General features: G+C 38.0%; 9 protein-coding genes and 1 long non-coding RNA gene across 13 annotated transcripts; 3 read left to right on the top strand and 7 right to left on the bottom strand.

The window, feature by feature from the left end:
• Positions 1 to 750: 750 nt before the first annotated feature.
• LOC126611277 (nudix hydrolase 3-like) lies at positions 751 to 12,385 on the bottom strand. The gene is made up of 22 exons (XM_050279489.1): positions 12,099 to 12,385; positions 11,590 to 11,769; positions 11,299 to 11,376; positions 10,079 to 10,175; positions 9,737 to 9,870; positions 9,135 to 9,216; positions 8,265 to 8,351; positions 7,749 to 7,855; positions 7,095 to 7,266; positions 6,764 to 7,017; positions 6,046 to 6,127; positions 5,180 to 5,245; positions 4,837 to 4,914; positions 4,630 to 4,725; positions 4,135 to 4,241; positions 3,865 to 4,033; positions 2,740 to 2,823; positions 2,226 to 2,320; positions 2,016 to 2,106; positions 1,776 to 1,922; positions 1,335 to 1,401; positions 751 to 1,163 (listed from the first exon to the last, which is right to left on the bottom strand). The coding sequence occupies exons 1-21, from the start codon at positions 12,188 to 12,190 to the stop codon at positions 1,339 to 1,341; spliced, it is 2,361 nt and encodes a 786-aa protein (XP_050135446.1). The 5' UTR covers positions 12,191 to 12,385; the 3' UTR covers positions 751 to 1,163; positions 1,335 to 1,338.
• Positions 4,399 to 67,409, top strand: LOC126611283 (uncharacterized). The gene is made up of 2 exons (XM_050279497.1): positions 4,399 to 4,517; positions 66,495 to 67,409. Exons 1-2 carry the CDS (start codon positions 4,446 to 4,448, stop codon positions 67,377 to 67,379), a joined length of 957 nt encoding a protein of 318 aa, XP_050135454.1. The 5' UTR covers positions 4,399 to 4,445; the 3' UTR covers positions 67,380 to 67,409.
• LOC126611276 (nudix hydrolase 3-like) lies at positions 24,866 to 35,618 on the bottom strand. The gene is made up of 23 exons (XM_050279488.1): positions 35,392 to 35,618; positions 34,890 to 35,069; positions 34,599 to 34,676; positions 34,097 to 34,193; positions 33,754 to 33,887; positions 33,536 to 33,617; positions 32,657 to 32,743; positions 32,142 to 32,248; positions 31,506 to 31,677; positions 31,175 to 31,428; positions 30,419 to 30,500; positions 29,562 to 29,627; positions 29,217 to 29,294; positions 28,992 to 29,087; positions 28,528 to 28,634; positions 28,258 to 28,426; positions 27,382 to 27,465; positions 26,707 to 26,801; positions 26,497 to 26,587; positions 26,257 to 26,403; positions 25,785 to 25,851; positions 25,463 to 25,612; positions 24,866 to 25,168 (listed from the first exon to the last, which is right to left on the bottom strand). The coding sequence occupies exons 1-22, from the start codon at positions 35,481 to 35,483 to the stop codon at positions 25,494 to 25,496; spliced, it is 2,484 nt and encodes an 827-aa protein (XP_050135445.1). The 5' UTR covers positions 35,484 to 35,618; the 3' UTR covers positions 24,866 to 25,168; positions 25,463 to 25,493.
• Positions 36,580 to 38,057, bottom strand: LOC126611281 (F-box protein At3g07870-like). The gene has a single exon (XM_050279494.1). It carries the CDS (start codon positions 37,991 to 37,993, stop codon positions 36,881 to 36,883), a length of 1,113 nt encoding a protein of 370 aa, XP_050135451.1. The 5' UTR covers positions 37,994 to 38,057; the 3' UTR covers positions 36,580 to 36,880.
• Positions 56,800 to 57,612, bottom strand: LOC126611286 (uncharacterized). Its single transcript, XR_007618758.1, has 2 exons — positions 57,435 to 57,612; positions 56,800 to 57,248 (listed from the first exon to the last, which is right to left on the bottom strand). It is a non-coding gene; the product is annotated as an uncharacterized LOC126611286 (long non-coding RNA).
• On the top strand, positions 60,550 to 64,334 carry LOC126611278 (pentatricopeptide repeat-containing protein At3g04130, mitochondrial). Of its 3 annotated transcripts, none has more exons than XM_050279491.1 (2): positions 60,550 to 60,673; positions 62,188 to 64,334. In XM_050279491.1, the coding sequence occupies exon 2, from the start codon at positions 62,230 to 62,232 to the stop codon at positions 63,748 to 63,750; it is 1,521 nt and encodes a 506-aa protein (XP_050135448.1). In that variant the 5' UTR covers positions 60,550 to 60,673; positions 62,188 to 62,229; the 3' UTR covers positions 63,751 to 64,334. The 3 variants fall into 3 exon arrangements, with proteins under 3 accessions (XP_050135448.1, XP_050135447.1, XP_050135449.1); XM_050279490.1 differs by having other exon boundaries at positions 60,553 to 60,718; XM_050279492.1 differs by lacking the exon at positions 60,550 to 60,673 and adding an exon at positions 60,740 to 61,668.
• On the bottom strand, positions 64,562 to 74,071 carry LOC126611284 (uncharacterized). Of its 2 annotated transcripts, none has more exons than XM_050279499.1 (6): positions 73,826 to 74,071; positions 73,387 to 73,622; positions 72,659 to 72,794; positions 66,283 to 66,374; positions 65,109 to 65,232; positions 64,562 to 64,985 (listed from the first exon to the last, which is right to left on the bottom strand). In XM_050279499.1, exons 2-6 carry the CDS (start codon positions 73,515 to 73,517, stop codon positions 64,905 to 64,907), a joined length of 564 nt encoding a protein of 187 aa, XP_050135456.1. In that variant the 5' UTR covers positions 73,518 to 73,622; positions 73,826 to 74,071; the 3' UTR covers positions 64,562 to 64,904. The 2 variants fall into 2 exon arrangements, with proteins under 2 accessions (XP_050135456.1, XP_050135455.1); XM_050279498.1 differs by having other exon boundaries at positions 73,387 to 73,627; positions 73,826 to 74,070.
• Positions 74,072 to 75,974: 1,903 nt separating this feature from the next.
• LOC126611285 (uncharacterized) lies at positions 75,975 to 78,044 on the bottom strand. The gene is made up of 2 exons (XM_050279500.1): positions 77,809 to 78,044; positions 75,975 to 76,431 (listed from the first exon to the last, which is right to left on the bottom strand). The coding sequence occupies exon 2, from the start codon at positions 76,397 to 76,399 to the stop codon at positions 76,115 to 76,117; it is 285 nt and encodes a 94-aa protein (XP_050135457.1). The 5' UTR covers positions 76,400 to 76,431; positions 77,809 to 78,044; the 3' UTR covers positions 75,975 to 76,114.
• Positions 78,045 to 83,612: 5,568 nt separating this feature from the next.
• Positions 83,613 to 87,241, top strand: LOC126611280 (uncharacterized). The gene is made up of 7 exons (XM_050279493.1): positions 83,613 to 83,763; positions 84,165 to 84,394; positions 84,713 to 84,952; positions 85,200 to 85,311; positions 85,406 to 85,580; positions 86,275 to 86,515; positions 86,743 to 87,241. The coding sequence occupies exons 2-7, from the start codon at positions 84,211 to 84,213 to the stop codon at positions 87,030 to 87,032; spliced, it is 1,242 nt and encodes a 413-aa protein (XP_050135450.1). The 5' UTR covers positions 83,613 to 83,763; positions 84,165 to 84,210; the 3' UTR covers positions 87,033 to 87,241.
• A 656-nt stretch (positions 87,242 to 87,897) lies between these two features.
• On the bottom strand, positions 87,898 to 93,708 carry LOC126611282 (ubiquitin receptor RAD23b-like). The gene is made up of 12 exons (XM_050279495.1): positions 93,514 to 93,708; positions 92,933 to 93,094; positions 91,112 to 91,150; positions 90,941 to 91,017; positions 90,820 to 90,858; positions 89,837 to 90,014; positions 89,650 to 89,769; positions 89,511 to 89,576; positions 88,868 to 88,915; positions 88,670 to 88,779; positions 88,348 to 88,435; positions 87,898 to 88,268 (listed from the first exon to the last, which is right to left on the bottom strand). Exons 1-12 carry the CDS (start codon positions 93,577 to 93,579, stop codon positions 88,152 to 88,154), a joined length of 1,110 nt encoding a protein of 369 aa, XP_050135452.1. The 5' UTR covers positions 93,580 to 93,708; the 3' UTR covers positions 87,898 to 88,151.
• Between the last annotated feature and the right edge of the window lie 11,183 nt (positions 93,709 to 104,891).

A 104,891-nucleotide genomic window follows, 5' to 3' on the forward strand; every position in this document is an offset into this window, starting at 1 on the left:
ACCATCGTGAATCTCTCCAGATGATAGCTCTTCTTCCCCACTCCGGCGTCATCTGCAAACCGAAAACCGATCCAAACCAACCAGCCAACATAATCAGTTTTAGACTCAGCTTGATCGGTTTCGATTTGCAATTTTGGCTCAACCGACCCCAACACAACCGCGCCCACCCCTAAAATAAAGAGTACTTTTTTTAAACAACCATATACTTTGAGAGTAGAGGGAATAAATTAATATCAAACCCATTATCAACCAAATTCGAACTTAAGAGCTCTTATACGAGCCCCTATTTATTAGAACAAAAGTATATACCTATTGACTTCAGTTTATTAGGACAATCCAAGAAGATATTATTAATTTTATTTTTGCCGCTAGAATTGGAAAGCAAAATGGAGTTCTTTGCAGCTAAAGAACAAAATCAATTAAGCTACGTATTAGGGAGAAAATAAGTACAAGTATTATAGTCAATTCCTAGTTTTAATTTGGACTTTTCAAAATATTATTTTTGGTTGGAGTCATATGTACGTAAGTTTCACTGTCACAAGACATCCCCTATCCAATAGTATGCATTGCTACGAATTTTTTTACACGCAACAATGTATTATTGGACTTGGATGCCACGTGCGTCGGTAAACACACACGTCAAAGGCATAACCAGCCACGTGTGGCGTTACTCGACATGTTAAGAAAAATGAACAAGGACCAACACCCTCTCATTTTTCCCCATTCCTTTTTACATTATTTTCCTTCATATCCAGTCGTCTGAATTCATTAAAATCAAACAAAATAAACATGAGTCCAAGACTGAACATCTCAATTAGTCACCCATAACTAGACGAGACTCAAAGGATAATATGGAAAAGCAAGATTAATCCTGCGATCAATCAATCATGCTTCACAGTTTTATGTCAGCTTAGGACACTATTATTCAGACGAGGAAGATGACTTGAGTCGCTCGACTTTATTGCATACCAGACTCGACTCAATCTTCCATTTGGTGCGACACACGACTTGTCATCTATTTAACCATCTTACATCCATAATGTACCACAAGTAACCAAACTCAGAGGAGATCACAGACAGAGCAGAGCAATGAGAATTATCGCACCACCCAACCAGATTACTGCGAGATAAAAAAGTCATCGAAGCCACGTCTGTCTCATGATCTGCAAGCACACAGTACAAGAATTAAGAGATTGGTTGAGACTCGATATATTCAACAGGTAGAGGAAGAATTTATAAGATGGGATCAAGACATCAAATATTGCATTCTGTCATTAGCTCAGGAATTATGTTGTCATCTACTAGCATCCTTGAAGGATGGCAATGAGACTCACCCATTTATTGTCTTTGCTCCAATAATTTATCAATTACCGGGAATGTGGGAACTATATCCACGGGGACCTATGCAAATAAGAAAACGTTAGTAACTGCATGACGTCGCCATATGATTCACAGAAACTTAAAGCATCTTTTTGGATTACAGATTTCAGTTTTAGATTTTCCATTATATGGGATTTCCAAACATTTAAAAAGAACACAAGGGAGCCAAAAACAAACTACATAATGCAAATCACCGAATATTTCTCAATGCGAAAATGCAGCTTAATAAATACAATCACAAAATGTCAACTAGATCAAATGAAAACTGGGAAAATGTCTTCTAGAAATTTCTGTCTAATAATGCCAGTGATTTGCAAATATCAGCTTAATAATATGCATACAAGTGCCATAATTCTTCATATTTGGATCAAGCTTATCGAAGTAGCCTTCCATACCTGAATTTTCTCTAATTTCTGCAGAGCAACTTTTATTGGGTTCGTCATTATGCCGTATTTCTGAAGCAGTACATTTGCAGCCTCCTTGTCACCTTTTGCTTGTATGGTGAGTATCGCCCTACTCAGGTTCTCAACTGCACCTTCAACCTTTTACCAAAACAAAGGAGTAGTTATATATATGGCCTTGATGTGTCATCTCAGGGGGCATAAGGAGGAAATTTAGAACTTGAGAAGTAATACCTTGGTAAAGTCAACAGAAAATGTTTCATCAGCATTCAAAATAAAGGCTCCTTCCTCATACAACCAGTTAAATTGCAACGCTTGTCCTTTTCTGCAAATATAAAATATAAGATACTTTGGTGGCCAAACATGCTAGATGCTTACTATAGTATAATTTGCTTGCTGACAAGTGACAAAAGTGGACTAGAGGAGGGTGAGTTACTAGCTTACCCATGAGCTTCTTCAAGACCAAACCGTACGGAGCGGAAGCATCCAGCAAGAAAAGAAACATACATAGACTTCAATAAACTCTTTGGGAGCATGTCCTGGAACCAGCAAGACAGAGACAATTGGAACTTCAACTAGCATAAGCACTAGAACACAGCTTGTATGCCACCACACTATGAAGTTATGAGTACCAGTGAAAATAACACAACTTCTTATGAGAAAGAAAATTTTCATTAATAATTACTAAAATGAAAGGTAAAAAGACTCAATCAACAAGAGGTCCAGCATCATCTTGATGATAACATAATTTTTTTTGTCAAGCAATAAATTTGTTAGATTAGAGAGCCGACGGGGTTCGAACCCACACCGTCATGCAAGGGCAACACTCCTCTCCACCACTGTGGTAGAGGGCCACTTGCCTTGATGATAACATAATTAAAAAAATTGTAAACCAAACTATCCCACTAATGAGATAAAGTGAAGTGAAGCAATCTCAACCAAATTAATCGCCACTCACCTTGTGGATTAGGAACTTCAATGCCCAAAGGCCAACTATATCAGCTTTTGCTTCTTCCAGAGCTGAGTGGAGTTCTTGCAGTTCCTTTATCAAGAGATGAAAGGGACACAGGGAAAATCAGATTTGGCTTTAAGAAAACAGTGCACACTTGATGTACTTAACCTTCTGAAATTTCCTTCTTTTTTAATTGATTTTTCTTAAACGGTTTAATGTGACATTAGAAACATAATAAGAAGCACAAGAACTTTGAATATAATCGTCAAAAATTGGTAAAAATTATGAGAATTTTTTTTTTTAACATAAATAATACAACTGATCTAAAAAATGCTTCACAACTAACAAACTCCTCCATCAGTTGAAGAAATTCATTGACATCTAAAACCCCAAATCAAAAAAAAAAAAAAAAAAGCAACTGGGTTCCTGGGGTCATATAAAAAAATTGACCAATAGTCATCTATAGGGACTTTCTATACTAACAATGTCAAGAATCACTGATTGGGATCCATTTTCACAAAAACTCGAAACAAAACTTCTAATTTTGATGCAAGATGTTCCATTTGAAGAAGGCTAGAAATATTATTGCCCACTTTAACAACTAGGCATCACACACATAAATACATGATGACATAAAGTGCCTTAACACCTCAACAACATAGCCATCCCATGCCTCGACAATATGAAGACACCACGTGTTTTTACGAAAAGTCAACTAAGGTGGGCATCACCTGCTCCGCCACCACGGTTGACTGTAAAAAGCAAACTAAACTTAAGCAACCGAATAGGGTTTTGCAAGGAAACAAGATTTCAAGGGTTTTGCAAGGAAACTGGACTTTAACAAAGTGTTCTTGCTGCAACACTTTAATTCTCAACTATGTTTCGATGTCTCTCTGTCGTAACATAGGTAGAGCTAGGAAATCAACCTCAGGTCTTAATGTGCATTGACCAGCAACAATTACTATAAAATTGACAATAAAAGTTTATTAAACTATCTGTTCTGCTAGATATACTGAACCTTATTTTGAAGAATTGTTTGGTTTACTATTAGCAGCAATGCAATTCACAAAGGTTGTCAAACCAAATTATAGTGAACAAGTAAATTAGATAATTTATAGTGATGTCACTCACCAATCTCACTGTTGACTTTCTACCATCTGGAAGTGTTATGCTATGAGGTCCAATCCCATGGCAGCACTCATGGCAAATTGTGTGAGTGAAGAAAGATTCAAAATCTACAAGTTCCTGTTGTTCCTTTGTAATACAAACATCGGCTATAGGCAGAAGAATGTGCTTGAACCTGATTTAGCATGGGTAGTTCTGACATTACCATTCCAACACAACAGATCAAAATTTGGAAAATCAATAATGGATACTCATCTGAGGGAAGGAAATTTTTACTTGGCCTCTGAGATATTCTTAAGCATGACCATTGATGTTCCTCGATCTTTTACAATACGCTCATCATTTGGTAGATTAAAAGCAACAGTTTGAGGACCCTTGACATCCTGGGGTAAATTTTGAAGTTGTCAATGTCACTTCACCAACCAGATCAATTTGCATATATATAATATATTATTAAACACAGGTCAAGAAGACTCTAACCTCCATGGACTGACTTTACAACTAAGAAGAAAACTATTTTATTAAAACCCGAGCCACTACTAACTTTACTTGTGATTGGTAGATTTATGTGAAACTCAAAACTAAATATGACACGTATATATTTTCATTTTCTACCCTCCAAACACTTTTTCATTGACTATTTGGCTCAACAGTATAGGGTTAGAAGCAGGGAAAACCATAATCCCAGTCATTGTGCCTCTGTGATGAAAAACTTGCATGTTGCCATAGATCAGAACATCTTGAAAGATTTACCAGAGTTCCAAAACTTACTCCCGCATTGTAAATAAGATCGATGACTCGAATAGGAGCAGATATCACATCTTTGGACTTGTAGACACTGTCCAGTGGCAGATTTTGTTCCAAAACCTTATAAAAATAGTAATAATGGATGGTTAGAAGGAATAACAAAGTTGTCAGGTTCTTTATTATTTTGGTAAGATATTGCATCTCTGGTAGAAAATGTTAGTACAACAGTACCTGCAAATTGTCACCAAAAAGCTTTACTTGAGCAGTTGCTTTGTCATCCCGAACTCCAATAAATGCCTCAAAAGTAGCCTGAAATAAAAGGCAGTTCAATAACATCTAAAGGTCGACAATTACTACCATGCTACATCACTTAAATTCCCAAATATGCCCTTTTAGAAAATAAATGCCCAATTGCAAGAAAATGAATAGTATAAAAAACTATATGGAAAAAAAAAAAATAGAAATCTGAGATCAATATCATTGTAATTGCAGTATGTCAGTTTGCTCACATTTAAAAATACAAAGTGATAAATGCAGAAGCTCAAAACACAAGGGTGCTCCACATAAAAAATACCTTGTATCCAAAAAGAGCATCTTCATATGTTTCATATGGACCAATAGTAACATCCAGCTTAGAGTCCTACAACAGAACAGTAGACAAAAACAAAGGCTGGTTCAACAGTTTATGCTCTTAAGAATTTACAGACAATAAGCAAATAACAAGAGGAAAACAAGAAAGCTTCCATGCTTTCACTGTCTCATCTTCTTGAGACTATGGTACAGGTTGTTCCGAGAAACATGGTTGAGTTTGGTGACGTCACAGTTCACCCACTCTTGTGTATAACTATTTAGTTAGAAACACTCTGCTTATCGTGGTGGGAAGTTTTGTAAAGTTGTAGTCTGTTGGCAATTTTTTGGGTCATTTAAGCGGGGAAGAATGGTCAAATATTTGAAGGCAAGTGCGGGGTCAAAATGTATTTCTAGTGGATAAAGCCAAGATATGCTGTGAGTACCTCCACTGGGCCGCTGGTTTTGAATTTATTTTATTGCTGTTAGGTTATACATTAAGAAGGAAAGTCGTGATCATTACTGAAAAAATGGTTGTCAGCAGGCAACATAATAGGGGATTCCTTATTACAAGATATAACCCCATTGTTCAGCACAGGAATAGGCACGGGTTGGGCCAGGAAATGCAACTTTAGAAAACTAGATATTCTTGTTAAATTAAATAGAAAACAATTAACAATAAGCAATTATATGACCGTCTTCATGTACGCTATAAGACCAATAATAAGACCATATAAACTGCGCTCTAGCAACGTCGACATATTAATAAAGTAGCTCATGGAAAAATTGTTTATAGGAAGGAACGAATAACCAACACCATATAACTGAATTATAATTCATGACTGTAAATCGTATATTAAATACTCTACTAACCAACTCCATCCAAGCTATGTCCGAGTCATAGTAGTCATTTGAAAGGAAAGCATCGGCCTTGCTGTGAAAAAATCTCTTCAAACTTCAGAGCGAACAAAAGATTAAGTTAATATTTGTACAAAGGTAATATTTAACACGACCACTGTCAAGTTTTGAAGTTGTAATTTTTTCTAACATCAGTATTTAGCATACTCTCATTTCCCCTCGCGTGTGGACCTCCTCCCATCACTGGAGAGGCCAACATGCAGAATTCACTATAAATTGGGAGATTGCAATTGCAAAGAATCAAACTTAATCTCTCCCACTCTAACTCACTCTAATTTAACGTTAAGAACTTATGGATGATGAGTTAATGTGTTTAAATACAGAGGTTTCACTGATAAAAAGAAAAAGAAAGAACTGTGCTTTACATATAGAGGGCAAGTTTTTGTCCCATGATATTTCATTGTGATATACCGCTGGATACCAGTCATAAAAGAAGCCATACATACAGCCAAATATTAAGGGATAGCTGACATCAAGGGACATAAAAGCCATATATCACAGTAAAATATCAAGGGATTTTTGTTGGACTCTTGTCTGATTTACTTATACATTGTAAAGCTTGAAACCTCTGTAAATTAAACCCACACTGAACCAGTGAAAATTTCATAAACAATTCTTAACCGAAGAATCAGTAATGAAACAACTTAAGAAAAGAAAGTCTTCAAACTCATACCTAGGGGAACTGGCCAATTCACCAGCTTTATGCAATAACTCAGCTGCTTGTGTGAGGAAAGCATTATACTCTTGGGAGAAGGGAACACTATATAGATCATGAGTGGATGTCACTGAATGACTTGTGCTTTCATCTGTACTGCCATACAAAGATGAATCCAGACTTAATTCGCTTTGTCTTTTAATAACTGTGAAAAAGCTTGTTGCGGCTTGTTTTTGGTCCTCTGTTAGACTTTTCTTCCACAATTCAAATTCCTACACCGAAAGAAACTCTTTTGTCTTCACAAACGTAAAAAATCTTTCTTATAATACAATGAGCTCATTCAATATACCACTTTGTCCATGTCTGGCGGATACAAGTTTGCACCAGGAGGTTTCAGCATAGGAAACGCTGCTTTGTATTCAAGTCCCTTCCACCCAGTAACCTGCTTTGTTGCATCAGGAAGCAACTTTATAGCCGAATCTGCAGTTGTCAAAAATGCCTCATTTTCATCAAGGGATGACCTGTTCATAGAAAATGAACTTAATATTTTTATTTTCATTGTTAAAAGGAAACAGGGATTTTACAGAGGGAGAAGCAAAGAAAAAAGGGGGTGAACAAGAAGTCCATCCATTCAAAACAAAGAAAACTAAACAAGCAAGCCACATTCAGTACACAACTTCGTTTCTGCCAAGATGAATCACATCACACTAAAGGAGAAATTTCAAAATTTAGTTTTAACAAGCAAGCCACATTCAGTACAAAATGAAAGTAAAGCAACCCAATTTTTCACATAACCAGAAAATTTAACCCTGGAGAATTTTTCCACTGAATCAATTGTACCAAAGCCCAAAGCCCATTTGTGGACATTTACTCAAGTAGTAACTTCCCAAATTAGAATTACACAAGCATACCCACACCAAAGACACACACAACATGGTATATATGTACGTAAAAATGGCCTGTGCATACACCTGAAAGAGCACTGAGTTAAAAAAATACATACCATGGACTCTTATCAATAACATAGTACATCCATTTCAACTTGTCTAACTGTGATGCATCCGCATGCTTCTTCAACCAATCCCTTAGAACTGGATTACAGCACCAAACCTAAAGGTAAATTTAGAAAAATGGAGTGGAAAAAATCAGAAATGGTCAGTTCAACATTGTTTAAGGACTAAAAAAATAGGAAACGAAAAAAATGTGTGTGACAAACTAGCTGCAACACATGAAAATTACAAGATATTTCATACAGCCTGGCTCATTTAGTGCATTTTTACTTTCGTGTGAAAATAGCAAATTATAGTGCAAAATATGTTCCAACATATGAGTGTGCAGATGCACACGACTGATGATAGTCAGATGTACCATGAAACTGCATCACACATCATGGTTTTCATGCATATCAATGATCATTATGCATCAGAGATTCAGAATAGCCTAAAAGCACAAATACACAGATTGGAGTGTCTGCTTAGTTATTTAACAATGCATGTATTTCTGTACGAGTCTATACAACCTGAAGGTAAAAGATTTGATCTATAATTGCTGCAGCCTTAATTAGTAACACCAGGGCCTCCCTGTCTACCTCTGTAAGACCTGTTAACTGCAACAAAGCAACAAAATACGCTGAACTTAACTTCAAGGACCCAACCAACTAAAAGAAGACGGAAGGACACCAACAAATTACAAAATATGGGAAAGTGGGGGAAAGGAACTTCAACATCAAAAGTGTATAATATCCTATATTCTGGACACAAAGTTTAAATAGAAATACAACAAAACAAATTACACCATTTGCTTAAATATCTGTAATAATACTGTTCAGTGTTCACCTTTTAGACAAGAAAGCTTCTTGTACTTTTACTCAACTTTAAAATTGGTTTGCACAGTTTGCATGTACTGGTTGTACAAATTACAGAAAGTGGAAAGAATAGTATGCAGCCTATAAATACTCGCCAAGAAATCATTTGTATCCCCAGAATATTGGATGGAATGAACAAATTCAACAACCATAAGGTTTACGAAAGGAGCTCAATGCCTTTGAAAGCCCTTGCATGCCTTTTCTGCAGTATGCACATGAAATAATACCTATAGAATTCATATTTCACATCACCCAGACACGGTGCAACCAAAAAAGTCAAATGCAGATTTTGGCGTAAGCAAATTAATCCCAATCACTAAAACAAAAGATGAAGCTTCTTGGAAACTCAGGATGAAGCAAAAACTTATGATCATTTTGCCTTTCCAACTCCAGACAAAAACTTATAATCATTGCACCATGACAGAATAGTCTAAATCAAATGAAATAGAGAAGAAAAAGAAATAAACTAAAGAAATAATTTACAAAACGAATAATAGATGCAAGAATTGACTAAAGGGAACTAACCTCCGCACTGAGGGAAACAGGAGCATAACGTTGGAGTTGCTTTTGTAGTGTTAAACTTCGACCTATAGTGTTCTCCTTGTACCTTTATTAAATTTAATATGAAATAACAGACATAAGAAAGTAGTGAATATCCAAGAAATTTGAACTTGATGGGGAGATATGGCATGTCTTTCTGATTTCACATTTATGAACATACTGATCTACTATTAAGATTTTTCCTGCCAACCAAAGCATAGAATAAAATTGTATTGCCATGGCAGCACAAAAACATTCATTTATGAAGCTGGTGAGGAACAATAAAAAGAAAAAAAATCAATATAAATTATTTGCATCCTTTTTGTCCAAAGAAAAAGCTAGATCTTGACTTTCAAATTTTTAAAGTAAAAAAATAAATAAAAAAATAAAAAAAAAGTTCAAAAATGAAAATTTATTGGAGATGCAACTAATCCAGCCTTACATGCATCAAGACTCGCTACACACAAGTAAATTTGTTCCTTGACCGGCTTAATTCTTAAAGGAAGAACCTTTATATAGGCTAGCCATTGGATGGATCATTCCATCTCACTGATAAGAAATCAATAAAAAAAAATTTAACAGCATACCTCCGTGCAATTATGTCAAAAAGCTGACCATATTGCCCATTTATGTCATAGGGGACGCAATCAGGGTCTTCTTTATCAAGTAAGTTTCTATAGTCCTCATAAAAAATATATTTAACAGCAGAGACTTCCGTTTCCTGTCATTAAACGGAAATGCAAATTGTTCAGATACTCGTGAAAATTTCTATGGCTACATAGGCACATAGCAACAAATATCAAAACATCATCATCATAGTTTACTACTTTTCACCCGTAGTCTTTGAACTATTTCTAAGAATGATCAATAATTCTTATGGCCATACTTCCTGACTTAAAGAGAATGTAACTGACAGATCTTCTTCTCACCTGAAGAGTAAATGCTTCGAGAGGGATTGGATTCACAGTTGTTACCAAATATACATCATCGAATTCATTGTTAATGAATTTTCCATCATTTGTCACACTGCATTCAAAATGTAACACAACGTAAGTTAACATACTAATATACAATGTCTTCTATCAATTTGATTTCCATATATACTTTTGTGACACTTCTGGCTCCTGTCAATTTTGTCCGGCTTCTCTTATTTATACCTTTACTTTAATATGTCTTTTTTAGATATAAATTTATGAGTAAATTGTAGCAATGATCCTCAACTTTAATCAAATTAGAGCAAAAGTCCCTCAACTAAAAATCCATTACCATTGGTCCCTCAACTTATCAAAATGTGTAGCTATAGTCATTTTCATCAATTTCATCAAAATTTTGTCAACATAAATATGTTGGAATGACCATTTATACAATTAGGGTCCCTCAACTCATCGAAGTGTGTAATTGTGGTCCTTTTCGTCAACTACGTCAAAAATTTTGTCAAAACGAGTTATGTTGGAATGACCATTGCTATAATTAGGTTAAAGTTAAGGGACCATTTCTCCAGTTGAATTAAAGTTGAGGGACCGATGGTAATGGATTTTTAGTTGAGGGACCATAGCTGCACGTTTTGATGAGTTAAGGGACCAATGGTAATGAATTTTTAGTTGAGGGATCATTGCTCCAATTGAGTTAAAGTTAAGGGACCATAACTATAATTTACTCTAAATTTATATATGCATCTAGTGGCCTATGTTGTGTATGCCCAACCACCTAAGCCTGCTTCATGGATCTAACCACTCAGTCCACATTTTGTTGTAAATAGATTGATTTTCATATCTGCTTTTCTATCATCCACCTTTAAACACTCAAAACAGTTGGCCTATGGTCCTATGGACAGAGATATTCACTGATTCTGGCTGGAACAAAACTGGAATCCTACGAGATACATTAAACTGCTTGAGACCTCCACAACTCCAACAACTTCACAAGTATAACACGTCACCTTCCAGAACTAATTCTTGATTACAATAACAATGAAGGTGTCTAGCTACGCACATCAGATTCCAACTTAAAACAAAATGGAAAAAATTAAACGTGCAGACCTAGTAACAAGTAAAAGCAATATTCTAAAGAAAAACTAGTTTATGATAAAATATGTTAGATAAAGAAATATATATATCCAACAACAGAATAAAGGAATTGACCTACTAACCACTCTCCAAGATAAACGAATAGCATTTCAAATGCATCCTTTGGAAGTACTATACCCAGCTCTTCTTGAAGCTCCCTCCTGAAACATACATTATTGTGTTTTAGTGTTTTAGTGACCACCATTCAGAAATCTCCAAGTTTTAACCCAAAAAAAAACAACTAAAAAAAACTATTCGGTTGTACATGCACCTTTAATAATGCAAATATATTATCAAACAAAAGTTCATAGATAGCAACGGGTGTAAGTACAAGCCATAACTATGTTACAGGTAGGGGCAATGAAACTTTGTACCGAGCTGTTATAAGTGACGAATCACCAGCGGATATGTGTCCAGCACTTGAGATATCCCACCGTCCCGCCCACGAATCCTTGCAGTCGGAACGCTTTTGGATAAGCAGCTCTTGTGTACTCTCAGCAAAAATCCACACATGAACAGCTCGATGGTAATCCCCGTCTCGATGAACATCTCCCCTACATGAGCATCAATAACATTCATTATACCACAAAACATATACATACAGTTGAATCTAAAGATTCAGAACTAATGGGTTATCAGCACAAATTTCTTAAAAATCAGAAACACAACATTGACATACATACACATTAATAAAACAGAAAAGTATTGGGTTGGAGTTTATCGAAATTGGTCAATTGAGTAGCTCAATTTACTTGATAATTGTAATTGATTCACTTACTTTGCTTAATCCATTTCATTTCCTTCCACAATATATTCCGTTTTTTTTTCCAGAAATTAAAAGAAAATAATTAAATCAATTAAAAAAAATACTAGCTCTGCTTGCCTGGGCTTGGAAATGCCGGTCTTCTGACCGGTTTTGGTGAGGACGTCAAAGTACTCTTCTTGTCTATGAACATCACCTTCTGTCACCGCCATTGCGCTAATCGCAACTGTCTGTCAGTCGATTCGCCGCCGCCCCAGAGATTATTCGGTTCTGATTTCTCAATTGATTGGTCTCCACTGTCTGCAAAGGGTGGAGTATGCGTGCTTCCGCAGCACTTCAAGCACCTCGAGTATTCCACTTGGAACAAAGAGTGTCATGGTTCCATTATTCTCGTTAAATGGGAATTGAGGTTCGGTACATTTTTTACCTTTAGTACAAATTATATCGTTTGTTCAACTAAAAAACAAAGTAGTAATAATTTAGCGGTGTTAACTGCACCGTATATCGGACATCAATTTTTTTCCAAATTCATATGTAAAATATCTAAAACCCCATTCAAGCCCACAACATGTACTTAATTTAAAATTGTTACAATCAATCTGTGACGTATGAGCACATAGAAGGAAAAATAAAACACTATGTTTGGACCAAATTCTGTTTAAACATTTGAAAAAAAAAATACTACCAAAAAAAATAGGTTGGTAGAGAAGGGACGGATGGGTTTTTTTTGGGTATAATGGTCCTCACCTCTTGAGAAAAGGGTAAATGTCTTTCACGTAACCATTACATAAAAACTAATCTCAAATAACCTTTCTCTATTTAAATACATAAAAAATCAACTTTTACGTTTACCCATTGCAGTTTTTGCCAATATGTATATGTGATTTGTAACATTGTCTACATACGTATTACTGATTGATCAATCAATCACCAATTTTGTATGTAAACTCAATGAGGCAAAAAAAAATTATATATATATATATATATATATATATTTTGGACAGGCTAAAATTCATTACCACAACTAGGGGTGGGCACTTGGAACCGAAAACCGAAACCGAAACACGAATCGAATCAAACCGCATCGAACGGTTTGGTTTTGCGGTTTTGAAACGGGTTCGGTTTCGAAACCGAACCGTGGCAAAGAAAACGGTTTGGTTTCGGTTTTGGGTTTTCAAAACCGCACCGAAACCGAAACCGCACCATATAATAAAATTAATAAATAAATGTTATATTTTAAATTTTTAATTAGTTCAACTAGGTTACTAGACTATCATTATCATCTAGTTTTGCACTTCGACTCTTGAAGGTTGAAACACATCTCCTTAACTCATCTTCTTAAAACTCCTTTTTGGTGCAGTTTTGTTGCAATTTTTTGCTCCAGTTTTGGTGCAGATTTTCTGCAGTTTTGATGCAGTTTTTTGCTGCATGTTTGGTGCAGATTTGGTGCAGCTTTGCTGAGTTTTTTGTTGCAGTTTTGGTGCTGTTTTTCTGTTGTTTTACTGCGTTTTTATGCAGTTTTGGTGCTGTTTTTTGCTGCATTTTTTTTGCAGTTTTGTCACTGTTTTTTACTGCATTGTTGCTGTTTTTGTTGCAATTTTGCTGCATATTCATTAATTAATATATAAGGAAAATAAGATCTTCTTATGCATAAATATGTGTATATTTTAAATTGTACGTTTTTTCCTCAAAAACCAAACCGAAACCGTTTGAAACCACACCGAACCGAACCAAACGGTTTGGTTTCATTTCGGTTTTGGCTTCAAAACCGCACCACACCGCACCGCAAAAAGTTTCGATTTCGGTTGTGGTTTCACTCGAAACCGCACCGAACCGCACCGCGCCCACCCCTAACCACAACCACAAGTACAACAAAAGCCCAAAACAAGTTAAGCACAAACAAAAATGGGCCACAAACACACAAAAGACAAAGCCCCAAGCCCACCCTCAGAGCCCAGCACACACAAACTAAACAAACAGAAAAACCCTAGGAAACTAGTCTTCATGCCGTTGCCAAAGAACCACCAAACAATCTTCACGAACTGCCTCCCAACATGTTCATCTAAGATTACAACATCAAGAACCCCAGAATTGGTGAAGCAAGATGCCGCAACATCCTTAAAGAACCAGCAAGAACCGATGCCTTGAGAACAAGGAAGCACGCAGGGAGAACCCACGAGCAACATCACCAACAAGGGTGAACAACAAACAGGACCAATAATGGTAAACAAGGGTGGTGGTGCAAGCATCCGAGTTAAAGCTCTACACACCCTGCCAAAGATGCGCGACAAAGAGCACTAAATGGAGGCGGAAACCGACCGAAATTGAGGATAGAGGTGGCGGAACCAAAAGATGCAGATGGTGGAGGGGTAAAGATCAAAGAGGGGGTATGGGTCAAAGAGGGTGGATGAGTAAAAGATTATGGAAGAAACGGGGGATGGGGTTTTAAGTCTCAAAAAGGTGAAATCAAAGGCAAAAGGAGAGAATAGAGGATGAGATCAGGAAAATTGCAGGGGAGGGGAGGAAAATTTGCAGGCAACAGGAAGAGCAAGAAAGAACTAAAACCAAGCAAACCATTGAAACAAAACACATTATGTAAAGTCGGATCATTATTTTCCTCTTCCAATAGTAGTAAAGCAATTGACAAATCTCAGCACCACATTATGACAAGTCTCAACATATCAAAAATACTCTCATCATGAAATACAAGCCTTGAAATTATGCATTTTCTAGTCTGTAAATAAAAGCATATAACACCCTTGTATCCTACTGAGTATCCCAAGAAAACACACATCACAGATCTAGGTTGAAGCTTGTTTGCAGTATAAAGCCTAAACCATGGATAAAATGCACTGCCAAAAAATTTCAACCCTTGTATGTCAGGATGTTTCTTATACAGCATATAATATGAAGATGTCATACTTAGTGTCTTACAAGGCATTCTATTGATAAGAAAAATTGAATGAGTACATGCAAAGTACCAGAACTCAGATGACAACCCAGCTTGTGTAAGCAAAGTAATTCCAGTCTTTATAACATGTTTGTGTTTCCTCTTAGCAATCCCATTTTGCTGAGGTGTGTAGGGACATGACAACATATGCATTACACATTTTACAGCAAGAAATTCTTTGAACTAATAACTAGTGTACTTTCCTCCTTCATCAGTTTGCAAGCATTTAATAGATACTTCAAACTGATTTAATATAAATGCATAAAATTTCACAAACACAGAGAACAAGTCTGATTTATTAACTAATGGAAATGTCCAAACATATCTTGTATATTCATCAACAAACAGTACATAATATATGTAACCATCTAGAGACTTTACAGGTGAAGGACCCCACACATCACTATGAATTTTTTCAAATGGTGAGGTACATTGCTCAATTCTAGATGGAAAAGGTAATTTTGACATCTTTCCCTGAATACAAGATACACAAATACTATGATTATGATCTATTCTAGTTGGAATCTTAGATTGTTGTAACATAAAAGCCAATATGTCATTGGTATGATGACCCAACCTCTGGTGCCAAAGCTGAGACTTCACTACTTGACCAACCAATTGTGCTTTTGAAAAACTAGAAACCCTTGTGCTTTTGAAAAACTGGAATATGAAACAACTCTATTGGCCTACTCTTTCCTTGGTACAGTGTCTCATTTGTCCTCTTGTCCTGCACATAAAAGTTAGTTTCATCACATATAAACCAAGACTTGTTATCAACACAAAGTTATTTTACAGATATGAGACTTCTAGCAATCTGAGGAACATAAAAAACATGTTTAAGAACAAGAGAGTAAGTATCAGTCTTTATAGTAGTGGTACCAACATTCTGAATAGGCAAATTAGTACCATTACCAATTGTAATCTTCTCAGATCCTTCAAATGGCATAACTTGTGATAACCCAGTCATATCTGTTGTCATATGATGAGAAGCCCCAGAATCACACAATCCAAGAATCTGCAGGTACATATTGAGGTGTCTGTTGAGCATTCATGGCATTAAAAGATGGTGGTGGAGGATTTCCTTGAAAGACATAGTTCCCTCTGTGAAAACACTCAAGAGCCGAGTGACCCATTTTACCACAAATTTGACATTCAACTAGAAATCCAGTTGTAGAATGATTATTATTATTCCTGTGATAGCAATTTGCAGCAGTGTGCCCTTTCTTATTGCAAATTTGACACTCAATGACAACATTAGTTCTTGTATCTGTGTTTCTATACCAGCTAGAGTTACCATTTTGCCTGAAATTCTTGCCCTTATATCCACCATTGTTTTTGTAATTACTCTGCCCTTTTGACCCATTAAAGTTCCTATGACCATACTGAATTGTATTCATTTTAGACTATTGAGAATTAGAACTAGATGATGAAAAACCACCCATGTTACCAGCAAAACCATAACCAACTGGTGATTGATAGAATGGTGCTGGTTGTTGAGGCATAAGATAAAACTGAGGTGATATAAGAAATTATGGTTGGTGTGGAGCCAAGTATGGAACTTGAGTGATAACACATGTTGTTGTAGCTGGAATATGGCTGTGATTATGAGGATTTGAAGTAGAACCACAAACAGATGAACTATACGTTCCAGAATTAGAGCTAGAATCAGAACCATTCATATACAAAGCAGACAGATTCTGAGGCAACAAACTAGTATCTCCTTCAATCTCTTTTTCAGCACCAAGCAATTGAGTACAAAATTCTTTCAGTGAAATGGAAGATTCCCTTGCTAAAATAATTGTTCAAATAATAGCATACTTATTAGGTAAATCAGCTAATCCAGCAATAATAACATCATTATCTGAAATGAATTCCCCTGCGGCATTAAGCTGATCTCTAATGTTTTTCAACCTTAGCAAGAACTTATCAATTGAGTCGACTCCTTTTTTAATAGTATGCAATTTAGTTTTCAGGTTATTCCCTTTACTTAGACACATAGGCAAATTTATCAACCAGATTATTCCAAGCATCAACAGCAGTCTTACAACCAAGCACATATTCCATGGCTTCATCAGATAGAGTATCTAGAAGAGTAAGTAAGGCCATATTAGTTGATTCCCAGTCTATAAAGGCCTGTGTAACTTCCTTAGTCACACCTAAATATGTATGAATGACAAATTTAGGTGGACATACATATGTGCCATCGAAATGACCAAATAGCTTGTAACCCTTAATCACTGACATGAATTGAAAAAAATTGTCATCTTTCAGTTTGATGGTTAGCATACCAAGAAGACTATCAACTTTTGGTGTAGTCATGATTAACAACCTAGTTGCAAATTCACACTTCTTTCTACACAAAATAAAACGTTCTTTCAACAAGAGATTGACACTCCGTAAAAAACTAGCAGCGAGAAAGAAAGACTGATACTTTCTTCTTGATCAAGAAAGACTGATACTTTTTGAATCCACACAGCTGAAAAACCAAGAAAGACTGATACTTTTTTTGTAATCAAGAAAGACTAACACTTTCTTGAAATCACCCAATTTTTACTAAGAAAAACTGATACTTTCTTGAAATCACCCAATTTCTACCAAGAAAGACTGATACTTTTTGGAGCACACAATAAGCAACAATCATATGAACTTAATAGGTATCGAGAACAAAAAATTGCATCTAGTAAGAGAAAACAAAATCCCCAATCTTCAGCACAAACATAATCATCCCAAACATAGCATACTTCGCCAAGAAATTAATCATTCATACATTTATCACATGATTTCACCAGAATTTCAATCGATAAAAACAAATTGGATATCATCTGAAAAACCCAGATGCATCAACAACTCATTGCAGACCTCAGTAGAATAGAACTCAACCCATAAATCGTTTGACGAAGACGCCGATGATTTCACGAATGCAGCGGAAGAATCTTCAGGACCAATTACAGCAACAAGCCAAATTCCGGCAATGATACCATATTAAATCTCTCAGAATAATGAGTAGATAACAGAGATGAAGGCTAATGGAATGAGAGGGAAAGCAGAGAGAGAGAGAGAGAGAGAGAGAGAGAGAAAAAGAAAGAAAGAAAGAAAGAAAGAAAGAAAGAGAGAAAGAAAGAAAGAAAGAAAGAAAGAAAGAATTAATATCTTTCAACTATATTGTTTTTACAAGGGAAAGTAAGTAAGTGCTAAAGCATTACATTTCAGACTATATAGTATTTCAACCTTCTTTATTATTACAAAAATACCCCTTAATTACCTATTCTTCTCACAACACTTCCAACTAATTCAACAACTAACCCATTTACTGAGTACTTGATAAGTGTCAGCTATTAGGTTTTTGCATGGTAATCATCATAAAGGATAAGTAATCCGTTGCACGAGCCCACAATTCAGAAACACTTGATCAAGCTCTGAACTGGAAGCTGTGGCTTTGAGTGTTCTAGGAAGGAGTCATTGTCTAAGAGTAGAGAATAACGCTCAACTGTGGGGTCTTTAGGGCAGTGCCTGAGAAGGATGGAAGGGGTGTTATTGCTGGTTTTGTTTTGGTTAAGGTTGAGGTGTGCGTTAATGAATGATGGAGTTCCAAGATCAGCAGCCGGAGGTGAACTGAATCAAAGGTTTGACGGGAAGCCTAAGAAAAATATGGACAATACTTTCTTTGGGAAGGTATTCTGACATCGTTGTTCAATTTCCTCGAGATATTTGTGCTTCTTAGTCTACGATGCCTAAACTCCCAGACCTCAAATAATTGTTCAATAGCTCCTCAGTCAAAGGTATTTGGTCAGGGCATCATTTTCTTGCCAATTAATAAAAAGCCTATTCAAACTTGGCTGCTGATATTGATGTTTAAAGTCAGTCTACTCTCTAAGTCAAGTTAATCAGAAATTTCCTTGTAATAACCAACACAAGATGACTAAACCGTACCGACGATTTGGTTTGGTTTGGTTTTTTTTTTTCGGTGAGTAAAATGAATTGCACTGACTAAAGTCGGTTTGACGAGCAGTTTATGTAATTCTTGGATATTGGTTAACTAAACCGACCTATGGATTTGCTTGTATTTATTTTAATCAGAATAGAAATCTTAGTGATGATGGTGGTGTTTTATTTGTATGTGTAGGCTGACTTTTATGTTTCCTAGTTTGCATTGACATCACCTTTTCTTTACTTTCTTACATTTTTGGTTGTTTGTTCTTGTAGCCCCATTTTGGGTGTTTAATGGATATCACTTTTTGGCTGTTTGTTCTTGTGGCCTCTTTTCTCTCACTTTCAAACTTAGTTCTCAAACTTAGCACAGTAGCCTCCCATCCACGTCTTCCATTCTTCCTTCCTCCACCACCATCGTGAATCTCTCCAGATGATAGCTCTCTCTCTCATTCTGACCCTCTGACCGGGTCCTCTTCTTCTGATCCTCACTCGTTCGTGCATCATGTAAGAATCCTATGTGGACTCAACTAGTTAGGATAAAGAAGAAGTAATAGGTTGGTAATACAAATCAAATAGAGTTTGAATACGTGTAAAGCTACATCCTATAATTGAGGAATATATTTCCAATGTGCGTTTGAAAATAAGCACTAATCACAACTGCTCCATACACGGTTGGGATTGGGTGCAATGGGTGAATAACCAACCCTCCACGATAGATATAGAAGTTGGCTATCATTGCATCTATATAAAATGAATTCCCTGCTCACAGAGACAAGGTTCTATGTTCAAGGGGTCTATCACCATTAGAATATAAAGGTCTCTAAGTAAGTAGAAGAGTTTTTTTACAACCACGATGGCTTCGACAATTATGCTGCACAAATGCGTTCTCCTGAAACTACTGATATGGTACTACTATGAATGCTTCGACAGGTTTGTCTTCTACCCTTATGTCTGATTGTGGTCTAGGGTTAATGTTAAAATAGGATTTGTTCCAACACATCACGTTCCTCATTAATCTCTGCAGGGCGTGCACGATCGATAACATGAGCATAAGATGTATGTCAATCCCTGAACCGATAGTAGGTTTCGAATACTTGGCTTGAATCCTCTAATCAGCTTATTCGTCTTCTTCTCCTCAGGGAAAGGCTATGAAAAACGATATAATCTAGTAAAGCGAGCCACATACTAAGCAGTAGTATCTGTGCCCTGCTTGATAGTAGCGAACTTTGCCTCGAATTCATCTCGAAAAGACTCACAGAAAGTACTGCTTGTAAAATGCCGTCTAAAAACGCTCCTAAGTAATGGGCCCACCGGTTGCCATTACAGGACGAGTGATCTGCCACCACTCGTACGCCTCGCCCATCAACATATACGCAGCAAGATCTACTTGCTCCTCAGATGAACAACGTAAAACGGTGAAAATCCTGGCTATTTGATTAATCCAAGACTTAGCCGTCCACGAATTAGTAGAACCATCAAATAAAGGTGGCTGGTGAGTGCGAAACTCTTTATACAAAGATTTCTCACTAGCAGAAGTCGCACAAATGTGAGCTTGCATAAGCTGAGCCAAATCCTCAATTGCTCGAAAAACACAATTCGGTCCACCATAGTCGTGGCTAGCCTCCTGATCAGTACCAGGAGTTACGTCATTATTAGGAACATTATCTCCTATCTACTGGGTAGAACCATGTGGAGTCATCATCGTACGTCTGAAGAAAAAAAGAATTTAGTGTAAGCGAATAAATAAGACTCGAGACGAACCCACACTGCTTATGTCAAGGTCTAGTTACCCATAACCTACCCAAGGTTTCCTCACTTTAAGGTAAAGGTATAGGCATCTAATACCTAAGCTCTGATACCACCAAAAGTTGTCACGTCCTGATCCCGACATACGTTTAGAATCGACACGTGACATCACCAAATACCCGTATCTCAAACATACCTCGCCTCCGGGATATGGGCAAAACACAACTCGAGATCCAAATGCGTAATAATTTTTCGTAGACTTTATGGCTGCATCTAACCTCATCATTAGACTGCCTACGTACCCTAAACAGGGATCAAGCCATTCGTTGTTTGTCCTTCACTACCCTCAAACAATTATCACATAAATCACTATGTCTCAACATAATACCACACAATAGGCGTGCAACATCACGAGGAACATTCAACAAAGCGCAACATAATCTCTAGCCACATTGATCAACGAGTCTAATCATAATGACAACAATCACAACCAACATCATTCCACAATCACATCAATCAATAACACATACCATACACCGAAATGTAGGGCTAGAGTGACACAATTCGGCCAAAGCCTACATCTCTAAAGCTAAAATCAAATCCAAGAAATGAATAAGTCAAATGATGCGATTTCAGACCACTCAACGAAATACATCAACATCGGGTTCTGGACCACTTAACGGAACTAAGACATCAAAGGAGATTCTGGACCGCTCAACGAAATCAAAACACCAAAGGGGATTATGGACCACTCAACGAAATCGTGGAGTAGAAGGGATTACAGGCCTCTCAACGGAATCCAAATGGATACGATTCCGGACCACCCAACAGAATCGCAAAGTACAATGCATATCGAACCACTCAATGAAACCCAAGCTGGATACGATTCCGAACCACTTAACAGAATCACGGATCACGAGGGATTCCAGACTTCTCAACGAAATCTAGAAAAAGCAGGGAACCAGACCGCTCAACGGAACCTCAACGGAACCCAGTTCCAGATCACTCAACAGAACCGAGCGGAAGTCCAAGAAATATAGCAACACTCGAAGAAGAAGACATGAAACAAGTTCTCAAAATACAAAAGCTCAACGAAACAAAAAATGGAATAATGATACGATATGTGAACAAGTCTTGAAGCAACAAATCCCATGACAATGGGTTCATGGTCCACTCCTAGCCCTCACATTTTATCACATCAAGCCAAACATACAAATCAACCACACTCCACAACAAGTTCAATACACAAGTCAAATCACATAAAATAAACAAGCATAACACAATGCGATGTCATCAGTACGTAAATCAAGGAAGACACATCACCATGCTGAGCCCAATAAGCTCCATAGAATCTCAACAATACTCTAAGATCAGCAACACGCTAGAAGAACTTGAGCTGGTTAACTAAAAAGCCAATTGTCGATCAAGGTCGAGAGTAAGGTCCACAACCTTAGAAATCTAACCCGGAAGATCCGCCTATCAAATTTCTGATCCGTAACTTCCCAAAGTCCACATTATGCTTCTAGAACAACATACTAAAACTTCATTACGACCCAACCGTTAGATCTCCGCCAATCGCAAATTCAAGTGGCAGTCAACATTTGATTTTACAAACTTAGAAATCCAATTCGATAAGATCCGTACATCGGATTCCAAATCCGTAAGTTCCAATGTTATCAAATATTACATACTATTATGTATTAAATTTTGGTGACGATTTGACGGTGAGATCTTAAATTCACATAATAATCAAGTGACGGCCAACTAGGCAGTCAATTACGAAACTATATTAAAACATCAGGATTTCACTAAACGGATGTCAAGTATGGAATTAGGGCATCAAAACTAGCCTAGGATGGTCAGGTGGGGTATCGGCCCACGCACCGCCGCACGTGGCCGCTGGCCTCCCCTACTAGCTGGAAAAGTCACCTACTCCAAATATTATCAAATTTTACCAGAATGAAGATCTTGATGAGGGGAACAAGTTTTATACATGTGGCCAAGTCCAATTTTTGGTCGAAAAAGGCCCCAAATTAGCTTGCACCCGTCGAAAACCCTAGAAATGGTGAGCTTCGATTCTTCCTCCTCGGTGTTCCGCCGCCCTACAACTAGTTGGGTCTTGTTCCTGGGTCCAAAGGGGTTAGATTGAGGGTGGTGATGGGTGGTGCAACTCGCCGAAATGGCGGGATCGTCATCGAGTACCTCTAGTGCTCCGCTAAAGTTCCTCGCGAATTTTGACCTAAAACCTTTCGATCTTGGGCAGGAATGGTCAAGGGGAGGTTGTGGAAAAGGTTGCAGGTGGTTGATGGGTGAATTTGGCCTGAAAAATGGCAGAAGTGACCGGAAACCACTCCAGGTCGAAACCGGGTTGGCTGCATGTGGATAGGTCGACGGGAATGGGTCATTCTCTCTCCCTTCTCCTGATTGGTTCTTTCCCCCTTTATTGGTCCCTTCCTTTAGTCTGATTGGTCCACAATGACTTATATCTGATTGGGTCTCTTTCCCACAAAGTGGAAGTTTAATTAATTTATAATCTAAAGTTTAGTAAAACGATTCCATGTCCGTAACTTTTTCGTTATAATCCTGATTCGCTAACGGCTTTCGCCTATGCACTCGTGGTTTCGAGATCTATTAGAAAACATTAATTGTGACCTCGAAAGGTCAACGAATTTTAAAGATTAATTGCAAAAATTCAAACCCTTATAACTATTCGATTTAAATTCCTAAAATTTACGGAATTAAAAATTAACTTAAAAAAAATGTAACCCAAAATACGAAATTTAATAAGGAAAATACATAGTCAATAGTGAAATTCCGAGGACGAGATTTCACAATCAGAGGAGATAAAGAGGAAGAGGAGTGAGAGAAAAAACCGAGAGAATGAAAAGAGTAGATTGGAGGAGAAACGAAAAAGGAAAAAAAAATTAAAAATAAAAAAAAGAGAAGGGAGAGAGAAAGAAGAAAAGATAGAGATAGATTTGGAGTGAGAGGGGAGGAGGGAGAGAAAAAAAGGAGTGAGTTTAAGTTTTAAAACTCTAAAAACTCACTTTTTGTGTTTTTAGATAATAGACTATATTTTTGAGCTAGTCTTGAGTTCAGTTTTTGAAAATAGTCCTACCGAACAAGTTTTTAAGGACTAAAACTTGAAAATTGTTTTTGAGTTTAAAAAGTTGGATTCAAGTAGAGTACCAAACATACTCTAAAAAGGTTTAATCATTTTAAAAGAATAAGTTGCAAACCTTCCCAGCACCCATCTTTCCCGACCAACCCCAACCATCTCGACCCTCCATTGTGCAATCCATGAGAAGAAAAATGGTATGCATTGCTATGAAAATTTTTACACACGATAATGTATTATTGGATTGGGATGTCACATGCGACGGTGAACGCACATGTCAAAGGCATAACCAGCCACATGTGGCGGTACTTGGCATGTAAACATGAACAAAGACCAACACCCTCTCATTTTCCCCCATTCCTTTTACATTATTTCCTTCATATTCCAATCGTCTGAATTCATTAAAATCAAACAAAATAAACAAGAGTTCAAGACTGAATATCTCAATTAGGGCTCGTTTGGTTGTGCTTTTGAAATAGTCAAAAGCGCTTCCTAATGAGTAAAAGCGCTTCAGTTTAAAAGAAATGGTCATTTGACAAACATTTTATAAGTACTTTTAGCTAGAAGCCTAGAAGTAGAAGGACTAAGAAACATTTTCTAAAAAGCACCTAGGAGGTGCTTCCTCCTAAAAGTGTTGCACAAAGATAACAAGGGAAACACTTTGCCCCCCTTAATGAATTTTTTTTTCAATTCCAAAATTATCCCTATTTTTTAATTTGCAAAGTCTAAAATGCCATTACACTTTATAAAATCACCAAAACTACCAGCACCAATTTTTTCTAGGGTTGTACGTTGAAAACCCAAAACCAAAAGGTTTTTTATTTTCATATTATTTTGGAGGCTAGGGCAGTCCACTTGGTCTCCATCTCTTCCTCTCCATCTTCCCAAATCTCTCTGCATCTTCATAACCAAAAATTTTTGTGGAGGTATGTATGTTATTTCTTATCTTAAATTTGTATAAAGTGTGAGAATTTTATTGGTTATATATTATTTTTGTTGAAATTGTTGTGAATGGACTCGAAAGCAATAAAATATAGCCTCATAATTGAAACAAAAAGGAGAAAACATAAACTAAACCTTCAGCCTCATGTTGATAGAGAATAAGTGTCCCCTGCATATATGGATCTTTAAAACATCACCCCGTTTAAGAGAAAAGAAAGCCCTCTTCTTATTATCTGTAGCATTATATGGATCTTTAAAATAGTAACATAATACACAAAGCCATTCAAACAAGAAGGTTTCATATCCTTTGAGTCGAACATGCATATAGATTATTATTAGCCCACAGGTCATAACTAATTATTAGTCGAACATGCATATAGATTATTACAGCTTCCATGATAATATGAAGATCCCCATCAGGAATCTTGCCCTTGTTTATATCCATGAGCTTAAATCCCTCATGTATGCCAGCAACTTCCTCCATCGACAAATGCTCAGTATTACCTATTAATTTAAAATCCCAAAAGAACAAAAAAAAAAAACCATTAGTAACCGAGGGCAAGATTAATCCTACGATCAATCAATCATGCTTACACAGTTTTATGTCAGCTTAGGACACACTTATATTCAGACGAGGAAAATGACTTGAGTCGCTCGACTTTATTGCATACCAGACTCGACGCAATCTACCATTTGGTGCGACATGCGACTTGTCATCTATTTAACCATCTTACATCCATAATGTACCACAAGTAACCAACCAAATAAAAAAGTAATCATGTACGCGTCTGTACTCACCCTCATGTTGTGTGTAGGTCAAGTCCGTATATTATCCATGCGTCCCCAAACTCAAGAGGAGTTCATAGAGCAGAGCAATGAGAATTATCGCACCACTCAACCAGATTACTGGGAGATAAAAAGTCATCGAAGCCTTGTCTGTCTCATGATCTGCAAGTTCACAGTACAAAAATTAGGAGATTGGTTGATACTTGATATATTCAATAGGTAGAGGAAGAAAAATAAGATGGGGGATCAAGACAAAAAATATTGCGTTCTGTCATTAGCTCAGGAATTATGTTGCCATTTACAAGCATCCTTGAAAGATGGTAATGAGACTCACCCATTTGTTGTCTTTGCTCCAATATTTTATCTATTACCGGGAATGTGGGAACTATATCCACGGGGACCTATGCAAATAAGAAAACGTTAGTAACTGCACGACGTTGCCATATGATTCACAGAAACTTAAAGCATCTTTTTGGATTACAGATTTCAGTTTTAGATTTTCCATTGTATGGGATTTCCAAACATTTAAAAAGAACACAAGGGAGCCAAAAACAAACTACATAATGCAAATCACCGAATATTTCTCAATGCGAAAATGCAGCTTAATAAATACAATCACAAAATGTCAACTTGATCAAATGAAAACTGGGAAAATGTCAACTTGATCAAATGAAAACTGGGAAAATGTCTTCCAGAAATTTCTGTCTAATAATGCCAGTGATTTGCAAATATCAGCTTAATAATATGCATACAAGTGCCATAATTCTTCATATTTGGATCAAGCTTATCGAAGTAGCCTTCCGTACCTGAATTTTCTCTAATTTCTGCAGAGCAACTTTTATTGGGTTCGTCATTATGCCGTATTTCTGAAGCAGTACATTTGCAGCCTCCTTGTCACCTTTTGCTTGTATGGTGAGTATCGCCCTACTCAGGTTCTCAACTGCACCTTCAACCTTTTACCAAAACAAAGGAGTAGTTATATATATGGCCTTGATGTGTCATCTCAGGGGGCATAAGGAGGAAATTTAGAACTTGAGAAGTAATACCTTGGTAAAGTCAACAGAAAATGTTTCATCAGCATTCAAAATAAAGGCTCCTTCCTCATACAACCAGTTAAATTGCAACGCTTGTCCTTTTCTGCAAATATAAAATATAAGATACTTTGGTGGCCAAACATGCTAGATGCTTACTATAGTATAATTTGCTTGCTGACAAGTGACAAAAGTTGACTAGAGGAGGGTGAGTTACTAGCTTACCCATGAGCTTCTTCAAGACCAAACCGTACGGAGCGGAAGCATCCAGCAAGAAAAGAAACATACATAGACTTCAATAAACTCTTTGGGAGCATGTCCTGGAACCAGCAAGACAGAGACAATTGGAACTTCAACTAGCATAAGCACTAGAACACAGCTTGTATGCCACCACACTATGAAGTTATGAGTACCAGTGAAAATAACACAACTTCTTATGAGAAAGAAAATTTTCATTAATAATTACTAAAATGAAAGGTAAAATGACTCAATCAACCAGAGGTCCAGCGTCATCTTGATGATAACAGAATTTTTTTTGTCAAACGATAGATTTGTTAGATTAGAGAGCCGACGGGGTTCAAACCCACACAGTCATGCAAGGGCAACACTCCTCTGCACCAATGTGGTAGAGGGCCACTTGCCTTGATGATAACATAATTAATACCAATGAAAGATGCACTTGTGTGAACAAAAAAAAAGGGAAGTGTTATTGGCACTCCAAAAATCTCAATCTACACTCCTCACAAGTGTATTTTTCTTTCCTAATATAGAAAGTTTGGAATGTAGAATGAGATTTTTGGAGTGCTAATAACAATTCCCAAAAAAAATTGTAAACCAAACTATCCCACTAATGAGATAAAGTGAAGCGAAGCAATCTCAACCAAATTAATCGCCACTCACCTTGTGGATTAGGAACTTCAATGCCCAAAGGCCAACTATATCAGCTTTTGCTTCTTCCAGAGCTGAGTGGAGTTCTTGCAGTTCCTTTATCAAGAGATGAAAGGGACACAGGGCAAATCAGATTTGGCATTAAGAAAACAGTGCACACTTATGTACTTAACCTTCCGAAATTTACTTCTTTTTTTATTGATTTTTCTTAAACTGTTTAATATGACATTAGAAACATAATAAGAAGCACAAGAACTTTGAAGAAGCACAAGAACTTCCGAAATTTCCTTCTTTTTTTTATTTTTGATGCAAGATGTTCCATTTGAAGAAGGCTAGAAATATCATTGCCCACTTTAACAACTGGGCATCATGCACGTACATAGGTGATGACATAAAGTGCCTTAACACCTCAACAACATAGGCATCACATGCCTCAACAATATGAAGACACCACGTGTTTTTACGAAAAGTCAACTAAGGTGGGCATCACCTGCGCCGCCACCACGATTAACTGTAAAAAGCAAACTAAACTTAAGCAACCAAATAGGGTTTTGCAAGGAAACAAGATTTCAAGGAATTTGCAAGGAAACTGGACTTTAACAAAGTGTTCTTGCTGCAACACTTTAATTCTCAAATATGTTTCGATGTCTCTCTGTAGTAAGATAGGTAGAGCTAGGAAATCAACCTCAAGTTTTAATGTGCATTGACCAGCAACAATTACTATAAAATTGACAATAAAAGTTTATTAAACTCTGTTCTGCTAGATATACTGAACCTTATTTTGAAGAATTGTTTGGTTTACTATTCGCAGCGATGCAATTCACAAAGGTTGTCAAACCAAACTATAGTGAACAAGTAAATTAGATAATTTATAGTGATGTCACTCACCAATCTCACTGTTGACTTTCTACCATCTGGAAGTGTAATGCTATGAGGTCCAATCCCATGGCAGCACTCATGGCACATTATGTGAGTGAAGAAAGATTCAAAATCTACAAGTTCCTGTTGTTCCTTTGTGATACAAACATCGGCTATAGGCAGAAGAATGTGCTTGAACCTGATTTAGCATGGGTAGTTCTGATATTACCATTCCAACACAACAGATCAAAATTTGGAAAAGCAATAATGGATACTCATCTGTGGGAAGGAAATTTTTACTTGGCCTCTGAGATATTCTTAAGCATGACCATTGATGTTCCTCGATCTTTTACAATACGCTCGTCATTTGGTAGATTAAAAGCAACAGTGTGAGGACCCTTGACATCCTGGGGTAAAATTTGAAGTTGTCAATGTCACTTCACCAACCAGATCAATTTGCATATGTATAATATATTATTAAACACAGGTCAAGAAGACTCTGACCTCTATTTTATTAAAACCCAAGCCACTACTAATTTTACTTGTGATTGGTAGATTTTTGTGAAACTCAAACCAAAATATGAGACGTATATATTTTTATTTTCTACCCTCCAAACAGTTTTTCATTGATTATTTGGCTCAACAGTATAGGGTTAGAAGCAGGGAAAACCATAATCCCAGTCATTGTGCCTCTGTGATGAAAAACTTGCATGTTGCCATAGATTAGAACATCTTGAAAGATATATCAGAGTTCCAAAACTTACTCCGGCATTGTAAATAAGATCGATGACTCGAATAGGAGCAGATTTCACATCTTTGGACTTGTAGACACTGTCCAGTGGCAGATTTTGTTCCAAAACCTTATAAAAATAGTAATAATGGATGGTTAGGAGGAATAACAAAGTTGTCAGGATCTTTATTATTTTGGTAAGATATGCACTTTTGGTAAGATATTGCATCTCTGGTAGAAAATGTTTGTACAACAGTACCTGCAAATTGTCACCAAAAAGCTTTACTTGAGCAGTTGCCTTGTCATCCCGAACTCCAATAAATGCCTCAAAAGTAGCCTGAAATAAAAGGCAGTTCAATAACATCTAAAGGTCGAAAATTACTACCATGCTACATCACTTAAATTCCCAAATATGTCCTTTTAGAAAATAAATGCCCAAATGCAAGAAAATGAATAGTATAAAAAACTTTATGAAAAAAAAAAAAGAATTGAAATCTGAGATCAATATCATTGTATTTGCAGTATGTCAGTTTGATCACATTTAAAAATACAAAGTGATAAATGCAGAAGCTCAAAACACAAGGGTGCTCCACATAAAAAATACCTTGTATCCAAAAAGAGCATCTTCATATGTTTCATATGGACCAATAGTAACATCCAGCTTAGAGTTCTACAACAGAACAGTAGACAAAAACAAAGGCTAGTTCAACAGTTTATGCTCTTAAGAATTTACAGACAATAAGGAAATAACAAGAGGAAATCACGAAAGCTTCCATGCTTTCACTGTCTCGTCTTCTTGAGACTATGGTACAGGTTGTTCCGAGAAACATGGTTGAGTATGGTGACTTCATAGTTCACCCAGTCTTGTGTATAACTATTTAGTGAGAAACACTGTGCTTTGTGGTGGGAAAAAGCTTAAGTTTTGTAAAGTTGTAGTCTGTTGGCAATTTTTTGGGTCATTTAAGCGGGATAGAATGGTCAAATATTTGAAGGCAAGTGCGGGGTGAAAATGTATTTCTAGTGGATAAAGTTAAGATATGCTGTTAGTACCTCCACTGGGCCGCTGGTTTCGAATTTATTTTATTGCTGTTAGGTTATACATTAAGAAAGAAAATCGTGATCATTACTGAAAAAATGGTTGTCAGCAGGCAACATAATAGGGGATTCCTTATTACAAGATATAACCCCATTGTTCAGCACAGGAATAAGCAATGCAACTTTAGAAAACTAGATATTCTTGTTAAATTAAATAGAAAATAATTAACAATAAGCAATTATATGACCCTCTTCATTTACGCTATAAAACCAATAATAAGACCATATAAACTGCACGCTAGCAACTTCGACATATTAATAAAGTAGCTCATGGAAAAATTGTTTATAGGAAGGAACGAATAACCAACACCATATAACTGAAATATAATTCATGATTGTAAATTGTAGATTAAATACTCTACTAACCAACTCCATCCAGGCTATATCCGAGTCATAGTAGTCATTTGAAAGGAAAGCATCAGCCTTGCTGTGAAAAAATCTCTTCAAACTTCATAGCAAACAAAAGATTAAGTTAATATTTGTACAAAGATAATATTTAGCACGACCACTGTCAAGTTTTGTAGTTGTAATTTTTTTCCAACATCAGTATTTAGCATACTCTCATTTCCCCTCGCGTGTGGACCTCCTCCCATCACTGGAGAGGCCAACATGCAGAATTCACTATAAATTGGGAGACTGCAATTGCAAAGAATCAAACTTAATGTCTCTCACTCTAACTCACTCTAATTTAACGTTAAGAACTTATGGATGATGAGTTAATGTGTTTAAATACAGAGGTTTCACTGATAAAAAAGAAAAAGAAAGAACCGTGCTTTATGAGGTACAACAACAGATACAAATGACAGATTCCTTTACATATAGAGGGCAAGTTTTTGTCCCATGATATTTCATTGTGATATACCGCTGGATACCAGTCATAAAAGAAGCCATACATACAGCCAAATATTAAGGGATAGCTGACATCAAGGGACATAAAAGCCATATATCACAGTAAAATATCAAGGGATTTTTGTTGGACTCGTCTGATTTACTTATACATTGTAAAGCTTGAAACCCCTGTAAATTAAACCCACACAGAACCAGTGAAAATTTCATAAACAATTATTAACCTCAGATTCAGTAATGAAACAACTTAAAAAAAGATAGTCTTCAAACTCATACCTAGGGGAACTGGCCAATTCACCGGCTTTATGCAATAACTCAGCTGCTTGTGTGAGGAAAGCATTATACTCTTGGGAGAAAGGAACACTATATAGATCATGAGTGGATGTCACTGAATGACTTGTGCTTTCATCTGTACAGCCATACAAGGATGAATCCAGACTTAATTCGCTTTGCCTTTTAGTAACTGTGAAAAAGCTTGTTGCAGCTTGTTTTTGGTCCTCAGTTAGACTTTTCTTCCACAATTCAAATTCCTACACCGAAAGAAACTCTTTTGTCTTCACAAACGTAAAAAATATTTCCTATAATACAATGAGCTCATTCAATATACCACTTTGTCCATGTCTGGCGGATACAAGTTTGCGCCAGGAGGTTTCTGCATAGGAAACGCAGCTTTGTATTCAAGTCCCTTCCACCCAGTAACCCGTTTTGTTGCTTCAGGAAGCAACTTTATAGCCGAATCTGCAGTTGTCAAAAATGCCTCATTTTCATCAAGGGACGACCTGTTCATAGAAAACGAACTTAATATTTTTATTTTCATTGTTAAAAGGAAACAGGGATTTTACAGAGGGAGAAGCTAAGAAAAAAGGGGGTGAACAAGAAGTCCATCCATTCAAAACAAAGAAAACTAAACAAGCAAGCCACATTCAGTACACAACTTTGGTTCTGCCAAGATGAATCACATCACACTAAAGGAGAAATTGCAAAATTTAGTTTTAACAAGCAAGCCACATTCAGTACAAAATTAAAGGAAAGCAACCCAATTTTTCACATAACCAGAAAATTTAACAACCCTGCAGAATTTTTCCACTGAATCAATTGTACCAAAGCCCAAAGCCTTACTCAAGTAGTAACTTCCCAAATTACACAAGCATACCCACACCAAAGACACACACAATATGGTATATATGTACGTAAAAATGGCATGTGCATACACCTGAAAGAGCACTGAGTTAAAAATAAATACCATGGACTCTTATTAATAACGTAGTACATCCATTTCAACTTGTCTAACTGTGATGCATCCGCATGCTTCTTCAACCAATCCCTTAGAACCGGATTACAGCACCAAACCTAAATGTAAATTTAGAAAAATGGAGTGGAAAAAATCAGAAATGGTCAGTTCAACATTGTTTAAGGATTAAAAAAAAACGGAAAAGAAAAAAATGTGCGTAACAAACTAGCTGCAACACATGAAAATTACAAGATATTTCATACAGCCTAGCTCATTTAGTGCATTTTTACTTTCGTGTGAAAATAGCAAATTATAGTGCAAAATATGTTCCAACAAATGAGTGCAGATGCACCCGACTGATGATAGTCAGATGTACCATGAAACAGCATCACACTTCATGGTTTTCATGCATATCAATGATCATTATGCATCAGAGATTCAGAATAGCCTAACAGCACAAATACACAGATCGGAGTGTCTGCTTAGTTATTTAACAATGCATGTATTTCTGTACGAGTCTATACAACCTGAAGGTAAAAGATTTGATCTATAATTGCTGCAGCCTTAATCAGTAACACCAGGGCCTCCCTGTCTGCCTCTGTAAGACCTGTTAACTGCAACAAAGAAACAATATACGCTGAACTTAACTTCAAGGACCCAACCAACTAAAAGAAGACGGAAGGACACCAACAAATTACAAAATATGGGAAAGTGGGGGAAAGGAACTTCAACATCAAAAGTGTATAATATCCTATATTCTGGACATGAAGTTTAAATAGAAATGCGACAAAACAAATTACACCATTTGCTTAAATATCTGTAATAATACTGTTCAGTGTTCACCTTTTAGACAAGAACTTCTTATACTTTTACTCAACTTTAAAATTGGTTTGCACAGTTTGCATGTACTGGTTTTACAAATTACAGAAAGTGGAAAGAATGGTATGCAGCCCATAAATACTAGCCAAGAAATCATTTGTATCCCCAGAATATTGGATGGAATGAACAAATTCAACAACCATAAGGTTTACGAAAGGAGATCAATGCCTTTGAAAGCCCTTGCATGCCTTTTCTGCAGTATGCACATGAAATAATACCTATATAATTCATATTTCACATCACCCAGACCCAGTGCAACCAAAAAAGTCAAATGCAGATTTTGGCATAAGCAAATTAATCCCAATCACTAAAACACAAGATGAAGCTTCTTGGAAACTCAGGATGAAGCAAAAACTTACGATCATTTTGCCTTTCCAACTTCAGACAAAAACTTATAATCATTGCACCATGACAGAATTGTCTAAATCAAATGAAGTGGAGAAGAAAAAGGAATAATAAACCAAAGAAATAATTTACAAAAAGAATAACAGATGTAAGAATTGAGTAATTGACTAAAGGGAACTAACCTCGGCACTGAGGGAAACAGGAGCATAACGTTGGAGTTGCTTTTGTAGTGTTAAACTTCGACCGATAGTGTTCTCCTTGTACCTTTATTAAATTTAATATGAAATAACAGACATAAGGAAGTAGTGAATATCTGAGAAATTTGAACTTGATAGGGAGATATGGCTTGTCTTTCTGTTTTCACATTTATGAACATATTGATCTACTATTAACAGCATACCTCCGTGCAATTATGTCAAAAAGCTGACCATATTGCCCATTTACGTCGTAGGGGACGCAATCAGGGTCTTCTTTAGCAAGTAAGTTTCTGTAGTCCTCATAAGAAATATATTTAACAGCAGAGACTTCCGTTTCCTGTCATTAAACAGAAATGCAAATATGTTCGGATACTCGTGAAAATTTCTATGGCTACATAGGCACATAGCAACAAATATCAAAACATCATCATCATAGTTTACTACTTTTCACCCCTAGTCTTTGAACTATTTCTAAGAATGATCAATAATTCTTATGGCCATACTTCCTGTCTTAAAGAGAATGTAACCGACAGATCTTCTTCTCACCTGAAGAGTAAATGCGTCGAGAGGGATTGGATTCACAGTTGTTACCAAATATACATCATTGAATTCATTGTTAATGAATTTTCCATCATTTGTCACACTGCATTCAAATTGTAACACAACGTAAGTTAACATATTAATATACAATGTCTTCTATCAATTTGATTTCCATATATATTTTTGTGACACTTCTACCTCCTGTCAATTCTGGATGGAACAAAACTGGAATCCTATGAGATACATTAAACTGCTTAAGACCTCCACAACTCCAACAACTTCACAAGTATAACATCTCACCTTCCAGAACTAATTCTTAATTACAATAACAATGAAGATGTCTAGCTACGCACATCAGATTCCAACTTAACACAAAATGGAAAAACTAAACGTGCAGACCTAGTAACAAGTAGTAGCAATATTTTAAAGAAAACTAGTTTATGATAAAATATGTTAGATAAAGAAATATGTATATCCAACAACAGAACAAAGGAATTGACCTACTAACCACTCTTCAAGATAAACGAACAGCATTTCAAATGCGTCCTTTGGAAGTACTATACCCAGCTCTTCTTGAAGCTCCCTCCTGAAACATACATTATTGTGTTTTAGTGTTTTAGTGACCACCGTTCAGAAAGCTCCAAGTTTTAATCCAAAAACAAACAACTAAAAAAAACTATTCGGTTGTACATGTACCTTTAATAATACAAATTTATTATCAAACAAAAGTTCATAGATAGCAACGGGTGTAAGTACAAGCTATAAGTATGTTACAGGTAGGGGCAATGAAACTTTGTACCGAGCTGTTGTAAGTGACGAATCACCAGCGGATATGTGTCCAGCACTTGAGATATCCCACCGTCCCGCCCACAAATCCTTGCAGTCGGAACGCTTTTGGATAAGCAGCTCTTGTGTACTCTCAGCAAAAATCCACACATGAACAGCTCGATGGTAATCCTCGTCTCGATGAACATCTCCCCTACATGAGCATCAATAACATTCATTATACCACAAAACATATACAGTTGAATCTAAACATTCAGAACTAATGGGTTATCAGCACAAATTTCTTAAAAATCAGAAGCACAACATTTACATACATACACATTAATAAAACAGAAAACTATTGGGTTGGAGTTTATCTAAATTGGTCGATTGAGTTTCAATTTACTTGATAATTGTAATTGATTCACTTACTTTGCTTAATCCATATCATTTCCTTCCACAATATACTCCGTTTGTTTTCCAGAAATTACAAGAAAATAATTAAATCAATTAAAAAAAATACTAGCTCTGCTTGCCTGGGCTTGGAAATGCCGGTCTTCTGGCCGGTTTTGGTGAGGACGTCAAAGTACTCTTCTTGTCTATGAACATCACCTTCTGTCACCGCCATTGCGCTAATCGCAACTGTCTGTCAGTCGAATCGCCGCCGCCCCAGAGATTATTCGGTTCTGATTTCTCAATTGATCAGTCTCGACTGTCTTCCTCTGTTTCTCTGCAAAGGGTGGGTATGCGTGCTTCCACAGCACTTAAAGCACCTCGAGTATTCTGCATGCTTCCGCAGCACTTTAAGCACCTCGAGTATTCTGCATGCTTCCGCAGCACTTTAAGCACCTCGAGGATTCTGCATGCTTCCACAGCACTTAAAGCACCTCGAGTATGAAAAGACAAGAAAGATATATACATTTGAAAATAAAGTTGAGTTTTAAGAAAAACTAAAATAAATTAAATCATGCATGCCGCCATCACTGTTACCATTGCCACCACAACATTATCAACTGCCATTGCCCATGCAACCATGGCGACCACCACCTCCACCGTATCTCACCACCGCCGCCACCATCACATCCATCAACCCCATGGCCACCACTTTTTCACCTCCAATGTCTCACCACAACCACAAGCACCTCCGCCACTACCACCACCACCACCACCACCACCACCACTAACATCACCAACTCCACCATACCATGGCCACCACCACCTCCTCCATCGTCTCATCATCTCACCACCATCGCCCCTGCCGCCACCACCAGCACCACCACATTTTCCACTACCATCACCCTCAAAACCATTGTTAACACAACCAACGCCTCTGCCACCATCGCCGCCATCACCAAAGCAAAACAGTGCTAGATTGATGATGGGAGCGATGGTGGCAGCCACAATCATCAATATACACAGAAAGCTTTCCTCTTGCAGAAAGCATCAAGTTTTTCCTTTCTCTCCTTCATATTTCAAAACTAAACGAGAAATTAAACACTCAAGTCATAAACTTCATCAAACAGGTGATTGATTGTAAGAATAAGAATGTTAGCAAGGTTGAAACCAAGGCCGAAATTGCCAAGTTCAAAGCTGATGAGATGGCCAAGGCGAATGAGTTCATAAGCTCCACTTTGTCGTGCAGCCCCCAACAATAATGAAAACACATCATTCAGTATCCGGATTAAAGTCGTATTCGCGTTGACACTCATTACTAATACAACTCATAGAATAAAAATATACTGAATCAATATATATATATATATATATATGTGCTAGCATAGCAAGCACAAACATAACTTTCCCTGTGTTTTTTCCCCTTCTTAAACTCACAGACGAACAGATAGAAACTCTACCAACCATAGTAGAGCAGAAAATCTCATCATCGAGAGACAAGCACATATAGGGATATTCTAATTCAATAAGGATTTTATACAGTACAATATATAACGAAATGAAAACTGAAAACTAAAGCACCTAGCTGCTTTTCAACGATCCTTCGTTTCTTCCTCCTTCATGGAATGTGCATCAACTCGCTCGATCGAGTAAAACTAGGCTCTCCGTGTAATATTCAATACATGAATACCCTGGATCTGTATGAATTCCTAGAAATTCATTTCTGTTGTTCTTAGGATCATGAGAAACCAACTTTCCAGTCTTCTCTCCATGGTCATACATTTCTAACAGAAACTCGCCATTCTTCCTGCACCCCATAATCTGTATAACTAGGAAATTCGGGGTGACATTTCTATCAATAGAGAATTTCTTTGTCCATGAATCCACCACCCCATACTCTCTCATAATCCAAATACTATGTGTATTTTCCTCATAGTGCTTCACAGCAATAGACTTTCCAGCAGCTGAAATATTGTAAAACTGACGTGGTAAATCTTCTGGCAACTGAATCTCTTTAAAAGTCTCACCACTCACATCAAATGACAAAATCACATTGCGGAGTCCATTTTCTTTTCGATGAGACGCAATCCAATGCACGGCTCCTTTGATAAAAACTTGAGACCAAAATGTCTGAGCGATGACATAATTAGGAGCAGTTGCTGAAATGGTTTTCCAAGACCCTGAATTTAGTGAATAAAGCGAAACTTCAGGGCAAGCTTGGCCTTGATCATCTTGGCGGAGATTCACCAGTCTCACTACCTTGTAATCATTTTTCTTCGAATCAAAACCGAACCCATAAACAGGATAATATGGGGAGGTTGGTTCATGAGGCTTTGGAAGTGAGACGAACTTTCTTATTGAGGGGTTCCATAGAATCAAGGTGTTGGTTTCTGCATGGTAATCGTCGGAGAGGAGAAGTAATCCGTTGCACGAGCCCACAATTCGGAAACACTCGATCAAGCTCTGAACTGGAAGCTGTGGCTTTGAGTGTTCTAGGAAGGAGTCATTGTCTAAGTGTAAAGAATAGCGCTCAATTGTGGGGTCCTTGGGGCAGTGCCTGAGAAGGATGGAAGGGGTGTTGTTGCTGGTTTTGTTCTGGCTAAGGTTGAGGTGTGCGTTGATGAAGCTAGTGTGTTTAATGATGGAGTTCCAAGATCTGCAGACGGAGGTGAACTGAATCAAAGGTTTGACGGGAAGCCTAAGAAGAATTTGGACTATAATTTCTTCGGGAAGGTATTCTGACATGGTTGTTCGATTTCCTCGGGATATTTGTGCTTCGGGAAGGTCTACGATGCCTAAACTCCCAGACCTTAAATAATTCTTCAGCAGCACCTCGGTCAAAGATATTTGGTCAGGGCATCATTTTCTTGACAGTTAATAGAAAGCCTATTCAAACCTGGCTGCTGATATTGATGTTTAAAGTCAGTCTACTCTCTAAAGTTAAGTTAATCGGAAATTTCAGTATGATCAGCTCATAATAATATATTATGTGTCATTATATAATAGTAGGGTATGTATGTTAAAAAATTAATAATTTAAAAAATAAAATTTCTCATCATTTACATAAAAATACATGATATAACATGTGTGTTCCTATCACAATCAAAAATTTCTCCCTTGAAATAACCAACACAAGACGACATGTTTATTAATTAATTTTTTTTTTATAAAAAAAACTATAATTTGGGGAGGTGGGAGTTTCAAACGGAATGCATACATAAAAATCCAACAACTTATCCATTAAAATATTGGACTACGTGCATTTATTAACTAAAATTCAAACTTACAAATATTTCATCATGTCATTGGACGCTAGTTTGGTATTATTGTGTTTTGTTTAAAATGTTTTTATTGTAATGTGAGAATAAATAGCTGTAAAATAAAGTTATTGAGTGTTTGGTAAACTTTTTTTTGTCAAAGTACTTTTGACAAAAAAAAAAAGTGTCTGAGTATTTTGTAAACTTTATATAAATTGTTGTAAATATGTTAAATAACTAAAAATGATATGGTATGTCACATCCCGACCCGGGGTCCACCACATCCTAGGCTCGCTCCACCACCGTAGCACGATATTGTCCTTTTTGGGCCCCGACTACGCCCTCATGGTTTTGTTTCTGGAAACTCACACAAGAACTTCCCAATGGGTCACCCATCATGGGAGTGCTCTCGCACGTTACTTGCTTAACTTCGAAGTTATGATGGAACCCGAAGCCAGTGAGATCTCAAAAGGCCTCGTGCTAGGTAGGGATGAGAATATACATATAAGGATCACTCCACTGGACGATATGGGTTCTTATAATCCACCCCTCTTAGGGGCCCGACATCCTTGTCGGCACACCACGGCCAGGGTTAGGCTCTGATACCAAATTGTCACATCCCGGCCCGGGGTCCACCACATCCCAGGCTCGCTCCACCACCGTAGCACGATATTGTCTGCTTTGGGCCCCGACTATGCCCTCACGGTTTTGTTTCTGAAAACTCACACGAGAACTTCCCAGTGGGTCACCCATCATGGAAGTGCTCTCGCACGCTACTCGCTTAACTTCGAAGTTCTGATGTAACCCAAAACCAATGAGCTCCCAAAGGTCCTCGTGCTAGGTGGGGATGAAAATATACATATAAGGATCACTCCCTTGGGCGATGTGGGATCTTACATGGTATTTTTTTTAATACATTGACATTATAACACTAAGGAGAGAGGGAGTTCGGCTAAGCCACATAATGGGCATTCTAATTTGGTATCAAATTAGTCATCCACGATATTCGAACCTAAAACCTCTCACTTCCAAATGAAGAGGAATACCATCAAACTGTAATACTGAGTGACAAAATGATATGGTATTTAATGTGATATAATAATTGTCAAAGAAAATAATGTAAGGACAATGATGGAGGTATACTTGCCATTTGAAAACTTCATTAAATGCACACTAATTACTAGCTTTGAAATAAAAAGCTTTTTTTTTAAGCATTATAAACCCTACTTCTGCTTTTCTATGTTTTTCTACTGTCGTCGACAACAGTTTTCAAAAATATCACTTTTTTTTTTGTTTTACCAACATTTGATGTTCCAGATTTTTTAATAAGCTGTTTTTTTTTTTTTAAAGCATTACAATCCCAAACTAACCCCAAATGACTAGACTCACCCCAGCGAAGCCAAATTATATTGTAGAGCAATCAAAATCATGTTCAGTAAATTACGAAAACTTCCCTTAAAGTAGAATATCGTTTGGGTAAAAAAAAAATATATATATATATGTAACAAATCTTAATGGAAAATGTTAAACAGCTCTTATTGCAAAAAGAAATACAAGCTGCACTAATACTTGATGCATTTTCATGCGGGGAATGCTAGAGAAATCATCTATGTAAACTATATTTTGTAAATCTCATCACGTAGTTGTTGATAATTGAATTATTATCTAAGTGTTGATTAACATGCTTTTTTTTTGTGACACATCACATGGTTTGCGAATTTGGTTGAATAGTCTACCCAGCATTAATAAAGGCAACCCTAAGCCAGCAAGGCTCTGTGCTTTGCGAGGGTCAGGGGAGAGGGGGACGTATATCATACGCAGTTTTACCTTTACATTACAAAAATGTTGTTTCCACGACTCGAACCCGTAACATTTCTATCACAAATGAGCAATATAAGACGAAAAAAGTACAACACGCAGACATTAAATTCCTTTCTTCTGTTGATATTAATAAAAAGACTGTCAAACCAACAATGAAAAGCATCCAAGTCCTAGGCAAATTTTGTATCCACTTTGAGCTTTTAAAGCACGTAGGACTTGCAAATAAATGGAGAGCTTGAGTGATCAAGATAAAAGTGTTGTGTTTATTCTTCTCTCTAGGAGGTAAATATATAGTTGTATAATATCCCACATAACAGGAAATAAGAATCCCAATTATACAAGGAATAAATTATAGGATTACATTCCTAAACTAAATGGTTGACTCACGCCAACACTCCCCATCAAGTTTGTGCATAGATATCTCATAAGCCCAACTTGTCAAGTGAGTCTTGAAACACCCTTACTGAAACCGCATGATTTAACACATCTGCTAATTGTTCTTCAGACCTCACATATGGAATATCAATCAATTTGACATCTAACTTCTCTTTGATAAAGTGTCTATCTACCTCCACATGCTTTGTACGATCATGTTGAACGAGATTATTGGCTATTTCTCTTGCAGCTTGATTGTCGCATTATAATAACATAGATCCCTGAGGCTTGAACCCAACCTCAATGAGAAGAATCCTAAGCCATAACAATTCACAAATTCCACGTGCCATCCCTATGTACTCTACTTCGGTCGTGGATCTAGCCACTACATTTTGCTTATTGCTTCTCCAAGTTACCAGATTTCCTACTATGATTGTGAAGTAGCCTAATGTGGAGCGACGATCAGTAATGTTTCCCACCCAATTAGCATCAGTATACCCATTTACCTTCATATGTCCATGCTTCATGAAGATCAGTCTTCTACTTGGTGCACCTTTTAGATAATTCAGTATACGCATCACTGCTGCCATGTGATCCTCTCTAGGAGCATGCATGAATTGACTTACAACACTAATTGCATGCATACGCAATATTCGAACATGTAAGTGATAGGTAAATCAACCATCCTACCAATCTCTGATATCTTTCTATATCAGTAGGAACTTGATCTTGGTATATTGCCAGGTGATGATTTTGCACAATGGGAGTTTCAACTGGTTTACAAGCCAACATTCCAGTTTCAGAGAAGATCAAGAACATACTTCCGCTGAGACAAGTAAATACCATCACGAGAACGAGCAACTTCAATGCCCAAGAAGTATTTCAAGCCTCCTAGATCTTTCATCTCAAATTCTGATGAAAGATACCTCTGCAGCCCTTTTATCTCTTCTGTGTCATCACCAGTAACTACCATATCATCCACATAGATAACCAACAAAGTAACTTTAATTCCCATGCGTTTGATGAACAGGGTGTGGTCCGCATTTCCTTGTCTATAGCCGTACTTTTTCATTGCTTCAGTGAACCTTCCAAACCATGCTCTGGGTGATTGTTTGAGTCCATAGAGAGCCTTTTAAAGTCTACATACTTTCCCTGCTTCATTCGGTATTTCATATCCTGGTGGAAGATCCATGTATACTTCTTCTTCCAAATCTCTATGTAAGAAAACATTCTTCACATCGAACTGTTTCAAAGGCCAGTCCAAGTTAGCTGTTAAAGATAAAAGGACTCGAATAGTATTCATTTTTGCTACCAAAGCAAACGTTTCTAGGTAGTCAACTCCAAATGTCTGTATGTACCTTTTAGCTCCCAATCTTGCCTTGTATCTATCAATGGATCCATCCGCCTTGTGCTTTATAGTGAACACCCATTTACATCACACTGGCCTCTTCCTTTATGGTAGTGACACTACATTCCACGTTCTGTTTCTTTGTAAGGTTTCTATCTCTACTCCCATGGCTTCTACCCAATGGGGATCAAGTAAAGCCTTTTCCACTTTTGTTGGAATTTTAATCCTAGCCATTTGATTCACCATGGCTTACTTGGGTGATAGTCGATAAGTGGACACATACTGTGCAATTGCATATCTCACTTTTCCTTCTGGAGAAAACATGTCAGGTGGTTTCCCGCGGTTTTACCTAGGAGGTAAAATATAGGAATTTTCAACAATATATGGAGTATGAGAACGTACCTCTTGGATATCCACGGGGACATGAACGTGTACTAGTGGAGGAGAATGAGGGTTATTTTCTGTTTGCACAGTCTCAGTATCACTCGCAAACCCATTACATTCTACCGAATCCATAAATGGTGTAGGCCTATTATTCGACGCTACATGAGCTATCTCTTAGTTAGGGGTTTCACGGTTAAGATCTACTGGGCTTTGGCTTGTTGTGTCATTAGTCACTACCGGGCTCTGAACTGCTATGTCGTGGCCTACTGTTAGGCTTTGAATTGATGTGTCGCGACCCTCTGGTAAGGCATGGTCAGGTGGGTTGCTTATAACACTTAAGTCTTCAGTCTCGGTCTCGCCTGTACCACTAGGACCATGCCAACTGTCTCGTTCATGTGGAACATCAAACCAACTGTAGTCTTCGTCTTTACTATTCAACTCCCCCTGAAGAGTACCATGGGTTTGATCAAAGATGAAAAACATCTCCGTTTCGGAAAACATGACATCCATGGTGACATAGAAATGCTTAGTAGGTGGATGGTAACATTGATTCCCTTTTGTTGGCTATTAAATCCCAGAAACACATAACAAACAGCACACGGATCCAATTTACTTCGTTGATTCTTGTGAAGATGCACATAAGCCACACATCCAAATATGCGAGGTGATAATTGAAGAGAAGATGGTAATGTGACATAATCCGTCAAGACTTCCATGTGAGTTTGGAAGTTGTGAACTCGAGAGGGCATTCGATTAAGAAGATAACGAAATACATAACTGCATCCGCCCAATAGACATGAGGAGCATGAGCCTCAATTAGAAGAGCCCATGTTGTTTCAAGATATGTTTGTTCTTATGTTCTGCTGACACGCCCCGACCCTGATATTCCTCGAATACCAGGATAGACACGTGTTGGCCGACACCCGAGGGTGACGAAAGCCATTAATTGATACAAAAGCTAAGAATAAGAAATAAATAAGGGTTATGAATTTAAAATACAATGAATTAACAATTTAAGAACGTATTCAGAACATACAACTAAACCTAATCACTAAAAATAATTGAGATAAAATTGAATGAATAAAGAAGTGAGTCCTACATTCGAGAGGATCCGAAGATGCTGCTGCGGAAGTGCCTTTACGCCAGGATTAGGTGCCTTGATTCTAAGTCCTGAATGGGGGCGCAAAACAAAGGTAAGTGGACCAAGTTCATATATATAATAATATTAAAAAAGTTATCAATGTACTAACCCCCAAAGTTTAATAATGAAAACTACTAGCATAATAAGTGATGGATTTAAATCAAAATCCTAGCATGCCAAAATATCTCAAAAGCCATATCGCGGAAATCAAAACAGTAAACGCATCATAAATCGTCTCGTAAGCACGGTGTGCTGCTAGTAAGATCACCGAATAAATATAACTCCCGGCCCAATGCCTGCTCCGTGGTCTCTGCGCCCGTAGCCAGAGATTACCAACTCCCGGCCCAATACCTGCTCCATGTCCCTCAGCCCGTAGCTAGGGATTATTTCTCCCGACCTAAATGCCAACACCAGTTCCTCGCCCCATGCGGCATAGTGTCTACTAGGTATGCACAAATATTTACGTCTCTCATAAATAACCACTTCATAGCATAGGTTACCGATCATCGTCTACACTATAAAGAGGGGTTCAAAAACATGTTCTAGCATCCTATCGTCATCTATCAGATAGTCTACCAGTTCATGGTTTTAATAGAAAATACAATATATTAAAATATAGCTCAATATAGGCTAACAAATCATTCCTCACCAAAACACGAGACGATAATCAATATATTAAATCATCAGGCTTCACATAAATCAAATCATAAATTCGTAGGCATGCTAATCATTTATGCAATTAAATTATCAAATCATGTAATTTTAGAAGGGGTCCACTCACAGTACTTAGTTGCCAAAAGCTGCGCCACTAGCGAAGACGAAAACGTCACAATAATTGCCCCTAAGCACATTAAAGAGTCCAATAAATAAAACTATATAATTGAATTTGGGAAAACGGACATTGGAAACAGATTCAGAACGTCGAATTACCCTAAGAAGGGTCCTAGACAAAAACCCAAAAAGTCAACCCTAAAGTCAACGTTGACCGGGGGTCAACGGTCAAACTAGGTCAAACGGGTTTTAGGCTTGAAATCCGGATTAGGGTTTAGGTTAAATAGGATTAGGATCTATTGGGTTTTGGAATTCTAAGGTTTTGGGTCCTAAAGGTTTTGGGTTAAAAGGGTTTAGGGTGAAAAGGGGTGGTTTGGGCTTAAGCCCAAACTCACACACACACACACTCACACACTACACAAACCCTAAAAAAAACACACACACACACAAGGCATGCATGTGCATGCATAAGCGCACACACACACACACGTCTAAACACTTACACACACACATGGTTCACAAAATCATAAAGGCCTTAAGGCCTAAAAAAATATAAAGAAAAACAGGGCTTTAAGCCCCTTTTAAAAGCCACCGGCCCAAGGCCCTTTTGGGTTTTAAAAACAATTAACAAAAAAGAAAAACCAAATGGGCTGGGGTACTGGGTTAGGACAACACGGGCCTAAGGCTCGAGGAGGAAATAGGGAAGGCCGGCTAGCCTTGTTTTGCCGAGAGAGAAGGCCGGAGCTGCTACAACTCCGGTCACTTGAAAATGAGAGCTTCGAGCTCCGATCTAGGTACAAACATGAAGAACAAGAAGAAAGGAAGAAGTTTCTACCTTCCAAACACCGTAACTCAGTCGGAGATGACCGGAAAAGCCCTCAGAGTGCACGGGTTCGCCGGAAAAATGGGTGTGCTCACCCACAACGATTCCGAAGCAAATCCTACGTAAAAAATGGAAGGTTCAAGCTTCTAAATCATAACCAAGCATTATGCTAGGTACGAGAATGAGGGATTCGAGACTTACCCCAACGGAAAAGAAGAAAAGGTTCGCCGGAGTTTTGCTCCGTGTCGTCAAACTCGTAAGGCAGGGGTCCCTGGTTCGTGGCGAGTCTCTCCTGATGGTGCTAAGGTCCAAGTGAGTCCAGGGGGAGAGAGAGAGATGCGAGAGGTTGAGGGAGAGGGATACGGGAGAGTTGAGAGAGCTACGGGAGGGAGAGACGAAGAAGAAGAAGAGAGAGATCAGAAAACATAAAAAAAATAAACAAGGTGGGCCCCACGGGCTCACCAATTAAGGTTTAAAACAATTTTTAAATAAAATGGGGGTTGGGGTGTTTCATCTGCCACACCATTTTGTTGAGGAGTTTAAGGACAAGTAATCTCGTGAAGTATATTGTGCTCTGCGAAAAACTGTGATAGTTCAAAATTAAGATATTCTCCACCATTATCGGATCTCAGGACTTTGATAGGAAGAGAAAATTGATTTCCAATCATCCGATAAAATTGTTGGAAAATTTGCCCAACGTCACTCTTCTGTTTCATGGTATAGAGCCAAGTCATTCTAGTGCAATCATCTACAAAGGTAACAAACCATCGAATACCATGGTGTGTCGCTATTGGTGAGGGACCCCATACATCGAAGTGAATTAACTCAAAGGGCACTGATCTTTTATTGAGACTAAAGTGGTAAGAAGTACGATGACTTTTTGCAAGAAGGCAATCCTGACACTGAAAATCGGAGTTTGAAATGCCATTAAATAAAGACGGAAGTAATTTTCTTAAATAACCAAAAGATACATGTCCTAGTCGACGATGCCATAACCAAATTCTCTTAACCTTGTTGTTGTGACCACTGCTCACTTGGTTGACTTGGCCCGGTACCACATCATCCACATAATATAACCCTCTCCTCTTAGTACCACGCCCAATGATCGTCCGTGTCTGGATATACTGTAGTAGGCAAAAAGTGGGAAATATGAGTACAACACAATCTAATTGTTCTGTAACTTGACCAACAGAAAGTAAATGATTCGACAATGAAGGAACATGAAGAGTGTTATGCAGAGATAGAGAGGAAGTGAGTGCGATGGAACCCGCTCCTATAATTGGAGCAATTTCACCGTTTATTGTGATAACATTCTCTTTGGGTGGCACGGTTAAGTGGTGAAACAGGGATTCATCATATGTCATATGATCCGTAGCCTCGGAATCAATTATCCAACCAGAATCTCGTTTAGTGGATGTTGTGAATGCAATGCCAATTTTACTTGGATCATCAGATTGTTCTTGGGACGAAATCAAATTCAATAATGAAAGTTGCGGGCCTATGCCCAGTCTGCTACCAACGCCACCATTACTGACTGATGAACCCGGGCGCATGCCCAGTCTGCTGCCAATAATGGCATGCGAACCTGCCTCCAGTCCGCTTGGAAGGTGGGCTCCAGGCTCGGCAAGGCCGAAAACACTCACTGTGGATGTTAGCGTTGCAAGCCCAAGGGTTGAACCCAATATTGCATGGCTTTCAACCATTGAAAAAAGAAACGGTGGTGTGGATATGGGTTAGCTTCCTAGGATTAGGTTCAAGGTGATTCTCTTGTTTCGATATCACCTTTGGTTTTACAACAGGTGGTTGTTTTTACAGCCAAAGAGAACTCCAAGTTGGCAACAAGGGTACGGGTTTAGAGACAGGTCGAAACCTGCTCTGATACCAGGATAAAAGTGTTTAGGGTTTGAATTGTGTGTTTATTCTTCTTTCTAGGAGGTAAATATATAGTTGTACAATATCCCACATAACAGGAAATAAGAATCCCAATTATACAAGGAATAAATTATAGGATTACATTCATAAATTAAATGGTTGACTCACGCCAACAGATCATCCATTTGGTTCAGATTAAGACCAAATTCTAGTTGGTAACGGTCACAATTCCATATATATGTTGGATAAATACACAGCGATTAAGTGAGAGGTTTTAGATTCGATTTTCATCAAAGGCGAATTTGAACCACATTATTTATAAGGAAAACTAATGAAAAGGGCTTGAAAACTTTGAGTTTTAATGATAAGGACAAAATAAAGGGTAAAGTGAATAGTACCAGGATTGACTTTTTAGTGTAAAAATGTGATTTTTCGTTAAAGTGAACAGTACCAGGTGCTTTTCGTTAAAGTTCCCTTATTTATAACACATTGTGAGGCTAAACCCATCCCCTCCCCCTTAGTGTAGAATATCGTTTGTTAAAAAAAAAAAAATAATTACACATCGATGAAAGTAAAAGCGACATTACATTTACAATGACCGAGGCTTTATGTCTATTTAATCCAACATGAGATTATTGGTTCATGTTTTAATTATCCAGTTCGTCCGAAGTTGGTTACTCTTCCAGAAACTAGAAATAGTCAAACAGATCTTATGAGCGGGAACTAGCATCTATGTAAGTGATTGTTTCAAACAAAAACGATGTACAACGTGCATGAAGAAAAAAAATTTCCTTTCGCTGATTCATTAGCATTTATGTAGTCACATATTTGTAAACAACAAGGGAAACTACAAAGCATCCATAACTAATCCTCTAAACTAATTGTAACTAATGTACAATGCGATCATCCTTTTTGTGCTTGAATAAATATCAGCCCCTGGGAGGAATGATCAGAACGCAAGAACTGCAACAGCTGCCAGACTTCGGCTTACATATACGTTCGCATTTACTAAGTATGAAGATGAAGACTACTTCAACTAGAGTAAAATAGAAATTAGAAATAATGTTCGTCTGTGATTTGAATGTAGGGAAATTTTAACTCGATCTCATCTTGGTTTTCGAATTATCAGAGGCACTTCGTCTGAATGTAATCTAACTCCTATGTTAGTTGGCTTTTCAACAACTAACAAGCTAGTTTATGAAACAATGTCAAGTTCACTGAATCCGTCAACATTATACTATAACGGATTGTGCACCTGATTAAGAGAAAAATATTACACCTAGACAAGAGATCTAATGAGACTTTACTCCTGAGAAACAAGATTAATGAAGATATTAAATAACTATTGTTTGCAGAGGGAAATATAACCAGAGCTAATACGAATATAAACAATGTGTTTTCAACTTTTTTCATGTGGGAGGTATATTAAAACGATACAACGAACAATGCATCTTTCTTACAGCACGCAGGCACGGAACCTTGTTAATTTGTCACATATTGAGTCAGAACATCACTTTCATCACATCCTGAACTCTAAATCGAGTAAATTATTTCTATATACGGGAGAAATTGAACAAGAGTTAAAATCCTAAAATAATTCAATGTGCATAAAGATTATAAAAAAGAAAAGTAATTAGTAAATGATTCATGACAAAATTCTCTGATGTGATTCTTTCTTTTACGTAGCAAAGACAACTCTCAAGTTAGGGCTGGTCAGGCTAAGAGCAATAAACACTTCCCTGTAAATTATCTTAAACCACTACACTGAGTTGCAAGACGTATGGTATAAACTTCCAAAAAGAATTTTGTGCCACAACTATTATCATATATCACTTCTAGAAATACAATGAAAACAATTGCTTAACAAAATGCACCTAATTAATCGCTATTACACTACTAATCGAAACGAGAAACGTCTCCAACTTACTTGCATAAATATCAACATGAGATCAGTAGTGAATTACCATTGCTTAAGGTGAAATACAAGATGGTTCATCTGGCTAGTAATACAACTACACATACTATGTGAAGCACATTCATATATGTAACTCATTTGATCAATAACCCAAACCTTAACGAAGAATATTAAAGAACTCTTGTTGCACAAGGAAATACATCCAATTAATGAATATAACTGAATTGTTCACGTGGGAGGTATACTAAAACGCTACAACAACAAAGGTATTTTCATTACAGCACGCAACCCTATTGCCATGCATGTATTGTAGGAAACCGAACCAACAATGAAACACCCAACCCTAGAGACATATACAACAAACAACAACAACAACAACAAAGCCTTTTCCCACTAAGTGGGGTCGGCTATATGAATCCTAGAACGCCATTGCGCTCGGTTTTGTGTCATGTCCTCCGTTAGATCCAAGTACTCAAGTCTTTTCTTAGGGTCTCTTCCAAAGTTTTCCTAGGTCTTCCTCTACCCCTTCGGCCCTGAACCTCTGTCCCGTAGTCACATTTTCGAACCGGAGCGTCAGTAGGCCTTCTTTGCACATGTCCAAACCACTGGAACCGATTTTCTCTCATATTTCCTTCAATTTTGGCTACTCCTACTTTACCTCGGATATCCTCATTCCCAATCTTATCCTTTCTCGTGTGCCCATACATCCCACGAAGCATCCTCATCTCTGCTACACCCATTTTGTGTACGTGTTGATGCTTCACCGCCCAACATTCTGTGCCATACAACATCGCTGGCCTTATTGCCGTCCTATAAAATTTTCCCTTGAGCTTCAGTGGCCTACGACGGTCACACAACACGCCGGGTGCACTCTTACACTTCATCCATCCAGCTTGTATTCTATGGTTGAGATCTCCATCTAATTCTCCGTTCTCTTGCAAGATAGATCCTAGGTATCGAAAACGGTCACTTTTTGTGATCTTCGCTAGATTGCTCCGGTCATTAGTGTGGATAAGTATATAAATGGATAGAGATAGGAAAGCAAACACAAGATGTACGTGGTTCACCCAGATTGGCTACGTCCACGGAATAGAGGAGTTCTCATTAATTGTGAAGGGTTTACACAAGTACATAGGTTCAAGCTCTCCTTTAGTGAGTACAAGTGAATGATTTAGTACAAATGACATTAGGAAATATTGTGGGAGAATGATCTCGTAACCACGAAACTTCTAAGTACCGGAGTGTGGTATCGTCTTGACTTGCCTTATCTGTCTCATAGGTAGATGTGGCATCTTCTCTGGAAGTACTCTTCCTCCATCCAGGGTGGTATCTGTAACTGGTGGAGATGCACAAGGTAATGTATCAATTTCACTTGAAGCTTACTTGTAGTTTCAGGCTTGGTCAAGCGCGATACAAACCATGTAGTAGGAGTCCCCCAAGTCGCCGGGCTAGGGGATCTGCTGAAAGAGGTGACAGACAAGGTAAGCAATCAGAGCTCCAGCTGATTGTTCACATTCTTCCTATCTTGCAGGCAGCATGAAGGATAAAGAGAAGAAAAATGAGAAGAAATGATATGGGATACTTTTGCTTTTGAAGAAGTAACTTTCCACAGGCTTATTCTTGAACCGGGCTGGAGGGTTTTCTGGTTTCCTCCAGAGTATAAGGCTGACTGAAGAATTTGAGGGTCAAAACAAGTCCATCAAATCTAGAGTACGTTCGACCCTGCTGATATGGGATACTTTTGCTTTTGACAGAGTAGTGGATGTATCGGCACGTGTGCTGTTACGCTTGTCTCCACATGCTTCCTTGTATCCTTCTCACTTGCCCTATCTGTTCCTCAGGCAGATGCGATATCTTCCCTGGAAGCATAAGATGTTGAAGATGAGTACTCGAGAGTAATGCCAGGTAAGTAATTAGGTAAGGGGTTCCAGGCAGTCAGTTCCTGGCTGGAAGCTTGATTCCAAGTGCTGACTGATTGCTCTCTTTCTCCTTGTCTTGCAGGTAAGAACAAGGCCAAAGGAAAAGACAGGGAAAAAACATGATATGGGATACTCTTGCTTTTAACCCTGATGATATGAGATATTCTTGCTCTAGTATAACTTGTTTACAGAGGTATTATCGGGGGGAAAGAAAGCTGAATATTTCGAAAGGCTTCGTTGGGAGTGCCCTCTCAGATAAGAGAAAGGGTTGAACATTTTTGCAGGTCTGCCTGTCCGTTAGGGATGGAGGTCGACATATATAGGAGTCTCCCTAACATCAAGTAATAATGCTATTCCTTTACCCTGCTTGGTCATAGCACGGTAGTGGGAGCTGCCAGCTTCACATGTTTTAACTCTGTCAGAGCACTTTGAAAAAGTGGTCTGTGGTATCTGGAAAGCTGATGTTGCGTGTGAAGATTACAGACAAGCTTTATCCAAAGAGATCCAGCTCTTGAAGTTGGGAAAGTGGTGCCTCTTCGGTTTTCGAACAAGCAATCCTGTCGGGGTCTGGCTCTCGAGATTCGGAGAACGATGCCTCTTCGATTTTTGAGAAAGCAATCCTGCTGGGGGTCTGGCTCTCGAGATTCGGAGAGCGGTGTCTCTTCGATTTTTGAGAAAGTAATCATGTTGGGAGTCTGGCTCTCGAGATTCGGAGGGCGGTGCCTCTTCGATTTTGGAGCAAGCAATCTTGTTGGGAGTGTTTTCTCGAATGTGAGTAAAGGTTGGGCATGTTTGCTAGTCTACCTTGCCACGAAGCACAGAGGTTGACACACAGGGACTTTCCAATTATCCAGCAGTGGTACTGTTCCTTTACCCTCTCTTCGATTTTTGAGAAAGTAATCATGTTGGGAGTCTGGCTCTCGAGATTCGGAGGGCGGTGCCTCTTCGATTTTGGAGCAAGCAATCTTGTTGGAAGTGTTTTCTCGAATGTGAGTAAAGGTTAGGCATGTTTACTAGTCTACCTTGCCACAAAGCACAAAGGTTGACACACAGGGACTTTCCAATTATCCAGCAGTGGTACTGTTCCTTTACCCTCTCTTCGATTTTTGAGAAAGTAATCATGTTGGGAGTCTGGCTCTCGAGATTCGGAGGGCGGTGCCTCTTCGATTTTAGGGCAAGCAATCCTGTTGGGAGTGTTTTCTCGAATGTGAGTAAAGGTTGGGCATGTTTGCTAGTCTACCTTGCCACGAAGCACAGAGGTTGACACACCGGGACTTTCCAATTATCCAGCAGTGGTACTGTTCCTTTACCCTTGTGGGTAATAATATGGTAGCTAGACCTTCAAAATTTATGTGTCTAAACTTTGTTAGTGTTGTTTCTTTGCAATTCTTTTACCCTTCTTGGTCAGAGCGATGTAGCGGGAGCTGCAAGCTTCACGTGTCTCAACTTTGTCAGAGAACTTTGGCAAAGTTATCTGTGGTACCCATGAGTTACTGTTGCGTGTGGGAAGTGGGTGATTGAACAGTATGATTCATGTGCTTTCTACTTCGCCAGAAATCTTCGACAGAATGCCCATAATTTCCGCAAAGCTGAGTGTGCGTGTGACAGGTGCTGACAAGGCTGGAAAAGTAGGTGCCTCTTCGATTTCTGAGATCGGCCCTCGTGGTATTTGAGCAGCCCAGCTTTTGAGAAAGCAAGCCTCTTCGATTTCTGAGATCGACCTTCGTGGTCTTTGAGCAGCCCAGCTTTTGAGAAAGCAAACGCCTCTTCGATTTCTGAGATCGACCCTCGTGGTCTCTGAGCAGCCCAGCTTTTGAGAAAGCAAACGCCTTTTCGATTTCTGAGCAGGCGCCTCTTCGATTTCTGAAGCTTCGTCGAGTGCAGATTTTTATAGGAGCTGACATTAAGTTCCAAAGCACACTTGAATATCCACCAGTAGAAGCTCCATTCTTGCACTTCTAAGATCTTGATTTGTCCGACCTCTTCTCTCTTCAACACCTTTGAAAATGTCTGGCCCCTCCGACCGTCGTTTTGACTTGAACCTTGTTGAAGAGGCAGCCCCGCCTTCTCCAGACAACATATGGCGCCCATCTTTCGTCTCCCCTACTGGTCCTCTTACCGTTGGGGATTCCGTGATGAAGAATGATATGACCGCTGCGGTAGTGGCCAGGAACCTTCTCACTCCCAAAGATAACAGACTACTTTCCAAACAGTCTGATGAGTTGGCTGTTAAGGATTCTCTGACTCTCAGTGTTCAGTGTGCAGGTTCTGTGTCTAATATGGCCCAACGCCTATTTGCTCGAACCCGCCAATTTGAATCATTGGCGGCTAAAGTGATGAGTCTCAAACAGGAGATTAGAGGGCTCAAGCATGAGAATAAACAGTTGCACCGGCTCGCACATGACTATGCTACAAACATGAAGAGGAAGCTTGACCAGATGAAGGAATATGATGGTCAGGTTTTACTTGATCATCAGAGATTTGTGAGTTTGTTCCAAAGGCATTTATTGCCTTCGTCTTCTGGGGCTGTACCGCGTAATGAAGCTCCAAATGATCAACCTCTGATGCCTCCTCCTTCTAGGGTTTTGTCCAGTACTGAGGCTCCGAATGATCCCCCTCCGGTGCCTTCTCTTTCTGGGGCTCTACCGACTGCTGAGACTTCTCCTAAGCAACCTTTGTGAAGGCTCCCTCTTGTTTGTTTATTTTGACTCAAGTATATGTACATATTTGTAACTTATCGAGGATATCAATAAATAAACTTTCCTTCATTTCAACGTATTGTGTTAAATACACCAAAGCCTTCTTCGCTAAGTTCTTTGAATTTTCTTTTGTTGAAGCTTGTATGTTGAAACTTTGTGAGTGGAGCATGTAGGTTGAGGTAGTGTTCCCTTAATTTCCCGAGTGAGGAAAACTTCTCGGTTAGAGACTTGGAAAATCCAAGTCACTGAGTGGGATCGGCTATATGAATCTTAGAACGCCATTGTGTTCTGTCCTGTGTCATGTCCTCCGTTAGATCCAAGTACTCTAAGTCTTTTCTTAGGGTCTCTTCCAAAGTTTTCCTAGGTCTTCCTCTACCCCTTCGGCCCTGAACCTCTGTCCCATAGTCGCATCTTCTAATCGAAGCGTCAGTAGGCCTTCTTTGCACATATCCAAACCACCGTAACCGATTTTCTCTCATCTTTCCTTCAATTTCGGCTACTCCTACTTTACCCCGGATATCCTCATTCCTAATCTTATCCTTTCTCGTGTGCCCACACATCCAACGAAGCATCCTCATCTCCGCTACACCCATTTTGTGTACGTGTTGATGCTTCACCGCCCAACATTCTGTGCCATACAGCATCGCCGGCCTTATTGCCGTCCTATAAAATTTTCCCTTGAGCTTCAGTGGCATACGACGGTCACACAACACGCCGGATGCACTATTCCACTTCATCCATCCAGCTTGTATTCTATGGTTGAGATCTCCATCTAATTCTCCGTTCTTTTGCAAGATAGATCCTAGGTAACGAAAACGGTCGCTCTTTGGTATTTCTTGATCTCCGATCCTCACCCCTAACTCGTTTTGGCCTCCATTTGCACTGAACTTGCACTCCATATATTCTGTCTTTGATCGGCTTAGGCGAAGACCTTTAGATTCCAACACTTCTCTCCAAAGGTTAAGCTTTGCATTTACCCCTTCCTGAGTTTCATCTATCAACACTATATCGTCTGCGAAAAGCATACACCAAGGAATATCATCTTGAATATGTCCTGTTAACTCATCCATTACCAACGCAAAAAGGTAAGGACTTAAGGATGAGCCTTGATGTAATCCTACAGTTATGGGAAAGCTTTCAGTTTGTCCTTCATGAGTTCTTACGGCAGTCTTTGCTCCTTCATACATATCCTGTATAGCTTGGATATATGCTACTCGTACTCATTTCTTCTCTAAAATCCTCCAAAGAATGTCTCTTGGGACCCTATCATACGCTTTTTCCAAATCTATAAAGACCATGTGTAAATCCTTTTTCCCATCTCTATATCTTTCCATCAATCTTCGTAAGAGATAGATTGCCTCCATGGTTGAGCGCCCTGGCATGAACCCGAATTGGTTGTCCGAAACCCGTGTCTCTTGCCTCAATCTATGCTCAATGACTCTCTCCCAGAGCTTCATTGTATGACTCATTAGCTTAATACCCCTATAGTTCATGCAATTTTGCACATCGCCCTTATTCTTGTAGATAGGCACCAAAGTGCTCATTCGCCACTCATTTGGCATCTTCTTCGTTTTCAAAATCCTATTGAAAAGGTCAGTGAGCCATGTTATACCTGTCTCTCCCAAAACTTTCCACACTTCGATTGGTATATCGTCTGGGCCTACTGCTTTTCTATGCTTCATCTTCTTCAAAGCTACAACCACTTCTTCCTTCCGGATTCTACGATAAAAAGAGTAGTTTCTACACTCTTCTGAGTTACTCAACTCCCCTAAAGAAGCACTCCTTTCATGTCCTTCATTGAAAAGATTATGAAAATAACCTTTCCATCTGTCTTTAACCGCGTTCTCTGTATCAAGAACCTTTCCATCCTCATCCTTGATGCACCTCACTTGGTTTAGGTCCCTTGTCTTCTTTTCCCTTGCTCTAGCTAGTTTATAGATATCCAACTCTCCTTCTTTGGTATCTAGTCGCTTATACATATCGTCATAAGCCGCTAACTTAGCTTCTCTCATAGCTTTCTTCGCCTCTTGCTTCGCTTTTCTATACCTTTCACCATTTTCATCGGTCCTATCCTTGTATAAGGCTTTACAACATTCCTTCTTAGCCTTCACCTTTGTTTGTACCTCCTCATTCCACCACCAAGATTCCTTTTGGTGTGGGGCAAAGCCCTTGGACTCTCCTAATACCTCTTTTGCTACTTTTCGGATACAACTAGCCATGGAATCCCACATTTGGTTAGCTTCCCCCTCTCTATCCCACACACACTGGATGATTACTTTCTCTTTGAAAATGACTTGTTTTTCTTCTTTTAGATTCCACCATCTAGTCCTTGGGCACTTCCAAGTCTTGTTCTTTTTTCTCACTCTTTTGATATGTACATCCATCACCAACAAGCGATGTTGATTAGCCACGCTCTCTCCTGGTATAACTTTGCAATCCTTACAAGTTATACGATCCCCTTTCCTCATTAGAAGAAAATCTATTTGTGTTTTTGACGACCCACTCTTGTAGGTGATCACATGTTCTTCTCTCTTCTTAAAGAAGGTGTTGGCTAAGAAGAGATCATATGCCATTGCAAAATCCAAGATAGCTTCCCCATCCTCGTTTCTCTCCCCAAAACCATGGCCACCATGAAAACCTCCATAGTTGCTTGTCTCCCTGCCCACGTGTCCATTTAAATCTCCTCCTATAAATAATTTCTCCGTCTGAACAATTCCTTGCACCAAGTCTCCAAGGTCTTCCCAAAATTTCTCCTTCGAACTTCACGAAATAAAAATAAGACAACCATTTACAAGTCAAATCTTAGGCAGGCGGGGGCATAGATTTATTACTCTTAGATGAAGGGAGGGTAATATGGGCCAAATACACAAAAAGCTTAAATTTGTCTCACGTACATTTTTTTTCCACTTTAAGCTTCCAAATAACATAGAATTTGCAAATGAATTGAGAGCCGAGTGGACCAACAACTTGGTTCAGATTGAGAGAATAACCAAAGCTGGTAACAGTCACAATTCAAATGGGCGCGCGACATCTTACTTACAATGAAGAAGGCTTTGCTCTGTCTGTTAAGTCCACAACAGAAATTTGTTCAAAGTTCAAAGGGATCTTCACTCGTCAAGTTTGTTCCTTGTCCGTCTATTCTGCGAACATTTGAAATGGTATAGACAGATCTTACGAGAGGCACTTAATTGTTTCACTTTTCGAACAAAAAAGAGAACAATGTGTATGAACAAAAATTTCCTTCCAGTGATCCATTATTAGGTTTACAATCACACAATTACAGCTCAAGCACAACTAATCGTCCTAACTAAACTATAGCCTATAATGACAAATAAAAAATGTTTACAACTATATATATACAATGCCCTCCTCCTATTGAGATGTTTGCTTCTAATCTTCTCTTCAACTGAGATTGTCTCTTGAATGCCTTGTTGTTGTTATCGGATGATTGGGTCAGAAGAGTCATCTTCAGTCGCATTCTGCCATTGAGCATGCGCTTGCACTTCAGTCTTGAAGGGCTCTGCACTCTACGAGCCTCTCGTTACTGTTGCCATTCTCCCATACATCAGAAGAGAATTTGGGACGACCCGATTCCCAAAGGATGGTCCAGGGGTTCCACTGAGATCCCAAGGTGTTTGTTGATCAGGACCAGGCCATGCCCTATGAGGTTTTCATCTGCAATTGCAAAAACATAAAATCATGTAGATGAAATTAACGTATGGAGCTGATCAAGGTCTTAATTAATATATATGTATCATATACTCTCAAGGGGTAATTAGCTAATTTATCACAGGTTTGTCGAAAAATTAAGATGAAGATCAAATTTTAATAAAGTCATGGATTCGATTGAAAGAAATATACCTGATCTGGTAAATCATGGATGCGATATGTTAGAACCCTACCAGCACCGCCATCCTCTTCATCTTGGCTTTCAGACCCCTCACAAACTTTCATCTCTCTCTCTGGAACCCTAAAACCTAATGAGTAATGAGTAATGAGTAATGAGGGTCTCAATGTGGTCAGTTTTATAGGTGGAGAGGAGGGCTGTAAAACGATGGGCGCATTTCAAATCCAGGGGCTGTTGCTGCTGGTATTAGGGTTTTGAAATTAGAATCGGATGTTGTCATCAAATTTGGGAAATGCATTTTCTTTACCTTAAAAATATGAGGTTTTTTAACTTTTATTCTTGAAAAAAAAAAAGAAATATAATAAAAAATTTAGTGTTAACTTACATATTGATTACAATTTTCTTTAATTCAAAGTAATTAATGAGTATTTTTGTCGCATCTCAGACCGACTCCGCCATAGCACGATATTGTCCGTTTTGGGCCTCAGTCACGTCCTCATGGTTTTGTTTATGGGAACTCACATGAGGACTTCCCAATGGGTCACCCATCCTGGGAATGCTCTCACCCGAACTTGCTTAACTTCGGAGTTCCGATAGAATTCAAAGCCAGTAAATTTCCAAAAAGCCTCGTGCTATAGGAGGTGGGCATGTACATATAAGGCACATCACCCCCTCTCTGTTGGTCGATATGGGATGTTACAATCCACCCCTTTAGGGGCCGACGTCCTTATTTGCACACTCACACCACACAATAGAGTGACTCTGATACCATTCTGTCACATTCCAGATCGGCTCCACCATAGGATGATATTGTCCGCTTTAGGCCCTGGCCACGCCCTCACTATTTTGTTTATGGGAACTCACACAAGAACTTCCTAGTGAGTCACCCATCTTGGGAATGCTCTCCCCCGAACTCGCTTAACTTCAGAATTTCGATGAAATCCGAAGCCAGTGAGTTCTCAAAAGGCCTCGTGATATAGGAGGTGGGCATGTACATATAAGGCACATCAACCTCTCTCTATTAGTCGATGTGGGATGTTACAATTTTATTCAATGTCTTCCATTAAATATTTGAATTTATTAATCTACACATTTTTTTTTTGACCAAATTGTTTTTTTTAATTTATTAATTTTATTTAACATTCTTCATAATATTTGAAATACTCAAATAATGTACTTAAATGTTAGTACCAAATATATTATATTGAACTAATATTACTAAATATTAGTACAAAAATATATGCACCGAAACATATTATATTAAATTAATGTACCTAAGTATGTATACCAAACTGGATATACTAAAATATATTAAACGAATTAATGTACCTAAATGAAAATGACAAAATATATTAAAATATAGTATATAACAAAAATTAGTTTATCTAAATGTTTACAACAAAATATATTATGATGAATGAAATAAAAATTATAATTATAATGAAATATAATTAAATACATTAAAATTAGGAAGAAAAAGAGAAATAATTAAAATATCATAATATAACTAATAAATGAGGTGATGATTATATCAAGGGACAAAAATTAGATTTTCATCTTACTCATGGTTTTAGTCTAAAAGTCATTTTTGCAAAGGATTAGAATGAAGTTTCCTATAAAAATATTACAGATAGGATTCCAACTTCCAACTTTCAGGTGCATTGTATTATTCCCAGTAGACCACAAGCAGGCCAATAGACCACGAGAATGATCCTAGTGCAGGTCGGTGGAACTGGAAAACCAACCGGAAACTTTATGAGACCTGATAACATATTTGCAGAGGAACATAAAAAGGAATTATTCTTCTTAAGTATTAAAACCTTCTTTATGAGAGAACCACAAAGATATTCGCTAAAAACCAAGTTTTCTTATGCTGGATTCTTGGTTTGATTGTTGAATCCTGATGAAGCAGACGTCAATCAAACTACAATCACTAAGTAGGGACAAAACTTTGTTTCAAGGACATTGCGGTATGCAAGCCTTAATTACTGTTTTTACTTGTTTGATATTAATTTCATTTATTCATAATATGTCAATGTATTGAGTTGTATTTATTATTTATTAGCATGTTCGAATTTATTTCTATATTGTTGATCATTTTCTAACATCTACAAACGTGATCAAATATATGAGTTTTCATGAATTACGGGGGGCCATGGCCACTGCAGGCCTTAACAGTGATCCGCTCCTGAATGCATAGTCATGTCACTCACTACAAGTGAACAAGGGGCAATAGATTATCATGAAGTAGAATCGCATGGCAATAATGGTGCATTACAGGAGAAGTACTTATAGGAACGGGAAGAACCAACCAAATAATTTCATTATATCCCTTCTAAGATCGTTCGCATCCAAGGGTATCCTTTCTAAGTTCGTTCGGCATCCAAGGGTCTCGAACGGTAGTTTACTCTGTAACGGATGTCAGGTGGTCGAGTCTACTAATGTGATATGCGATCTCAATCTTTGAATCCGGGGATGTAATGTTCGAATGGTGCCGCACTCTAGCAGCAGTAGCTGGCGAACTATTTCACCACGGTCATGTTGGATTGTATACTCCAACAGATCCTACCGTTTGGGCATTCATTTTAATGTCTTGATGCTTGCTTCTTCCATGTGACGTTCATTGTCTAACAATACATTGTTATATGCATTTTTTTTATATATATGCCAATGGATTATTGAATTGGAATACCACGTAGTGGCTAGCCAAATTAACATTTGAGACATTTGTCAAGCTACAATAACAAAAATTTAGTTAGTATTGTTGTAGATGCTCGTGATGCCAATTGGTGCAATTATAATAAGGATAATCCTTGCTTTTCTCTATGTAAGAAATGCACACATCCTACCACTTGCAAAAAGAAAAAAAATATATATTTTTTATCGTGTAAATTTCATAATTAGAATAGATTATTTTCTCAGTCCTCATTTAAATAAGAGTAATTTATATAAAAAAAATTATTCAAATTGAAAATTATTAAGAAATTAAACCATTTAATTATAAAATTTATACGATAAAATTCGTTATTTGCGAATAATAGTGCACAGTACCATAATAGGAGGCAAGTATTTTCCTTAAAAATGTAGAAATGAATAAATATATAAATAAATGCGAAATAAAATAAAAATGAAAAGAACCGTCTGTTTTTATAATTTGCTATCTCACTCTCTCCAGAAGCAGAAGCCAGAAGAAGAGGGTTTTAGCTTGAAAACCATCCATTTGTGTCGGCCTCGTCCACTTCACTTGCAGCAGGTATTGCAGTGCGCCTCTCTGATATATGCGCTCACCTCCATCGAGGTCAGCGCTCTCTCCCCTTTTGCTCAATATTTTTCCTTTCATCCTCTCTGCCTGTAAATTTTCATTAGGGATGAATTTAGCAACGCGTTAAACTCTACTTTTTAGCCGAATTTAATATAAAACTGGAATATAATTGAGGAATGCCTTTTTATTTTCGTTTTTAATTTCTGGAGGTTCATGTTTTAGCTTTAGCTGGTGTTGTAACTACTGTTGATGCTGAAATATGATATTTGATGATGGGCTGTTGCAGTCCGTTGCCTTTTGTGTGAATTGGGTAATTAAACTATTTGGTGGAAATCCATATGCCCTCAGCTTCTGGGAACCGGCTTCAGAGCCGGTGAGCAGAGACTCCCTTTGATCCAGTCAGTCTTGAGCAGACTCCCTGCTTGTCCCGGTTTTTGGATTACCAGTTCAAAGTCTCTAGGATGATTGAGAAATTAATGAGAAATTTTTTTCGGTAAGGTAGGTAGGAGGGTAAGATTATCAAGGACCCCTTAATTTGTTGGGACCTAGTATGAAGACCAAAAGAAAAGTGGTTTAGCTAATGGTCATTTGAGGCAGAGAAATGTTGCCCTGTCGTTGACTGGTTGTGGTGGGAAAGACTCGGTGTGTCAGCAGTCCTATGGAGGGGACTCCGTGTAGGGGAAAATGGTTCAATTTGGTGTCCTTGGAAGACATTTCTCAGGGTACCCTATATTTTCTTCTCTATTAAACTTGTGGTGCCTCATCGTTCCAGACACTGTTTCCAAACCTGTGCAGATCCTACTTGAACTGTGATTCCACCATTGAGTTCTTGGCTTATCTTTCTTCCTCCCATGTGGTTTATTTGAATTACAGTTTTAGGAGAAATCTAGTGTTAGGAAGTTGGATGAGTATTAGTAACTGTACTTTGCTTCCTTCCTGTGCTGACAGGAGTAGTTTATAATTTCAGGGATCTGGAGTCTTCTCCTGTAAGTGCTTTTTGATGTCTTCATTAGATAACCCGAACCGTCCTCACTTCACTTCTTTTAAGTTTATTTGGAAGTTGGGGTGCCTACCAAAGTCCTGTTGCTTGGCTGGTTGTCCATGGCAAAGTCAATATCTGTGATTTGATTCTTTATGGCCTTCTTGTCCATTCTGTTTTGTATTTTCTTTGATCTGTTTTAAATATTTGTTTTTTATTAAAAAAAAATTATGCCTCTCTTATAAACATGCTAAAAGTTGTAAAATTAAGTCCTTGTTCCATTATGGAACAATCATGTGTTTGTTTCTGTCCTGTTCTTGGAAGTTCATTTAGTTTCATATACTTCACAAGAAAATACGTTAATTTTAATTTATGTTTTTGTCAACAATGTTAAAGCACGTCCATTCATATACTAATTTAGTTTCTATGGTCATCAATTATCTTTTCAATGTAAAATGCTAGTTCACATTTCTATTTTCTTCCCCAATTTTCTATTGGAATATATACTAAAGTAAGCTTGTTGCAGGAGCTAAAAGACATAATCTTTTCATTTCCTGTGGACATCTTCATGGTCTTCCATATTCAGAAATGCTTTAAAAGCCTTCGCTTCCGACGCAATACTTCAAAACCTTGCTCCTTTTTCCATACCTCTCCTGAAAATTGCTCATCTGCTCTTTCTTCAATTTTTTCTTCTCCGCTGGGATCGTCACAGTTTGAAGACTCTACAAGACTATCTGACCTTGACATCATCATATCTAAAGTATCTGTTGGAAGCAGTGATGATGAAGTTCTACGGTCTCTTGCACAAGATCAAGCATGTAATAGCATTCAGCTCACGGATAAACTTGTTGATCAACTGTTTCATCGGTTTAAGAATGATTGGAAGTCTGCATTGGGTGTATTTAGATGGGTAGAGTTATGCTCCGACTATAAACCCACCCCAGATGCATATGATTTGATAGTTGACATTTTGGGTAAAATGAAGCAATTGGATAAGATAACGGGTTTGTTAGAAAAAATGCGCCAGGATCATCTGGTGACTCTTAACACCGTAGGTAAGGTTATGAGAAGGTTTGCTGGTGCAGGGAAATGGGAGGACTCTGTGAGGATATTTGATGATTTAGGAAGTTTTGGGTTGGAGAAGAACACAGAATCTATGAACTTATTGCTTGACACCCTTTGCAAGGAGAACAAAGTTGAGAAGGCCCGTGAGATCTTCTTAGAGCTGAAATCACATATCTCGTCCAATGCTCATACCTTTAACATTTTCATTCACGGTTGGTGCAAGATCAAACGGGTTGACGAGGCACATTGGACAATCCAAGAGATGAAGGGACATGGCTATCGCCCTTGTGTCATCAGTTACTCGACCATCATCCTGTTTTATTGCCACCAATACAATTTTGGTAAGGTCTATGAATTGTTTGATGAAATGGAAGCTCAGGGGTGCTCCCCAAATGTCGTCACATATACCTCTGTCATGTGTTTTCTAGCAAAGTCCGAGGAGTTTGAGGAAGCTTTGCAGTTATATGAGAGAATGAAATCTGCTGGATGTGATCCCGATACACTTTTCTACAATTCACTGATCCACACACTAGGAAGAGCTGGCCGAGTCCGAGAGGCTGTCCATGTCTTCGACGTTGAAATGCCTGAGAAGGGGGTTCCTCCTAATACATCAACTTACAATACAATGATTGCCATGTTTTGCCACCACGGGGAAGAGCAAAAGGCCTTTAATGTCCTCCTGCAGATGGAAAATGCAGGGTTATGCAAACCTGATGTTCAGACGTACTATCCATTGCTTAAAATGTGCTTCAAAACTGGAAAAGTAGACGATTGTTTGACTCAATTATTGAATGACATGGTCAATAGACATCATCTCAGTCTCGACCTCTCCAGCTATACTCTTTTGATTCACGGACTATGCAGAGCAAATAGATGCGAGTGGGCTTACCTTCTCTTCAAGGAGATGATTGGTCAAGAGATAAAGCCTAGGTACAAGACATGTCGTTTTCTCTGGGACGAAGTGAAGCTGAAGAATATGTTTGCCGCTGCTGATACCATTGAAGATTTCATGAAGAAACTATAGTCGCATGAGAACCATCTCAGGGTACTTGAGTTCATTTGACGTGACACTAGAAGAAACGCATCTTGGCTCATTGTCGTTGCTTCAAGTATGGATTTGTGTATGAAGAGATGGGGGAGAAATACTTCAGGCTATGAACAGTTGTAGGAGTCGGGACACTAAGAACAGTAACGGTTGCAGCGCATTAGGACTGGATACGGTTGCTGCTGGAGATTTCACTTTCGGTTCGGAATGTCTGGCATCAACCGTTTTAGGGACTGAGAGGCGTAAAAGGTAAAAGATTGAGGTCAGGGAACTGGATGGGGAGGAAAGATCATACTTCTGAAGGTGTTGTCCAGAACTTGTTTTAATCAGATTAAAGATTCCACTTCCCACCACACTTGAGCAGAAGGAAATTAACGAGACGATCCTGGCGCTGGTCCGAAAGACTTATCTCACATTACTTTTGGGACATTACATATCCTTGTTCATTTTTATCAAACGATTCTCCGTTTATTTACTTAATCCAAATGCCAAAATTAAACATGACACAAGCGTGTAGGTGTGCGGAAATCATTTTATGTAGTAGTTATTATCCGTGTCCAAAACTGGTTCATTTTCCGGTGTGTGTTCCGTTGCATCGTAGAAAAATTACTGGACTTAAATCACCTGACGATTAATCTGCGCAACGTTACCTAAAATCTCTCTCTTTTGATCTTATATTTGGCCGTTCCAGGTTGACGTGGATACCTCAGAGAACTTGAGCTCCAAGGAGAATGGAGACGGCCTTTTTTTAAGTTTTTGGTTCCCTTCAGATAAACGAGAGTAGAGTACATAATTTTGGTTGTCTTCATCGACACCATTGGAAACGTTCGGTTTTTTTTTTTTTTTTTCCTTCTGAAGAGATGCCGGTTTACGGCAACTGTACATTTCTTGAAAAGGATTGGTCTACATCAACAGACCATGTAATCTTGCAAGGAAATTGGTACATGAAAACCAACGATCGAGCATTTTGAGGAAGTTAGCTGAACCTTCTCCGTATGTATGTTTGTGTCTAACAAAACAACCCTAATCTCACTTGTAGACAAATTGGTTCCTGTAGGCCGTGGTCAACGAAAACTTATAATCGGGAAGCAACAAACTGGAAAAGCGGCTAATTCAGCAAGCGATTAACATCTTCATATACATTGAGTGGATGATGCACCACTGAAGTAGACTGTTATAGCCTTTAGAGAGCTCTGCACATAATTTTCTTCAATCTGCATATTCAATATCAATCACGGGCGTACGCATAGTGTCCGAAATTCAGATTAATATCACAAAACAAAACTAAAAAACATTTTCCGTGCATAACACATTACTCTGTATGTATCGGACCATACCTCAACGTCTAGAGGAGGAGAAGACAACCAGCAGAGTTCTTCCACTTGGTGTAAGTCTACATTCCGCGGTAAGTACATAATGATGTTGGGCGTTATCGCTTGAGCAGCTTGAAATATTGCGTGCCTGTGCTTAATGCATTAATAGTAAAATAAACATACGAAAATAAAATAGATAACGTAGAACATCAAACTACAACTGTCTACATAAGACTACAACAATAATCACTTCACTTGGTTTTGTTCGAAAACTTCTCGAGGACAAAATTTACCAAACAAGGTTAAAACTAGAGAGAACATTAATATTCTAGGAAAAACTATTCTAGGGACTTAAAGATGTGAAAGGTTAGGAATTGATGGCAAGGAACAAGTTGGGGATGATCGTAGGCTTTATACACATCGTGGTCGTACCCAGTGCACAAGGCTCCCGCTTTACGCAGGGTCTGGGAGAGGTGAATGTCGGCTAGCCTTACCCCCAATTTATGACGTATCAGAAAGAGCAGCATACATCTGCAAGTACCCGCTCAAACTTATTTTTATTTGATAAAAAGAACTATGATACAAAAGCTTGTACCACACCTGATCAACATGGAGATGGACCTCAACTCGGAAAGAAGTAAAAGACCAAACATGAAACACAGTAAGTCTGTAAAAATCAATGGGAAATGATTTCCACACACCCCTTTGCTCCTGTGCACCGGTCTATTTCTTTCCCTTGATTCTCCTTTGATTTATTCTGTCCAAAGGACACAAGAAAAGGGATGTGTGGAATCACTTCCCAGGACTAAAGGTGAGAGACTGAGTCAAAACTCAGAACTACATCCCATAACCAGAAAAGCAGAAATTCCAAGATATGTCATCAAAGTAGCTATTTATATTATATAAACTACAAAGGATTTCAATCTGGTCCAAGCGAAACTTAGATATACTTTAAATTAATTTTTGGTCAAATCTTCTTATAACTTGCCTCACATCTGTGATTTAGATTAATGTGTCGACAAATTTATCATCATCGTTATTTTAGTTCATAGAGCCGACCCCACTTAGAGGATAAGGCTTTGTTGTTGTCGTTGTTGTTGTTGTTGTTGTAGTTCATATATTCAGTAAACTACACCACACAGTCAACATTCTCCTTAATTCCCATCATGCAATGTAAAATGAAGACATCTTTACATACCCATCTTTTGGCTTGAGTAAGTCAAGTGTAAATTTCTTTACCCTTGTGTACGATGGGCCTCCCCAAGGTGGTGAAAGGAACACTACATCCCCCTACGAAATAAAGACACAAAATGTACATTAGTAAACGCAGCTCAAACTATTACAGAAAAATAGTTCTAAAGTTTGATACTAATAAAGCAGATACAACTACGCAAAGTTTTATCTGTTTAGTTAACTGTAGGATTACATCAAGGCTCATCCTTAAGTCCTTACCTTTTTGCGTTGGTAATGGATGAGTTAACACGACATATTCAAGATGATATTCCTTGGTGTATGCTTTTCGCAGACGATATAGTGTTGATAGATGAAACTCAGGAAGGGGTAAATGCAAAGCTTAACCTTTGGAGAGAAGTGTTGGAATCTAAAGGTCTTCGCCTAAGCCGATCAAAGACAGAATATATGGAGTGCAAGTTCAGTGCAAATGGAGGCCAAAACGAGTTAGGGGTGAGGATCGGAGATCAAGAAATACCAAAGAGCGACCGTTTTCGTTACCTAGGATCTATCTTGCAAAAGAACGGAGAATTAGATGGAGATCTCAACCATAGAATACAAGCTGGATGGATGAAGTGGAAGAGTGCATCCGGCGTGTTGTGTGACCGCCGTATGCCACTGAAGCTCAAGGGAAAATTTTATAGGACGGCAATAAGGCCGGCGATGCTGTATGGCACAGAATGTTGGGCGGTGAAACATCAACACGTACACAAAATGGGTGTAGCGGAGATGAGGATGCTTCGTTGGATGTGTGGGCACACGAGAAAGGATAAGATTAGGAATGAGGATATCCGGGGTAAAGTAGGAGTAGCCGAAATTGAAGGAAAGATGAGAGAAAATCGGTTACGGTGGTTTGGACATGTGCAAAGAAGGCCTACTGACGTTCCGATTAGAAGATGCGACTATGGGACAGAGGTTCAGGGCCGAAGGGGTAGAGGAAGACCTAGGAAAACTTTGGAAGAGACTCTAAGAAAAGACCTAGAGTACTTAGATCTAACGAAGGACATGACACAGGATCGAGCACAATGGCGTTCTAAGATTCATATAGCCGATCCCACTCAGTGACTTGGATTTTCCAAGTCTCCAACTGAGAAGTTTTCCTCACTCGGGAAATTAAGGGAACACTACCCCAACCTACATGCTCCACTCAGAAAGCTTCAACATACAAGCTTTAACAAAAGAAAATTCAAAGAACTTAGCGAAGAAGGCTTTGGTGTATTTAACACAATACGTTGAAATGAAGGAAAGCTTATTTATTGATATCCCCGATAAGCTACAAATATGTACATATACATGAGTCAAAATAAGCACACAAGAGGGAGCCTTCACAAAGGTTGCTTTGGAGAAGTCTCAGCAGTCGGTAGAGCCCCAGAAAGAGAAGGCACCGGAGGGGGATCATTTGGAGCCTCAGTACTGGACAGAACCCTAGAAGGAGGAGGCATCAGAGGTTGATCATTTGGAGCTTCATTACGCGGTACAGCCCCAGAAGACGAAGGCAATAAATGCCTTTGGAACAAACCCACAAATCTCTGATGATCAAGTAAAACCTGACCATCAGTTTCCTTCATCTGGTCAAGCTTCCTCTTCATGTTTGTAGCATAGTCATGTGCGAGCCGGTGCAACTGTTTATTCTCATGCTTGAGCCCTCTAATCTCCTGTTTGAGACTCATCACTTCAGCCGCCAATGATTCAACTTGGCGGGTTCGAGCAAATAGGCGTTGGGCCATATTAGACACAGAACCTGCACACTGAACACTGAGAGCCAGCGAATCCTTAACAGTTAACTCATCAGACCGTTTGGAAAGTAGTCTGTTATCTTTGGGAGTGAGAAGGTTCCTGGCCACCACCGCAGCGGTCATATCATTCTTCATCACGGAATCCCCAACGGTAAGAGGACCAGTAGGGGAGACGAAGGATGGGCGCCATATGTTGTCTGGAGAAGGCGGGGCTGCCTCTTCAACAAGGTTCAAGTCAAAACGACGGTCGGAGGGGCCAGACATTTTCAAAGGTGTTGAAGAGAGAAGAGGTCGGACAAATCAAGATCTTAGAAGTGCAAGAATGAAGCTTCTACTGGTGGAGATTCAAGTGTGCTTTGGAACTTAATGCCAGCCCCTATAAAAATCTGCACTCGACGAAGCTTCAGAAATCGAAGAGGCGCCTGCTCAGAAATCGAAGAGGCGTTTGCTTTCTCAAAAGCTGGGCTGCTTAGAGATCACGAGGGTTGATCTCAGAAATCGAAGAGGCGTTTGCTTTCTCAAAAGTTGGGCTGCTCAAAGACCACGAAGGCCGATCTCAAAAATCGAAGAGGCGCTCGCTTTCTCAAAAGCTGGGCTCCCCAGAGACTACGAGGGCCGATCTCAGAAATCGAAGAGGCACCTACTTTTCAAGCCTTTTCCAGCCTTGTCAGCACCTGTCACACGCACACTCAGTTTTGCGGAAATTATGGGCATTCTGTCAAAGACTTCTGGGGAAGTAGAAAACACATGAATCTTACTGTTCAATCACCCACTTCCCACACGCAACAATAGCTCATGGGTACCACAGATAACTTTGCCAAAGTTCTCTGCCAAAGTTGAGCACGTGAAGCTTGCAGCTCCCACTACATCGCTCTGACCAAGAAGGGTAAAAGAATAGCAAAGAAACAGCACTAACAAAGTTTAGACCCATAAATTTTGAAGGTCTAGCTACCATATTATTACCCACAAGGGTAAAGGAACAGTACCACTGCTGGATAATTGGAAAGTCCCTGTGTGTCAACCTCTGTGCTTCGTGGCAAGGTAGACTAGCAAACATGCCCAACCTTTACTCACATTCGAGAAAACACTCCCAATAAGATTGCTTGCTCCAAAATCGAAGAGGCACCGTCCTCCGAATCTCGAGAGCCAGACTCCCAACATGACTACTTTCTTAAAAATCGAAGAGAGGGTAAAGGAACAGTACCATTGCTGGATAATTGGAAAGTCCCTGTGTGTCAACCTCTGTGCTTCGTGGCAAGGTAGACTAGCAAACATGCCCAACCTTTACTCACATTCGAGAAAACACTCCCAACAAGATTGCTTACTCCAAAATCGAAGAGGCACCGCCCTCCGAATCTCGAGAGCCAGACTCCCAACATGATTACTTTCTCAAAAATCGAAGAGACACTGCTCCTCGAATCTCGAGAGCCAGACCCCCAGCATGATTGCTTTCTCAAAAATCGATGAGGCATCGTTCTCCGAATCAATCGAAGAGGCGCTCGCTTTCTCAAAAGCTGGGCTGCTCAGAGACCACGAGGGCCGATCTCAGAAATCGAAGAGGCACCTACTTTTCTAGCCTTGTCAGCACCTGTCACACGCACACTCAGCTTTGCAGAAATTATGGGCATTCTGTCGAAGACTTCTGGTGAAGTAGAAAGCACATGAATCTTACTGTTCAATCACCCACTTCCCACACGCAACAATAGCTCATGGGTACCACAAATAACTTTGCCAAAGTTCTCTGCCAAAGTTGAGCACGTGAAGCTTGCAGCTCCCACTACATCGCTCTGACCAAGAAAGGTAAAAGAATAGCAAAGAAACAGCACTAACAAAAGTTTAGACACATAAATTTTGAAGGTCTAGCTACCATATTATTACCCACAACTGTAAAGGAACAGTACCACTGCTGGATAATTGGAAAGTCCCTGTGTGTCAACCTCTGTGCTTCGTGGCAAGGTAGACTAGCAAACATGCCCAACCTTTACTCACATTCGAGAAAACACTCCCAATAAGATTGCTTGCTCCAAAATCGAAGAGGCACCGTCCTCCGAATCTCGAGAGCCAGACTCCCAACATGACTACTTTCTCAAAATCGAAGAGAGGGTAAAGGAACAGTACCATTGCTGGATAATTGGAAAGTCCCTATGTGTCAACCTTTGTGCTTCGTGGCAAGGTAGACTAGCAAACATGCCCAACCTTTACTCACATTCGAGACAACACTCCCAACAAGATTGCTTGCTCCAAAATCGAAGAGGCACCGCCCTCCGAATCTCGAGAGCCAGACTCCCAACATGATTACTTCCTCAAAAATCGAAGAGACACTGCTCTCCGAATCTCGAGAGTCATACCCCCAGCATGATTGCTTTCTCAAAAATCGAAGAGGCATCGTTCTCCGAATCTCGAGAGCCAGATACCACAGACCACTTTTTCAAAGTGCTCTGACAGAGTTAAAACATGTGAAACTGGCAGCTCCCACTACTGTGCTATGACCAAGCAGGGTAAAGGAATAGCATTACTACTTGTTGTTAGGGAGACTCCTATATATGTCGACCTCCATCCCCAACGGACAGGCAGACCTGCAAAAATGCTCAACCCTTCATCATATCTGAGAGGGCACTCCCAACGAAGCCTTTCGAAATATTCAGCTTTCTTTCCCCCCGATAATACCTCTGCAAACAAGCTATACTAGAGCAAGAATATCTCATATCATCAGGGTTAAAAGCAAGAGTATCCCATATCATGCTTTTTCCCTGTCTTTTCTTTTGGCCTTGTTTTTACCTGCAAGACAAGGAGAAAGAGAGCAATCAGTCAGCACTTGGAATCAAGCTTCCAGCCAGGAACTGACTGCCTGGAACCCCTTACCTGATTACTTACCTGGCATTGCTCTCGAGTACTCATCTTCAACATCTTATGTTTCCAGGGAAGATTCCGCATCTGCTTGAGGAACAGATAGGGCAAGTGCGAAGGATACAAGGAAGCATGTGGAGACAAGCGTAACAGCACACGTGCCGATACATTCATTACTCTGTCAAAAGCAAAAGTATCCCATATCAGCAGGGTGGAACGTACTCTAGATTTGATGGACTTGTTTTGACCCTCAAATTCTTCAGTCGGCCTTATACTCTGGAGGAAACCAGAAAACCCTCCAGCTCAGTTCAAGAATAAGCCTGTGGAAAGTTACTTCTTCAAAAGCAAAAGTATCTCATATCATCTCTTCTCATTTTTCTTCTCTTTATCCTTCATGCTGCTGCAAGATGGGGAGAAGGTGAACAATCAGTCGGAGCTCTGATTGCTTACCTTGTCTGTCACCTCTTTCAGCAGACCCCCTAGCTCGGCGACTTGGGGGACTCCTACTACATGGTTTGTATCGCGCTTGACCAAGCCTGAAACTACAAGTAAGCTTCAAGTGAAATTGATACATTACCTTGTGCATCTCCACCAGTTAAAGATACCACCCCTGGATGGAGGAAGAGTACTTCCAGAGAAGATGCCACATCTACCTATGAGACAGATAAGGCAAGTCAAGACGACACCACACTCCGATACTTAGAAGTTTCGTGACTACGAGATCATTCTCCCACAATATTTCCTAATGTCATTTGTACTAAATCATTCACTTGTACTCACTAAATGAGAGCTTGAACCTATGTACTTGTGTAAACCCTTCACAATTAATGAGAACTCTTCTATTCCGTGGACGTAGCCAATCTGGGTGAACCACGTACATCTTGTGTTTGCTTTCCTATCTCTATCCATTTATATACTTATCCACACTAATGACCGGAGCAATCTAGCGAAGATCACAAAAAGCAATCGTTTTCGCTACCTAGGATCTATCTTGCAAGAGAACGGAGAATTAGATGGAGATCTCAACCATAGAATACGAGCTGGATGGAAAGAGTGCATCCGGCGTGTTGTGTGACCGTCGTAGGCCACCGAAGCTCAAGGGAAAATTTTATAGGACGGCAATAAGGCTAGCGATGTTGTATGGCACAGAATGTTGGGTGGTGAAGCATCAACACGTACACAAAATGGGTGTAGCGGAGATGAGGATGCTTCGTGGGATGTGTGGGCACACGAGAAAGGATAAGATTGGGAATGAGGATATCCGAGGTAAAGTAGGAGTAGCCGAAATTGTAGGAAATATGAGAGAAAATCGGCTCCGGTGATTTTGAACATGTGCAAAGAAGGCCGACTGACGCTCCGGTTCGAAGATGTGACTACGGGACAGAGGTTCAGGGCCGAAGGGGTAGAGGAAGACCTAGGACAACTTTGGAAGAGACTCTAAGAAAAGACTTAGAGTACTTGGATCTAACGGAGGACATGACACAAAACCGAGCGCAATGGCGTTCTAGGATTCATATAGCCGACCCCACTTAGTGGGAAAAGGCTTTGTTGTTGTTGTTGTAGTTATTCATTCATTTGAATCCCCAGATAATATTGAATCAAATATCAAATCGTACACAACAAAATTATGAATCATTATACAAAGATACGAAAAAATCTACAAATGTCATCAAAAGTTACATACCTCCTCATCATGGGGTTGCTTACATACAGAATGATTTCATAGATTCTCAGAAACTAATACCGAGAGGAAAGCAGTACCTTCAACGATGGTGCAAGTTCAAAAAAGTCTCCAACAATGAAATCAATGTAATCTTCCACTCCATATATTTTTGCATTGTTAATGGCCATATCCACCTTTAGGGGATCAATTTCAATAGCAACAACGTGACAATGCCTAAGAGACCACAGACCAAAGATCAAAGTTATTAAGCTCTTGTAAAACACATACATAATGAGAATGTAAAAGCTTATCCAACATGCATGAAAATGGTCGTTCGATACAAAACGTCCACCTACTCTTGTCCATCAAAGATGAAACCCCGACAGAATTCAACATCCAAAACCAGACCCTAAATTGAATATTGATCTATCACATAAAATCTCATATAAACTGAAGCAAATAGCCTACAAAGTACAAACTGTCAAGAATACAAGACATTAGGTCCCCCTTTAATACCTCCGTCGCTCCAGTACTCTATTGTATTTTTCAATCAAACGATATCCACAATTTACTGCAATTTTTTCTGGTCTAGCAGTAAAATTCAACCCTCGGGTTTCGATAAAGTACTCGAACATAAAAAAGCTCCCAGCTTGAATGCATACTTTCTCAGGATTTAACCAAAGTTGAAAGTAGGCACTACATTTCCTGATAAACATATCTTCAAATATCAAGGCCATAAAGCTTAGAGCTTGATACAACTGGTTGCCAAGTAACTAATAATTTGCATAAAATCAGCACCTCATATGAACAAAGTTTGGGAACTTACAGTGAAGCAAACTGAATGGCATTGCCGCCAACGCCCGCGAAGCAATCGATAACAGTTGTTCTTTGGCACCTCTTGGCGTGTCCGATTGCAATCTGTTCAGGCGTGACAGAGTACCAGCCCTGCTCATCCATTCTGATCCCCTCGTCGTATCTCGAGAAGAGATCATATCTCTGAAACCAATACTTCTCAACAAGGGGACTCAACCCTTGTTCAAGTAACTTCCTTCTCCTATAAATCTGACCTGAGAAAACAAGCAAACAAATAAATGGACTATTAAACATTCAAAAGAAAAGAAACCCAGATTAAATTTTCTTAGGGATTTTATGAACTAATTTCTCTAGCATTGCAGTTTTCAGCCGCTAGAAGATTTGAAAAATTAATGTTTCCTTCATTTTCTGGGAAACCAAACAGAATTAGAATACGGAAAAGGACTGATTACGTGGGTGGTGTAAGAGCTTGTTGCATTTCTTAGGACGACGAGTGGCTCTTCGCCGCCTTGAAAGCTTCTTCTGCATCCTCTGATATTGGCGGGCTGGAAATTGAATGAGAGCGGGAATTTGGTTCAGTTCAGTGGTAGTCTCCTCCTTCCTCCTCCTCTCTTGCACCGAGTTTGATGATTCAACTTCTCCTCCGACTTTTTTTTTTTTTTTTTTTTTTTTTGTTCAAGCAGCTAATTTCAATAAATAAATAAAAATAAATAAAAACCACACACACACAAATAGGCAAGTCCAAAGTCCAAGGACAATTGCTGCCCAAAGTTAAAAAACTTTTCTCTCCGTGTGAGAGATTTTCTCTCGGAGAATTATTGCTAACTCATTGTGTAGTTAAGTTCACTCGTTTTTTCGTAATGTAGAATTTTTTTTAATTATCCCATGATAGCTCCGCCATTAAAAGTAGTTGGTAATTGTTTTAAAAATTAGCATTTTTTTTCTTAAAGCATTTTATTAAATTGGTATTTAATTTGAATTTGCCTTTATTTTGAGCAACAACGAACAACAATTAAAAAAAACATAACTAAAATAAAATAAAATAAAATAACTAAACGACAATGATAGTAACATAGAACTAGGTGTCTTGGGTAATACGCAGTGGAGTGGTTGTAGGATGCCATGATTTCATCTTATCTATCAATTCAATATTTCTTCTTTCTTGGGGTATATTTTGGGAGGTCTTTGTCAATAATTGAATCTTCCTACTTATTTTACTCTAATTTGCTCTTCTTGTTCGATGCGTTGCGTTGCTCATCTTGTTTGTTTCGTTACTACTCTTCTCAATGAATTCATCTTCTTTCCTATCCCCTATGTTGAACCAATTGCCTAACGATTTGGTTTTGGCGAGACACGAAAGGCATCAAGAGAAATGTTAAGGAGGCTTTCTGCATGTGGGACTCTTTATGGACTTTGTCACCTCACAATTTAACGTCAATTCACATGTCAACATTATAAAACATTGTGCCATAAATATAAGGTGGCAGATAATCCATGAAGAGTTCCATTTTGGAGAGTCTCCTTAGCATTTCTCAGGCATAAAAGTACAAATTGACAAAAGTGTTTTTCTTTGGTAACATGAAAGAAAGAAAGAGAAGAAATACTAAGAAACAATTAGTCTAACTCTAGCGACTTCAAAGCAGTTATCGAAAAGGGTTTGAACTAAACAGGGAGGAAGCTCCGCAAACTCTTGAAAAACCATCTCGCTATTTAAACTCAACTTGGCTAACCCGTCAGTTACAAAATTACGCTCTCTATGAACATGTTGCAAATTGCAAATCCAATTCTCATGATCAAACTTCTGCACTACGAGACAAGACCATAGAGAGGATGATTAAAGCTAGAGAACCATGAATGAGAGAAACCACATTTAACTTAAAAGGTCTCAGACGAAGGAGGAACCCAAGCCAAAAGAACTTGCACACGATTGTGTTTACTAGAAAGGCTAACATTATTTAAGCCATTCTTTAGAATACTCCAAAATGCTTTTCTTTGGATCAGTAGGCTTAGCAAAATTAGGACAAAATATAACACAACATCTCCACCTGCATATGAACCATAAGGCTACAACAAAAACAAGATTCCAAGATAACCCAAAACAATGCGAATCTTTGCATTTTAAATTTGCCTCCACACAACCAAGAAAGGAATCAAATTGGTTCCAATGAAGATGATGACGAAAAGAATCTCTCTTTGAGTCCATATAGCAGCATAACAGCTTGAGAAAACATGCGAAACATTCTCCACAGCAGAATCACAAATCTGATAGAGGGTTGCTAGACATGTGTCTTTTAAAACGTTGCTCGCTAGACAAAAGTGTTTTTGCTTCAAACATTGTCCTTCAATGCTCCCAATCCTTGTTCAACCTTTCTTCACTTCATATATCCTCCCCTTTTATCTCAAAGCAAAAGTAAAAAACGAAACGGTTATTAAACGATTAGGTTCTAATAGGAACATATGCACACATTGAGGATCATGACAACTCTTTCAAATACATTGAAAGAGACCCATAAACCCATTTAAGTAAACCACATTATCTGATAACACCATATGCCTAATTTTTCTTTCAATCAAAATAATTATTACAATAAAACAGCAGTGTTTCCATACTACAAATATTATGTATATTTGACCCAATCAATTAGTTCACGAACGCAATAAGATGAACTTCAATCATTTAAGTGTTAATTGAATTTTCAATACACTCTAATGAAATTGTAAAAGCAATATCAATCTACATCCTAAAGAATTTTCAATTTTCCATGGGCAACTGAAGTCTTTGCATGCTCCAAGCTACACAACGCTTTTTGAGTTCCACTCAACCCCGAACATGATGGACTGCCACCTAATGTGACTGCAAAGTAAAGATAAATGGCGCAGAGGAAAGACAGGAGTGCTAGGGCTGTTAAGAGGAAGCGGTGTCTCTGAAAGACCGTCGACCAGCTACCCAACTCATTTTGTGAGAATTGCTTTCTAAATGATGCTGACTTCCGAACAGGAGAAGACAAAATGCTCTCAAGAACCATTGTACAGTATGTACGGACCTTCCTCAGACAATCTGAAATTTGCACAAACGTGTTTTCAAGATGACAGCTAAAAAAGTGAAGTTTCCACGTTAAGGAGAAAGTTTCAAAGATAAATTGCTACAGAAAACAATGCACTGAAGGACATGGTACGGTTAAACCAAGAGATCAAGAGTATATAGATACATGACAATGCTAAAAGTATGACTGAGCTTAACAAATTTGTCTTCAGTTATAATCAACAACAGTCGCATTCTGACTGGATGCGGTGAAAAAATATGAAGAAGATAATCACCATAACTTCCGAGTGAAATTCTACAGCCATTCTTCAGATGAGAAATATGCCATTTTCAACAAACGCAATTAACACCCTCAAACAAGTGAGGGTGTGGGAGAATTATGCTGTACATATACTGACACGTCATGATACAGAACAATACTGAGAGTTCATTGAGCACGTAATGATAACAATATTTCAGACTACCCTAGGTGTTACCACCCAATATTCCAGAACTTGACACCATCTTTTACAACCCTAAGGCGGTGCAGAAGAAGAACCGTAATGAAGCAAGCAGTTCTGATAGCATAGACTTGCAAAACAAAGACAATGAGGCTCTGATTCACCAGATATATATCATGATTAACAACAGCTGACCTCAATTTAATAACAGAAAACAGATGATTCCACCTTGTAGTTTAGAATGCGCTTCATATATCAAAAGTTTGTCCTCAAGTTAGTCCTCGTTTTCCATAAGATTAGTAAGTCGAGAATCCCGCCCAATTACTCTTACTACGAAAGCTACCCCTAACGGTCAAGGGTCATGAACCTTCTACTGGGCTACCAATTAAAGAAATTCAGACCTCACAAGAAAATAAATGCAACCATGTAGGGGCACACAAATAACTAGGGGATGTTATCCACACACCCGTTTTTACTTCTCACACCCGCTTTGTTAATTACAGTCATTTGATCTTCTTCAATTCATTCGATCCGAGGCCGAAAATTGAGAGGTAGGTGAGAAATAAAAAGGTGTGCGTTCTCCTTTCATATCCATAAAGCTTGGATCTTGATATGTGCAATAACAACACCGCCTATGAAAAACCCACTTGACATTTACAATCAAGAATCTCTAAATCAAACCCACAACCCCAAAATCATGTCATTCTCACAAAACCCACATCCATAAAAACTCTAATTAAAAAAAAAAAAAAACAACCATAAATTAAAATATAAAATAAAATAAGAAAATAGAAAAAAGCAAAACAAAGAAAACCCAGGTAAGCAGGAGCAACACCATAAATTAAAATATAAAATAAAATAAGAAAATAGAAAAAAGCAAAACAAAGAAAACCCAGGTAAGCAGGAGCTCAGATCTGAAGGAAATGAAAGGGAAAAGACGAGGGAGACTTACAGATGACTCGATCACAAATTTTCTTTTATTTATGTTGCCGTGTCTGTTGGGTCTCCTCAGTCGTCGTCGTCGTCGTCGTCGTCGTCTTCTTCTCCTCCCTTTTATTGTGCGAAGGTATTTCGGTGGAGGTTAGGGAGAAGAAGGGAGATATGAGATGTGATGAGAGGTCCCTTTTTCTGCGCTTTGCCTACGCGCTCAAGGGACGTTTTAATGTCCCCAGATAGGCGTTAGGCGTTACTCGGTGCCAGATCGGTGCTGTCGTTTTACCTTATTTATTTTTATTTTTTTAAATGTCGCTTCACCTTATTAATTCTCACGAGTTCCGTCGCACATAGAAACTAGACCAATTTTCTTTTTTGATCATGCGGTGACACGCTACTTTCAATATGTGATATTTGTGATGGGTCTCGTTAGCAATTGAGGTTAAAATCTAAATTTTCGTTAGTCTTCCGTTAAATAAACTCACGTGACTATCAAATGAATAGTCAAATTCGTCATTTCAATCCAAATTACATCTTATTCAATGGACATCTAGTATAATTTAGGGCTTAACTTGAAATTAGATTTTACAGAAAAAAGAAAGCTTGAATGCGAAGACTAAAACTAAACCTGTAAACTCACGTCAATAGCTAGGAGAAGAGGTAAAGGTAAAGGCGCGCCTAATTTTTAAGGTATGATTTAATTTCATTTGGAAATCCTAATACTTCTAATATACTATTGTTTTTTTTTTCAATGCCAACATGTCTTTGATCATGAGTTAGAGTCTTAGTCTTGAATTTTCATTCTTGTATCAATTTGTACAAGTTTGAATGCATAAATGCCGTTCAGTTTTGTCTTTAATTGGTAATGTGGTTTTATGTTGACCCTAGTTGGCTAGTACACAACCTTTCAATATTTTTTCTTAATCTTCTTTGAATTTTAATTCTTTAACTTTCTTACACTCTTAAAGTTCATATGCGGAGGGCATACCTGAAGATTGAATTTTCTACAATGCCTTTCACCCATTGTCTTTAATTCTACAATGCCTTTCACCCGTCTGAATGCATATGTATTGCATTTCACCCATTGTTTTTAATTCTTTAAGTTATTCTTGTGCATATGTGATTTTTCTGCATTATATAGGTTGAGATACATGTGCTATCAAGTTGGGGTGATGGTTAGTGACGGTGGAGGAGGTCCACTAGTGGCTATGGCGGTGGTTCGGAGCTTGAGATGAGATACGGGAACTACTGGGTTTTTTTATCTTTACAAGTTTCTTTTATTTGTAATTTTATTTTAATTCAATCATGTTTTTGTGTTTTTATTTTCTAAAATAAATAAACTTATTTTTGACCAATTCACATGTGATAGTCACATGATTTTATTTAACGGAAGACTAACGAACTTTGGATTTGGACCTCAATTGCTAACCGGGCTCACCACAGGTGTTTAGTTAATAGTTTTTCACCATGAGAGTCATATTGAAAGTGGCATGTCACCACAAGGATCACAAAAAAATTTGGCCTAGAAACTATATATGCTATTTGAGTATTTTTTGTGTGTTTTTGGGATGCTTTGAACTCTTTTTTTTTTTTTTTGGGTTGAAAAACGGGGTCAAAAGCAAGAGCCCAAATAAACCTACTCAATACTAAATCTAGATCGGGGCATCACAAGTCAATCTTTATAGATGAAACTAATTGAACAAGAAGGAGGAGTGTTAAAGTAAAAATGATCTAAATCTAAATCAAGACTATAGGCCGCTAAACTGTCTGCCACAAAGTCCTTTTTTTTCTGTAAACATGTCGAAGTTCGCATTGCCAAGATCTTGAAAGCAATTCTTAGCATGCCAAAACAAGGGAGACCTAAAGGATGATTATTGCCAACAGCTTGCAACACCAAGAGAACTGTAATTGCAAAGTTTGATTCCACCAATAATTTATGAATCTGTCATTTTCATGCCAATTGTAAGCTCAAGTAAAGACCTCATAGTTCAACAGTGAGAATCTCACATGTGCCCAAATTGGCGCAAAACCCAGAAATCCATTTCCCATCAGAATTTCTTAAAACACCATCTACTCCAATAAATTATTATTTCCCTTCTTGCAACCATCAACATTAAGCTTAAACCAACCCGAATGAGGAATACCCGAGAAAAGATTCAACCTATGCGGTTTTATCAATCTTGTGAGTATTAGCCTTCCACCATTCATGAAGATAAGTATAAATAGCAATTGTAGGCTCATCAGTCATCGCAAAATCCTGATCAAAAATAAATTTATTTCCCCAATACCAAATAAACCAAGAAGCAACAGAAAAAAACTAACCTCCACCCTAAACCCCCCCCCCCTTAAGACAGTTTTATTTGTGAGATTAAAATGAAGCCAATCATGAATATCATTGTGGTCTGACTATTGATAAAGCATTCCCAACCTTTGCCAAACTTCTCTTGTCTTACGCCAATCTTTAAAAACATGAGCTGCATTCAAAGCCCCAACTACACCTTTGACACTCAGGGTTATCAGTCATACCCCTTTTCAGCATTTGTTCATTAATGAGGAGCTTATCAAGAGAGAGCAGCCATAAGCTACTCTGAACTTTTAGAGGAATATCAAGTTTCCAGATGAGATTCAATCACCAATTAGGAAACCATTAGAATTAATGGCCAACATATAAGCAGATTTAACGTTAAGATATAAAGTAAAGGCTTTTAACCACTTTAACTACGAGATATTTATGTCACTTCTTTGAATGAATGAAAAATATAATGAGAAGAATGAATATTTTTTATTAAAAGAAAAAACCCAAGAGAAGAATTGAACACAAAACCAAGAGTGCAAAAACGAATGTTTTAAATTACTTGAGCTAACAGTCTCGTATTATATAATAGTTTTGAATATACTTAAAAATAGAAGAAATTTTCTTTTTTGATGCCAAAATTATATATATAATAAGGGGATTTTTTCGCAAGTACCACCTAAACTTGTAAACATGTCGATATTACCACCTAAATTTTCAATTTATATTTTATCACTTAGGCTCTTTTAATTGTTGAAATCTACTGCCTATGTATGTAACATCCCACATCGTCCAGGGGAGTGGATCCTGTAAGCCTCATATGCATATTCCCATCTCTACCTAGCACGAGGCTTTTTGGGAGATCACTGGCCTCGGGTTCCATTGGAACTTTGAAGTTAAGCGAGTTCGCGCAAAAGCAATTCCATGATAGGTGATCCACTGGGAAGTTCTCGTGTGAGTTCCCAGAAACAAAACCCTGAGGGCGTGGTTGGGGCCCAAAGCGGACAATATCGTGCTACGACGGAGTCGAGCTCGGGATGTGGTAAGGCTCGGGCCTGGATGTGACAACATAACTTTCCATTAATTTTGCCATTAAAACATGTCACATAGGGATATTTTCGTCAATTAACTTCATAGGAATGACTAGAATCAAATTGGCTCCAAAACAATAATGCTTGAGTCAATATGGTGCCGAAATTGGAAGTTTGTACAGCCCCAGTTCGATAATCCCCTCCGTAAGTATTTGAAAAATTAACCTTAAATAAATTAATATGAACTACACACTCGTTTGCTGATCTACCAAAAAAATCTTGAACTCACTATAAATCTAGAATTTTGCATGATTTCTACAAATGATATTTGTCATTCCATAAAGCTTAAAAACAACATAAAACGCACAAATTTCTACGCCAATCTAACTCAATATCCTTCATCCATCTTCACTTAATGCCAATGTAGATGATGGCAATCAATTTTCACTTCAATTCTTCAACAACTCTTGAAAAAATCAACTTCTCCATTTTCTCTTCATGACCTGACTCTAGCGCGCTACAAAAAAAATGCATTTTGCCTTCATTACAAATTGATTCCAACAAACCCTAGGAAGTGAGTTGACAAAAATATCCCTCTACGTGAAAGACGAGTGACATGTTTTATTAGAAAAATAGAAAAAAAGCAACGTAAGGAATAGATTCCAACATTTAAGAGAATCTAGGTGGTAAAAGTTAAAAATTGAAAGTTCAGTTGGTAATCAAATTTATAAAACCAAAAATGAGAATCAAACTCAGAAAACATAAGTCTCCAAAACCAATCTAAACATAAGATAACCAATCTAAACATAGAAGGAAAACAAACATAAGTCTCTGTCATTCCAAACATACTTCATATATGTGAAGAAAAAAAAAGTTCAAACTGTCTATAGCCAAAAGATACAAGTTACTCACAGCTTTATGTGCTAAAGATATCAATGTTAAAGATTGTCTTTTTGATTATCAACATGAACTTACTCAATTTGTTTCTTTCATGAGTTGAGTTTTGATGAACTAAACGCGGGCCAAAATTTACCGCAAACTCAAACTATGTTGAGCTAATTAACATTCTCAATCAGACTTTTGATACAACGGTCTTCAAACTAAGCCTTTGTTATTTCTAAAATTCAAACCTAAGACTTCTCACTTACAAGTAAAAAGAAATACTACTATACTGTATTACTAAGTTAGGCTTTTTTGTTGTTGTTGAAATACAATGATTTATTTGCGCTAAGAGGTTGGGGAATAACTTGATTGTGAACTCGCAATTTCCGAGATTAGAACTTTAAACATCTCTTATTTACAAATAAATAAAAATTGAAATTTTTTATTGGAATCCATATAACTTCTCTTACATCCAACTTACTCTCTGCATCCTAATTATTTTTAATTAAACTATCAATATCTCTTTAAACCTAAATTTACTACCTAAATTACCCTAACAAATCCATTTCAATATGCAAATTTGTTTCTACACCTATTTAAAATAAAAACCCAAAATCAAAGCATATGGTCTTTCCCCTGCAAAGTTGCTCTCGATAAATTCCAATTCACTAGGATATCTGCAAGTTCATAACACTACAAAGCAAAAGCGACAGATAGAGTATCACTGCTGGGATTAGAAACATTTTCACAGTTCTTTTAGTTTATTCCTTCCCAACTTCTCTAGATTGTGCATAACTGTAATGTTCCCGCCCTCATTAAGTCATGGCCTTCTTTGTAAATAACTTCAAACTGCATGACAAAAGTATTTGACAAACTCAAAGCAGCAGCAGGTGCAACTGCGCATGCTAGCACTAAATTAGCTCCGAAACTCTTCTTAATCAAGACTTGAATAACACTGAGCATCCTAGAGTGACGAGGACCCATAGGATAATGAGCCATGGCCCTCCCTAGAGGTGTCAGTCTTCCATCTTTGTAAGTGCTTGAAGAGTCTTCAAGCAACACTCTTCTTTATCCAAGGCATCATCATTTGGAGGAGGTGGAAGAGGAAAATTGGATACAAAAAAAAAAAGGTCATACTGTCTTCTTAATCTTCTCATAATGCTTAATGAACCCGAATTCACAAATAGTTGCGTGGTGGTAAGTATTTGACTATTGAGTGTGGGTTTATTAATAATTTTTAGTTTTATTGTTAATTTATCTTGTACTTAATAGTAATTATACAATAAGGTTAAAAAGACAATTTCTATTTAAAATTTAAGTTAGGTGTAAAGTGAGGTTATTTGAGTTTAAATAAATAATTTTTTTATAAAATATCGCTAAACTGTAGTACTAATAGTCTTCGTTAGATTGTCATTTAGTTATTTGGTTTTGTGGTATTCCTCTTCATTTGTAAGTAAGAGGTCTTATGTGTTTGATTATCGCCAAAAATGAATTTGAATCACATTATTGATAACTCACCCCTATTTCTCATAGTGTCGAAAATATCGATTGGTGACAAAAAAAAAAAAAAAAAAAAAAAAAAGTCTCCGTTAGACTTATATCACTTGCTGAGACGGTTAAAATAAAGGGTACCCTAAAATAAAACCTTGAATAATTCCCGAAACCAAAAAGCAAAGTCTTATTCTTTGTCCGTCTTAAGCAGGCTCTGACTTGGAATTATTCTTCTTCCCCTTCTTCCCCTTTGCTCTCGTCCATATTCCTCCGAAGGGTAGGTCATCACTCCTCGATTGCAATTCTTTACAACCAGAGCTTTATGATTAGGGTTCCTGATCCACTAAATCGTCGTATTGTTAATCTCTATTTGAATCTGTGTTTGATCAATATATCATATGTTTTGTTTGATGGTTAGGGTTTTCGCATCAATTTATGTTCTGATCGAATTTTATTTCTTTTCTTTTAGAGGTCCAGTTTCAAACCATACATGCTTTCATTTTCTTTGTTCAATTTTTGAATTGAGCTGCAATATAATAAGTTAATGATAGTGACGATTGGCTCGAGGCCTGATATTTATTTGAATTTTTCGAATTTAGCTCAAAATTTCATCAGGTTTGTTGTTTCTTTATCGAATTTTATACCTTCATGTGACAAGGTCTTGATTTTGTTGATTAGTTTGCTTATTTGAGGTTGAATCAGCGGTTAAGTGTGAAAGAAGAAGATGTGGGCAGCTTCTTGCCTGGCATCATGCTGCGCTGCTTGCGCTTGCGATGCTTGCCGGACAGTGGTGTCAAGTATTAGCCGCCGGTCTGCTAGGATTGCTTACTGTGGGCTCTTTGCGCTTTCTTTGATAGTCTCATGGATTCTCCGTGAGGTTGCGGCTCCTCTCCTTGAAAAGATTCCTTGTAAGCCACTTATTCCATCATTCCAATATTAGTCTGTGGTGTTATGTTATCATCTTGTATTCTGTACAAATGTTTTGAATGTATTGTAATGCTTTATAAGAAAATCATAATAATATAGTGTCCTCCAATGAGTGAACAATTTTAACTTCCCATGGAAGTTTGACTACAACCGATGATGAGAACGATTATATTTCATCGGTCAGTTTTAGGTCAACTTTGAACTTGAGGAAATTAGAAATTACGTGGTTCTTGGGTTTAGTGGTATATCATATTTGGTGGTTGGACGTGACGCTAATCTCATATTGGTTTTTGATGCAGGGATTAATCAGTTTAATGAGACACATAACAGGGAGTGGTTTGAAACAGATGCAGTGCTTCGTGTTAGCTTGGGAAATTTTCTCTTCTTCACTATTTTATCAGTTATGATGGTTGGTGTGAAGAATCAGAAGGATCCCCGTGATAGTTTGCATCATGGTGGATGGATGATGAAAGTTATATGCTGGTGTCTCTTAGTGATCTTCATGTTTTTTGTACCCAATGAGATTGTTACCTTCTATGGTAAGCAGCATTAACTAAATTTCCACTTTTTCATCTTTGAATAGTTCCAAGCACTGTAAATATAATACCACTAGAAACGGATGAAATCCACTGTTAATTGTACTGTGGAAAATCTTTATGAAGTACCAATGTGTTTTATTAATCTTTATGGAGTACTAATAGCATTTGGATAAATCTGTTAATTTTTCTGTGGAAAATCTTTTCATTTGTTTGACTAAATTTTAACAGTGAAATATCATGTTTGCAGAAACAATTTCAAAGTTTGGCTCAGGATTTTTTCTTCTTGTACAAGTTGTACTTCTGTTGGATTTTGTTCATGGATGGAATGACAAATGGGTTGGATATGATGAGAAGTTCTGGTTAGTTTATTATTTTCTTCATTATCTATTATTCAAATTCATATTTCTACATTCTTTGGCTGATTTTAACTTGTAACTTCATCGTCATACATAGGTACGTTGCACTTTTTGTTGTTTCTCTTGTTTGTTATCTGGCAACATTCGTCTTCTCTGGACTTCTTTTCCATTGGTTCACACCATCTGGACAAGACTGTGGGCTCAACACCTTCTTTATTGTCATGACTCTCATGTGTGTCTTCGTGTTTCTTATAGTGGCACTGCATCCTGCTGTAAGTTTGTATTTATGCATGTTTTTTATGCTTTCAATTACTCTTGTAGCCAATGATAATTGTTTATCAATAAAGTAACAGGAAAAGAAGAAAACAGCTACCATAATTGTATGATACTTGCATACATAGATGCAATTGAAAAACAAATTAAAAATGATATAATAAAACTTGTATAAGGTTGTGGGATTGTTGCATTATTTGTTAGTGTCTTTATGAATGCAGAGAGACTAGTTATAGATTCAGTGATATACCAAAATTACAGAGCGCACATAGGCAATAAAATCCAGCCCTTATTTTATTTTATTTGTTTCAGGAGGAAATATGATAAATTGACACTTATTTAAGACTGTTTTGTAGATAACATAATTCACTGTCTGCTTGGGTTAAAACCACAAGAAATTTCACTTTCCAATTATAGATATGGCAGACTTGGTGATGAGCGAGGTTTTCTTTTAACTTGATTCAATTTATTACTCTCTCTGCATTCTGATGATAGCAGCACGTCTCCATATTAAATCCAGTTAACATAAAGAGTATACATGTTGCTTGGCTTCTTTGTACTTTAGTAACTTTAGTTATGAATTAACTCTTATATTTTACACGCGTAGCCATGGTATATAGATGTATGGAAATTCATTCTTGTTAGGGGGGGGGACCTTTATGGTTTCTGAATTATTATTTTAACGCTATACAGGTAAGCGGCAGCATTTTGCCAGCATCAGTTATATCTATGTACTGCACATACCTCTGCTACAGTGCACTTGCTAGTGAACCTAGGGACTATGAGTGCAATGGTCTTCACAAGCACTCCAAAGCTGTTTCCACTGGGACACTTACCTTCGGTTTGCTAACCACTGTTCTTTCCGTGGTGTATTCTGCTGTTCGTGCTGGATCCTCCACGACACTTCTCTCCCCACCAGGTTCTCCCCGCGCAGGTAATTATCTATGGAACCATTAGAACTCTTGGTTTGTTTCGAGATGTGAAACTTTTCTATACTATATGAGAAAAATGTGTTTAAACTGTCCTTTCCAAGGGTTGGTTATGTTGATTTTGTTTCTTGAACAATTTTATTTGATGTTTGGTTGCATTGAAAGGCTATGCGGTTTTTGCCATGCAAAAAACTGATACACCTTTTTGTTATTTTTTTCTTTTCTGGCAAAGGCGCTGGAAAGCCTCTGCTTCCATTAGACAAGGTTGATGAACACAAAGAAAAAGAGAAGTCCAAGCCAGTGTCATATTCGTATTCGTTTTTCCACATAATCTTCTCTCTTGCTAGTATGTACTCGGCCATGCTTCTGACAGGGTGGTCAACCTCTGTTGGGGAGAGTGGGAAGTTGGTGGACGTTGGGTGGCCATCTGTGTGGGTGAGGATGGTGACTAGTTGGGCAACTGCAGGTCTCTACATCTGGTCTCTTTTGGCTCCTATTCTGTTCCCCGAGAGGGAATTCTGAGGCCCGACACCACCAAATGGGAGAAAAAGGTTTGCTCATAGACGTCATTAAGTATATGTATTGTGTGTATGCTGCTTCTATTGTACTTAAAAAGTACCATCAACTATGTAAATAGAATGGCTTGTGCTTGACTTTAGAATAACCAAATCTTTTTGGAAAAACTGCATGGTATTGAGCTTGACAATATTATCTTTTGATGTCCCAGAAAATTTCTCTGTTTATTTTTATCTGTGCATATGGTTCGACCTCACTTAGTGGGAGAAGATTTTGTTGTTGTTGTATGCATATGGTTTGTACACAACCCGAATGCCTTTCGTTTAGCGGGACGTTTTGAAAGTGCAAAATTGGATTGCTAGAGTTACAAAATGCGGTGTCACGAAGATTGCGTTGACTCATCAAGTTATTTGAAGGGATCATCTTTACAAAACCATTTAGTCATCGAACAATAACATACAAAACAGACAAATAACACAATGTTTCTAGCAAAGTGGACGGTCACGATGATAAGAAAGGTTTTCGGATGCAGGATATATGCTCTTAACCACTTGAGTTACAAATTCCTTGCAAGGAAGGAACAAAGTTAGGGGTTAACCACTTGAGTTACAAATTCCTTGCAAGGAAGGAACAAAGTTAGGGGTCCCCTGCGAGATGGGTTTTTTTCGTCGTGAGTGCGAGAGAGAAAGAAGGTGACCATAGTTTGAGGTATGCACGAGAGAGATGTAAGAGTTGCAGAGACAATGAAGGAAATGGAGTTGGGTTTCGACGAATACATATCAACACGAAATCTTATACAAAATTGAAGGTTGGAAATAAATTTCAGTTGCCATTCATAATAATACCAAAAATCGGATGGGATGAGATATCATTTGAAAAAAACAGAGGACTTTAACATTAACATCCAAAGAAAACCGGAGTACGAAAAGAATGTTACACTTAAAAATCCAATTTGAATAAAAAAAAGAAAAAAACAAATACTATTTAATTAAATTCATTTTCTGGCGGACATTAAGTCGCTCCAAACACTCCATGCACCGCCTTCAGCGACAAGGATGCGGATTCAAACCAATAAAACCATGAATCCAATGGGTTAAAGTATAACTGGGTGTTTAAAACAATCATTCAGTCCTCGAAATCTCCAGCGTTCTCCAATAGGTAGTTGGCTGCCAGTTCCTCGTTGCGATCGCATGCCAGAAAAGCCTCAATGACCAGCGCTCTGTCAAATCCCATCGCCTCAAGCTGCAAAAGGGAATGCCAAACTAATCAATATTTATGAAAAGATTAAGTAGCAGTTGTTAGGAACAGAGAGAATACATACTCGTTCAATGGCCTCCTGCTCGGCAGGGGTTACATTGATGGCATGAGGCAAATCTTGGTCAGGACCGTCAGGCTGATCAAATATGTCACTGGAAGATGGGGCAATCATATAAGAAATACAAGTCATGATATTGACAAGTTCTATAGAAACATAAACCCATGAAGATACAGTAAGCTTTAACACGCCCCAAAGCAAATCCAAGGGATGGCTCAGAGCCTCGGAAGATAAGTGGGTGGAGGAAAAGTACTTGATGAGCAAGCAATTGTGTAACTGGGCCCTTGTTTATTACTAAAATGTACCAAATTCATATGTCAATACTCACCCTTCAGAACCCTCAACAGGTTCATTTATTAACTGAAGGAACTCAGTATGGTGCTCCTGAATTAATCTTAAAAGCTGGGGGTTTTGCTTTCCGAGCTCCTGCAGCATGGGCTGTAACAAAAGCAACATGAAACTATTTAACACATTTATAAGAAACCATCACAATATTTAATGTCAAAGACGTAAAGCAAATGCAGACCTGCAAAATTTGTGGGTTTGATTGCACCATTGAGCGCAGTGCTTGGAACTATGATGGAAACAGGAAAAAAGTAAAGCAAACCTTTCAGCACCGCACGTTAATAAGGCAAGCAAATCAAACTCAAATATAAGCCATTAAGATGAGACAGTTTAGCCAAACGTGGCTTGCAACAGAGGAAAAATATGTCTTCAACTTCTTTGAAAATCCAAGATTAAATAAGAATAAAGAAAGAGATGGGAACAATTTACAATAATCTACTATCCCCTCACTGCATGACCCATCTACCCTATCTGCACATTTCTGTGATTCATGAGAACCGAACCAGTTTACACATTATCACAAAATTTCCAAATATTAAAAATGATACTTGTGGTTTTACATATACGTAAAGTTTAATCCTGTGGTTTCAATTTGTCAGCCTCACCCTTGCGTTTTTGTTTATATTTATGGTACCAAACATAAACCAAGGAGAGAACGACAAAATTGATACCACATGACTAAATTTGACATATTAGGCCAATTGTTAACATAGTCAAGTAATACTATCATAAAAATGTCTGCAAGTTTAATCATGTTTATAATATCAATATCCAATATACCAAAAGTACACCATAGCTGGGATACAATATAACAGCAAGTTTACCTGGCGATTATTCCTAAGGAAGTCGAGGGATCCAAGGGCCCCAGCGCCAGCACCAGAGAGTGTTTCCTGGAGGATTCCAGTTTTAGATACAATGCCTCAATAAATGTACAAAAACCATCAAACAAGCCTGAGTCTTTACCTGAGGAAACATATTCAAAGGAGCAGAGTTAGGCGCTCCAGAGACGGGGGCAACATCAGTTGCCTGACTTGCAGGGAAATTACCTACAGGAACTGCAACTTCTGTTGTTTCTGGTATACTCTGAAGAACAGTATGTCAGCAGCTACACAATAGATCAACATCAGAGCAACAAGTTTAAGAGACATACAGAGTACAAGTAGTCCACTGCTCGCTCCGGATTGTTATAAGCTGCTCGTAAGGCGCGTGTAACTGTTTCTTTGTCCCAGTTGCCACCACCCATATCCATTATTTGTTGAATAGTCTGCTCAAGATTAGTACCAGCGACTAAAGTTGAAGCAGCTTGACCATAGGTATCACTATGCACACTGCAGTTGTAACAGAGGGACTTAAGATCATTATGTTATACCATAATACCAATAAAAGTATTAAACTATGGCAAGAGGAACCCAACTCTGTTATTTTGAGTCAAACTATAGAGAAAAAAAAAATGAAAAGAGGATAATAAGAGCAGTTTCTTGAAGCAGCCAATGTACCAACAAGGATAGTTCATTCACTAAACCCTAATTCACAATTGAACATATAGTGGCCTCCTAATTCTTAACGAAACCTACACAAGTATCTGAGTGAGCATGCACAAGGTATAGACAGCATTGTTCACACACTTAGCTCAGCTCAAGAACATGACTTTAAGGCTCGTATGTTGTATTGAAAGTTGGGCACCAAATTCAACCTTAGTTTCTAATTACACGTGAATAGGACACACCACCATTCCACACTGCCTTGTTCAAAAGTAACACAATGACTACATATACTCTCTTCTTCATATATAAACTTAAATAAAAGCTTCCAGGGGCTATACAAGTAATACAAGGCAAAAATCATTAAAAAAAAAAAAACAATAGAGGCTACAAGAGGAAAGAGAGACAACTCTAGTTATCCACACGAGTAGGAGTGTCAAAAGATGAGCCTTTAACTCAAACAAACGATTCACATCAAAAGATGCTTCGTAAAGTCCACTTTAATTGATGTACTTGATTCCTTAGTAACAACTGCAACTTAATGCAAGCATCATATGCAACAATCTAAGGTAATTCAAATTTTAACCATTTACACATACAAGTTATTTGTACAACATATTGTTAAATATAACGTCAGGATAAAGTACAATACCTAGAAGTATCTGGAGCAGATGTGGTACTCTGCAAGGGTCTGCGGCAGCATGAAAAGTAAAAGTATGAATCTAATTTAATATGAACACAATTTCAAAGGGTTGCTTGTCATGTAAACTCACGGTTCTTGTATGGGAGCTTCAGTTCTGTTTGTAGAATTTGTGGTTGGTGGAGTTGTAGGAGGATTTGTAGAGGGAGGCTGCAACACAGAGATACAGCATTTAGCCTATACATGAATAATATACCCAAAAGTAAATTAACAAATGCCTAGCAACTAATATCGAGAATAATACCTGAGAAGAAGAAGACCCTGCCAAGCCTGAAGTTTTATTCTGTGAAAATTTCCAGAAAGAAAACTTTAGAAAGAATGGTAGGAACAATAGCATATGCACATTGCAGAAAAAGCAAACAATCTTGGTTAATGTCTTTTCTCCATGTTTCAGAATAGGGTTAACCAACATGTTAACTAATCGATTACGATAAATTCAACCGAATTCTGCAGTTTTTTTTAGTATTTTTCCTGTCCCATATTCTACTAATCATGGTGTTAATAATAATCCTGCCCCTCTAATTAGAAACATAGCCTATATTAAAAAACAGAACAATGTAGGGAACAAGTTGACCAATAGTCTAGTTAGAAGATGCTAGCTAAACAATTCAACAAAGACAACAACTCAACTAAACAACAAAGATGCATGGCAGCAGACTAAAAAGAAACTAATGTAACGCAACATGCAATATAGCCTGAAAAGAACTATTCCTAAGTTCTGAAAATGCAAATACCAAAAGGGAAGCCAAAACCAAATTAATCCCATTGAAGATCCATCTCCTTGTCCCTTGCTCCCCTAAGAAATTCTTCCATTCCTCTACATCTGAACCACTCAAAGCTTTCCATCAATGATATCAACATGGCTCGGTTTAAAAGGGTCCTCTCTTCCTTACCTAATTTCATTTTTAATATTTTCCTTCTACTTTTCTTCTCTCGGACCCCATCTCTCCCTCTCACACTCACACACATACCCGCATAGTGGTACTTCTAATATAAATTAAAAGATCATATATTTTTTTGCTGATTCATCATTTTATTCACTTAAGAAAAGGCCATAACCCTCTAAAACTGGATTGATTCATGCACCGCATTCAGAAGAAAAGCCAAAAAAATTCTTTATTCGACACATTCATGGAAGCTCCACTAATTATACTGTTGTAATCATGCAGTCCATATCATGACAATTACTTTGAAATATTACTCACAAATGCCACCATGTTACTTTAGTTGCCAGAATAATCACACACATATCTTAAGCATTGTCAGACTAACTACTTTGATTAAATCACAAATAATCCCAACTAATGAAGCATTTCATCTTCCAGAATTAGAGGTGTGGAAACATGTGTATATTGCCTGATTTACTAATCATTCCTCCGAGACGAATGTTTAACCATTGCTAATCACTCTCATATCCTAAGCATTCAAAATATCATAAATGCCCTTGGTTAATTCCATATCGAAAAGACGACAACTTCATTAAGGATGGATAAACAGTAAAAAAATAGTTTAAACTGAAAAATTACATGAACATGCGAAATCCCAGTAATTTATCCACATGGCCAGTTGAGTTAACCCAACCTTTCTTGTGATTTGCTTTCTTTGATCATTATCTATTCCCTTCTATATAGATATTCACTATAAAAAAGAGCCAAATGACATGGGCATGAATGCGTGCCAGAAGGCACAGTACTAAAGTCGCGCACTAATTATAGTATATACAAGTTATTAGTAGAATAGTAAGGCATTACCATTTCTGTGTTTCTGAACAACATAAATAGTTTCAAAGGATGGAAAGTAAGGGTAATCAAGATCAGACAAAACACATATGTCGGACTCAAATCTAGTAAAATCTAGATTATTACTGATTCTCTGGCTAGAACTTGCCAAATACCCCTAATAATAAACTTCTTTACTAATCTTATAACCATGAACTAAGCTTCCAAAGCTGACTTGAAATCATACAATTAATTAAGACATCAATCAATAAAAATTGGTCGCCGTATCTGAATAAGAGTTACTTTGATTGCAATAGCATATTGCCTTGGATTTAAGAGAGAATTACCTTGCTAAGCATGACAACAAGAAAACCGTCTTCTGTGACCTTGTTGTCAGCCAATGTGGTTTCGTCTTTCAAGACCTTCCCATTGTGAATCAGTAACTGCTGTCCACACGGGTAATTATCTTTTCCTTGTATATCCTCAATGTTCTTCTTCACAGCCATAACCTTGTATTCGAAGTAACAAAAGTACATTACGCGAATATTCAATTTCAATTTTCTAATTATATCAAGCTTCTCTATAGGCTATAGCCATTCTTGTAAGCAATTATGCTAACGTGATATGCGAATAAACGGACATATAATTAAAATAAAATTTCGATATATATAAAGCAAAATTAACATTTCTTCCATTGGACAGGAATGTGGTTCCCAAAAGCGGAAAGAAAGAAGAAATTGGAAGTATTACTCTGCATTGACATTGTGCAATTACTTGACAAGCAATAAGATATAAAAAGTTACAAAATCTCAATTTTCCTCAAGATTTTCTTTCCTTATTTTCTTACCAACCAAACGGACTGAAGAGGAGCATGGAATTCAAATTTCAAAAAAAAAAAGTAAAAAGGGAGAAGAAGAAAGATGCTCACGGCGTCAGTGGGCTGAACCCTAATTTCGAAATGGCTGCCCTTGAGGGTCTTTACAGTGAGCTTCATCTCGGCGGATTGGCAAGTCCAGAAACGACAGCGTCTCGATTGGCTTTAGAGAGAGAAACAGAAAAACCCTAGAAAGCGAAGGCCGAAGCCTTTTAAGGCAACCGAGTGCAGGGAAGGAGCAGTGTACTGTGTCCCGTTTTCATCTCCCTCGTAATAAATACTGTAATGCACGAGAGGCGCACGTGACTTTTATGGAAATTGTACATAAGCCATAGGTGTAAAATCAAGGGAACTTTAACGAAAAGCACCCGGTACTGTTCACTTTAATAAAAAACCACATTTTTACACTAAAAAGTCAATCCTCGTACTATTCACTTTACCCTTTATTTTGTCCTTATCATTAAAACTCAAAGTTTTCAAGTCATTTTCATTAGTTTTCCTTTGAATTTTAATGATAAGGACAAAATAAAGGGTAAAGTGAATAGTACCAGGATTGACTTTTTAGTGTAAAAATGTGATTTTTCGTTAAAGTGAACAGTACTAGGTGCTTTTCGTTAAAGTTCCCTAAAATCAATGGCTTAAATGTTAAAATGGTCATGTGTTTTAGTCTATCGGTCAATTTAGTCTATGTGTTTTCAATTTGGTCAAATTGGTCCATGTGTTTACATATATTAGCCAATTCAAGACATTCTATTAAAAAACAGTTAAAATTGACATGTCCTAAACGTATAGTACTCAAGTGAATTGAACAAAGTGTCAATTTCTAAAGATTGGCATCTTATCTGTTTAGTGGGTGTAAATAAAATTACACCATTGTCCTCTCACTTGTTTTACACATGTCAATTTTAACGATCCTTTAACTAAAGGATGTAAACACAGGGACCAATTGGGCCAAATTGAAATTATAGGAACTAAATTAGCCGATAGAATAAAACATAGAGACCATTTTGAGATTTCAACTAAAATCAATCTAAGAAATATTAATTAGACTTTTCCAAAAGTGAGACTATTCATAGACTTCTATATGTGTGGGTCAATATATATATATATATATATTTTAATAGAAGCAATAAAGTGTTTCATTATCAAGACCAACCAAATACAAAGGTGTCAGGTGAGTATATTTGCTCCAGTGATTAATTTCTTAATTTAGAGATAATTCGCCCAAATCACAAATAATTTTAAGACCTTATACAACTAACGCAATAGGCAAACACAAGCAAGGATCCCAAAGTGAACCAATAAAAAAACAAAGACAGAGGTGACAGATCAAGCAACTACACCCTTAAATACACAAAGCCATCATAAATAGCGAAGCCACTACAATCCCCGAAGTAACACAAAAGCTACTAAGCTAACTCGCTTTAAACGCTACAAGCAAAATACAACAAAAGGTAATTTAGCTAAAAGTCAATAAAAACTTTACTATTAAGCCATATATCAATGCCACTATTTTTGTTTTGGACTTAATCAATGATGTATTTTTATTAATTAGGCATAAGTCAATGATGAATACCACATAGGCTTTAAGTCATTATAAATAGTTAGAATTTGAATATTCTATCATTCTCTCTCTTTCTCTCCTTATAAATGTCATATGGGCTTAAGCTATTATAAATACAGATTTAAATCCTCTCTGGATTAATTTTGTGGAGATCCTCCCAACCGATGGATCTCATCCATTGATACAAATCTAATGACCAAAATCTCTTATCCTTCCTCTTTTTCCCTCAACTCTTCTATTTCTCCCTCACTTCGAAGCTTTCAACCTCGAACCACCAACTCTCCAAATTCCAAATTAAATTCAATCCCACCTCAAAATCAGCCACAACCCACCCAACCCACAACCGTCCTACCTTACCCTCTCAAAAATTAGCCCTAGTACCACAAAACATCCCTCAATTGCAAGTCTCTCGACCTTAAAATCTTAGCTGATGTTAACGAAACAACAAAGAGAGGGTCGTGTAGACCAATGTCTTCTAGTTGCAGAGATCTTTTTCATAATTATGGAAGAATTATAGAGAGAAAAATCTCAAAGATGAAGAAGAAGAAATAGACGACAAATAACAAGCTAAAACAGTAAGGGATACCAAAAAAAAAAATTAGACTTAGAGCACAGATGACCTGCAATTGAATTAGGTTTGTTAACAATGGTGGGGTGTGGGGTGTTGGAAAATATTTGTATTTAGGTTTATTTTAGTATTTGGGTTTTGCTTGTTAGTTTAGGATTTGGGCCTAGTCCATCCAAGTTAGTGTTTCTTAGGTTTAGTTCTCTATAAATATTGCTTGTAATTTAGTTTGAGAAATAAGCTAGTCACAATGTAGTCTCTTAAGGGGCGTTTATTTGCCCTCACTAACTGTCACTGGACTAGACTGGACTAGCTATTAGTCCAGTCCAGTGTTTGTTATCATGCGGGACTAGTCTTAATGAGACTAGCCCGAACTCGCATACACTAAAGGGTTCACTAAGAGGTCTTACTGAGGCCCCCAAAAAACTGCAGGATTGCTAGTCCCGTCTCCCTCTTCTGCAAACAGCGTCGTACAACCCTCCCTCGTGCATTTTCGTCACCGTGTCTGCTAGAAAACTCACTTTCATCTCAATAAAACAGAAATCAGAAGTCACAGAAGATATTCCATTGAAGATTGACCTTCATATCTCTAAAAACAGAGCAAAAACCAAGAACAGAAAAAAGGGGAAAATTTTTCACTTCTTGCGCAATCAGCAGAGAAATCAAGAAGGAAGAAAATAAGAGAATCCACAGTTCTCTGCCCACTCCCAACATCTCATCACGCTCAGTTCGAGAACCAAGTCGTATATAGGTTCAACCACGACCTCAGTGGAGATAGAAAGGTTGGGGATTTTGAGTGAATTTTTGGGGTGGGGGATGAGATGGGCTTGTGGGAAGAGGAGGTGAGGAAGATTGGGGATTTTAGTTGCATCGTTGGTAAGGCAAATGGAGAGACTCTCTGCCATCACTTTGGTTGCATCGCTTATTTGGGTTAGAGAGAGACGGTGGGAGGGAGAGAATGGGCCAATGGGTGGGAGGGACAAAAATGAGGAAAAGGGAAAGGGGGCAAAAGGTTACAAGGATTGGAGAGGGATTGAAGAAGGATTAGAGAGATGATTCTAGAAGAAAAAAAAAGGAAAAAGATAAAGTAATAATAAAATGTTAATTAATATATATTAAATTAATATAAAATATTTTAATATTGCAATCCTACTTCTTAGTTTGACACTGTATCAAACGTTTCACTAAGCTAGTCTAGCTTAGTCTAGTTTAAGCCAGTCCAACTTAGTCCCTGAAGCTAGTCCAGTTCGAGCTATTCCAGTCCGAGATAGTCCGGTGCAACAAACGCACCATTAGAGTTTTATAGTTGTTCCGACATTCTCGTTTGTTTAATAATATTCTTATTATTTTGTTAGTCTTGTTCGTTACGCGCTCTGATACGTGCAAGGGAGAAAGAGGAGTTGAAGAGGAAGAGGCTTTGGCCGTTGAATTTCTATTCTTATGGAATTGATCTTGAGAAGACTTAATCATATAAATAGTTAGAGCATGTATATTTTATTACTCTCTCTCGCCCTTCGTTTACATGACTGAAGTCTACTCAATTGAAAACAAAAGAACCAGAAAATGGACACTACATTGCATTGCAGTGTCCAATCCAGATATAAAAAACCAAAACCAGGAAACAGACACTGCTAGGGCTGGAAAAAATTCTCGAAAATCCTAAGCCAAACCAAAAAAATCCGAAACCAAAACCGAAAAATCCCAAACCAAAACTATCCCGAACTTTGGTAATCCCGTATCGAAAAAATACCGAAATATATTTTTTCGGTACAGGATTGGTTTCCAGATTTCATTTCTTCGGTATTCCTGAAGTCCCGAAATCTTCTTTTGCTTTTGCTTTTGGTTCCTACTTTCCAGCGCTACTATCTGCAAAGAACAATGAAAAAATAAAATAAAAAGCAGAGCCTTTCGGTTCCACTAGCAAAGGCACAAAAATAAAATAATATGGAAAAGGCATGTGATGGTGATGCCTTGTCGGTTTGGGAGAAAAGCACAAAAGCTTTTTTGGAAACTAAAAGCACAAAGCTTTTGTTTTGGTTTTGAAACTTGATTCTTGAGGCAAAGAGAAAGAAGTAGTTTTCGTGTTGGGAAAACAGAGATAGGAAAAAGCTCTCTCGTCTCTGGCCTCAACCTATTTCTCCCTTTATCCTTTCTGAAGCTCTCTCGTCTCTGGGTTATGAATCCTCAGCATTGCGCAGGCACGATTCATAACCCACAACAAATAATTCCATTTGATGATCACTGAAGCTCGTGAGAAAAGATTGGATTTTTGCATGTGGGTTCTGAAGGATTTGTGCAGAAATGGCATAAGAATATGTGATTGTGGAGAGGAGTGGGTGTGGCCGTGTAGGGTTGGGAGCGAGGTGGACTCGGAGTCGCCGCCATGCTCGAAGAAAAAGATCGGATTTTTGCATGTGGGTTCTGAAGGATTTGTGCAGAAATGGCATGAAAAGATATGATTGTGGAAAATCGTGGGTGTGGGGTTGGGAGCTAGGTGGATTAGAAGTCGCCGCCGTGGTTGTTGCTGTCTGAAAATGGTGGAGGCGGCGGAGGAGAATGGTATTAAGATCTCTTAGGAGGAGGCTTGTGAAGAAGCCATTGGAGATTGCTGGTGTTGACTGCATCCTGAACCATACCGAAAAATCGAAAAACATTCGGGAATACCAAAATTCGGGAAAGGCAAAATTTCGGATCGGTTTCAGTTGCTGAAATCTCATCTCGAACTTTTTCGGTTCGGTATTTGGTATATAGCTTTTGGTTCGATATCCTATACTGAACCACCTCTAGACACTACAATCAAATGTAAAAAAACTGAACCAAGAAATGGACACTGCATTTACAGTGTCTGAATCTAAATGTAAAAAACAGAGCTAGGAAATGGACACTACATTATAGTGTCTGAATCTAAATGTAAAAATCAGAAGTCGCATGAGGTGTGAAGTGTAGGAGACGTGTGAGTGATGGCAAAAATAGAACCTGGAGTCTGAATCCAAAAGTGAAAAACAGAATCAGAAAACAGACACTGCAATGTAGTGTCCGAATCCAAATGTACAAATGACATGTAAGAGGCGTGTGAGTGATGGCAAAAACAGAATCAAGAAACAAACACTGCATTGCAATGTCTGATCCGTATTGACTTATTCCAAATATAAAACTATGAGAAAGGGAGTGTTAGTTGAAGTGGATGTCAGTTGTAATGGTAGATTTTGTAATTTTTGTTTATTTTAAATGCATTTAAGTATCACAATACATGATTGACCTATTTATAATTAACAAAAATATTATTGATCTATTATTAATATTGTAACTTTTTATTGATTTTTCACAAAATCACCTTATAACAAAATATGAAGTAATTAAAGCTGATAATGTGTCCATAACGAAGTGCGGGTACAAACATGACACAAGGCAAGCGTAGTATAGACATATGGGTCAGGCATCGATTGACAATAGGCAAAGGCTTGAATGCTAGAGGAGTTCCACACCAGAGCCACCGTCGTCGTCGTTGCGCCATGAGCCCATAACCTGCATAATTTGTTAGCACTAGAAGTCATCAAAGGTATCCTCCATATGGGAGCATAAGATGAGATTTTAGAACACTAGAGTTGCGTGGGTTGCAAATTGATAAGGGCAACAAATAATGGCAAGAAAAGAGGGACCCACACCATAGTCATTAACGATGCTGCAACGATGTTGTTTCCGCCTCCACCACATGACTAAAAACAATTGGACTGAGCCATAACCTTCAAATGGAAAGCCAGGGAAGCCCTAGTTACCCAAGAGGGAGCCGCAAAGGCTTTAGATCTACAATATAACTGCCACAGACACTCGGACAACAACCTTCATGAAACACGACCAACACGCTTAATAGTTCAGACCATAAAATTAGGCTAAAATCATTAGGATACATCATGGCTTGATTAAACCAAACTAGAAAGAGATGTTGGGTAAGTTGTTATGAGAAGAGAAAATGGAAGCGAGGTGAGGCATGGGGGCAAGTTGGCAAATAGGTGAGATGGAAGATAAGGAAATAAAGGGTGGATGAGGATGAAGGACAACAGAAGGAGGAGATGAGGATGTTTTAAGGAAGGAGAAGGTGTTTGCAGCCCACCCCATGCGGTAGCTAGGGCCATCAGTTGTGAAATTCTAGACCTAGGGCTTTTTCTTGGAGGAGAAGAGATGGTCGTGGCTCGGGCTTACAGAGATTGTGTGGGTAAATATATATTATTTAATGGTAAAGTTCATGTTTAATAAGAAAGTGTTTTCAAATAATGGATAGTTTGATCGCTATTTAGGATTATATTCTTCTTAATTTGTAAGTGAGGTTTTAGATCTATCACTCATGGATAGTGAGTTTAATATCAAATCATTATGTTGCCTATTGTGTGGCATCCATAATGTAAATATAATGTTACATCAATCAGAAAAAAAGAAAGAAGAAGAAGTTAGCATCACTAGTGCAAAATACTTGTAGCTCAAGTAGTTAAACGCATTATGAATTGTTTATGGACTTAATTAATAGAAACTAGTGGAAAGTTGTACAAAGCCACCAAGAGGAGCGGCACTTCCATGCAGAAAAAAAGAGATGATTGCGAGGGTCGACAACGATATTTGTCAGAATCAACCCATGAATTATGGCTATGGGGTGATGGGGGTTGATTGGGTGTGTATGATTGAATCCTTGTTGGATTGCCTACAAATCTCTAGGAATGGAGAAACAAATCAAAGTGTACTTTTAGAGAATGAGTGGTATGATGTGTGCTACATCGTGAACCATCCTTGGTGAATAAGCATACATCAAGGTGTGCAAGAGAGATAAGTCTTCATGGATATATATCCTCTTTTAGAAGTGAACACCATGACAAGAAGATGCAGGAGTCAAACCCGTCATTGAACATAACAATTTCACAAACAAGGGTTTACACACCATCGGAAAACAGTTAGACAAAATCGAAACAAAAATAGACAAACTTTCCCAACCAAAACCAACACGTAGGAAAAAACCCTAAGTCAACTTCCCAGAGTCTTCCTCTAGCACAGTCACTTTGAAAACAATTTCCACAAGTCAAAAAATAGATCAAATGTTACAAGAATTAAAATAAGAAAAAACAGTCAATGTTTTACAACATCTAGATGAGTCTCATGTAGAAACAATTTCTACGATATGGGATTCAGATAACAAAAATGAAACAGACTCCATTAGGAAAGTAGAACAAGCTTTTCAAAACCTTGAACTCAAAAGAATCATAAGTAAACGAGTCAACCCAACAACTCTTACCAAAAATTGGTATCCGAGACCAACACCTTCGAATATTCAGTTTAAGGAATGAAACATCCAAAATCAATTCTCAGTTTCGACTGATAAACTCTATGAATGAAATATAGATGGATTATCAGAACAAAAACTTTTAAACAAATTACAACACATCTCTATGGTTACTAATAGTTATATTACCAATCATAATCTTAGTCAAACCCAAGTAGTCGACCTTTTAGTCACTGGATTCACAGGAATGCTTCATTCCTGGTGGGAAAAAATCTCACTGAAAAATCATGAAATGAAATTAAACATGCAATCAAAAAGCATGAAAATGGAACGCCCATCTTTGATGAGCATATAGGACAAGGATTCCCAGATGCAGTCAACACCTTACTCTTTACCTTACTCTTTACCATTATAAAACATTTCATAGGTACACCCAGCAATGTCACTTTTAGAATTCATGACCAACTTAGTAATCTAAGATGTCCAACCTTAAGTGATTTCAAGTGGTACAAAGACGTTTTTATGTCTAGAGTCATGCTTAGAGAAGATAGTAATCAACCATTTTGGAAAGAAAAATTCATCAATGAATTACCAAACCTTTTTGCCCACAAAATTAAATTCATCAATGAATTACCAAACCTTTTTGCCCACAAAATTAGAAATGTTTTAGTCAACGACGAATGTATCATACCATATCATACCCTTACTTATGGAAATATTATTAATATTATCCAGAATGAAGGATTGAAAATGTACATTGATATGAAAATTTCAAAACAAGTAAATAAAGACAAATCAATAGCCAAATATGAACTAGGAACATTTTGTGAACAATACGGATTACCTCCTATTGCTCCATCCAACAAAAAGAGAAAATCAGAAGCCTACAATAGGTATCCAAATAGATACCCAAATAGGTATTCCAATAGGAAACATCCCAGGTATAACAAATTCAAAAACAAGAATCTTGAAACAAATAAATTTTACGACAAACCTAAGTCCAACAAGTGGAAGAGGAAACCTTTAGGAAAATTCCACTCCAAAAACCAAGAACAAAAAGGAAATTGCTACAAATGTGGTAAATTCGATTATTATGCAAATAAACGTCGAGTCAAGAAAACAATCAGTCAACTAAGAATCTCTGAAGAAGAGAAACTACAGTTAATTCAAGTCATAGAATTAAGAGACATAGACCATAGTCAATCCGAAGACGATTTAAGTTCTAATTCTTCTTCTTCCAACAATTTTTCAAGTAGTCTTTCATCCCCCGACATTAAAATAGGATGTGTTGATATTTGTTGTAAAAAGATCTCAATCCTCAATAAGCAAGAAGAACAAGAAAATCTTCTTATCGAATTAATCAGTAAAGTATATGATCCAAAATTGAGATCATTCTACTTACAGAAGCTTAAGAAATTAGTCTCCCAAGAAGAAGCCAATACCAGTCAACCCCAAGTTTCCCAAATAATTAGCCTTAGCACAACCTTGGAGAGATTCAATAAATCTAAGAAAGAAATTACAGTTAAATATTTACAAAGAGAAGTCAATAAAATCAAAGACGAAATTAGGTTTCTAAAATCAGAAAACTTAGAAATTCGTACACATCTCAGTAGGATCCAAACACAGACCCTTATCAACAATAATAATGAAGAACACGATAGTTCTTTCTTAAGTCACAATTCAGACTCTCAATCTGAAGAAAAATCAACAAAAAGTTTAATATTAGGACTTTTAGACAAGATAAGAATCCATAAATACTATTCTAAAATTAAAATAATAATTGAAGATTTTCACTCAGAAACAATTGCTTTTGTTGATGCACAAAACCGGAGGGGTCTTGGAACAACGTAAATCCGACCGTGAATCTGCAGAAATGTAAAGAACACAAGATGTATCGTGGTTCACCCCAATGTTTGGGCTATGTCCACACTAATATTGTATTTCTCTGTGAGGGAGAGAGAGAGAGAGAAAGCTTCCTTATGTGAGGATGAGCTTATCTGAATATGAGAGGGGATGTGGGGAGGCTTAAGAAATGGCCCGCCTTAATGAGGAAAGTGATGGGTCATTTTATAGAATAAGGGCTCCTCACTTATTACATATTTGCCCATTCCTTTATTACATAATTACATTTAAGTCCCCCGAGTATTTATACGAGATCTAAATACGGAGGCCCTAAGTATGGTACAAACAGTAGTCCCCCAAGTCTTCAGTCAAGAGAGTCTTTTGGCTGGAAACTTAAAATTCATTCCATGTGTGGGCCGAAGTAACTAAATGTTGTATAGGACTGATACTCGATATAAGGCGGTGCCCAATCCGAAATGATGCTTAACCAGAAGTAGCACATGTTGCGAGGCTGTTCTGCTTGTGACTTATGTTGCCTTGGTTGGCCCGGCTTGTGGCGTTGGATGTGAGGGAGTCCCTTTTATAGAATAAGGGATCGCTCATCAATACATGAATGATGGGCTAGAGCTGATGCTCGTGGTGAAACGGTTTGCTCAGTCGACGACGATGCTCTCTAATGATGGTGAGAAAGTCCCTTTTATAGAATAAGGGCTCGCTTTTTAATACATAAGTGATGGGTTAGGAGTAATGCTCACGGTGAGGCGGTTGCTCAGTAGGCGAGGATGCTCTCTAATGATGGTGAGGGAGTCCCTTTTATAGAATAAGGGCTCGCTCCTTAATACATAAATAACGGGCTAAGTCCCCCAAGTATTTTTCATGAGTGCTCTCTAATGAAAGTGAGGGAGTCCCTTTTATAAAATAAGGGCTCGCTCCTCAATACATAAATAATGGGCTAAGTCCCCCAAGTATTTTTCATGAAGCCCAGTTGACGCCCAATATATGGTGTATAATGTAGTCCCCCAAGTCTTCGGTCAATAGAGTATGTTGGCTGGAGACTTTAAATTGAATTCATGTATGGGCCGAAGTGGCGGTTGTTCGGAGGCGGTATTTGTATACCTTGCACTAAAGCTTTGTAGGTGAAGCTTTGCAAGTGAAGCTTTGTAGCTGGAGCTTTTGTAAATGAAGCTTTTGTAAATGAAGCTTTTGAAGCTAGAGCTTTTGTAAATGAAGCTTTTGAAGCTAGAGCTCTGTAAATGAAGCTTTTGAAGCTGATTGCTTTTGTAAATGAAGCTTTTGAAGCTGATTGCTTTTGTAAATGAAGCTTTTGAAGCTATAGCTCTGTAAATGAAGCTTTTGAAGCTGATTGACATGAGTGATGCTTATGAATGTTTATGTTGATTGACATGAGTGATGCTCATGGATGTTGACATGAGTGATGCTCATGAATGTTGACATGAGTGATGCTCATGAATGTTGACATGAATGATGGTCATGAATGTTTATGTATGATTGACATGAGTGATGCTTATAAATGTTTATGTATGAATGACATGAGTGATGCTTATGTATAATTTTGGAGTACTGGGCGTACTTTTGATCACCTAGTGGGTGATAATAGCGGCAGGTTGCCGAATAATTTTGGAGTACTGGGCGTACTTTTGATCACCTGGTAGGTGATAATAGCGGCAGGTTGTCGAATAAATTTGGAGTACTAGGCGTACTTTTGATCACTTGGTTGGTGATAATAAAGGGCCTGGCTCTTTTGGGCATATGAGCCTTTGTTCTCCACATAACATTCCAGCCCATTATTTTTGGTTTGATGTTTTTTTTTTATTACCATCTGATGGGGTTTTATACAGATGTCTCCGAAAGATAAGAAAAATAAATTACATCATTCAAAAATAAATCCGACCCTCTGCTTAATGGGTCACGCCCATAATTCTCTTTTCTGTATGCCATTACCACCGCAATTATGTCTGCTTCTTTTTATCTTCTTTTGCTTTCTGCTTTTACTTTCTCTTTTCCCTTTTGCAGATGGCAGACAAAGAAATCATGTGGAATGTCTTTTTTCCCTTTCTGCTTTTGCCGACAAAAGCAGTGGAGACTTCATATTGCAGATGGCTTTTACTTTCTCAGGTGGAGTGAATACAGAGGCCTTTTCCAGCATCATCCCTCTGACCTGTAGAACCAATACT

The sequence above is a fragment of the Malus sylvestris genome, chromosome 17 (genome assembly GCF_916048215.2).
Source record: "Malus sylvestris chromosome 17, drMalSylv7.2, whole genome shotgun sequence".
NCBI classification, from domain to species: Eukaryota; Viridiplantae; Streptophyta; class Magnoliopsida; order Rosales; family Rosaceae; genus Malus; species Malus sylvestris.

Bases quoted from the DNA above. Each gene is read 5' to 3' on its own strand.
- LOC126611283 (XM_050279497.1), top strand. From the start codon at position 4,446: ATGACACGTATATATTTTCATTTTCTACCCTCCAAACACTTTTTCATT. The intron at 4,518-66,494 runs GTTAGAAGCAGG...TTATCTGTTTAG, and splicing joins ATTTGGCTCAACAGTATAGG to TTAACTGTAGGATTACATCA.
- LOC126611277 (XM_050279489.1), bottom strand. From the start codon at position 12,190: ATGGCGGTGACAGAAGGTGATGTTCATAGACAAGAAGAGTACTTTGAC. The intron at 9,871-10,078 runs GTGAGAAGAAGA...GTTTAATGACAG, and splicing joins TCGAAGCATTTACTCTTCAG to GAAACGGAAGTCTCTGCTGT. The intron at 4,726-4,836 runs GTACTGTTGTAC...TATTTTTATAAG, and splicing joins TTTTTGGTGACAATTTGCAG to GTTTTGGAACAAAATCTGCC.
- LOC126611276 (XM_050279488.1), bottom strand. From the start codon at position 35,483: ATGGCGGTGACAGAAGGTGATGTTCATAGACAAGAAGAGTACTTTGAC. The intron at 26,404-26,496 runs GTATTACTTCTC...TTTTGGTAAAAG, and splicing joins TTTCTGTTGACTTTACCAAG to GTTGAAGGTGCAGTTGAGAA. The intron at 25,852-26,256 runs GTACGGAAGGCT...TTATTTGCATAG, and splicing joins AGAAATTAGAGAAAATTCAG to GTCCCCGTGGATATAGTTCC.
- LOC126611281 (XM_050279494.1), bottom strand. From the start codon at position 37,993: ATGTCAGAATACCTTCCCGAAGAAATTATAGTCCAAATTCTTCTTAGG.
- LOC126611278 (XM_050279491.1), top strand. From the start codon at position 62,230: ATGGTCTTCCATATTCAGAAATGCTTTAAAAGCCTTCGCTTCCGACGC.
- LOC126611284 (XM_050279498.1), bottom strand. From the start codon at position 73,901: ATGCAGAAGAAGCTTTCAAGGCGGCGAAGAGCCACTCGTCGTCCTAAG. The intron at 73,628-73,825 runs GTAATCAGTCCT...TTGTTTTCTCAG, and splicing joins CAAGCTCTTACACCACCCAC to GTCAGATTTATAGGAGAAGG. The intron at 65,233-66,282 runs GTATGTAAAGAT...CATTAAGCACAG, and splicing joins TTACTCAAGCCAAAAGATGG to GCACGCAATATTTCAAGCTG.
- LOC126611285 (XM_050279500.1), bottom strand. From the start codon at position 76,399: ATGGTTCTTGAGAGCATTTTGTCTTCTCCTGTTCGGAAGTCAGCATCA.
- LOC126611280 (XM_050279493.1), top strand. From the start codon at position 84,211: ATGTGGGCAGCTTCTTGCCTGGCATCATGCTGCGCTGCTTGCGCTTGC. The intron at 84,953-85,199 runs GTAAGCAGCATT...TCATGTTTGCAG, and splicing joins TGAGATTGTTACCTTCTATG to AAACAATTTCAAAGTTTGGC. The intron at 85,581-86,274 runs GTAAGTTTGTAT...AACGCTATACAG, and splicing joins TAGTGGCACTGCATCCTGCT to GTAAGCGGCAGCATTTTGCC.
- LOC126611282 (XM_050279495.1), bottom strand. From the start codon at position 93,579: ATGAAGCTCACTGTAAAGACCCTCAAGGGCAGCCATTTCGAAATTAGG. The intron at 88,780-88,867 runs GTCTGCATTTGC...CTTTTGTTACAG, and splicing joins CAAACCCACAAATTTTGCAG to CCCATGCTGCAGGAGCTCGG. The intron at 88,436-88,669 runs GTGAGTATTGAC...CCCATCTTCCAG, and splicing joins CCTGTTGAGGGTTCTGAAGG to TGACATATTTGATCAGCCTG.